Consider the following 124377-nt stretch of genomic DNA (forward strand, 5'->3'; position numbering starts at 1 on the left):
ACCTACTCCCAGTGCATCTGGTGATTTGGGGTAGCCTCCATTTTAGACTTGAGATACCTTAGAAGAGGCTTGTTCTTTGAAGGGACTAGAATTCCTTCCTCAAGGAACATCAGAAGGTGTATAAAGAACAGGCATCCAGAAAGGTCAGCAGCAAGATCAGCCACCTCTTTTGAAAACCACTAGCAGCAGATTGATGAGGACTGAGCTCCTAGAGTGTCAAAGAGCCAACGAGAGTCCCAGCCCTGCACACCTTGAAGAGATAGCATCAACTCTGCAACATCTGCCTCTTACCATATTTTTCACTGAATACCAAAAATCATCTTAGTCCAAACACCCTTCAGGGTTATCACCGTGTTACTTTTTGCAACTCAATCTTCAAAGCAGTGCCTGCCCTTCCTCCTTTTCTTCTTTCCTACTAATTAATTTTTAGTGAAACTTATGGTGTTAGCAGTTTTGATCTGGTTATTCTGTTGAGGCTTGTCTACAGTCAAAATCCACAAAGCCTCAGTAGTGTCATCACTGCAAGCCAGTTTCCCAGGCACAAGAGCAAGCTGAACTGTCAGCTCTCTGGATAATAAGACATCCTTTTCTGCATTACAGCTTCCTAATATCTGAAAGCACCTTGAGTACAGGGCTTTGGCAGTCTCGCAGTCTCACAGTCTAAGGCACCTTACTGTCATGTAATATAGGCCATACATAATACAGGTGGCTGGCTGGTCAGTCCCTACTCCTCACACCTCTTTCATCAGCATTAGAAACTCAGACTGTCACACAAGTTGAGGCATATTATGACTTTTGTTTTAAGGTCTATGGAAATTACAGAGTCAGGTCCTGTAGGTGTACACAGCATCATTCTCACAGTGTATTTTTGTTTAAGACATAGAAAGGTTATTGCTGCAAAACAGATTATTTATAGGCTACATAATCTGCCAGTCTACCACATGGCCCTGCAAAGCTCCTGTGTATAAACACCAGCACATATAAGATCTACTTTAAACAACCACCTGTAAGCAACTAGGAATCAAGGGCTAGTATTAATTATGAAAAGACTTGTTCTGACCAGAGATACCTTCTAAGAGACCTTATCAATAATGTGAGAAGCAGAACACATGAATTCCACCTTTAAAATTAGGAAACGCACACTGAAGAGAGCAAACCCCAGCAGCAAGGTTTTTTCCCTGCAGTGTAAATTAGCCCATACCTGGCATGCAACAGTTTTCCTTAAGTGGGTTTGAACCACAACAGTTCCAGTGTTTTCCTTCCTAATGCATTCATCCTTTGCAGCAAGTGCAGTTCAAACCTACCTGTTACAGTAGTAAGACAAAGTAATAACAACTAGATCCATCATTCATTATAATGAAAGGACTGTATGTCATGGCTAGACCACATTATATCAGTGTAGGCTGTAAGTCTCCTCTGATTTTACTTGCCATAAAAAGAGTACTTGCCCAATCAGAGAAAGCTATTAAGCCAGAGACATGCTCTCAGGACTTGTAAGCGTTTTCCAGGAACACATCTCTCACTTGGCAGGATTCATCTGAAAGGAGAGCCCTGGGTTATATGGCACAGCAGTGAAAGCCTTCTTTTGCAATATGCCATACAACAGAAAGTGGAAGTGTTTGAAGAGAGATAATTCCAGTTTTGCTGGAGGAAGAGGCATCATAATCACTTCGTAAAACTCTTCGTATTAGAAGCCATTACATTATGGGTTCACACCCGATGTACACCATACTGAAGAAGCTCCACTTCCAAAGGCTCCTCCACCTGCCAGATACCTCTTTTATACACCAACTTCCACATCCAACAGAAAAGGAAATTAGTATTCAAAGCCAAAATAAACCCTCAAAGGCCCAGTAGACTCTCCTACCTACACCATTCTGACCATCAGCAGAATGCTATCCAGAGATACCAGCAGGATCTCTGCAGGTACTAATGGTTTACTCAGACCCATGGATGCACAGCACCAGAACAGCCCTGCTACATTTCTGCCCTCCCAGCCATCAGTGAGAGTCAGACTTATGCCCAAAAGGTCACTGGTCTTTTAAAGTAAGAGAGCTTGGAAAAGAGCTCAGACCATGCCAGAAGGATGAGTGTTAAGTTAAGACCTCCCAGGTAGACTATCTGGGGATCTTTGTGCCTTGGGTAAGGCTAGAGCTTATTGCTCAAAACCACTCTTTCATGACAGTCACAGACAGCAAGATCTCATCATCAGTCAATACAATTTGCAGAGATGTTTCAGATAAACCATCTCATCCACAGAACTTAAAAAAAGAAAACCTGCAAGATCATCCTGAGAACAGAAGAGGAACATAGATGTAAAAAAATCAGTGGGCTTGAATCTCCACCTAACTGAAAGCAGAAAACAGGTTGTGGGCAGAAACCTAACAGGCAGCAAGGAGGTGAACAGGCTCAGGAACCCTGTGGTAGGCAACATGGAGTCTCAACAGGCCTTGGGCAGATGATGGCTTGATAACCTTCTCCATCTTCTCATGGGAAGATAAATCAGTTTATGATTTTAAATCTAGACTTGTTCCCCAGAGAAGAATATTAGATGATGTGGCTTCTGAAACAAATATAAGTAAGAAAAAAAATATACATGTAGCAAGAGAAGCCTCTGTTGAAAAACCCTGAAGGAGATAGTTACATGAGTGACAAGAAGTGGAAGAGTAGCAATAGCATTTACCTATGTCAGGGAGCAGCAGTGCCCCACAAAGAGGACAAGAATACCCCCAGCACAAGCACAACCCATAGTACCTGAGCAGAGCCGGGTGCTGGTGGCAGCTTCTATCAGCAGACACAGCAAAGGGGTGCACTAAGCCCAGGGGTTACAGTCAGTGAAACAGACTGGAGACAAGCTACAACTCATCCCAAAGAGTCCACCCAAACAGCAAAACCAGAGACCAAGCCACATAGTGCAGCCTAGGGCTGAGCTTAAATAGTGCTGCTGGGCAGAGGGTATGGGTGGAGGCCCCAGCTGAGGCTGCTCAGAGCAATTAGGACCCATGGGCACACTGGGAGCTTGGGTTGTTTTGCTTGAAAACCCACAGCTGTGGCACATCACGGACAGAAAGCTGGAGGAAGAGCAGAATTGCCTCCTCCTTCCATGAGGAGCCATTGCAGCTGCGAGGCTTCTTCCCATTGCGTGCTGCAGCACGTGCAGAGGTCGAGCACAGCCCTTGTCTGCTGTGCAAACGAGGATGACTGACCACCACAGGCTTTTGTTCTTTTTTTTTTGTCATGACTGTCAGGAATTATAAGCATCAGCACTATGGGTTTTGGTATTGGTGATGAAAAGCAGAGCAGTCAGAGGCTGTACCTCCTCTTCCTTTCTCTTTTAAAATGCTGCAGCCAAAAACTAAAAAGCTTTTTTATTTTTCTCAGTGCCACATAAACCTTGATGAGAAAAGAAAAATCATGGACTTAAATGCTCTGTGTCTTGAAAAGCTATCTAAACTGGCGCTTGATGGGTATAAAATGCCCCCACCTCCAGAGCTGTGGTAGTGAAGAACTCCAGTTTATTCCACACTAGTGACTGCAGACTTTTTTTCTCATTTTCTAAATTTTTTTTTTGTTTCTTTCACCTGCCTCTATTCACAGCACTTCTTTTGGCATTGACATCCCCTTTCCTAGTTGTAAAAACCCCTTCCTTACATAATAGGGCTTTTCACAAGGCCCCAGGGCATCTTTCCTCTCGGAAAAATAAGCAGTACATTCACTAAAAAGGTCAGGGAAGACCAAATTTGTCTCTTTTCTTCCAGGTTTGGGAAGTCACCGACACCCTGTACAACTGCTCATCTTGAGAATAGTTACTAGGGAAAATGCCAGTAGGTGGTGTCCAAGAATAGCTTCTGGATTCAGAGATACCACTGAAACCTGTGCTACACCCAGGGCTCCTCTTACAGCCTTTGGCATCTGCACAGTGGAAGGGATGCAGGGGTCTGCAGCGGCATCTCCACTTACAGCACCTTCAGATGACAGCTGCCACCTTCCTCCAGTCTTCAGTCTGTTTTACACAACTAAGCACCTTTACTGGATGTTGCTCCTGAAGCTCCTCTCTCTGGAGGTTTCTCATCTGAAGAAGGTAGCCAGGCGATGGATCAGGATGCCACCAGAACAAAGGACCAGAGCCTCCAGTTCTCTCTTTAAGCACTTGAGGCAAAAAACAGCATGTGGGTGTCTTTGAGTGCCATCTGAACTGAAAGCCATGAATATAAAGTCACACTGGAGACTCTTAAATAGAGGATACATACATGTACCTGCATGTATATGTATGTAGCATCCAAAAATGTCAGTGACCACTTCAGCTCAACCTAGTTAAGGCAGCAAGTTTTCAAAGGTACGTTTAAACCAGGAACAGAAGAAGTGTCCACCACATGCATTTCTGTCCTGGAGAACACGTGACAGCGGCATAACCAGCCACAGCTCATGGCTTGTTGGCCATAGAGGTAGAACTGATCATTGCTGCCTTTGGGATCTGGCCAGGAGCAGGAGGGACTGGGATGGAGAACCTGTAAAAGCTTGGCTTACTGCTTTGGCTGGTGAAATGGGCAGAGGGGAGTGCCTGTTGCTGCAGGAAAGAGCAACTTTACGTTTCTGTCAACACCACCAGCACCAGCCAGTACGGCTTCCAGGGCTCTTATGATTGCTCCCCATGGTCTGCTGCAATGAGTAACCCACATTCAATGCCTGGTCTGGCCAAGTCCACCCTTTCTTAATGTCAGAAGCCCTCCCTTGCCGGAGCTGCGCAGGGAAACCCCCCTCAGCTGTGTGCATTTGTGCACCCAACCCATGCCTCTCTTGAGACAGGCATCCCTTCGGTGCCTCTTCCCGTACCTGTGGCTCAGAGGGGCTGGCAGCTGCCCACAGGAAGGAGTTAATCAGATCCAGGCAAGGGAAGCCACAGCAAAGGCCAAGCAAAGACTTTGTCTGCACGAGCATAGACCAATACTAGACCTGGGCACTGAAATTCAATTCTCAGGGCTGTTCCTGGAAGGTTTCTGGCTTGTGCAGATTAACGCTCCTCCAGAAGGTTTCTGGGCATGGCTTGGGAATTAGAAAAAGCCAGGGAGAGCTCCCAGGAAACCAAGCGGAGTCAGCCATCATCTTTTGGCAGCTGAGAGAGTTTAATGGTATGGACACAAGCTCTTCTCTGCTGGTTGACCTCAACACCAGACAAAGGCCCTGGGTGTGATTAATTTACTAGAATAGATGTCGCCTCAGAGAACTTCCTTTCTAACCTGAGCCTCAGGTCCAGCCCTCCTCTGACTTTTTTCCAATCTTGCTACAGACAGCCAATTCCCTTCTTTTCTATCACTTTGTGATTCCCTCCACAGCAACACCTGCGTATTTTCTGCCCTCGTATTGTTGTGCCCCTGCTAATCCCTTTGCCCCATCCCACATTTCTCCTGCGGTACAGTGTCTGGCTGGAGCCCCATCCTCACTCACCCTGAAGCTTTAGTGGGATAAAAATGACAAATACATTGTCCTGTAGTAAGCTGAGCAAACGCTAAATAGGTCTTCTGCTTGTGTCTGGAAGCAAAAATGACGATTGCTATTTACAGGTTTCTCTCTGCCATCAGAGTCACCCCTTGCCACGGTTGTACCTACTTCTACTCTCAGCAAAAGCAGGTATTGCCCAGGGTGTGAGCAGCAAGCTAGCTGCTGGCTGTGCTAAAGCGTGTTATTTCAGCCTGGAGTAGAAACACCTTCCTGTTTTGAAAGCCTCACTGCTGCAATGTAGTAAGTCATCAGTAAATGCTAGAAAAATCTCATTCTGGGCATTTTAACTTGATTTGCTTCCTGGAGTTAGATAAATGACTGCAGACATATACCACTGTGCTCAGGGAGCCGCAGGGAGAGGAGTCTGATCTCTTGCAAAAGCTCAAGGTTACGTTTTGACCCAAAACAGGAAAGGGATGTCGCTTGTGTAGCAATGGATTCTCATCTGCCGAGACAACTTCTGTCACAACTGTAGGGAAAAAAAAGTGTAAGTCAGATGGGTGGAGAGACCTCCAGAGAGCCTGTGGAGATGCCACAAGCACCTTGACTTCCAGAGCTGTTATGGTAGCTGGTGGTACAGAAGGAGGACACAGCTCAGCACAGCTCTGCGCCCTGTTGAGGAAACAGAGACTTTGAATATACCTGGCCTGGAGTCAGCAAGAGGGATGAAAGAGAGATCCCTTCCTCTGCTTTGGCACTGTTTGTTCAGAACAGAACAGTTTAAGGCTATCCTTCTCCGTCCTCAGCCTTTTGGGAGAAGAGTGGCTAAATGCCGCGTCTGAGGAATCAGTGCCTGGTTTATCTCATGTCTGCACCTCTTAGTACAGCCTCTTCTTCCAGGTGCATGGCTCAGCTTTTGAGAACAAGGAGTCGTCCAGCGCTGGTCTCAGTGGCCACAGGTCCCGGCTGAGCCTGCATGGGTGGTGGTGGGCAGATCACAACAAAAACAATGCAGGCTGGAAAGCAAGAAGCCTAAGTGGATGGCGTAGAGTGTATATTGCTATGGCTTCATCCTAGGCCACTGACTTTCCCAACTGGGATAAAGCCAGGAGTCCCAGGTTAGCACAGCTGCAGTGGTGGAGAGGCAGAGAGCAGCTGGGTGGGCGATGCCACAGCAGGAGCACTTTCCCACAAACAAACTTTAGGATTATTATAAGGACAAAACTATGAGAAACAAACTGGCCTCTCAGGCATAAAAGGTGCAGGTTCCCAGTGCCGGTCCGGGTTCACAAAATGCCACACCATAGGCAATAGGCGTATCCCAGAGCCATTTCAGCTGGCCATGGGACTGTCTGGCTGCTCTTTGGGCCACCCTCAGCTTTGGGACTTTTTGTCTTGTTTATCCCACTGCAGTTGCTACCCGATAGAGATGGGATCAGGATCCAGTGACTAGGGCATGAATGGGAGTCAGGAAAACTGGTTTCTATTCCCATCTTTGCTACTGACTTGCTGTATATCCATGAGTAGTTAATTAAACCTCAGCTTTCCCCACTTTAGAACTGTGATAATTACATTTATCTCTCTTTGTGAAGAGCAAGGGCTTGGAGACACTTGGATAAAAGCTCTCAAAGAGTCAAGTGTTGTTATAGTTAGTTATAATAATCTTGGCCCTCCCTGAATTTATAAAAGTTGTCCTGTTCCTGTGACTGTTTCATAGACAAGGCAGAAAACCTGGGAGCATAATTACAGAGTGACTCCATGTTCTGCTGCAGGCTCCTTACATTGCATTTATTTGGCTAAACCCAGCTCACCTACAGCCTGCTAGTTACCTTGCACAGGTCCTAAGGGAGCTGTCAGTACTGAATGATATGACCATCACTGCAAAGCAACTAGGTTTTTTGTCACGCTGTGCTGGTGATTAAAAAGCACCATAAGAGCTTTTAACTTCTGAAATAACAGTGCAAAGTACTAAGCCACAGGGATTCTGGCATTGCATAAATGACCTTTTTCAGAACAAGGGAAAAAATAAGGTATTGCTCTTCAAAGGTGTTTAGCACCCTGATTTCTCTTTAGGTGCCTAAATTTCAAGTGAAACCACGAGCTTTACAAAGCAAATAGTTCAAGTAATACCAATGTTTACAGTGATGAGCCACTCCAAGTTTCATGAGAGGTTTCATGTACAGGGCCAGTGGGGAAATCTTACCCCTTATGCTCTGTATGAGCTTGTTTCACAGACTGCAAGGTCTGGGCTTAATTTTCTACGTAAATTATACTCCCAAGGATTTACAAAGTCTGAGACAGAACTCACTGCTTTTGCTGCTAACAGATACTAAAGTGTGAGCAAGCTATAACCTCTATATCAGCAACAATATTTAATAAATTAAACAACACCGGGGAATAATCCTGGGCCCTGGGAGCAGATCTGTGCTGTTTAATTCCTTAGAAAAACGGCTGGTTTGACCCAGGCCAGCCAGCAGTCTCCCAGATGGAGCCTGAACAATTGCAGGAGTTAGCACAGAGTGCAGACCTTTCTTGAAGCACGGTTTGTGTGTGCCTGCTCTGTGCTGGAAGCTTAGAGGGGTTTATGGTATGGACAAAAACCTATAGGATGGATCCCACAAACCTCAAAAGCTCCATCGTGCTTTTGGACACAAATAAAGGTGATACATAGCAGAAAGGGTTAATCATACAGGTCAGATGTGCTGCTCCAGAACTTAAAAGCTCCAAAAGAAGAAGAGGGAAGTGTCTGCATTTGCAAATGTGTGTGAGTCTATGTGGGTGTGAGTGTAAACATGCACATTCAGGGGGAAAAACCTTCCAAGAAAATCACAGAATATCCACCAACAGATTACAAGGAAAAGAGATCCAAGATCTTTGAATTAATTCTTCTCAGTGAATCATTCTTACAGTTAAAAGCCATACCAGCATTTCCAGAAAAACTTTCAGTTCCGTATATGTAAACAGATGTAAAGAAAACAAACAAACAGCCAAGAAAATTTGAAGATAAAAGGCTTGAGATAGTGAGATTAAAGGTGTTAATTGGACACTGCTTCTACAGACTTTGACATTTCGTAGCTGAGTTTCTACAAAATAGTCCCGCTCTGACATGCTGGCCTCAGTCAGTGTAAGCCTATAGACCAGAAATCCTCTTGCCACAACCCACCTCACTCTGCAGGCTTTGATTCAGCAATGCACAGAGCCACATGTTTAGTGACACAAGTTTTATGTTCGTGCAGGTATTTAACTGCTTTGGGTCTGGGTTTAAATACATAATTACAGGCAAGTATCTGCATAAGTGCTTTGAACCTGAGCAGTGATTCCCAGAACATGCATGCCCCCCACCTCCAGCTCACTACTCTCTAGCTCGCTTCACTCCTCACCAAGGATGCCCACATCTTGCCTTTCCCACCCCTGCTTCAGACCAAGACCTCAGTCCTCTCCATGTGCATATCGTACTTGCTCTTCATGTGTAGTCCATGATTTTAAAGTCTTGAACTAATGAGCTTCCCAAAATAGATGAATAGTCTAAAGAATAGGTGGGAAGAAACAGGGCAGAAGTTTTATGATGTGTTTATTTTACTTTACACCCTAGATTTACAGCTGATGAACTCACAGGTAGTCATCTATTGTCCTTACTCTGGTTAAATGAATAGTTTTACCTGAAAAGGGAACCAACGAATTAAAGCATTCAACCTTAATTATCCCATGGTTTTAAGCGTTATTCAGTGGTGATAGAAAATGCCTATCAGTTTTAAGCCTCTGTTTTCCAGGAAACCACACGATGAGTGGGTCTAAAAGGAAAGTACACTCATATATAAGCAATGAACACATCAGGGGCTGGTAGGTACATCAGGGTGATTCTTTCCACTACAAACAATCATGGTTTGCATGCACCATGCTATTGTAAGCGTATTGCTGCACTATTGCTATTGTAATCCTTCATCTGCAAGAGATTGTGTCAGCCGGAATAAAAAGCCAAGAAACACACTAAGTCTTTCCCATTAAGTTTTTCCCTAACAAAGTGTTTATTCGGGGCCACTCCAAATGTTGAAAAAGATTAAAGATTCTTTGAAAAGAGTTCACACTTTCTGATATGGCCAAAACAGATGAGGGGAAAAAGAAAAGCTTGTGCAATAACAGAGATGGGCTAATGCGTTGCAAGAAAAACATTTCAGCCTAAGAAGCTGCTACTGCAGTCATTGACTGCCAGCAGGGCAATGTGCCAAAATGCTTCTGAAATGCGACTGCAGTTGTAGATGAGCAAGAAGAAGATGTCTCGCATGCCAGTGCAAACCTTTGCTATCCCAACACAAAACAAGAGGAAATGCAAACAAAAGCATTGCGTACTTAGCTGGAAGACGAGCCCTCGTTCCCCGATGTGCATGTCACCTAACGAAGTGTGAGACAGGAGGGGACAGAGGTATGCTCATTCTCCAGCTTGTAAATAGTGAAAAATCCTTCATATGTAGTTCTTCTCAAACTGTTGCTCCAAAAATGAAAAATCTGGTCTGGTTATGTAAGGCTTCTGCTGTGTCAGACCAACTCTGCTTCAGACGAAGCAGGACACGACCGTGCCTCCGGCTGGAATGCCAGGGGTTTAATTACCACCTCTGCTGCCGACGTCCCCACCAACCTTGTACAAGTCATGATGTCAGCTGGAAAAATCTGTTTCAAGTCTGTAAAATTAAGCTGAGCATGTGCTGTCCCCCACCCCTTCTCCAGCTTGCGTGGATGCTACGTCTGCCTGGGCAGAGCTGGTCTCCTACATGGTGTATATGTACCATGCTAAGCACAGAGGGAGAGGGATGGGCTGAAATAAAATCCCCACTGGTGAATACTAATTGGTTGGATCTTTTTCCCTCCCTTGTTTTCCCTTGCAGGCTTTCCACGCTGCCTTAGCCTTGAAAACCTCTTCTGTAACTGAAGCCTGCATCAGCCAGCAGTGATGCTACGTCTGAAGGGGAAAGGAATCACAAACCTTCCAAGGCAGAGCTTTTCTGGCATGTTTTCTGCTTGCCATCTGTTTACAGGGAAACATCCTCAGGGCAGGAGCCTTCTGTGTCGCGGGTTATATTCTGTCGGTACCTATCAGATAATAAAGCTGTTTTTAATTACGACAGGCTGAGCAGGGACTGGTGCCGTATACCTGCCGCGGGCACTGTGCCCAGGTGAGTGGGAGGTGAGACTGGCAGTCTGGAGACCTACTGAGGATCTCAGGGCTCAAACATGGGATTTATCTAGCCGATACTGGATATTTACACTGTGAGTGGCAGATCTGTGGTCCTTTATAACCCAGCAGATAGAAACAGGTTATTGTAGACCATGGTTCATCCCATCCTAAAATCCTTTATGCAGACGGTCTCTGGCATCAAGGTTTTGTTGCTGGAGTTGGACAGCTGAAGGTGGTGGGATGAGTCTGACTCCGACTCACTTGACCCCTCACAGCTGCCCTTGTCGATATGGTGATGGTGAGGATATATTTCAGTTGGGTGGCCTGTGAATGAAAAATAGCACCAGGCTCATTTTGTTTAGAGTTATATTCAATTACAGTGCCAGCTTTCCCAACATATAAACAAAAACATGTTCATGCTAGCATAATTTATACTGATTCCCAGAACCATGCAAACACAGGCATTTTTATGCTGGAATAACCACATGTGCCTCTGCTATGCAAAGACTTTAACATTTGAAAGGCATAAAACTGTCATTAAAAATAACTCTTTCCCCAAGTAAAGCTCTTCCACAAAAAGCATTTCTAAAGGAGCTGTACCCTCAGAAAAGAGGACCGGATACATATCCCTGTCAGAACACATGGAAGAAATAAGCACCAATATCTCACTGACACTTTTGTGCTGTAAAGTCTGCCAGGTTAGGAAGTGGATTTACATATAAAAAAGCTACTCAGCTATTCTCTGGCACAAATCAATGTGATAGAGCTGCTATGATGGAATAAAAGCTTTGTACAGCACTGCTGTTATTGTATATTGACCCAGAGTGCCCGCAGGGTCTGTCCATTTTACTAGTGTACTACTTTCAAAATGGGTTTTGGTGTGTCTCATCATGCTGGTTTTCTGCTTTTGGAAAGATCCAGTGGATGGTCTGAATTGTTTTTCATAAGGATGCTGAAATTATTGCAGTTACTGAAACAAGTGGCAGGAAACATGGGCACCTCAGGACCAGCCACTCTAGCAGGACACTAACTTGCTGTTCACATCACAGACTCTGGGGAAAAAAAGGCGACCTTGGCTTTCAAGGGCAAATGGAAAGATCAGCTCTTCTGCAGATGGTTTGGTCAGTAAATGCCCTTACCCTCCAGCACTGCTCACTTAAAAGGCATAGTGCTTCTTTAGGATTAGGAGTGGCTGGTGACCTCGATATTTAACTAACAATTAAATATTATCATTGCAACACAAGGCAAAAACATCACTTTTTGACACAGATGATTTTGGAAAGAGGATTGTACAGGCAACTGTTCGGGATGTTCATGTTGCCCTTGGAAAGCCCTCTTCATCTGGGAAGTCCATATCACCCTGGGAGTTGCCTGCCAGAGCTGAAACTGCAGGAGGAAGCCACAGAGAAAAGATGGGGAGATTAGGAAAAGGAACTGATGTAGGGAAGTTGGAAGGAGCTGGGAGAGACTTGGAGGAGGGAACAGCTGGAAAATCTGCTTTATTTATTCAGTGGACAAACAAGGCGGCTCCTCCATCAATAACAATTACTCACCTTGGGCACTCTGGCCCCAGAATGGGAAAGGGTTTAGGTGTGGTGACAGCAACTCCCACACCTCCCTTTCAGGTGCCTGGTTCCAGCAGTGAAATGCCCAAACCCCAGCTACTCACCTACACCTCCAATATGAGGTGCCATAATTGCTGGGTAGTTGCAATTAACATCTAAAATGGCCAATAAGAAAAGCTAAGGAATTGAGTCCCCTGCCTCCTTGAGGCGGATTTTGCATCCCACCAGTATGTGGGCACAAAAGAGGATTGTTACTTGCTTTACCTCTCACACTGCCATGCATCAGCCAAAGGGGACCAGGACACTCACCAAAGGCAAGGCAGACATGGAATGGCCATCTTCAGTCTAACAGAGATCAAGTCAACACCTCCTTTCAAAGCACCCCCACTGGCTGCAGGGAGGGAAATATTTCTTGGCTCATCTTGACATCAGACCACTGGGCAGTGAGGAATGTTAGGTTCATGAAACAGAAAAGATGGACTACCATGACCACCTAGCCCAGTAATAAGGGTATTTTCCTAGTAAGGTGTGAAGAAGAGGGATCTTCAGGTATCATTTGTGTGTGAATATTTGTGTATGTTCTCCAGATAACTCTCTCTGAACAACAGCCTGTAAAGCCTTGCTACTCTGAGGAACATATTGGTAACCAGTGAAAAGGCTCAGTGTTAAGAGAAGAATATTAGTAAAGCACCTGGGGATGCAAAACATTCAATATCCAGCTAGTAGAATAGGAGCCATTGCTAATCGGTGAGGGCTTCCCCCTTCAGATCGTGCCAAGGGTAACCAGACACACAGGGATCTCACTCACTGCAGCTGCCAGTGGAAATGTCTCTCACAGCACGCGAAGGGAGAAAAAATTCTGTTTAGCAAACTTACTTTCACTTGAAAACTCCATGTTTAGGTCCTGTAATTTATAGTCTTCAGTGCTTTTGAAAGCACAGTTTCTCAGTGCTTGGAGAGAAAGCGTGTGAGAGGTAGGAGACCCAGTTTCTACACCACTGGCTCAGAGTTTTTTCTTGGAAAATGGGCCTCAGTTTTCCTATCTGGAAAACTGAAGTACTACTAGGTCTTTGAGGTCTGCCCATACATGATGCCTCTGGGACCTGTAACAACAAAAGTATGAAGAGATGCTCTAATAACAGAGATGCTAAACAGTATTACCATAGGTTGCATGATACAATGCACTATAATATTTAAAACATAAGGAACAAAAGTCTGTTCAGTTGATATATTACATCTGAGATTAGTAATCTGAGCAGCAAATGTATTCAGGTCTGCTGGCAGACACCACAGAAGAGACACACAAGGCAAAGAACCTGCAGGCTTTCTAGTAACATTAATCTGCATTTATATAGCACATTTCACTTGATGATCTAGAAGAGTTTATTATTAAAACTCTCACAACCCTCCTGCGGGCTAAGAACACAACGCTGTGTCTTTTTAATTGATGGGTAACATGGACTTCATCAAGAAAAAAGAGTTGAAGGTCAAAGAGGGTGAATGTCAAGCTAGACAACTTACCCCTACTACCCACCTTTTGTAACTCTCGTTTGAAGAAGCAGAAAGCAGACAGGGATGTGTTGTTAACCAGAAGGTTACACTGCAAGTCATTTCAAAGCGGTTATGGTGATTAGTAGCTACCAGTTGTGTAGCACAGAGTGCAACAAAGGTCGACAGTCTGTTCCCTGAGCGAAGAGCTGACCTCCCGAGGACAGCACGTCCAACTGCACCCTGCACACATACAGACGTGAGGGGTGAGCCCGGACAGACGTCTGCACGCGTGCACAACCAGGGCATGGATGCTCTCCTACAGACAGAGCCAGGATCTTGGGTCCTGGCTCCCATTGATTTTGCTGCTTCCAACAATACGAGTAAGAGAGGGAGAATCCCCCAAATTGTGTCTACCTTTCAGAGGCAAATGCTTTCATGAAAAACACTTCAAGATCTTCAATTAACTCATAGCCACATCATGCCATGAAACTCTATAGACTCATGGAGTGGCTGTCTTCTATTCCTCAGAGGGAAAGATGCTCTTTCCTGAACCATGAGAAGCCCTCCTGAAGTACCAGGGGTGTTCTTCAGAGCAATTGCTTTCAACTTTTGGCCAGCAGACATGTGGCATCCATGGCCTCCTTTTAACGGGTCCATTAAAGCTAAGAAAACCAACCTCTTATCAGTAGGTTTCAATTTACCATCAAGGAGGCTGAACGACCTCCCAAAGTATTTTCAGAGTTCTCAAATCAAGAAAGCTTGAAAATCACTACTTCAGAATTTCACACCAAAATTCCCATTCAACCTCTTCCTCTCTCGGTAATGAGATATGACAGGACCATGACCCAAGGCAGCATGGCTGCAGGCATAACAAAGTCTTCTCACTCAAGTTATTCATCAAATGAATAACCTAAATGAGTCTCACTTCATAGCAAGTCTCTCAGGGCTCAAAACATGCAGCTACGGAGTTGGAAGTCCAATGTTGTGTCTCCCCTTGGGAAGCATTTTTCTGTAAGATTCAATAATATTGGCTACTGGATCAACATCATGAACATTCTCGCTGTACCACCCTTCATCCACCTTCAGAACTCTGTTGCAGAGAAAAAAAGTTCAAAACCGCGGATCTACAATATTAAAATGTTGACTGATTGCATAGTTCCATGGGATAAGGTACCCCCTATATTGCAATACCAAGACAAACATGTCTCTGTGTGTGCATGCAAGGACATGTTCTCTGTGACTCCACTGGCTCACCGTGATCACACCTGACACAAAAGCTCCTAAATTCTCAAATACCCAAAACTTTTGGGAAAACAGACAACAAAGCTGAGGAGTCAGACTCCACCAGTGCCCTTCGTGAGGGAAAGGCCACAGTGTCACCCCATGATCGCACCATTAAAGGCCAATATCAGACAACTCCCCAACTACCCTTCAGACACAAACCAGAAGGAAACCAGGCTTCGCTGGCTCCATGGCTTGTGGCATGGTTTGCTGCTCCCCCTGCAGTGTCGCTGTGCCTTCATCACTGCACTTGGGACCTGTGCTGTCCTGATTAGGTGAGGACAGGTTTGTTCTCCTCCGCTCCCTCATCTCTGCCTGCAGTACAGGCTCGGGAGACTCTTGCCCCACTTTGCCACTGACCTGCTAAGCCACTTTCCCTCTTAGCACCTCTGTTTCCTCATCTTTGAAATGAGGATTATGACCTCTGTGAAACACTTTGATGTCCACAGATGAAGTGTGCTGTGGCACATATGCGCGTTCTCTCTATTTTAAGTGCTAGGTAATATATTGTCATGGGGTTTTTTTTCCTTTTGTTTATTCACCTTTATTATTAAAAATGGAAATCAATGAACCACCCTGAAAAAAAAAAAAAAAAAACAACAAACCAACAACACTTTGGATCAGCCTTCTCTTTTGAAGATAATTATGGGAGAGAAAGCAGTTTTGAAACAATGGATGGCAAAGTGCAATGCTTAGAAACTATAGGGCAGAATGGATTTGTCCACTCTACAGTTCACTGTTGCAATATTCCTGTTCCCTCCCATTTTCTAAGTCATGTACAAAATGTGCTTCCAAAATAAATTATTTAGCTCCGAACTGCTGCAATGCACAGCAGGATGCCTGTCAGAGCAAAGTGTCACTAATGGAGGATACCTTGTGTGATCCAGATGGGAAGAGGAGTTCAGACTGCAACAAGTCCTGAGTGAGAAAATAGCACCTGAGAGTGACGTGCACAGGCAGTGAAACCCTGGCTTGATCAGCCACCCAGAGCAGTTTCCATGTCTCCTTTTCTTCTCAGGAATGGCCTTGTTCCCTGCCTGGGCAGACGCGCCAACTTGACTGGGGTCTTCTGAAGGCACTGTTGGAGGATGAAGGACTGTTGTCACTCTGTCCTTGTTTTGGCTGGGATAGAGCTGATTTCTCTTCTTAGTAGCTAGAATAGTGCTGTGTTTTAGATTCAGTATGGGATTTGGTGTGAGAAGAATGTTGATAACACACTGATGTTTTCAGTTGTTGCTAAGAAATCAAGGACTTTTCAGCTTCCCATGTCCTGTCCATGTGCGGGTGTACAAGAAGCTGGGAGAGAGCAGAGCCAGAGCAATGGACCCAGATTGGCCAATGGAATATTCCATACCATACAATGTCATGCTCAGTGTATGGAGGAGGGTTGGCCAGGAAGCGGGGGCTCTCGCTTCCAGGATTGTGGTTTGGGGATCTTGGCTTCTCTGGGATCACAATCCGGGAATGGGCTGGGTATCAGTTAGCAAGTGGTGAACAATCACATTGTGCATTACCTGTTTGTATTATCTATTTTTTAAAATAATATTATTTTCATTTCAATTATTAAACTGTTTTTATCTCAACCTATGAGTCTCCTTACCTTTACCCCTCCAATTCTCTCCCCGTCCTCGGGGCAGGGGAGGGTGAGCAAGGTGTTTGGCTGCCGACGGGGTTTAAACCATGAGACAGTCTTATGCTGTACCTGCAGATGTTTGGGACTCAGTCAGATGCTGACTCTGCTCCAAATGCACCAAAACCATCACACCAATTTGGACCAACTGGTGCTGTCCAGCAAATCCATGGAGGCGCTGCATTGCCCACATAGGATTGAGTGCAGAATTTTCTCTTTGACTGCCAAGGCTGGCAATTAAAATCTAAAGATGTGATTCCCATGTTCCATGTTTCATTTGCAGAAAGCACTGTAATAACAGAAATACTAAGGCAGGTCTTGTAAATTACAGATTAAGAATATTTTCTGTGCAGCTTCTCAATATACTAAACAGCTCACACACTGTCCTGAAGACCATGCAAAGCAACAGGAAGAGTCTTCTGGACTGAGCAGTGTCATGATCTGTTTGAATCTCTCACATTTGCAGGACAACTACTCTATAAATTCAATTATATTTTATGAGATCATTAGGAAAAAAAAAAAAAGCAAACATGCGTTCAATCCCCTTTGCACAGACTATTCTAACACATGAATTCACTCATTCACCACTTAATTTATCAGGTATCAAACTCACAAATTCTCTACTTCATAATTTTCAATCTGTAACTCATAACTTGTAACACATGCACTTATGAGCAGAATAGTTCCTGAGATGATGGTGAGCGTGCTCATCCTTCCTCCTCTGTCAGGGTGCGGGCAGCCCCTGTACCACACCAGGATGCACAAAAGTCGCAGTGGTCCGGCTGCTCTTGGAGCCGCTTCTGAAGCTTTTTGAGTGAGCCCACGCATTTATTCCAACGCCCAAAGTGGAGGTTCATGTCTGCCGTTGCCACGAGTGACAGGGGTCTGAGGAAACTGCCTGCCAGTCAGTATGCAGGGAGGATGGCTGCAGGGGACAGCAAGCTGCCGGTGATGGTGGCTGCATGAGGACCTTCAGCCTTTCCTGGCCACCGTGCCCTGCCCACATCTTGCCCTTGCTCTGGCCTCATGGTGCTGCTCCTAGGAGATACCCAAAACACACCAGGACATGGTGCTGGGCAGCCTGCTCTGGGCGAGCCTCCTTGAGCTGATGTTGGACTGGGTGACCTCCACAGGTGCCTTCCAACCCCCACCCTCCCGTGTGACCCTGTGGGCTGCTTTCCCTCCTAAAGCACCTCAACTCAGTCCTGATGCCGGCTGGAAAGGATGCAGGGACAAGGGACAATCCCAAACTCCTCCCCGAGGATTCGTCACCGAACAACAGCTCCCCACAACACAACAGCCTAAGGCAGACGCAGACAGAAGAGAAAAGATCAATTTATTGGGGACATCAGCTGTGGACGCCCAGCAGTCCCAGCGGCTCAGCTGGTGCAATGACACAGTCAGAAAGCTGTGAGAAATCCATCAAGGCAGAAAGAGGCAGGATTTTGTTCCCCTTTCTTTGGGGAACACCGTTGACAAAGAATTGTTTATGGCCCAGAGGAGAGAGCTACTGCTGGCACCGGCTCCAGGGTGGCTCTGGCGCCTTACCCCCATGGGGTAAGTACCAAGTACCCACATGACCTGTGTGTGTCCCCGCAGAGGTGCACTGCGCCCCCGTGCCACACAGCAGGGCTCGATGAGGGCCCAGGGAGCTACCACGGATTTCCTTCCAAGCCCTGGGGAGCACCATCCCTCACTGCCCCTTGCCAGCCAGTTGCACTGACTTAGGGCAGTGCTGAGAGTTGGGAAGGATGGGCAGCAGAGCCTGGAACACACCTGGATTTCCTGACCTTCTGCACCTTCCTGCAGCTTCTCATGGGTCCATCCGCACCTCCTTCTTCTCTTTTCCTCCTCTTCTTTTCCACACGGCTTTCACTCTCCTCTCCCCAAGCCTCTTTTCTCTTTCGCTTTCTTCTGTTCTTCTTGTCCCAGGGAGAGCCTGCAAACCTTTCCATCCCACAGTGGGATTAGTTAAGGGAAGCCATGATTCACTTGATTTTAACCAAAGCGAGCTCATTTTGCCTTCTGTCCCCCGAAAGGCCCACCAGCTGTTCTGGGTGCCCCAGGGAGTCTGATGTGCTCTCAGGGCTGGTTGGAGCCAAAGCTGGAGGTGCCTACAACAGAAATGTCAGAGTTGGCAGGTGGCAAGAGGAGACCTGGAAGGGTCAGCTGCTGTTTGCCAAATTGCTGCCTCAGCTCTCCAGAGGAGATCCCTTCAGCAGCTTTGCATCAGCCGCATTTCACCCAGTCACCCCAACCCACTCCCCCCACCCCCAAAATAGGTCTGACAAAGCTCTGATGAAGTAGGACCTGAGGAAAACCCCTCTGAAGTTGACAGCTACTCCCCTCTGGCTTTTTGTAGATACTTGGTTTGACTCAGCACATGCCTAATGCATTTGAGAAACAACCTCACCAGTTTTCCTCACTATGTAGCACCCGGGGTGGGGTGGGGGGGATGCAGGAATAACCCAAACACACCAGCTCTACGGCCAGGCAGAGGCACAGCAGTGACTTGGCCTCTTCAGAAACTGCCCTCCTACACCAGACACGCTGCCACCATGTTTGGGGATCAGACATACCTCTCCCCTTTCAGAGTCCACCACTGCATCTGCATCCCCCCAGCTTTGTTGAGGATACCGAGCGGAGAGGGGGGTGCGTGCGGCAAGGCTGAGTCTGCTGTGGCTGCAGGGACACTTTGCTCTTCCAAACAGAAAGAAAAAGCATGTGCAGCAAGGGGACTTCTTGGAAGTCAAAAACAGCTCAAGCCAAACCCACCCAAAGCCCTACACCACTTCCCTTTTCAGCCCTCTGATGCCCTGCCTGCAGGCTTCAGCTCATCGTGCAGAACAAACTGTTCATGCCCTGAGAGGCCGTGGCCCAACCCACGGGACAAGCAGGGCTGACAGGACAACACTCGATGCCCAGCCCCACCAGAAACAAGGCTGAGGTTTCCAGCATCCCAAGCCCCGGCCTCTGGCAACCCTCCGTCCCTCCTCTTACCTCGGGTTCTCTCTGTGGGGGCTGGTGTTGGAAGTGTGGGAAAAGCAAAACAACGAAAAATCTGTAAACCACACATTTCATTGACACAGGGTGCCCGGAAAAAACACAGGACGGGATGGAGGTCCAGTGATTTGTGTTTGTCGTGGCGCCAAGGAGGAATGTGAAGCGAGGCGGAGGCCACGTGGTCCTGTTCTTTCATTTATCCCAAGGATGGTTTTTGCAGTAGCCTGTCCACCTTGTCTCTCATCCTCCCTCTTTTCCCACAAAAAACAGCACACCCCTTGCACCAAGGAATGTGCTGTGTCGTTACTCAAAAGATAATGGCTGGACCACAGTCCCACCCACTCACCCATACACACTTAGATAAATACTACCCCGAGTTTGTGTCTAACTCAGAGGGACAATAATCTGACACCAAATCGGAGGGACAGATCAACAGGTTTGTGCTCCTCGCCCCCCCCAGAAGGGACGCCTTTTAGGAAGATTTTAGTCCTCGGCTACACCGAGTGATTACCTGGGAATTAAGTGTGTGTGATTGCAGTTGTTTTTGTGTAGTGCTATAGAGCCAAACTGCAGTTTGTGCATTTATTGCAGGCAATCTTAGAGAATCTGTAAATGTTGTGTAAAAATAAACCGTGTTATTCGTGAACCTGACTGCTTCTCTTGAATGCAACCAGACCTACAGCACATGGGCTGTTCGTGCATCTGGTGTCAGGCCTATAGTTACAGCCCCAATTGCCATACCTATTAAGAGATAAGTCCAGCTGCCCCTACCCCCTCTAATCTCTGAGGACCAGCTAGAACACAAGGGAATTCATCTCTTACCAAATTGATTCATCACCTTAAATGCAACAGCTGGCGACTCCTCCAAAGAATTCCCTGCAGTTCTCCACCAGAAATTCCAGAAGCACCTTCCCCTGCACACACCAAACCCTTGGTCTCAAGCCAGTTGCCTGAACATGGACCAAGCAGCCCTTCCCAAGGCTTGGACCTTGCTTCCACGCAGAGGGCTGTGGTGGCAGGGTTGCTCTTCCAGGCAGGCAGCCACCCCACCAGCATTTGTGCCGGGAGGAGGCCTGCACAGACCTCTGTGCAGCCAAGCTCTGATGGGGACAGCTGCGGCCAGTGGGGCAATACAGCCAACCTTGCCAGTGGCCTCCAGCATGGCCTCCAGCAACAGCAGGTCCTCGTCTGCTGGGCTCAGCTCTGAAACAAAGAAATTAACAGTCAGAATCCAATATAACTGTTAAGCAGGTATTCTTTTATTGGCAGCACTGGGGTCACCCTGGGGATTCTCCACCATAAGGGCTCCCAAGAATTAGCAAGGGAGATCAGTTTACACACACACACAAATCATACATATTCATTAGATTTCCTAGAAAGGTGTGTCTTATGATAATGAGTTCCCAGAATTCATTTACATAGTCTGAGCATACATAGTGAAAATAGGGTGAGGGTCTTTGGTGGTGGAGGGAGGAAGTAAGCAGTCTTCTTCACAGTGTTTGCTAGTTGACCCTCTTTCCAGAGCGTGCGCTGTGAAGTAAAGTCCAGGTGTGTCCCTCCTAAATCCCTCCTAAATGTCCCTCCTAAAGACCTTGAGTCTGCTATCAGTGATTTCCGTAGGGAGCCTAACGAGTGTTTCAATCTTACCTAAACAGACAAAGGGACCTCAGGAAACGGTTGAGAAGTCAGGAATCCTTGAGAAACAAATGAAGCAAAGCACAAGCAAAGCTTTCATACATCACATCCCAGTTTAGTCTTAAAAATTGTCACAAATTCATTTGTTCGAGCCCTTTCATTCCCTTTCAGCAGGTTTGGCCCAACGCAGACGGCCAGGTTGCTGCAGCTCATCCTCCTGGTGTCTGCGTGTTGGCCCATGTGCCGGAGGAGGGACAGCAGCCGCTTCAGGAGGAGGAGACTGGCTGCAGGCAACTTCTCAGCCACCCTGGGGGAACAGCAGCACCAGGTGAATAAAGCAGACGTTGCCCGTAGCTGTCCCCCAGGCTCGCCCAAGGCAGGTGGGAGCCAGCGGCTGCGTTGTGCAGCTTTTCAGGTGCTCTTTCTCGGCCAGCGGTCAGGGCTCCTGCTCCACAGGCAGGTTGCAGGCCACCCTTACACTTTCATCTCTGTGATCTTCTCCTCCCTGCTGGTCTTCTGGGATGTCTGAAGGCTGCTCTTGCTGGGGCCGTCGTGCCCCAGGAGGACTGTTAGAACCTAGGCCAGCCTGAAGCACCGGCAGCAGCCTAGTGAGGTTCTGTAGAGTTTTAAGAGGGAGAAAAATAATTCCCTAAAAATGTCACCGTATGATGAGTTCTCGTGGCCATGGGGAACTTGGCCCTTTCACTGCTGTGTCCTTTGCCTTGTAGTGCTCAACAGCTACGGTCTTCACTTCTGTCAGCAGTTTAGCGGGGAGCAGTGGCTGGGGTTTCCAGCAGCAGCAACGTGGTGCTGCCACCTGCTTAGCAAGGAGGTCCCAAACCAGTGTGCCTTGGTCACGGCTGTGTCTGGCTTTCCCTGGATTCCCCATGCCCGTGCCTGGGTCGGTCAGTCAGTCCCTCCCTATGTCTGCAGATCTTCCCGGGCCACTGCGATGAGGATTACAAGTGCATCTTTTTCCAAAATGGGAAGGCCACCTGTTATTAGGGGACAGGGAGAAAGAGGATAAATATCAGTCACTAATAATTTAAAATAGACATAGAAGGCCTTTTGACATGCTGATACTTATGGGTAAAAGCCCTTTAGCAGTCTTATTCCACATCCTCTGGTAGGTGTGATGCAGGCATGATGCATCACGGTCATGCATCTCCATCTTTAAAATCATGAGGTTGGACTGAAAATCACAAGATTTTTAAATATATGTATATAACAGTCCTTTTTATTTGCCGCTAGACTTAGCTGTTAGGAAAGTAGCCAGATTCTCAAATTGCTAGAAACTGAAGAACTAAAGAACTGAAGAACTAAAAGAAAAAAAAAATAAAATAAAAGCCAGGTATTTGTGAAATGACAAAGACACCAAATCTGAAACTGAAAGACAAAAGAACCAACATTTTATGAGATTCACAGTAAAATTGTTGAGATATGATAATACCCAGGAAGTCCCAAATAAGCACAGCAGGAAAGATCAGTCTCTGATGCATTTGGACATCGATTTTCTGCAGAAAGGACTGAAAGGGCTGAAAGATCCTGAATGTGAACAGGCTTCAAACAGCAGCAAGTAATGCCTTATCTGACATGCCTTTATGTACGTGCCCTCGGTTCCTGGTGCAGACTGCAGTAAACAATCGGCAAGATAAATATTTCTGATACGCACGTGCTCTGCACCAGCCATGCAGTGGTTCTGTGTGTGACCAAATGACTCACCAGGACCATCTCCTTAAACACCAGTTTACACAGTCTCTGTTACTAAGAGCCCCAGAAAACTGACTTCTCCACTGGATTCATGCACAGCCAGAGCTTGAACCCCTAGGGGCAAGACTCAGACCAAGAATAATTCAGGGGGCAACAAGAAGCAAGGAAGCCACATGAAATAAATGTCAAGAGGGGGGTGCAGCTCCTGGCCCTGGATTCCCTCCTCTGCCCATGAAGATGTGACAGCACTAGCCTGTGAAAGCTCACAGGCATGCTAAACACCCTCCCCGCACTGTCCGTACTGATAACTGTCATTTGTCTTTCCCACGGGTGAGCATGGGCGGGCAGATTTATGAACATTTCCACAGGTACACAGCACCCCGCGCTTCAGACTCGGTACGCAGTGCCGGGGAATCTGTCCTTGGGACACTTTGAAGCCACACGGCAAGAGGGCAAGTACAACATCTCCTACTCTGCTCTCCAGCCCCTCGCGACACATCCTCAGCACTATCCTCTCCCAAGCCCTGCCTCGGGCACCCACCCAGGGCAAATTTATGCAAGGTTGGGTTTGGTCTCCCAGACCTCTGCCTGAGGATTTGCAGTGGTGAAGCTACAAAGGTCAAAAAAACCACCCAATCCAAATAATTGTTTATCAGCACTGCAGTTTTACAGCTGTAATTCTGAAGAGGAATTCCTCTGAACTATTACGCACTTGGATCCAACCACTGAATCAAACTTATTCCCAGACTTTCTCCTTTATTGTGTTACTCAGCTTTTTCCGAGTCTTACAAAAACGAGAACTTTGGTGCTTTGCCACCCAGAAACCAAAGGAAGCTTCCATGAAACCAGCAAACACCTCCCATCTTCTCACCAATGTCATTAAAAAAGCAAAACAAACCAGAAAGGTTGTACAAGTCAGACTATAAACCCAGGCGTGAGGAGAGCAATGTCAGTGGTAATGGGGCAAGAAAGGCAGGGTAATTATACCACACCAAAATTGCGACCATGCTGCATTCCTTTCCAGTGAAAGGCCGGCTAAGAATTAGATACACCTTTTTAAATCATCAAAGGGAGTGGCTGCAAGATACAAGGTGCTGGGATTAAGATGAAGTTCTGGGTTTGCCAGTTCTCAGCAATGGCTTTGGTGGCTGGGCTGGGCATGTCATTAACTGTTCCCAAATGGTGTTCACACCATGCCACTTCCTTTTAATCTTTATACAATTCTCAGTATTTCAAGAGTTCTAGGCTCCCACTGAGCAAAGGGCTGTACGAACCCAGAACCGGAAGACAATACCTATCCACAATATTTTTTGTACTTGGTCAACCAGTCAAGTTCAGTAACTTGTACTTCAGCATTATTTCAGTGGAGCACAAATATTCACCATGTTGCTCCAGCTACTACCACAAGGTCTGCAAGCTCAGGCCCTCAAGCACGAAACCTCAAGAGCTTCCCTGTTGAGGAGGCTGGTAAAAATACCGAAAGGGGCCCATTTTGTGCAGATGATTTAACAAGGATTTCATGGGTGAAGGAACAGATTTGGCTCAGACCTTTCCCTTTTTCAGAAGAACAAATGCAGGATCTTAGATGGCAGCACTCACCCTGCAGCCCTTTGCAGAGAGGAACCTGCTGGGAAGCTGGGTCTCGAAGAAGCTCCTCTGCAGGTGGGAGGCACAGTGCTGCCCAGAAACGCAACCCTACTCCACAGACTGCTGGGCAGTGCAGAGGTAGGTAGTCCTCTTCTGCTGGAGAATGCCTCCCTGTGAGAAACCACAGAAGCAGTCATCACACAGGCACGACAGCGGCACACAGAGGCAAAGCTCCTGCTTTGGCTGCCTCACCTTATTTGTGGTACAAGCAGGATTTTCAATGTCCTCCTGGATTGTTACGGGGGAAGAGGAGAATGTGGCACAGAAACAGAAAGGCACAGACCAGCAATGCCTTAAAAAAATGGGAATGTCCTCCCCCATCATAACTTCACAAAGCAGGTTGTTCCAGTCAATCTTTCCATGGCCAACAAAACAAACGTTGCATTTGTGCTAGTTTTTGGAAAACATGCCAAAGAAGACAAACACAAGGCGAAGCAGCTAGCCAAATGGCCAAGTCTTGCTATTTAAAATGAAGAAGTTCAATTAAAACCAGCTACAAAACAAAGACATAATGATGACCTCTCTCCTCACAAGAATTCATGCTTTGGCACAAACAACTTGCTGGCCTGATTTTATGTCCAATAAATTTAATCTTATCCCATAAAGTGGCTCTCTGTAGAGCAGAGGAAAAGATGAGGTGTTCTGAAAAGAGCTCTTTGGGCATCATGTAACACTGTACCACTAAATAAAAATGAAAAGCTTAGGGCAATTTCTGTTCTCTCTTAGGCCAACAGAGAAAAAAAGCATAACGCACCTGGCATCAGCATTGGTGAGGTGAGCAGCAGACAGGAGCTGACAAAACCATCAAGCTAACTCTAGTTCCTCTTTGTGGTGAACTTGTGAACACACTGAACTCACCACTCAAAAGCCAACTGTTTCTAATGTGCGATGGATTCACGTTACTGCACTGTTTATGAATTCAGTCTCCTGGCAGTATTTGAGGAAGGTGCTTTTCCACGTGGTGACGACTGACATCCAATGTTCTGGCATGAAGAAAACAGTCCAGCGGTTTTCCCATGCTGAGATCTGGGCCACAGGGATGGCTGCTGCTTTCGTGTCCAACTGTGCTGATACAACTGAAGAAGCCATGACGTCAGTATGTGACTTCCAGCAGAGGTGTTTGCACAAACATAATCTTCTATGAGCCATCTCCAGCTGGGCATCCAGAGATGAAAACATCCCCAAATTAGTAGGCACTACTGAAAAAGTAACCAAGCATCTGAACACTTGCACAATCTTTACTTACTTCTCAGTAGCTCTTGATTTCTCAAATGGCATCACCTACTGATTGCAAGCGTTTCCCAACGGACACACACCGTCATACTGAAACCCTAAATATTGCTGTGATTTAGCTTCTTCCACTCCACTTTACTCAAGGTGAGTAATTAATCCTCACAGCACCTCGGAGGAGGAAGGACAGTGACATTCCCCAACCCAGCCCAACATGCACGTAAGAGGCACGAAAAGCCAAGCGACCCATGCAAGGTCCTGCAGCAAGGTGGCCAAGCCCAGTCGCTGTGTCACGTTGCTAAACAGATGTTATGCCACCAAATCCCAGTGGTGAGGAAGTGAGAAGAAAGCCTTCCTCAATTCCCCCCCCCCCCCCCCCCCCCCAGGACCCTGAAGCCGTCAACAGGATCATTACAGCATGCTTGCCGGGACAAGTCACTCGCGCTGTGGTAAAGGCGAGGGATTCCTGGCATTGCACGGGAGCCGTGAGCAGGGCTGGTGGCCTCGGTCAGAGGTTCGCTGTGCTCTTGGCGGAGCGGGACACCCACGGACACCACCACGTTGCATAACTACGGACACTGCATGTAAATAGGAGCTCCTGCTCTGTAACAAGCCATCACAGCCAACCGACTTATGCAATTACCGTGTCTCATTAGGAGGTTGGTGGGGACGATTTCAAAGGAGCTGCTGCCTGACTTGGCCAAGAGGCTGCAATTCACCCAGCGGCACGCTCGGCAGCCACCCGCCGCCACGGGCCATGCCACCCTCCGGCAGCGGGGAGACGTGTCCCATCAGAGCACCCGCTCGGGGACCCGACCCTCCGAGGGTCCACGCCGTGGGGCAGGGCACCCCAGCACAGAGGGGAGCGGGGTGATGGTTCGTTTTGGGGGGGCTGAGCCGCTCTCCACTTCTGGAGAAGGGAAGCTACCCAAGGTGCCCGGCTCGGCCTCTTCGCCGGGGTGTCCAAGCTCAGAAATAAAGGTGCTCCCTCAGCGATGGGGCGCGGGGCTGGTGGGGCCACTCTCCAAGCACCCATCACCTGCGGGCCCCAGGGGAGGGATCGCCGGGTCCCCGCCAGCCCTCAGGCCGGCCGGGCCCTGCCACGGCCTACCCTGGGCCCACCACCGCCGCCCCCCCCTCAGCGCGGCCGCGGCCGGAGCGCGGCCAGGCCCGCCGGGCCGGGGTCTCCCCGCTCAGGGCCAGGGTCTCCCCGCTCAGGGCCGGGCCCCGCGGCCCTTCCAGCCGGGCCCCGCCGCAGGGTACAGGCTGCGGAGGGGAGGAAGCGGCCGCAGCCCCCGCCCTGCCCAGCTCCCCCCGGGCCAGGGGCTGGGCTCCCCGCCGGGCGAGGCAGAGCCGGCCACCTCCCCTCCTCCTCCTCCTCCTCCTCCTCCTCTTCCTCCTCCTACTCCTCCTCCTCGCCTTCCTACTTCTGCACCGGCTCCGCTCCCGCTCCGGCTCCGCCACTGCCCCTCGGCCGCCGGGGCTGCCACACAGCCCCCCCTCTCCCTCCCTCCCTCCCGCTCCCCCGCCCCCGCCGGTCCCCCTCCGCCCCGTCCCCAGGGCCGCCGCCGCTTCCACAAGATGGCGGGGACCGTGGCCGAGCGGGACGCGCTGGTGAGTTGCCGCTTTGCCCTCTCCCCGGGGCTCCGGGACGGGGACCGGGATGGGGCTGGGGGCGGGCACGGCAGGGCCCCCCCTACGGCGGGCACCTGCGGAGCGGAGCGGAGCGGAGCGGGAGGGGGCCGGGAGGGGCTCCGCCTGCCCCTGCCTCAGCGCTCTCCTTTTTACCTGCAGAAAATAGAGGACGGGCATTTAAACAACTCCCTGGGATCCCCGGTGCAAGCAGATGTGTACTTCCCTCGCCTGGTAAATCACCTTTATTTGGGTTTTGGGGGAGGATTAGGTTTTTTTAAAACCCCTTTACCCGCCCCCCCCCCCCCCCCCCCCCCCGCCCCCATCGGCTGCACAACGGCGGCCGCTGCTGATGCCGAGTTGACCCTTGCCACCCTCCCCCCTGTCCTTTCCAGATCGTCCCCTTCTGTGGGCACATCAAAGGAGGAATGAGGCCGGGAAAGAAGATCTTAGTTATGGGCATAGTGGACCTCAACCCCGAGAGGTAACACCCGGGCAGGGCTGCCCGCCCCGGGGGCGCTGGGCCCGGGGAGGGGGCGAGGGGGGAGGCCACACACACGCACATATACACAGACACACACACACACACGTACACACGGATCCCTCCTTTCTGGAGAAGGATTATTTTTATCATTTTAAATATAGCGTGCTGGTTTCTCCTTTGACCCATAGAGGGGGCATTTCTTTAAGGGATCCTGTTTCCCAACATTTCACTTGAGAGTAAAGGAGCATACAGAGCATATATATATATATACACACATATATATACACATACATGCACAGCGCACATGCACACACATATATACATGCTATAACCATGTTCTTGTCCCTGACGGGCTTTCAGAGCATTCCCTGAACGAGCTGAGCTGTCACCCCCCCATGCTGCTATACCGTCAATGGCTTTAATAAGCTGACAAATGAGACCGGCGGCATTTGGGGCTTATTTGCTTGTTTCTGGCTGAATGAGAGCCGTTCTGTTTGTGTTACAGCTTTGGCATCAGTCTGACTTGTGGGGAGTCAGAAGATCCTCCTGCGGATGTAGCTATTGAACTGAAAGCTGTGTTTACAGACAGACAGTTTGTCAGAAACTCTTGTGTAGCCGGAGAATGGGGGGAAGAGCAATCATCTATTCCTTATTTTCCGTTTATACCGGACCAGCCTTTTCGGGTGAGTACCAGGATGACAGCGGCATGCACGGTGCATAGTATGATCAGAGTCACAGCAGCACCTGACTTGCCTCTCGTGAAATCACAGCGTAGCCAGCGCTTCTCTTGTTGAGACACCGGTTGCTGGATTGTTTCTATCGATCAGAAGTTGCGCGGAGATCCCGCTGCTGTGTGCAGCTGCAGGCGGTTCAGACGGGGCTGTGAACGCCTCACCAGGGTGCTATGACAAGTCGGAGGTTGTAATACTGTGTGATGAAGCGCACTTCCTGAGCTTAGTTTTATAGCTATAAATTAAAAAGTACTTCTATGTTATTAGTGCATTACAAGTTATTACTGGAGAATGTAAATACTCTGGGACTGCCATATGTTTTGATGGTTTTTTTAATGGACACAGTGTTTGCAATTTAGTGCAGCTAATAAGGATCTTGTTCATCCTTTGTCTCCAGGGACATTACGCTGAGGTTGACCGTAGCCCTTCGTGTTAGCAGATTAAACAGCTCAGCAATAGTGGTATTCTTTTCTGAACCCTGGGATTAAATCGCCTGTCAAATTTAAGTCTATAGTCACTTGAAAATGGTGTACGTGGAAACGCTGTAGTGCAGGGGATGGACTGGGTTGACCTAGAAGCAGATTCCCATCTGTAGTGTTTATGGTTATGTGAAGATGTCTTTGCAAATCAGGACTAACAAAGTATGCAGCTGCAGAGGGCCGCTTCTCTCAGCGGCTTCACAACGTTGAGGAAAAAAGCCTGCATGCCTTCTCCATGCGGCTGACCCAGAAAAACCCTCCTCCTCCTCCTCCCCGCCCCTCTTATGAAACCTCGCTGGCCCCTCTGCTAAATGCCAATGCTCTGACCAGCTGCCAAACTCTCTTAATCCTTCTTGCCCCCAAGATAATCTCCCCCAACCCCAAAAGCTCACCGTCTCCCCAAATGCTTGGGCTTTGAGAGGGTGTTTATGACTGAGTTTCTCGTGAATTGGTTGCGCTCTACTTGTTTCTGCAAACTCTCCCATCGGAACTGGCAACACCCTTTGGTGCGTGTGGGAAGTGCACTTGAAAAGGCTTGGAGGCTTGGTCCTGCTCTGGCTGAGAGGGTTATACTCCCTGCCGCAATGGGTGGTGGCTGGGCCCTCAGACAAGCCAGACAAATTACCCAGAGCATGTTTTGTGGGTGTCCCACTAATGACAATTGACGTTAGAGGACAGCAATATTGCACGTTTGGCCTGAGATACTGTAGAAAGGCAGTTGTTCTTTTTTTTTTTTTTCTCCTTTTTTCCCAAATGTACAAATGGAATTTAAGCTCCCAATTGACTTTGTACCTTTGATGGTCACCCTGTCGGTGAATAAATTCGACTGTTAAGTGTTCTTGCCAGTTACTTGTGATCCAGTCCAATTATCGTTCTGGCGTGGCCCAGGGTGATCTGAAAAAAATGGATCGTAAACAGCGTTGAGGCTAACCATATCTTTTACATAACAAGGCCTAAGGCTGGATGCACCTGCCGCAGTGACACAGGAGCTACGTGGCAGCACGGGTGCTTCCCTGCTACGTGGTGCGCTACCAGGTCCCCAGGAGCTTCAGCTCTCCTGAACCGTCGGCTGCCACTTCTCCCAGCGCAACGTGCCCCAAGTCAGTTGGGTTTTGGTTTAGTCAGTTTGTCGCTGGCCCCGTTCCCATTTTTATACGCTGTAATAGCAGCAGAGTCAAGTGCCTGGAAGCAGCACTTCACTCCAGACTACCAGCCTCTTGAAATGACCCAGGATTTACGTGTGGCTTCCCTGCAGATTTTTCTTCTTAGCCTGCCCAGACCTGGAGGTCTCTGAGGGCCTGTACGAGAAGCGCACGTTCTGTGCCCTCATATCCCCTGCTTCTTGCCGGGGCAGCTCCAGCAAAGCTTGACTACAGGGCACCCTCTCAAGCCACCCCTAACATCAGGAATCTCCCAACCTGTCCAGGCTTGTTCAGCTCCAGGCTTTGTTGCTTTTCCAGAGCATTTCTGCAGGGCTTGGAGGAGGAGGGATGAGCTGTGTCCCTCCCTGATCCTGTTTGTGCCTCGTGTGAACTGTCTAGCTGAATTCAAGCCATCCTGCACCACGTTTCCCTTACTGCAGCCCCAGTATGGAGTCTGGTCCAACAAGGAATCCTGGGCTGTCTGCAGCCACAATAGTGAAGGCTTTTTAGTTTTGCAGCAGCTCTGTGAGTATGTGTGGGAGGGGAGGGCAAACCTATCCCTCCTCTCATGTTCGATCCCTTCCAGTAAATTAACGGAAGCATGGAAAGCATTGCAGAGGGAACTTCCCCCTCATTCTGCAGCAAAAAAAAATTCTGTAGCAAGGAATGCAAGATTTGGGTTGGAGATAGAATTTCTTCCCCCTGTAATGAGCAGTTTGAGCCTGTTTCTGGCATTATTCCAAAAAAAAAACCCTGATGCCAGTGGGACTGGGTTCCAAAGTCCTTCCCACCACAACAGTGTGAGATTGCATTAGTGTCCCTGCAAAGTAAGAGCAGATCCATCATAGTGGAACTGGTGTCATGGGGGCAAACTGGCCTCAGCCCTGGCTGCTACGTGGCACAGAAGTAGTAAAACATGTAACCATACCAACACTACTTAAAGGCTAATGGAGTGCTCTTTGTATTCTGTGAATAACTTGCCAGTTACACTGTGAACAACATGATTCATCGTTTTATTTTTTACAGGTTGAGATACTTTGTGAGCATCCCCGTTTTAGAGTATTTGTGGACGGACATCAGCTCTTTGATTTTTACCACCGTATTGAAACACTGTCAGCAATTGACACGATAAAGATAAATGGAGATCTTCAGCTTACAAAACTTGGCTGAGCTTGTTAGGACTGTAGATTCCAAACCGGCTCAGGTGCCATCGTCCGTTTGGAGAAGTGACAGCCGGCTCTGGACACAGCTATGGTAGGAGGGCTGCCCCGTTCCTTTTCCGCATGCAGTTCTTCACTCCTGTGCTGATGAACCGGGCTGTTCTTTATCCTAATGAAGAACATTGTTGGTTAATAGACATTGAGCCATTTTTCTTGGATCAAAATAGCCCACCTGTGCTGGATAATCAAATTGGAATGGATTCAGAAAGACTTGCAGTCTTGTTTCAAATCTCACAGAAAGGCAATTTCTGAAACACAGCGCTAAAACCGGTTACTGAACAGCAGTGACAACAAAAAAAAAAAGTTTTTCTTTTGCAAATGTTTCTGCACTGAAGTGGAGTAGTGTAGCACAACATAGGGCCACGTGCTGACGTCCTTACCCAGGGCCTGAGCCTGGTTCCATGGAAATCAATGGCAAAACTCCCACTCACTTTAACGGGGTACAATCAAACTGTCTAGTCCTTAGTCAAGCACAATTCCCACTGATTTCTATGGGATTTTTTGCAATGCTTGGGGGCTGGCTCTTCTGCTGGGGTAAATCAGCATTACTTCCACGGCTTGCAACGGGATTTTGCTGATTGCTCCCAGCCGCTGATTTGGCCCAAGGACTGTGCAAAAACTGAATGAGGGTGTGAGGACACAGCCTGTATATTTTAGTCAGGGTATTTGCATAGAATGTAGATCGTTACGAGTTTTTGCACAATGTATTGTTAATACAATTTTTAAAGCTTATCTGTAGTTTATTTATTTATACTCCTTGTATGTATTATTAGTAAAAATGAACAATCTTACTGATGGTTAAGAACAGCAAAGTGTAAACATTTTGAATGTACAAAATGTCTTAGGTTCTTTGGGTAAACTTTACATATCATTCTCGAAAAATCATGTTTCCTATTGAACATTTAGTTACATTTTAATGGAGCCCTCTAGGCCCTGGGAAAACGTGGGCATGGTAGTTGGTGGGGGTGGGGAAACTCTTTGCGTATTCACTAGAAACTGTTTTTCAGGGCTTACTAACTTTGCTGCACAGGATAGGTTTGAGTTAAAGTCATTCCGTTTAAAAAACTTAAACAGCAAATTTGTAGGTTTAACTGCGCTTTTATAACCTGAGAAAAAGTTAAATTTGGCAGTCTCTTGGTTCCAAAGGAGAACCAGCCTCTTTCCAGGGGAGATGGGAGATTTTTTTGCACTTGAGAACATATTCGGCCTTTGATATGACAATTAAAACTTGTCTAGACAGCCAAGTTATTAATGCTTGAAAATCAGCTACTGCACATGAATAATAACTTTTCAAGTAGCTTTTTAAATAGTAGGTATAGCTGTATAAACACAGTCATTGCGCTACACTATAAATGAACACAGCCACTTTTCTTGACTTCTTTAGGACTAAATACACTTTTTTCCTTGGCTGCTCACAGTAGACTGTAGCAGGTCTTTCTGAGTAGTTATAATCATGATATAAACATATATTTAGGCAATTTGGAAAACATGTAATATAGGGACTTTCTAAGACACAGAATACAAAAACATTCTTTGTAGCACAGTATTAAAAAAAAAAAAAAGGAGAGAAAGAGAAGAGTCTCACAAACAGAACTATGTTAAACCTGCAATAAAGCTGTGGTTTAAAGCAACCAGAACTGGAATATCCAAAGTTAAGGGTAGAATGCCAGTTGCAAAGCCTCATTTTGCGCTAATTTGGCCTGCAGTTAAGAAGCCTTAGACTGCAAGCTGAAATTCCAGCTGTGGCTCTAGTCCAAAGCCTGTTGAGGTCAATCAGAGTCCTCCGAGCACAGAAGCCTGATTCTTATTTCATGCAAGTGCAAATCTCTTTGTAAAGCCAGGGGGGTGTTGCTGCTGCTCCTGCACACGAGTTAAGAATCAGGCTGCCACCCATAAAGTAAAAGTTAAATGGAATTTTTAGCCTTAACATTCCTTGACTTTTCCTCCTTTTTCCAAATTGAGAGAACCTGTTATTTTCCAGATGATCTTTTTATCTGGTGTGTGGCTTTTAAGTTGTACATCAGATTCTATTTGTACTCCAGATTGAATCTTGATATGAATGTCCCTGTCTTGCTCTGTTTTTACTCTTTTACATGATGACTGTGTCATTTTCCATTGTACAAAGAATGCTGACAGTGTTTCGGTACAAAATACATTCTTAAAAATGATGATGATGGTAATAAAAATCCAAGGGAAAGGTGCTTCTACATGAGGTGTTTGGATTTTTCTCCAGCTTGGAAATGCTCTATGGTTCCAAAGCAGAAGCAGGCAGGTAAATTCTGTTTGGAGAGATGTTTAAGCACCCTCCCTGCCGAGTGCTTTCTCCAACTAAAGCCAGGTTTGCTGATGCAGTGCCATTGCCTGAGGCTGTCCTGCTAGTCGGGTGGGCCAGAGTAGGAGGCTGGGGAGAGTAGCACCATGACCCTACAGCAGCACAAAACCAAAAGGGATATCTGACAGTACACCAGTAAAGATTTCCTCTCCCTGCCTTTATTTTAGTCCAGAAAAAGCAATTTGGCTGACTTGAATTTTCAGCCACTTGGGATTCCTGGTAGGTTAGTACAGCCCGGAGACTTTTGCTGTCCTGCACAGGCTGGGCACAGCACAGGGCCTGCAGCAGGGATGCCGAGATGAACCCGATGCACCACCGTGTTGGTGGCGTCTCTGTTGGGAACAGGGGCTCAGGGGTACTGCCTCACCTCTGTTCCCACCCGCTGCGTTGCGCACTCCCATTTGTTCCCGCTCCAGTAGTTTCCCCGTCTCGGGAAAATGCTTTTTTGAACCTGATTCTGGTTTTGCCTTTGCATAACTCCACCAACCACGGCGCCCACCGCCTGATTCTGCCCTGTTGTGGTTTCTGAGCCAGGCTTCAAGGCAAGGAGAGCTGTGAACCCACTTCCGATAGGTTGTGGTTTGGCTGAGAGCTCAGGAAAGGGCAGAAAGGCACAGTTCAGGCTTCCACGTCTCTTTGTCTGTCTAACACTAGGTTGGAAGCCTTTTACTTTTCTTTTGCTCATGGGCAGTACCAGGCTATGGCAGGCAAAAGAAGGATGATGTCTATGTGACGAAGGGCTGTTCCACGCGTGCTTGGCTTATGTTGGCTGATCGTGTTCAGAAGCAACTGCTGAACGCTTCCATGCGCAGTGCAAGTCAGAAAACTGAGGCCTTAAATGTTTCTGTCCAGCTGGACTTTTAGCCAAATCCAAATGTTTAAGATGGGAGACCATGCTGCATAAATTATATATGAATCTTTTGGTCTCCACAATTTAGGGATTATTTGCATCTTCATTTTGGATATAAGTCCTACTAGACCCGAAATAAGACTGTTTCTAAATTGGGCCAGGTTTTCAAAATGTTTTTCAGTAGGGACAAGTAGTCAAGGAGCTTCTTGGAAGCTGCAGTTCATCAGGACTAAGTGAGTGTGTGAACCAACTTTTGAAATCTTAGGCTAGAATTTATTAGCTGAATATTTCTATGGTTTCCTCTGAAGGAGGAAATTAATTCTGAAATGAAAGAAGCCTTGAATGGGTAAAACCCATGTGGAGTGGAATCACTCAAGTTAGCATAGCTTTATTTTTCCAAAGAGGAAGAAGAAAAAACAACCAAAAAACCACAACCAAATTATTTAGTTATATTTGGAATAGGCTGTGATAAAGCTGATTTTTTTAAAAAATGAGGTTATTGCCTACTCAGAAAGAGCCTTGAAATACTTCAGTATCATGTGAGGTAGTCTGTGTCTAAACATATTTCACATAAACGGTTTTTCACAGCCAAGTTGTTAAAAATGTTACAAAATACCTCCTTTTTGTGTCACAATTAGAAATGTTTGCCCCACCTTGAAAGAACATTTTGTACTAAATATTCATGTTGTCTATGTGAACTTGCACTAACATATATTATATTCTCCCTCCCCTACTTGACTAACTTGAGAAGAAATAGGCGTAATATTGCTAAACCGGTTGAATGTGACATCTGCTTGAGGCATAGCATCTTTCTCAAGGGCTGTTTTGAGTAAACAGCCTGAAAACCAAAGGCAGAGCCTGATTCACCATTCTGCTGTGCCAGCTTTCCACCCCTGTCACTCTCCTGCTGTGAGGCTGAGACTGAAGTCCTGAGATTTTAATGGAAGGGAGCAGCACTGAGATTTTTATCTTCCAGGATTTAAAACTATTCACTGTGGAGGAAACAAGAACAGAGTAGCCACAGCGCTCTCAAGCTTAGTAGTAGGGTTTGGGTAGCATGATGTGCTGTAGTTCTAACAGAGCATGAGGTCAGAAGGAGGTAGTGGACATTTCAGAGCCAGCCAAGAGCACGGGCTGTGGAGCTGCATGACCGTTTCCCAGGGATGAACATTTGCCACATTGTTAGCGGCCACCTTCCGCAACCCCATACCAGAACACACACCAAAAAAACAGCATTACTTACAAGTTTGGAAGGTGTGAATGGGTTCATGTTCCTACTCGCCTTCTTTAAAAGAGGCTCCCAAATAAATAATAGGAAAACTTCGGAGTAGCCATGCCACTAAGGTGTTTTTTTCCTCACAGACATCAGATACAGCAGATGTGGGGCTCATCTTGCCTCCCACCCACAAGAAGGGCTCCCCACAGAAATCTACAGCACTGCTTTCTGCACTGAGGCGGGTTACAGTGACCTTTCCATGCAGGAGACTGCAGAACCACAACTCTGCTGAGCCAGTTAGTTAGTGGCAGCTCTAACCAACCTCCCAGCACCCCTGGAATTGATATGACAGTTTGAAGAACAAGAGTCAGGCTGAGGACAGCCCTAAATGCTGGGATAAGCACAGAAGTTAGGAAGAAAAGCTACACAAGTCTAGGAACAGTTAGTGACCATGAGTATTGTTCTGATTTTCTCACGTGGATCCGAAAGCATAAAGGTAAAAGTCACTTTGCAATGAATGGTGTGTGGGCTTAGAACCAAAGCCAACCCAAATGGGGAGAAAAAAATGAGCGCAGACGCTTTATCTGGCTTTGATACACCCTCCCAGCTCCTCCCAGCAATCACTGCTGTTATGAACATACACAATTACTACAACAAGGAGATTCAGCAGCATGTGCAAGATCAAAATAATAAACTTGTATTTTGCCACAGGTCCTCCCTAGCTTCTGTTGCTAGGCCTCTCCATCTGCCTGTCAACAAATAACTATTTCCTGCTGCTTTTAAAATCCGTGGCAAAAATCCCTTTGACTTTCATGGAAACAGGTCCATAAGAAAAGGGGTATTTCTAGCTCTCCCTCTCCAGTTATTTTCAGCTGGGGCATACTCTAAAACTGAGTTTATTTTTAAGTATGAATAGAGGACTATTTCTGTCTGCATTATCCATTTGATAGAGTCGACAGAAAGCACAGCCCCTCTGCTGCAGTAACTGGTTTCGCAGTTAGCTGATTAAATGTCTTATATTCATTACCTTCTGATTTTAAAAAGCGAGGGTGTGCACAAAACGACTGGGCAATAATAGTAATATGTATCATTCACCACAGATCTATTTTTATGTGTTATGCCAATTTCATCATGAACTTTTAATAACAATAAAACGTGAAATCTTCACTGGGTTGTTCTGGTTTTTATCTGAATTATTAATGCTCATTACACACCCTCTTGACTTCTTTAACTTCTGGCTTCTTTTATCTTCTGACTGATTTTGTAGCTAACTCCTTCCCTCGTAAAACTGTAGTGTGAAACTTTAGAATGAGATGTGCAGCTTTGGTAGCAGCTTATGAAAAACCCCTTTACAGTTTAAATGCACTATACAGAACAATCCAATAACTTCATTAGAGGAAAGAATAGCTTGCTTACTCATGCAAGACTCCCGCTGACATCACTGGGCAGTGTAAGCCTCAGGAGTTAACAGGCACGACTCAGACCTTGCGGCCAGGCCACGAGACACAGACGGCTGATCACTTTTTTATAGGATAAAACAGCCCGTCAGCAGCACAACTCACACACGCGCTTCAGTTCACTCTGGTGGGACTGGATTCATGGGTGGGGGTTACACGGTGAGTAAAACCACCAGATCAGCTCCAGAGACGTGTTATTATGAGATCCAGTGTTTCACTCGTTGGGATGATCCTAACTAAAGTTCCTGTTGACCTGAGTAAATGCAAGAGGAAACTTTAAGGTCTTGGCTTCTTTCAATTAAAGCTATTGGAAAAATTCTGCATGACCCAAACGGGAAAGGATTACACCCTACATCCAGTTGTGGCTGTAAAAAATAAGTGAGGTTTCTGAGGGAAACCTCAAAATCCACACAGCACTGAAGCAGCAGATGAACAGGATTTGAATACAACTAGTTCTGTGTTTTTTCTCCTGATAAAATAACTGTGAATCAGATGCTCCCCACACTGTTCATCCTAGCTCTAACCCACGAGCATGGATCTGTGGCCATCCCTGCTCAAAGCCAGCCTGAAACTGTCCCTGTTTACTATACACGACCCTAAAAGTTAAGACATCTAGAGGTTCCAAGTTAAAACACAGCACTAGGTAACCCAGATGCAAACCAGAAATGGTATAAAGGCAGCACCTAGTCCCCACCAGACAGCAGAACAGCAGCAGCCACCTACGTGCTTGGGGGGATTTTCAAAAGGGGGAATATATACATCAAATTTCACCACTTGCATTGACTAACTCCTATAGAGGCCCTTGAAAAGCTCTCATCTGACCTGTAATACTGAGTGAACTACAGGCACGAGTTTTGGGGGGAACAAAGGGAAGGGGTCGCCCACTCCATTGAGAGCACCTGATGTGGCAAGCGCCGTGTGTACTTCTCCCCTGTTCAGATCAGTAGTATGGATGCCCCACAGCTGGGCCTTATTTTGTTCTGAGCTTGAAGTCACGCCAATTCACGATGAGGGATTTACTCACAGGAATACCACGAACATGACTCTTTGCTAGCACTGCACTGGATCTTATTTTTAAATTATGACTTTCACCACTCTTCTAAGAATAGAGGCTGGCTCTGTAACATCACGTCGGCTCCAGCATTCTCCAAAAGTTAGACATTTCTCATCCTGTTCAGGTTTTCAGGCTTTAGTTTCCACACTGGTGCCTTGCTAGACCAGGGCTGTGATGCCAGGAAGGGTGCCATTCTGTTAAAGACCCTGAGAAGGAGGTGTCTTTCAGCAGCTCTCTTCCCAGACCTCCAAGTCTCCCCCAGCAGTCAGAAGCAACAGCGAAACAGAGCTCACTGACTCCTGGTTTCCAGAACAGGGCTTCCTTGCGACTCTGAAAGGTAGGAACAGAAGCCTGGTTAGTTAGGAAAACCTCACTGAAGCTGAACAGCAAATCTCAGCAGCAAAGAGGAGGATTTCAGTACTAGGCAATCCGATACTAACAGCAAAGAGCCATGCTCCCTTGGTGCCCAGAGGCCGTGGGCAGGTGTTGCTTCGATCAAGCAGAGAGGCAGAACTCTGTTCCGTGGAACAGCCCAGTGCTGATGGAGATGCTGGAGGTTTCTGAGAGTGCTCAGTGGCTCTGTCTTCACCCAGCTCCAAAAACCCTTGTGATGGGAGAAAAGCCAGTGCTGACAGAATTGTAATGTATGACAAGCTACAGTAGCAGCTCCAGCACTGCGTGCTCCAAGAAGCAAAGAGGATTCTTTCCTGGCTGCTCTCTAAGAAATTTTCTGTTCAATGGGAAAGATCATCACTGTCTCTAGAAGAGATCCAGACCAGAACTAAGGACAGAATAGGGCTCTAGGTGGAAGAAACATTAATGGGAAAGCAACAGATTCACTACAATCTCCAGGGGAAACAAAATATTTTAAAAGTACAAAGGCCACAACTAGGATAGTGGGGTTCCTTTCACACCTCATTTTTGGAAGAAAGATATAATGAGCAACAGAGGCTGCAAAACAGACTCTGAGGGGCAAAGCTGGGAGCAGCTCTGGATCATTGCGTGGGTGCAGAGCCAGCTTCCACATCCATTCCCCTCCGTTTCCACTGCCTTTTCTCAGGGGTGGTCAGTCCCCTCCATGAAAGAGAACCATTGCTGGAAACCCCACAGCCAGAGGAATTCTGTGGTTTCAGACCTTAATATGTCCTCTACAGAGACTGACCAAGGTGTACTTTATTTAGTGCCACTCACCAAAGAACTTCGAAGCGTTGACAAACTTTATGATTCATGTTAATTCATGAATGCTCTTTGCCATTTCTAGTATTACTGCTGTTATTCTACGGGCAGGGAGAGGGAAGAACAGAGATGTAACAACAGTTTCTCAGCAATCAGTGCTGTAATTTGGAATATAATGATTTGCACACACTTAATGTCTCATCACTGTGACTCTTGGCTACAATACAACACAGTTCAAGCTCCCGAGCCCCATCCTTGGCTCACCAGGCAGACATGTTGTTTTAGGCCAGAAGACACGACAGTAAGGTTGAGTAATGCTATATACTGAGTAGCTCCTCTGGGTTCAGAGGGGCTATGTGTAATGCAGAATCCTTCCAAAATATGATTTTTTTTTAAATAGTAAAAATTGAATGGCATTCTGTCAATTTTTGCAGCCTCCACTGACTCACAGTGCTTTCAATCGCAATTTAAATAATGCAGAAGAGAAGCTGGAACATGGAAGATCGGGTTTCTTAGCAGGGAGCTGTTTGCTGCACCTTGAATTCGAAAGATGATGTGCACACGTGTTTCCCTGGACAAAATACAGCAATCACAACCTGAGTGATGCAAACAGGCAGATCTCTCTTGGTTTCGGTGGAAGTACATTGATTGATAGCAACTGAGGACCTGCTGGAGTACGAACTGGTTTAAGGTTCCCACAATAAACCTAACCCGTTTGAGCTACTCAAAGGATGCTCTCAGGCAAAATAACAGGATTCTATTTAGCAAAGGGAAGCGCATGATTGTTTTAACACATTGTACAGCTGAAGCTGTGATAATGCAGGCTAGAAGATGATGCTTTTAAGTGAAAGGGTAATCAGTTGTAATTATAATTGTTGTCTTTATGTATTACCAGCTGTATTGATTACCTTCATCCTGTGTGGCACTGGCAACTAGGGAACATGATACATTATCTCGTGCTAGCGCTGGAGAGCAGAAGAGATTGGTGTATTTTTAGAAACAAGATTCCCACAGTGTAATTGAAGCAATTGGATGATCGTACACATGCATATTAAAATGCCAACAGATGAATTCCTGGACAGTGCCAGCAAACATTTCACTGTTTGGGTAGGAGGAAAGGGCAGGAATGAACAGCTCAGAAGTTCAACAACTGACAAGCACAGCATTTTCACCTCTAAGAGTGTCCTCTGAGAGCTGTGTGGCTCACATTGGCCGGTGTGAAAGGGAAGCTGGTAAAAAGCAGAATCTTACTTTCCAGGATGAAGAGATGATGCATTTGCAGATCAGACTGTCCATATCTCTCTTGCTTTACCTGGTGCCATTACACATGAAATTACATCTCTGTACCAGTAAAGAGAACTGATGGCCATCTACAGATATCCTTCAAGGACTCAGTCCTGGGTCTCAGCTGCCAGCAGGTAGTGTTTGAGGTGCCTGTGTTGCCCAACAGAGCATGGTGCAGAGGTCTGTGGCTCACTAAATCTCATCAAGACTGCAGAAGTGCAAGGCTTATTACTGGGCACGAAACTGTACGGATGTGGACACACAGTTGGTAGGGCCAAGTTTCTTGTAAGCAAAGTCAGTTGGGAGGCAACCAGGCGCTGCCTGTGCAGAGCAGATGTGCAGCTGCATCTGTTGGGAACTTGTACATCTTGTAAAGCATTTATATGTCTCGTAAAGCAGAAGAAGCTGTTTCAGACTCTCTGGAAATAATATCAGCCAGGTTAACAGTCCCATCATTGGGCTGGTTTAGACAGGAGTTGTACAGGACTTATCGAGGTCTGAACCTTTCCACTAAGAGTCAAGCCAAGTGTCTCTAAGTAGAGCACATTATGGGTTCAGTTGTAGAAGAGATAACTAATGTACACTTGAAGTACTCAGCAGTCATTCAGGTAGGTGTCAGAATGCCAGATATCTTCCAGTAGACTCTTCAATATAAATAAACTGATGATCACAGACCACCACAGGAGCATGGTGACTATTACACTTGATAAAACCGCAGTTCAAATAGTCCACAGTCTTTGGCTGTGCTTACTGGAATGTGTTCTAGAGGACAGTACAAGGGATGCTGTGGCACACAACTATACCATAGCCAGCCCCAGACAGATTTTTCTTTCAATTCTGTTTAAGTAGAATTGGTCTGAAACCTACTCAGTAGTCTTGAATTTTAGGTATTTATCACTGATATTGCAGGGACTGCAATTGGTGTTGGAGGCTATTAAATGCCTGACCTTTTTCAGGATCCTGTTATGTTTATGCATGCTGATACTGTCCATGAATGGCAATATACTCCATGCAAAGAAAATTCCTGTCTGCCTTCAATGTACCACTCTTCTGTCTCATTATATGCCCCTTTATCCTTTAATAGGTGGATGAATAAAGAGACAACCCTAAACTACCTTCTCAGTATCATTTAGCTTTCTATACATTTTCAGCACATTTATTATCACCTTTTTCAAGGTACATAGACCTTTTCAACCTAATGACCAAATAACAGACTGGACAGATTTCTAAAACATTTCTTCAGTCCACACTATAAGAATTAGCAGCCACCACAGTCAAAGTAAATTGCAGGTGGTGGTATATTGCCTAACATCCTGATGTAAATGTAAGATGAAGGCTTACTCCGGGGGTGTAGTGCAACATGAAATCCAAGTGTACAGACTTTGCATATCAAGTTTTATCTTCATTTTAGAAAAGCCTCTAATTATGCTGAAATGTGTGCTTTCGAGCTTTCCCTCATCTGGCCCTCAGGAACCCCCCCAGTTAACTGCAGCCGATGACTCCCTCCACGTCATTCTCTCCCCACAAGGGATTTTAGACACTGAATCTACATAGCAACAGCACCAGACCAAATGGACCTCCATCTCCTCAGCCTGCTCCCACCTGCCTCTGGCCAGTCTTCAAATCATTTTTGTGGCTTCCTTTGTGTTCAAGCTGTCTTTTTCTACCTGCAGTGCTAGAGGGGAGTAGCCAGATCCGGCCTCTCAGAGCACACCACTCCACAGAGAACATCTTGTTCTGGAGAGGGCACGGCAGAAACATTCTTCAGAGCATTCAGGGTGATGCGAGCCAGGTTTCAAGTGGGAAGCCACAATTTTCACTGCCAGACACTGCCACCCATCTCAGGCACGTAGCAGCTCCACTTGCCCTTTTCTAAGCTGCTTGGTTTAGACCTCAAACAGATCCAAAGGGAAATTCTGGATACCTTCACAGGTGAACTTCCATATACGGCCATGAAGCCACAGGCTGTGATGGTTGGCATGTAGATATATATCAGCATGCCAAAACTTCCACAGCAACAAGTAACTAGTATACACAAACACAATTACACACGCATTTATTGGGAGAGGGTGGTAGAGTGACTCCAACATGCGTCAACAGCTTCCCAGGGTGAGGATTTAAAAGAGCTATTTGGTGCAATAAAGACTGATGCTTAATACACAATCTTTCACAAAGACAGCTTTTTTTGCTTAGGTGAGCTGAGTGGCTACTTTAATGGGAAAACTGGAAGCCTTTTATTGGGTGAGTAGTAGCTGAAACTGCAGGGGTATTCATGCCACCTTCTGCAGCATCTCATTTCAGCTGTGGTAATTCAGCCTGGTCTCTGTGGATTCCCTATACAGGCAGTGGAAAGAGACACTTCTCCAGAGGATGATTTAGCAGAGACAATTTTGATACCCCGAATGGTCTTCCAGAGGCCTTAGCTCCAATGTTTATAAAGGGACATTGAGGACACTCGCCTTCTACCAAACACGCAAATGTGGATGCCTGAACTCACTTTCACACACATACACACCCTGTGTTTGAAGCTTAAAAAAAAAAAAAAAAAAAAAAGAGAGCTGGAAACAACAGGCCAAAGATAGGTGACTCCAGATGTTCCTTTAAGCACCTGCTAATAGGAAGGAAACTACCACCCTAAGAAAGCGAAGAACAGCAAAGGCTTTCAGTGCTGAAGGCAGAGGGTTATGCATCACTCACACAACAAAGAAGACACTTGCAATTCTGCTTCCACAGGGGTTCACCTGTCGTGCCAGGCATGGAAAGAGATCTGAATAAAAAGCCCTGGAAGGAGCTGAGGCACTTAGGGCAGCACCTGCACAACATCCCTCTTCTGCATGCCACAGGTGATCTTCTACATGTAGGAGTAAGAAACACAATGCACTCTATCAACTAGAAATGCTAAATAATGTGGAAAGGGCTCTGTAAACATGTGACCTTTATTTATTTTAAATTAGTTTCCATATTGCTGAAAGCAGAGTTTCTTATTACCCAGATCCCAAGTAATTATTGGTTATGGGAACGTTTCAGTTGCTTTCAAGCAGGTCCTGCTGGAAGCAGGTGGCAACAGGAAAACACCGTGTGCCTCCCCTTCCACGAGAAGTAAAACCAGATAAGGCAGAATTGTATTTCAAGAGAGCTGATTTATTGTTTTGCTTAGACTGAACATGGTAATTTTTTTTATCCCTGTCCTTTCTGAACTGGTCAGCACCAACATATAAAGGAAGACACAGAACAGCACCTTCTCAGAACCCAAGCTACCAAATACCTCATGGCTGGTGGGTTTCTTTGCAAACAGCAACAGCAATGCTAAATGTTTCAGTATTCAGCCTTCATTCCTTGGTGGTCCCCTACTCTTGAATGTAAAGGAAACAATGCTGGTACTCTACAGATGTCGAGGAGGTTACAGCAGCAAACAAATCTGACCTGAGCTGGTTTGGGTTGCCAGTTTTGTCCATAGCTTACATTTTATCACTCCAAAATGGTCAAATGCCAGAGGTGGGTGAATAACCACTGGCTACACAAAGTCCAAGTCAGCCTGACAGGTGCTTGGAGTGCTTTACCAAAAGGTATAAATACCAAGTATTATTAAGTGACCACTTCTGGGGCAACGGGACAGAAACAATTTCACAGAATCACAGAATCATCAAGGTTGGAAAAGACCTCGAAGATCATCCAGTCCAACCATTAACCTCACACTGACCATTCCCAACTCCACCATATCCCTCAGCTCTGTCAACCTGACTCTTAAACCCCTCCAGGAATGGGAACTCCACCACTGCCCTGGGCAGCCCATTCCAAAGCCCAACAACCCCTTCTGGAAAGAAATACTTCCTGATATCCAGTCTAAACCTTCCCTGGCGCAACTTGAGGCCATTCCCTTAGTCTCAGCTAGCACCAACACTACAATGTACGAGAGCGTGCTCACCCTCCCATAAGGCTGCAGCCTTTACAAAGGAGGGGGAGCAGGCAGAGCGCCTGAAAACAGAAAGGGAACAGGCCCATGGCTCTGCACAGAGATAACAGCCCTCCAGCTGCTTATTTAGCCACAGTCAGAATGCATCCCCATTTTATGAATCTGCCAGCATGCAGGAAAAAAACATGGGCATGAAACCCCTTGCTCAGCAGATGCAGGACACAGGCTTTTCATTTTCTAAGACAATATTATTTTTATATGCAGTCTTAGCTGAACTCAGGAGTCCTGATGTATTCATACTCACTTCAAATTCCTTGTCTACTTTGTCCAACTAAAGACTGAGCAAAGATTTGGGGCTAAAGACTCTGATGGACTGCAGAAACAGGGGGACAATGATATGTTTGTCCATTTTGTTAAACCTGAAGACTTCAGAGATACAAGACTTTTCATTTACAGGCATTATTTATTGCCAGTGGGGTTCAGGATGGTAAGGTCTTCGGAGCTTAGAGACTCAGAGCTTGAATCTTTTTTTTTTTTTACTTCTACCTATTTTATACTCTTCATATCGGGATAATTCATTCTGATACACTGCAAGGAAATGAGTAGAAAACCCTCAGATTCCTGACTAGGTTAGGGCTATACTAAACCTTCCATGGGCAAAGATCTAGGCAAGGGTGATCCTACTCTGACAGAGCAACGGCAGTAAGAATGTCATTTAAAGATAACCAAAGTCAAAGAAGGAGATGTCAAAGGACTGGGACAGAGTCTTCTGGTTTTCAATTGCAGCTGTCTCCTCTGGAGTATTCTCTGAAGGGATTTTACACAGGAGCAGCCCATTAGCTGTAAAAGACCATGCACAAATGCCTCAGAGGAAAAAACCTTCATGCAGACAAACAGTATTAATCACCAAAAAAGCAGGCATCACTTGCTTTTCTTTTTGTCCTTTGCAAGAAAAGAGTAAATACATACAGGTAGTCGTACACAGATTTATTCCTGACCTTCAAAATGGTTTTAATGCCAATGAGTCCAAAGCCTACATATGTGTGTTAGGTAGATATCACTGCAGCTTGTTGCATTCTGCCAACAGAGCAACTTAACACCTATAATCCCTTGGGAGACTCCTCTCTTCCAGAAACCATTGCCTTGGTAAAACCATGATTCTGTTTTTTCATCGCTGAGTGATACCAGTGCAATGGGAAACATAAACAGCACCTTCAGGCACCAGAGAAGATCCTGTGGTGGTGACGTTTGCTTCCTGGGAGGTGAAATGGTTGAATTCAACATCAAGGTGTTAGATCAGCCAAAAAGAATCACGGGAATAAAACCAATACTCAAAAGCTCACACAAATGCTGTATATTTCCCACACACTAGCACTAGCTGCCACAACTGCAGAGATTATTTCCTGTTCTTCATAGGACTCACTCATTCACCATCATATTTTCTCTAAGCAAATTTTGACTTCCAAGGGAAACAAACTTGGAGACTGCTGCAGAGCCTTACCTAAAGCCAGCATTAGACTGGGGTCCAACACAGCTCTGACCTACTGCTATCTGCTCCCTCATATCAGTCCCAGTGCAGAAAAAGAAACGGTCATCGTTTACCTCAGGATGTAACAGTCCAGCCTATCCCTCAGAAAGCCAGGCCTGACACTTTTCATGCATTAAGCTTTCCCACAGGCAAGAATGAGCCTCCAGAAGCTGAGAGATAAGTTTATAGTGCAGTGATGACACTACACAAATAAGAGAGAAAAACACCACGGACACTTACTGCACTGGGCCCTGGGGCATGCTTGTAGCTGTGCGATGCTACCAGAACACACATTAACAAACAGAGCAATAACAAGGTAATAATTGTGATGGGGAAAGGAACCTATCTGATCCACTCTTAAACTGAATTAAAGGCACCAGAGTAGCTTGCATATAACAGAATCTGACTCAGGAGAAACTGGTCCAGCTCTGTAAAAGCAAATGAGCCCCAAGGCAAACCTGAGCTTGCAGTGACTCTGTCATGCTTTGTAGAGGGTTATCACCCTGGATTTTTTTAGGTAGCACAGAGATGTAGCTCTGTCTGCCTGCATCTCTGTCAGATTGAGAAAGGGCGACTCTCCAAAGAAGCGGCCTAGCTAGTAACGGCCAAAGCAGAGATGTGTAAGTAACACGGGCCTCTCTGAAGGCACAGCCTGTAGGATAATTTAAGCATGTCTTGATGGTGTAGAACTGCAGAGTGGAAAAGTCTTCTCAGTGTAACTTGCTGTCAAACTGCATCTGAAAACATTTATATGCGAAAAAAGATCAGAAGACTCATGGCTCAGCAGCCATGAAGCAGATGCACCATCCATCCCTGATTGGCTGGCCATGAGCAAGAGAGGAATAGGTCAGTTTGCAACAGCTAACCCAGCAGGTTCAGTCTACATCTTCCTCATCCCTGAAGCAACTCTGCAAAGGGCCATCTGATAGCAATCGAGTTCCATCAGAACAATTCAAATAAAATGATCCCAGAACATACAAGAGGACCTCCTAAAGGGGGAGCAGCCATGTATTAAAATGCTTACATTATTTTTGAACGAAAGCTGGTTCACATCACACCAACTCTCTGAATAAGAACAACAAGCATGTGACTGGTGAGAGATCTCTGCAGTGCTCCTGAAACTCCGTCCTGCTCCACGTGATGCTATGCACGGGAGTCTTTGCTCCTTGAAAAATTCAGGCTACTGCCAACAGGTTTTGTATCAAGAATTAGTTGCTGCTCAGAGAACTGTGAATGATCTCATAAGCTGCAGCATTTCCTAAGTGAGACAGGCTGCTGAGGAGACAGAGGTCTGATTTTGGGAGATAGCTGCATCACTAGCAAGGGTCATGCACCTTGGCTCCTTCACAGAAGAGAATTTGCTGGAAACTCCACCCTGTATGGGGTAAACAGCGAGTTACTGAGGATATGCTCTCTGCCCAAGGGATTTCTTGCTGGAGGAGACAAGTCCCTTTGCAGCAAAATATGGATAAATATGGATAAAATATGGATTGTGGCCAAATTTGGAAATAATTATATCTGCTCTGTTCACATAACATTCCACAACTGGGCAACTGGCCCAATGCCATTTCCATGCAAACTGATTCTAAGTCGCCATCAGTCTTTCATTTAAATTCACTGAACTGCTGACTTACATCTGACCGAGCAGACAGAAAAGACCCCGTGGCCTACATTATAAACAATTCCATAAATACAGGGAAATCAAGACAAAGCTGCTCCTTTGAAACATCTGCCAATCAGCTTGTGCTGGAGGACACTCTTGGTGGTTTTGGTACTGTTTGGAGCCATGTTTCCAACTAGCACTGCCTACATGGAAGAATGGGGGTATGAGAATTCCTCAACATCGAGGTTTGATCTCAGATCGCTCTTTGGTTAGAGAAAGGTACAGAGCCCAAGCTGGTGCTCTGAAAATAGCCCTCCCTCAGCTACGGTGGGAAACAAGGCCCCTTGCAACAAGCTCTAGACCCTATGAATTGATAGGTTTATTGTGCTTATTAAACTTTTTTTCAGTTCAGTGGTTAAAAACTGAAAACCATGAGCCAAATTCACCACTAATGCACACCCCCTGAGTTCAATAAGGTTAGAGATAGGGTGGCTGCAGCTCACTGCTCCCTTGACATGACACAGGCCGCACTTAAGACTGTACAGCCAGTGCAGAGAGATGCAGGGAAGGGTGAGGGGAAGCGCTCCCTGGCAAGGGCTCCTGCAGAGCACATCAGTGACACCATGGAAGCCTGCTGGGATCATATTTGCTTACTAAAACCAAGAAGCTGGTTCAGAGACAGCACCCTTTTCCCAGCACTGAAACCTAGTTAGCCATGATTTAGAGAGAGGGTTCCTACTTAGAGCCTAGTGAATTTAAACAGATTGCTCAGGCACACGGATTCACCTAATCTCATCTTTCCTAGCTCTCCTTGTGGCAACAGAGCTGGTTCAGCTGCTCTCAAGAGATCTCCGTCTGATCCTGGATATTGAAGGGATAGGGGTTGGACTTCTCATCTCCTCAACTGCCACGCTTTGTAGTTGCCTTTGCCATTCTGTTGTTTCCCTCCCTGACCAGTTCTCCACACTCCCTTCTGTTCTTGGTACAAATGTCAGGGGTTCAGTCTTGCTTCTCTCTGCTTGTGAGACAACAGCAGGGGACCACAGGGAGACCAACCCCTCTGTCTGACGGTCTCATCCTGACTGCTGGGGCAGCCAAAGGCCGTTGCACATAAGACTCCAGGGCAGCTGGGGCAGACAATACTTCTGTTAGCATTCAAAAACATTTTGGCTATTTGAAGCATGGTATTTTCTCTCTAGATTCTGTCTTATTGTTTATAATTTACCTATGACAACCCTGGCCATATCTGGTCCTAAACCACCTGACAATCACACATATTTCTCGTATAAGAGTTTTCCAGAAAGCAATCCTGTTCTTCTGAGATCTACCCTTGTTATGTGCCTACATCCCAGATGCTTTGCATCTCAATGAACATTGATCAAGAAAGCAAACCCATTGCAGAGGATAAAACTGACATATGTGGAACTGAAAACAGGCAACAGATACAAAGACAATGAGAAGGATTTTGACAACTATCTGCAAAAGGAGCTACTTTCCTTGCATGGCAGTTGCATTTGAGACAGAAGTCATTAACCCAGAAAAAACTTAGCCATATCCATTTTAAAACCTGTAACTGAATCCTACTTTCACTTACATTTAATGGACATTTTGCCATTCACTGTAAAGACAAAGGGCATGATCTGAAAAAAAAAAATCCCAAATTATTTTTATTGAGATGCATCACTGCCAGTCACACAGCACTGGTTCATGAGGAAAACTTGTCGAAAACATCTGAACCAGGCACCTGAATTTCACTGACTGTGTTGACATATAGATGTGAAATGAACTTGTGTGATTACAACAGGATATTGCAGGTCTTATACATATACAAAAACAGCTCTAGAGGTAAGTTTTGATGTTCCTAAACCTAAAAAAACCCAAAAAACAAAATAAACCCCAACACTCTGAAATGCCTTAGAAATGAAAAAGCCTTAAAATAGATGTTAATAGAGATTATGGGCACATATGTTATTACCCTGAAGAGCTCAGTATGCAAGAGACTGCTGTAATAGTCCCCATCACATACACATAGTTAGTAGTTTGTACCTCAGAATTTCCTACCAGCTGACCTACAAGGGTGTTTGGAGACTTTTGACTCCTGTCATCACAGAAAGGAGCTGACACACATGGAAGGAGGATGGCTATGGAAGTCAACTCACCTTTGTCCAATAAATAAATTGGATCATTAAACCGGAGTAACAGTCTTCAACTATTTTTAGCACTTCTCATCTTAAATGTACAAAACTCACGAGCCATGTCTCTTAAAGGCAAGGGACTGTCTTTAAATAAATATTTTGGATTTCTTTTCTTATTGGTTTTCTGCATTTAGAGCCTGTATTGAAAAAAAAACCCAATTAGTCACACTGGAAAGCTTTGCTCTGCTACTGAGACAGCTAGAAATCTTTCTTTCCTGCTGACAGTTGAGGTACTCACACAATACCATCTTCTAGGAGAAGGGAGTATCTTCAGACCCGGGAGGAAATAGTACGTGTTGCCTGTACATCATTTTGGCTGTCCATAGCTTGCCGAGCTGCTACACTTGTCAGCCGTTTCTTCCTCTCAGCTTGCCTGAGCAACACAGATAAATTAGGGCTGAAGTCAGATTGTTTTCAGTCTGAACTCATCTTAAAGTTTGTTTTATCTCCTTCACACCTGAACACACCAGCACTGTTAACAACTTGCCAGTTTTTGCCAGGTACATTGGTTTGTCTGTTGTCTCTGTTGACAAGCCTTGCCATCATTAAAATGTATATACACTAAAATACACTTTGTACACACTGATGAGTTACGTGTAAAAATATGTTGAGGCCAGGTGTACACATAGGATTGCCACAATGAAGTCATTAACTTCTGCCACTTTGAGGATGTGGTCTAGACCACAGCAGTAAAATGGGTCTGTTTTGACACTCATGAGCTGGTTAATCCACTGGTAGCCCTCATACGGCAGGAATGTGAGCCTGCATGTTCATTTGATGCTCCAAATCAGCTGCAAACATGGTCAAGACTCAGAAAGGAGTTCCTTAGAAGAAAAAAACCCCAAAGAAAACCCAAAAAACCCTCCCAACAAACACTGTGGAGTATCAACAACCCTATCCTTGCCCAAATAAGTCTGAGCTAAAAAGTCAAAGAACCTACATGCCCTTCAGATGTAGGAGATTTCTAAGACCCACCTAAAATAACTGCCATTTCATCTGTTTTCTGTAACTACATAGTATTCTTTGTAGTTAACACATTTAGGATTGTTTAAGGACAGTTCTGAGATTTTTAATGGCTTATGAATCACAAGAAAATGGGCTGCCTTCTCACTTTCATAACTATGACTTCAGTAAGGACAGCTAGGGAGATTTGTAAAAAGTAATATCAAACTTGCACTCCAAACAGAAGATTTATATGTTCCATCTAAAACATATGTTATAATGTCTTATATTTTATGCCATTGCAACTAGAACAGATGGAGACAGTTCTTTCCTTGAAGAGACGCAAAAAAAGCTAGAACACCTTTGTTGGATCCCCAAAACAAAAGAAACCAGTGCCTGGTCATTCTGCTTGCCCAGAGGTCAATGCTAAAGGAAGTAGCAGTGATGCAGAAGATATGGGCATATGAGATGTTTAGGAGTATCTCAGGGACTCTGAAAATATCTGAGAGGTGCTACAGTCCTGGGAGGAAACAGAGACCACCACATAGTGGCTGACACCTAACATGGAGAGGCCAGGCTCAGCAAGTTCCTTTCCTGTCAGCAGAGCAACACAGGAGGACCACATGGAGCAGGAATTAATTCAGACACTATTAGAACTCAGGGAATGGGGATCCTCAGGACCTCTGCTGCACAGCCCAGGTGGGCTCTTCACAAGAGGGTCCCTGATGCAGTCAGGGGCTGCTCTGAGGCCTAGAGGCACTCCTGGCTCCCTCAACTGCACTTCAGCCACAACCCCCAGCAGCACTACAGGCTTGGGGAGGAGTGGCTGGAGAGCTGCCAGTCAGAGAGGGACCTGGGGGTGTTGATTGACAGCCAGCTGAACAGGAGCCAGCAGTGTGCCCAGGTGGCCAAGAAGGCCAATGGCATCCTGGCTTGAATCAGCAATAGCGTGGCCAGCAGGGACAGGGAAGGGATCTCACCCCTGTACTCGGCACTGGTGAGGTCGCACCTCGATGACTGGGTTCAGTTTTGGGCCCCTCCCTACAAAAAGGGCATTGAATTACTCGAGCGTGTCCAGAGAAGGGCAACGAAGCTGGTGAAGGGTCTGGAGCACAGGTCTGATGGGGAGCAGCTGAGGGAACTGGGGGTGTTTAGGCTGGAGAAGAGGAGGCTGAGGGGAGACCTCATCGCCCTCTACAGCTACCTGAAAGGAGGTTGCAGAGAGCTGGGGATGAGTCTGTTTAACGAAGTAACAAGCGATAGGACAAGAGGGAATGGCCTCAAGTTGCACCAGGGAAGGTTTAGACTGAATATTAGGAAGTATTTCTTTACAGAAGGGGTTGTTGGGCGTTGGAATGGGCTGCCCAGGGCAGTGGTGGAGTCCCCATCCCTGGAGGTGTTTAAGAGTCAGGCTGACCCAGCACTGAGGGATCTGGTGGAGTTGGGGGTGAGGTTAATGGTTGGCCTGGATGATCTTCAAGGTCTTTTCCAACCTAGACGATTCTGTGATTCTGTGAACTCCAACACAGACGAGAGCTCTGCAGTGCCCTGTGGAAGAGCTGGGCAGTCTGTACTGATTCTGCATAGAGGCCAGGGCACCAACCACTGCTCAAAGAAACAAGCATCAGCTGCTCATAGATCTGTTTTACCACCTTTGGAGGCCAAAGGACAGATCAGCAGTGGAGTTTAGTAACAGGCAGCTTTAGTAACAGTTCATTCTCTGTTCAGCTGCAGCTTTATTTAACACAGCTAACAGTGGCTGCAGAATTTTTCTTTTACTAACTGTTGCCCATTTAGAAGCCAGCGGAAAGTGCCTATTATTCATTCAGCTAGCTTTGATAATGCCCACCTTATGAAACCACAGCCACAAACAATTTTCATGTAAAGCTTTTGAGGTTGATTGGTGAATTCAGTCAGACAAGCTCTCTCTGCTTGATAATGCAGTAGAAGGGCTTATTTCAGCTATAATGGTCTAAGATAAATGCAGATTTACTGAATTAAAAACATTTTAGAGAAATGTGCCAATTCCGTTTCATATCAGGATAGGAAAAAGTCAAAACATTCTGTGAAGATAAATAGCAATGGTTTGATTTCCTGTTTTCAATTTGCCTGATTTTTTTTTATATTTCATTTCCACAGAAAAATTTAAATTAGTTAGCATTGCACTGACAATAGCAGAAATGAAAGCCTTTGGCATTAGTGAAATGAAATGATCTAGTGGGTCCAAAGACCATTTAAAATTCGTTCTATGGATAATTTCAAATCTTCAAATGTCTGGTTCAATTGTGAATTTAAAAAAAAAAAAAAGAAAGAAAAAATCAAGTATGATAATTTCTCAGGAAACCAACTATCTAGTTTCTGATCAGCATCATTGCCAGACACAGCAGAGAAGGAAGCAAACTGCCTGAAGTTTGAGGATTTATTTAGTCTTTGAGTAGAGCAAGTTTCTTCCTCATACACTGAGTGGGGAAGCCAGAAAAAGCTTGCACTGCCAGGAGCCATGTTGTACTGTACATATTTTTGAAATTAAAGGGGAAAAAAAAGAAAAAGAACCGCACTAGCCACTGCTAGCGATCTTTCAGAAGATATTCTGCATTACACCACACAATATGTGGTAGAGCTTACAGTATAACTAGAAGTTACATCCAGGAACCGCACTGTAAACTTCAAAATGAGAAATAAAAAGCTAAATTGTTTCCCTGTAAGTACTCAATTTTCCTGAGAATTATGAATGACTAAGTTTAATGAGGGACATGGATGTAGACCATAACAAGGTCTCCCTGCCATCCTCAATTCCCAACCTAGGAGGAGCGTCTGAGCCTCCAGACCTTGCCGGTTTTTGGGAGACGGCCTTTCTAAATCATCTTGACACCACAATACCTTTTCTATTTGAGACTCCTAGGAAGGCTGCGCCCTCTCCTGACAGTTTAGGACGCAGCAGCAGTAACTGATAAAGCCACTTTGCGGCAGCTAACAAGTCCAGGCTGGACCTCGGAGTTACCAAAACCAGTCCTGCTGGACTTAAAACCTCTATTGCACTATGCAGAGGGGCTTCACATTGAGATAGATATCTCTAGATTCCAACGTTTTTTTCACCATGCTGTAAGAAAAGAAATTGCTTGGAACTATACGCTTTAAAAAAACCAAACCACCACCATATGTTTGAAAATGGATAGAACACCACCCTAGAATAATCTCCAAGTAACATACAGTGTTTACAATCCATGCAATTCTGTAAAGGAAACTTTCATATGTTGAAAATATAACCTTGAAATTAGTATTGTAACCCATGGATTCCATTTCACAGTATTAATACATAATATGGCTAATGCTATTATAAAGAGTCAGTCTGCCTTCATAAGCAAATGTAATCTCCTTCAACCAGCAAAGCTTACACAGGAATGACTGAAGAAATCCCACACATCTTGTCAATCATTCACACTATGCCTAAGTGAAGATCACCTTCATTTTTTTTATGTGGAACGCTTACCCCTCATCTGATCCTGCATTCAAGTTAAATGAATTTCACAGACTCACAACTGCATACTGATTAAAGCTTCTGGTCCTAGAAACTACTGAATACCACCAAGAGAAGGAAATTTCCCTCTGGTCAAACTGGCAGGGACCATTTGGAGGGATTTTCTGCCTTTCTTTGTAGCCTAGGATATGAGTCACTTCCTCAAATCATCTGGGAATTTTACTTAACAAATTTCCTTCTATTCTAGGACCTAATTACTGACACTGTCAAACTTTCTGTCTCTCTTCCTGTGCTGCACAGTTCTGCTTGTGGCTTTGGTCTTTTCCACAAAAGGGCTTTACTTTTTTTTTTTTTTTTAGGGTGCTAGGGCTCAGGTTGCTGTCTGGGGAGTTTATGGGCAGTGTGTTTATTCTGTATGCTCATTCAAATCATTGATACATCAGCTGTATAAGAGAAGATAATTATTAAATTACCTCCTCTAATTATATTATTTACAATAATAAGGATGATTTGCACTCATGGCCAATGACCACCAACTAAAGACAGCTGGAATGGGAAATGATTTTTCATGGACTAACACTACACACTGAAGTACATTTTGGGCCTCTGGAATTTAATGGCTACTGCCAGATATAGGAAGAAACAATCTAGTTTGTCTGTTCCTTTACAACAAAGTATTTCACTGCTTTTACAGATTCTTCTCTGCAACCTTACGATTTGTAAAACACATTGGGTGAAGGTCAAAGATCTTTGACTGCTAAATTGCCCTACCTTCCAGTTCCGTCACCGCTTCTCCTTCTGTCCTGCCAAGCCAGTACAAGCTTTATGCTGCATTTCTGATACTAAGCTGAAAAAAAGAAAACCACCACCAGGTGGCAAAATGTAATACTCATACAGCCTCATTAATAGTCACCTATGATTATCTTCAGCTACTGTAACAGGATTCCTAATGTAATAGAAACATTATAATAATAACGTAATTTCCCCATGCTTCACAAAGGCCTTATATTGCTTATTAAATTAGCAGATTAATTACAATTACTCTTAAATACATTTGAGGCATTTTTATTCCACAAACCTATCCGAAACATGAAAAGTTCTATGAATAGTCTTGTTTTAAGCCTTCCTCAGCCAAACTACTGTGTGTTTAAATATATGCTTAAGCCTCTGTAGGAACAAAGCTTTACCATTACACTTTGATCACTATTTTATTATTGTAATTTGCCGGCATGTTGTAACCACTGTACAGTGTTCAGTTCACTATTGTCAAAGGATGAATGGCAGGCTTTGCACATTATTTAAAACCATGTTATGCATTTTTAAAGACCTAATGTGCTGGTAGTTCTGACAGTATTCACCAGTACAGTATAAACAGGTATTAGAAAACATCAAAAAAACCCCAAAATATATGAAAAACAGAAGCATGCGTTGTTATTCCTCATGACTTCAGTGGTTTTGCTGTAAATGTTATTTTATCTACGAGGTCAAACCATTGTCTACTTGCACTCCTTGGGAAAAAAGACAAGATACATATTAAAAGTTATATTTAAATTATTTAAAAGATAGGGTATTTCCCTGTATGCCTTTTTGCAGTCTTTCTACTCCTTTCTACAGAATTTGCACAACCAACAAGCAAACAAAACCGTAAAAAGACAGTTCAAAAGCATGGTTTGACTGATGTTGCACTTACAACTAGCCTATGTACACACCCTCCCTATGAACCGTAGGCACGTTTTTCCAGAAACAAATTGGTACCAAGCTACTCTTTGAAGGTGATAACTCCAGCAGACCCTGATGCTTACAAGCCGAGGTTTCTGCACGATGCAGAAAGGGCCTCTGGGGACTCCACCTGGACTAAGCAGTTTGCAAACTCTGAAGCTGAAGAAACCTACCCGGTGGCCACAACGAGACATAAAAGGTGGAATAGTGGTATGGCAGCCTGTTCCAGAGGTGGGTCTGGAAACAGGGTCTCGGGATCACACATACGGGATCACACTCCTCCTCTCCCCCAAAACTTCAAAGGGGCAAAACTTTGTAGTAAAGAATTTCCAATGCAGAAATGCTAGCCTAATCCTCAAGACTTGGAAATGAAACCCTCCCACAGCGCGGGCATAACCACGATCGTGCTCGCGGCGGCGAAGCTCCGCTGGGGTCCTCACCCCGGTGCTACCGGTACCACAGCGGCGGTACCACCCGCGAAGCGCAGCCCTTCCGTCAGTTCGCTCCCGCAACCTCCCCGCACCGCCGGCCAACTGCCAGAAGGGATTCGTCCCAGATTCCCCATTTCTATTCTGGATGGTTTTTTTATGTCACCGCCTGTTTTCAGAGCTTCTCCGCGGGCAAACGCCCGCACAGCCCCGGCCCGCTTCACAGGGATCCCTGGCATCGAGCGCAGGCAGCCCCAGCGGAGGGTTTCACCTGGCGCAGCCCACACGACAACCCTGAGGAGAAAGAAAAAACAATAATTTTTTTTTAAAAAAAAGAAAACACCTCATATTGCCTACGCCAGGACGCGGAAAACACCGCAACCCGGCGCTGCCCTCTTCCTCCCGAACTCAACATGGCGGCTGCAGCGTCCCCCACGGCATCGCCTCACCCCTCGTCCAAGATGGCCGCCCTCCGCGGTAGAGGTGGTTTGCCAGCACTCAAGATGGCGCCGCGCGCTTAAACCACCGTCTCCCTTCCCCGGCGGGGGGGCAGGTGTGACCGCCGCGGCGTTAGTCGCTCGTTTATTCATTTATTTACGTGCCCGCCCCACCGGCCACGGCTGGAAGTGACGCGGCTCCGGGGGCGGGGGCGGCGCGGTGCGGTGCGGTGCCTGCCGGGAAGCCAAGTGGGCGGTGGCGGGGCAGGAGGCGGTGGCCGCCGGGAGGGGGCCGGGCCGCAGCGACGCGGTTCCTGTCGCCGTGACATGGGTTCCCCCTCGATGGCGGTTGCCGCGGGAGGCCTCAGATAACCGGCCGCGTCCCCTCTCCCCTTCCCTCCCCCTCCCCGCCCGCCGCCATGCCCGTCCGGGCTCCGCCACCCCCCGCGCAGCCCGAAGGTAAGAGACGGTGCCGCCGCTACCGCCGAGAGGGGGGCGGCTCGTTTCCTCTGGGCCTGGCCGGAGAAGGGCACCCGCTGCCCCGCGGTGGCGGGCGGGGGACCCTCGAGGCTTCCCCCGGGGGCTTGCAGCGGCCGGGGCCTCTCAGGGCATCGCTCTCGGGGACAGGCGGCGGGGCCGGGCCGGGCCGCCCTGCCAGGCGGGAGCGCTGGGCAGCGGCGTGAAGCCCCGCAGCGCTCTCCCTCGCCGAGGCGCCGCTCCCTCGGCTCGTCCCGCCGCGGCTGGAGCGAGGGGCCGGGGCCGGGCTCGGAGCCGGGCGGCTTTGTCCTTCGGCGGCGGGGGTCGAGCGGCGTTGTGCCGCTCCTCGCAGCGGGCCGTTTCCCGTGGCGGCTCCGGGCGGGGGGCAGCCGGCCTGGGGCGAGTGCCCCGCGTTCTCGTGGCGTTCAGCGGGACCGCAGCTGGAAGGGAGGGCTCGGGGGTGAGGGACGGCAAGTTAAGCTGTCGTGTGTGTTTGGCTTCTCCTGACAAGCTTTTTTTTTTTTTTAAGGGGCGTAAACCGTGTCACTTACTCAGTGCATCTGAAGACGACATGCTAAACCAGAGTTATGACTTTATTTTTTTTTTTTTTTTAAGAAGTAATGATGTTCTAAAATGGGACAAAATTGATGAAATGTTTGTTAGGTCCTGATACTTCATTTTACTATTATAAGTGGCTACCTGATGAACCAAAATAATCTTTTTCCTTAGAGAAGGCAATTCCTTAAACCAAGGGTTAAACCAAGGGTTAAACCTTGGGATTCTGTCAGAGCCTCAGTAAGTTGACTTCTTGATGGTGACAGCCCCTTCCTTCCAGTTTCAGCACAGAAATTGAAACCTTCGCAAGTTTGACGCTTCTTTTAAAGCAAACATCTATTCACAAATGAAGGGAGTGAGTAGAAGCAGCATTGTTGACAAGAGCTGTATTGCGTTGGTCATACAAGTTTTGTTCTTGTGCATGGTTTGCAGCAGGATGTGCATCATTAGAACTGATTTCTTCAGCTGTTAAGTTCATGGTAAAGCGAGTTTGGATGCTGGTTTTTAACTGGGGTGGTCCTTGGAGATTGAACAAAATTAAAAGTATTTCCTCCTTGTTTTATTCTCTGGACATATGAACTAGACTTGGAAAACCAATTAGCCTACTTTAAGCGTAAAAACGTTAGGTTATATTGTCGGCACACAGAAGTTTGTATGCACGCTCATACAGCTAATGCATAGGTAGTGGTTCCTCTTCCCGAAGTTGGAGCTGTACCTGGAGGAATATAACATTAATTGGGAGCGCTGGGGGAAGAGGTGAAGTACCTGTGGCTACTGAGGAGTTGTTTGTTTGGTTTGGGTTTTTTTTTAAAACATTCCTTTCATGTCAGTGGAAATAAATAGCATAAATTTGAGGATATGAGAATTTAAACTTTAAAATACGAATTAACTGTATAGTAAAGGGACTTCAGAAAAGCTGATGTGGCTATGGTGCTTCCATTCCACATGATGTTTGCATAAAGTACATGCTGTATGACCTTCTAAGGTCATGTGAAAGTATGACCTCTTCTTTTTACTTCCTTAATTTGTTTATAAGTAAGCAGTTGAAGGTTCTCGGCCTCAATAGATCAGTTCATGCTGTCTGATTATTTTATTTTTTATTTTATTTTTATTTTCTTTTTGTTCAGGTCATGGTTTTGTTTAGCAAAGGATTTAATAGTCTATAAAATCCAGTTATACACAGTGAATTATTTGTGTTATGTATTTCTGTTGATAAGGCAGTGTGTGATTTTACATTTATACTTTAAAATTTCTTTAGTAACTTACTCAGTTAATGAAAGCATTTTAACACCCTAATTACATAAAGTAATATTCTGAAGCTTTGAGTACTTTGAAAAGACTTGTCTTTCACAGTGGAAATGATAGAGCAGCTTAGATGGACTTCTGTCAACTCTTTGCCCTTTCCTCTTGAAATATTCATAGAGCTCTCCTTGCAGATATGTAGTGGTATCAACTGGAAACACAGCAGTAAAGAAACCCATGTTGGATCTGTTTTTTTCACTATACTGGGCAGCATAATCTTCTTTCAGATACTCATTATCTTTTTCGACAAAATGTTCATTCCCTTCTGTGCTATTGTACTGTTTGACAATTTAAACTACGTCTTCGTGAATGTTTCAGTGCAATGACATGCTAACCTTTTTGTGGGGATTCAAAATACTCATAACTTTTCTGGATAGTCCTCTTAAAAGAAGTGGCTTAGATCCTACTCATTGCTAGGTTTCAGAAATATTGTCTGTTAATTTTATTTTTCCTTTGTGCAGAAAACACACTCTGTAAGCTGCTCCTGTGCACACAAAAAAAGGCCTTGAAATGTGCCTTGTTTGAAAACTGACAGCCTCATTTCCAGTAGACTTTCTTCTGTGCTAATATCTTTAGCAGTTAAAGTTTTGGATTGAGGAATGCTTCAGTACCAGTTGCAAGGTGATGTAATGAGTCTGCTTCTTTAAGGCAAATAATTTGGATTTTTCCAAATCCAAGACTTCTGTTTTGGAAGAACCACAAAGAAGGGCAAATCTTGTCTTCACTTTAGTACGTTTGAAAGTAGCTGCCATGGGGAAGGAAATGTGAAACCTCAAGTTCATATGTCTATTGAAAAGTGGTGGAAAATATAAGTTTACTCTTTGGACTATTTTTTAATACGAGATAATATCTGTTGGTGGGATAAATGATGACTAATGTAAGCCTGTTCTTGCTACATGTGTTTAACTTGCTTCAGTTAGATTTTTCTTTTTTTTTTTTTTTTCCCCTCACCTACTTGTTCTCTGCATGTTGAAGAAAACATTTGTTCACTTAAAAACAAGCAAAAGTTTGCAGTAATGGAAGGAAGACCTATGGTTGTTTTCCCTCTGCAACTGTATTTCCTCTGCCAAGCTATGAGAGAGCCTTCCATATAAGAGTGCACCTCTGGGCAGTTGTAATCTGCTCTTTACTTGCAGTCTGTGAAGTTTGAAGGGTTTATATGTGATGGAAAACATACTACTCTGGAAATAAATCTCCGAGAACAGTTGACCTTAGGTAATCTAGTTCTAATACTTTCTAATCCAGCATCTTTTCGTCTTAATTTAGAACAGGGTTCCCAGCTAACATGTTTCAGGGTAATATCCAGAAATACATTTTCTCACTGAATTGAACACTGTTTTAAAAGGAATTTGAGAAACGGTAAGAATGAAAACATACCAGTTATGTGTTACTTATGGCATCTGTCTTTACACATGGTATGGATGTGTGCTGTACACTGGACACAGATACAGTGTTCCCACAGAGCCAGATTTTAAACCTGATTGACTTTCCCAGCCAGATGCATTTGCCTATATGAATTAAAAACGTGCTTGTTCTACTACATTTTCCCTACCGTTTACGGATTTAGGTACAGACTGTCTTTATCTGCAGCTGTTAAAGCAAGTCAGTAGATTTTGAGTTGAAACATTAAATTTTTTTGCTTATAGTAACTTTATAAAAATAACCGGGTCTTTTAGTTTTAGGGAGGTGATGCTTGGTTAAAAAAAAGAGTTTAATGAACTAACACAACATTTAGATTCATATTTTTCAAATGTTCCTCTGATTCCATAGCTAAGCCAAAATAAAATGCGGAGAAGTGAAACAGCACGACTAACTGAAAGTGCATGTTTGATTGCTTCTTTATATAATCTAACAAGTAAGATTTAAAGGAAGATATCTATATCCCAGACCTGTTTAAATTGCACATTAGTGCTACCTAACTTAGTCTTCCTGTATTGTCAGTGATGAGAGGAAGAGGAGCACGTCAAAGAGATCTGAATCTTGTATAGGCTGGATTGTCTGAGGATGCCTGGTGTTTACTGCCAGCCTGGGGAGGGCAGGAGGACAGGAAGAATGAGTTGCCAAAGATAAGTGCCTCTATCCTGATGGCAGTCTCCTGAATTTTGTTACTTTAATGTTCATTTTACATACAACACTTTCTAATAGAAGGTGTCTAGCATATTTGATGTTTGTTGAAGCCACAGTAATGTATACTGGTATTGATTAATTCCAAATGTTGGGTAATGAGAAATAAGGCTTAGATATATTTGCCTTATTGGAACTGGAAAACATTCTTTTCCTCAACTCATATATGTCCAAGCAAAAAAAAAAAAAGTGCTTTGAAACTTCTGCTTTGGGTAATGGACCTTCTGGCTGTAACAGCATTAGATTTAAAATTGAAAACATTGATTTCTTGGAGGCTTTATGAAGTAAACATTTTCTTGCTGGATTTTGTTTGCTGGTAACTTTTTCCAAAAATAAAAGTAAGTTTGTTAAACCAATTTAAGAATATATTGACTTCAGCCTGGACAGTGACTCTCTCTCTGGATTGGATTTGGGTTGTAGAAATGCTATTTTAATAGACCGGTTCTCCTTATTTATAATGCCCTTCTAGAAGGAAGTTCTTAGATGCAGAAAGACTGTAAATCCATTTTCCATTGTTCATAAGCCAATGAAAAAGCAAAGTTATAACAGAAGAGGACAGCTTTTCCTACTGGAAACCAACATTTTGCTGTAATAAGAAATCTAATTCTGGTCCGTACTGCGGTATTTTTGGTATCTGCTTGAGGAATCCCCTTGCAGTAGAAGAGTTAAATGTTCTTGGAAAGATCAGATGCTAGCAGCTAATGATTTGAATCCCATCTCCTTGCCATGCAAGGCTTTTACTGTAGGGCATTTCAGGAACATTGTCATTTCTGTCATGGAGCTCTTGATCCTGCCATTTCTGATTATTTTGTTTTCTTTATGCTTTAAGTGATGGATTGCTTAACTCTGCTTTCAGAATAATCCACAGCTGAGAGGTTATCCATTGTTTTGCTAATGTTTGTCTCAAGTTAAAGGGAATGTTGTGCTCTACAAGGAGTTTCTTCTTTTGAATTTACATGCCTCAAGTATTTCTTTAGAGATACTCTTTGTTTGTGGCCTCCTAGTTTATGTAGGTCTTATGTAAGAGCCAAACACGCTATTTCAAGTTTTGCCTTAGAAGATACGCAGAGAAGGAACTATTTATACCTGCTTTTGTGTATTGCAATTACATTGTTCTCTTTGCTGCCACGTCTTTGTTAGACTGTTGCTATTATTCTACAAAAAGGTAATGAACAAGGATGTGATCCGTGTATGAGGAAAGCAGATACTGTTCCCTATTTACTGCAAGCAAATAAGAAGATACCCTGGTTTGACAGTAAATGTTTTAGAAACCTAGTTAGTGACTTGAGATAAAAGAAGGGTATGCATTTTGTCTTTCTGAATCTTTGCCCTATCAAAACTTAAGTTGACTACTACTTTTATCTTTTCCAGCATTACTGATTTCTGTTTTCTCTCTTCTTTTGAGTGTTTTAAATTGAGTTACAGTCTTAAATTCTTTTGACCTTAGAAAAAAGATTTAAACCAAGAGCTACAGTAACAGAATTGAATCTCCAAGTTAATTAGCAATTTTTTTTCTTTAAAGTAAAATGTCAGTATGTACTCTTAAGTGTATTGGTGGATTACATTTATAGTATGACTTTAACAGTGCTCTTCTATTTATGATACTGAAATTTGTGAAATTCCTTCATAACGAATATAAAAAAACATGTGGAAGCAAGAAGTTAACTAGTGATTTCAGCTTTTTTAAAAAAACAAAACAAAGGGGTAAAAGACTGCAGAAAACAGCATCTGAAAGAACACAATTCTTTAACAGCTTTTTTCTGGAAAATGTTGGACAACAGCGTGTCAGGAGAAATTGATGGAAATCTATTATCAGTCTAACAAACTATTGTCATCTGAAAAACTTGCTGACACTTGTCGACATAAATCTGTGATTGTGGCTAAAATAATGCAGTCTAAACATGAACAGTTAAACTATGTCAGAATCTTCACTTCAAGGTTTAAGGTCTGATGCCAGAAAGCTGGGTTATTGCGTATTACATATCATAGAAGTAGCTGCTCTGTTATGTGCAAGTAAAAACTCTTATAATTTCCTTCAAAGAAGAATCCTTGCTATATAGCATGCTGAAAAATTGTTGGTTTCCATTTGTTTAAAATTTGCATGTTTCAAGAATGTTTAAATGAACAGATAAGTTAGTGCAAAAGTGCATGTTAATTTCATAGCTGACTTTTAAATTTGGGAGCCAATTCCCTCAAAAATATGGAGAAGGTAAATAATCAGTGTATCAGTCATAAATTTGTTCAAATTCTACTTTGAGTTAAATCATGTTTTGAGTCTTGACCAAGAATATGTCTGAGTTGGGTATAAAGTACTACAAAAGATGAAACCACGGTTCCAGCTCTTAGCCCCTGTTTGAGATGCCAGACAAAGCAGGGATTAACTAAGTGCATTAATGAACAGAGTTGTTGTTCTGTCAGACCTGTGGCTTTTCACCATGTTAATGTTCCAGTGGACAATAATGAATTTGATTCAGTAGCTTATGGTTGGCAGGTGGAACACTTCTGGAAGTTGAAAAAGGGGATCGTAATGAAATTCTTTCTGAAGAAAACTACATTAAGGATAAAAATTCCCATGCTGTTTTTATATTGCAAGGAGAATTGGGATTATGCCCCATTTAAAAAAAATCACTAATTATTACTAATTAGTCAGCCAAGGGGAGGGGGAATACTGATATGACTTTCTTCTTTCTGCTACACAGAGTATGATATTCCTTTGAGTTAACACAATTAAATTGTGTTAACATAGCAACCTGACACTCATATATAATACAGATTCTTACATTTTGGAGCTCTCTAACTTCAGCTTTCAAAATGCATCTGTAACATCATCAGAAATAGCTGACATTTTTTTAAAAAAAATTATACCGAAGTCCATACAATTGATTATGCAGTTGGTTCTTATAGGTTAAATTGATTAAATGTGTAGTAGACTATCAAACCTATGATCAGATTTTTAAATGCACAACTAATGTTCCTTGCAGATCCTGTTTTGGCAAATGTTATTGAAACATACCTAGAGCAGAGTATTGTGCTACTGGGCTGTTGTGTAAATGATCCTTGTGATGTTTTAAAAGTGCTTTGACATGAAAAATGGAAGGAAGTTTCTCTTCCATGGCAGAAGCTGCAGGAGAGAAAATTTTTAGATGGTCAGATATCTTCCTACATGTTTGATTGGGCTTTTGCAGTCTGTTTCAGCCCCCATGCAGCCTCTTCATGTTATCTTTGTCCTGTGCTTGTCCCTACTATTCTTGTTCCTTGCCTCCCTTTTTTAATGTTAACTGGAAAGAAGAGGAGTCTTATAGGTAAATTTCCTTTGACTGTGATGCTGCTGTCATGTTATTCAGTTCATTTTCTGAATGCTGCATCTTCGGGTTTTTTTAGATCATCCTTGCCTCTGAGGATATTCTCGACTCTATTATGATTTATTTTTAGCTGAAGTTAAGATGATAATACAGTAAACGGTCAACAAAAAAAATAGGTAGCATTGTTATGATGGATGATATATATGGGCGTATGTCCAGTGCAGGTTAAGAATTAATTTTTGTCAGCATTTCTTGTATGAGAACTGATGTCAAGTGGTGCAGCAGTTGTTAATACAGAACTGAATGTGATATTTCAAATAACTCAAGTGAGCATCAATTTATACAAGCCTGTAAATATGAAAAGACTTAAAAATAAAACAAAACACACATGGTTTTGGTGAAAAATACAGACAAACTTTCTTTTTAATGGGAGAGTTCAGAAGTTTTAAAGACCTGATTCATAGTGTTAGGATATGTCTTTGAGATACAGTAAAAAAACCCAACACTTTTTAGTTAGGCTTTGTTGTTTAGTCTGAGTCATGATGACTTTAATTTTTTTATTTACTTGTTTAAGTAATATTGGCCTATATAATGCATAAATTAGGAGGCTCATCAGCATCCTCCTGCATCTAATTCCTGTCCATAAAGCTGTGGTAATCTAGGTCAGTCACTGAGCTGGCAGTGCTTCTTAGCCAAGCAAAAGAGTTGCAGCTGATCAAAGTACTTTCCAAGGTTTTGAAAACTTTATGCTATAGGAGTACAATGTGGATTTGTTTTATTACTGAACCAGCAAAACTATACTTTGATGTCATTGTCTATGTACAGGGCTGTAAGTTTCTATATTTGCCAGTTGGAAACAAATTTGAGGTTGCTACTGTCTTCTGCTTTTTTCTCACCTTCTCATGACTACTCATCAATAAAAATAAGGTTTCTGGGAGAAGGGAGGCTGGTCTACCTAGATTTAATTTCCTTTTTACTTGAATATAATTGCTTGCATGACTTGATTATTCTAAAACTGTTTCAAAAGAACAAGCTGATATGTATCTGTATTTTTTATATATATATATACGAAAAATATTTTGGTGTTAAACTTGGGTCTTTATTACGCATACTGCACTGAAAGCTTCAAGACTGGGCCTTGTGGACTTCAGAAATCTTGGTTTCTAAATCAAATATGTTGGCTTCCTAACTTTAACTTGTGTCAGCACACAAGCATTTGACTTTATGTAATGTTTTATAGACTACCTGTTTGAGAGTCATAGGAATATTTAGAGATTTTATTTGGGTTTCTGCTTTAAATCTCTATGGGTTTAGTTATGTGGCTTTTTCTTTCCAGTGTAAATCAACATGCTGTAGAACTGTCATTTTCTATTTTAAAATCTTTTCTTTCTGAATGGCTTTAGGGATGTGTTTTAGAGGGCTTATACATCTCTGCTAATAAAGAATAAAACATCTAATCACATGATAAAATTACTGTTGAGGTTGCAGTGGCTTCAATTGTAGTACTTGGTCTTGGTCAAGGAGTTGCTTATCCCACAAGTCAATCGGGGTGTTTTTTGTAGGACTCCTGTTTTCACCTTCCTTCTTTCCAGCCATTTCATTGTTTCTGTTCAGGCTCCTTTTTCTTCTGGGATGATAAAGGTTTATATCCAGTCAGTACTGTCCTTGAAGTAGTGTTGAGGGGCTTTTTTATTTGTTTCAAGAACTAGTTTCTTGCCTTTACAGTCTCTTCAGCTTTTGTCACATGGGATAAGATGATAAATAATGTCAGCTGAACTTTCCAAATAGGTGTAACAACTCTTGTTAAATTTCAGGAGATTTAATAGTACGTTTATGCTATTGTCTACCGAGATTCATCTGGAGACTTGTAAACTCAACTTTAGTTACAAGGGATGATTTGTTACAACCAAATAAACCCACTCCTTTTTTTATTTAAAAAAAAAAAAACACAAAACAAAAAACCAAAAACAAACCAAAAAAACCCCCAACCCCACAGAAACCAAGAACTCCTTTCCCTTTTCCAGGAATTAGAGGTGGGGAGTGAGTCTCATCCTGATTGATGCAGTTTTCTCTGTCCTTTCTCCTAAATGTCAGTGTGTTACTAAAGAGCTACTGATTCATGACCCCAGCAGTCATGAATTCCAGACACAATGCCACTCACTATTTAACCAACTCCCCTATAGCTTTAAATAGTGCTATCCCCAAGATAAGGTGTCTTGAGATGAGCAAAGCTAATATATACCAATATCTACGTAAGCGGTCTTTTTTCTACAAAAGAACAAAACCAGCACTTCCACCTACCAAAGTATATCTTTGTGTATAGCATATGGATTTTCCTCTGCAGTAAAACATTCAGAAAGCAATTGTAGTCTGAATATACTGGGTGTTTAATCTTAGTGTTGATGGTCAACCACAGTAGATCTTGGAAGCTTAGATATAAAGAAGGAATGGCTGCTCTGATAGTTACAAAAAAGAAATGTCATTATCATATTTAATAGATTGAAAACCCAGAAGCTTGGGAAGTGAACAGGTTGGAATAATCTCTGTGTGAACACAAAGTCACACTCTACAGACATCTTGGAAAGGATCTTTACATTCATGTATGACATTAAACAGCAATTGCTAGACTTTAATGTAAAAAGGAGAGTGCTCTTGAGAGATGAGGCCTCTGAGATAAGAGAGTGAAACTCCTCTCTCAAATACCTTGTTAAGCAGCTGGTGCTGAGTAAGCCTATGTGGGAGCTTGTTGACAACTTATTCTTTATTCTAAACAAAATTCCTTTGCAGTCGTCTTCAGTTTGCATGTGATGTTACAAATTACTTCATGGCTTCATCTGATAAACGTGATGTTCTTTCATAACTGCAAAATATGCTTTCAAAAAAAAAATTGTATGTATGTTAGTCACCTTAAAGATGCCAGACTTTCCTGGCAAATACCAAGAGTTGTTTGGCTCAAGTGCTGTGGTATGTTGTGCTTGAGAAGAACTGCAGATCTTCATTTGTTGTTGTTATACCCTTTGTGTGCTGCTGTTTAGGTGCATGTGCAAAGTAATTTGCTAAAGATGTTGGAGTTAAGGATCATGTTTTATCTGTGTTTCAGAGCTAGTGTTGTAAAGTCTGCACTTATTCTGGTGGTTAAATTCAAGTATTTGCTAATATGTATGGGTTGTTTCCACTTCTGTAGATAATATTTAGTATGTTGTTACAGATTATTCATGACAAGTGTCATTCGAAATGGAAAGAACTTGCATGTAGCTCTCGCTTGAAGAGCTCTAAGGTATGAACTAGATAAGTGACGTGTACAGTTGTGAATCTATAAATAGTAGTTATTGCTTCATTAATTACGTACAGTATTGAAAAAAAAATCAAGATAACTCTTCAGGAAAGAAAACGTTCAATCCGTACCTTGCTTGTTACTGTAATTTTGTTTGTAATGGGTTTGCGATGTTGAGACGGAGTCCTTAATCTGTTTCTATCTAGGCTGTGTGAATACTTTATTCTTTTTTTTTTCCCCTGATTTTGTGATTTGCGTTTAAATATTTTATGGATAATCTTTCTCCATTCTGCTTTTGAGAATAAGCTTTGATGAAGTTTGTTTTGCCCTAGGCTTTGCTGGTGCTCCTAATGGCATTTCCCAACTGGCAGCTCTTAAGACAAAAGCAGGCTTGGCGGCAGCAGCTGTGAAGACAGGGCACATTGGCTCACAGTTGTGAAACCCAAAGAACGGGGAGAACTAACAGAAACCCATGAATTGGTAGAAAGAAACGTAAACAGTAGGGCAGCGGATCATAGCTAGCAATTATAATAGCAGTTCATTCTTCCACTCCACAGTTTCAAAGCTTACGGAAACATCTTTCAAAGTCATTGGTGCTACTGAAGGTGCCTTACGTGCATGACTGTTGTGTCACAGTATGTCAAGTGGTTTAATTTCTGTCACACTGTCAGCTGAGTGCACAAATGAGTGTGGGAAAAGAGGGACCAGGGTCATTGGCTATTTTATGAATTGCTGGTGATGGGAGGTAGAGAACTGATGGGTTAAAACTGAGTTTAGTCATGTCAGTGTGTTGCTCAACAGCTCAAGACAAATGTGTTTTGTGCTCTGGCATTTCAGCACTGTCTGCTGAGAATACAATTGTGTAGTAGTTTACAAGAGACTTGAACTGTCCCCAATGATTCTCTGTGACTTCTAAAACAAAAGAATTGGTTAGAAAATGGGTTTGGGGAATGTTCCTTTCTCATATCTAATATGGACATTGACCTATATGCACACTTCTAAAATAAAATGTGAAACAGTAAAAATAAAAAATGAGATGACAAAAGCTAGCCAAATTCTGATATACTACTTTTGTTTCTTTTCCTATTGTAGAAATACATTAACTTTGAAGTGGAACTAAACAATGGAACCAGATATTATTCGAATGTACTCCTCATCCCCTCCACCACTAGACAATGGAGCTGATGATGATGATGAAGATGAGTTTGGAGAATTTGGAGGATTTTCTGGTGTAACCACTGCTGGTGTAGCTTTTGCTGACTTTGATACGCAGGACTACAGTCATCCAAAGGAAGAGTTTATACCCACGAATCATTTCATCCCACTTCATGATTATTCTGACAATGTAGCTAGCATTGCAACTTTCACATCTGTTAAAAATGTTAAAGATAAAGACTGCATTGCAGAGCTTCCTACTCTTACTAAGGAACTTTCTGATATGTCAGCTACTAGTACCAGCAAAGAAAAATCTAAGTTTAGAACTTCAGGTACTGCTTTAGAAGATGTAAACAAAAGAGGGGAACAAAGAGACAGCACTGGGAAATCAGAAGGGTTTTCTTCTCATGTCATTAGAACTGGTATAGCAGTTGAGAGCCAGGATGAGCAAATAGATGCTTGTAATGGTGAGAAACCTACATGTCTAGAGATTCTAACAAATGGATTTGCAGCAACGGACCCTGTAAATCCTCAGGGAACAGAAGATCTGGACAGTATCGGTGACTCAAAGGGACTGAAAACTGTTAGCGCCCATAGTACTGAGCAAAATTTGAACTCAATGCCTAGCTCAGGTGAAGACTTTGCAGATTTTGCTACATTCTCAAGCAAAAAAACAATCCGTTTAGAGGGAACAGGACCTACAATATGCAGTGTTCTTAACGAAAGAGACTCTCTGAGCATTCAGGAGAACAACAGAATAAACAGAGTAACTTGTATTGAAGAAGAGGTTTGCATTTCAGAAATTAGTTGTGAACAGGGTCCCTTAGCACTGGAAGATAATGAATTTGCAATTTCTAGTACGTCTCGAACAACTGGAAGTTCAATATGCACTACTGAAAATGGAGAACACAATGGGAGGAGAAGACAACGTGGCGTAGAGAATGGCAAAGGTTTTACTAGGCCTGATGACTCTTTGGGAACTGAGGACATCAAGGTTGATAAGATCCAAAGCCTAAGCTGTGATCTTGCAGGAGAGAAACTGGGTGATTCTGAAGATCTTAAGAATGGTGGAAGCAGTACTGAAGTTATAGCTTGCAGTGACACACATGATGATGATTTTGGTGATTTTGGTTCAGTCAGCAGTGCATCTCCCACCTTCATTAATGCTCAAGAATCGATAAATGCTCTAGATTTAGAAGAAACTTCCAAACAGCCCGCACATATTAGCGAACCTCATGATGAATTCAGGGACACAAGTACTGTTTCTCAGCAGCCAGCAAGGTTGGATCAAGCTGAACTAAATCAGACTGCTGACACTTTAGAATGTGATACTACCAGTAAAACTTCTGGCTTAGACTTCCAGCATACTACTGAGGTAGAAAATGGTGATGATAGTGAATTTGGAGACTTTGATTCAGTGCCAAAACCTCAAGATGAGAGTGTTGCTTTTCAGGACTCTGACGACTTTGCGGACTTCAGTTCAGCAGGTTGTAACCAGGCTACAGACTGGAATGCTTTTGAAGATGAACAAAAAGACAGCTGTTCTTGGGCTGCCTTCGGAGATGAGCAAGCTGGTGAATCTCATCACAGAAAAGAGACATGGCAGTCACATAGGACAGATGCATCTGCCAGGATTGCTGGTCCAGTATTACACAAGACTGACAGTTTTGCTTTAGCATCTTTCCAAGGAACTACCAGTAAGCAATCTCAAGAGCCAGCACCTTCAGTTCAGGTAAGGGTGTTCTTGATTTTGTTCAGTCTTCTTGTGCTCTTGTGCATACAGCTCTTCCTGGTTCCTGCTTCTGCGTACAACACGTTTGAATAGTCCTTGTTTGTCTTGTGGGCGATACTTAATTTGGTGGGTGAGATCAGCTGGTATGAAATAGCGTGCTGTTTGCATCTTGTATCTTTTGCACTGTTACTTCCTGCAGAAAAATGAGCTGAGTGTGCTGGAACTTGTATGCATTTGTTTTGACAATTAAATGTGGTCCTTTAGGTAAACTGATCAAAGGAATAAGCCATTGTGAACATCTTAGAGCCTGTGATAGTTCTTTCTTTGCATCATAGTTTATTGACTTCGGGGGGGGGGTACTCTGATGTTGCCTTTTCACAAAATATTGGTGTGACTGGAAGCTGAGATTACCGGTTCCCAAAATATTTCATTACCATTCTCTATCATGTTTTCAAAATCTGATTAAAAATGATGACTGAATTTGTAAATAGCTGCAGTCATTTGTTTAGAGCAGAGAGCATGATAAAATATGACCTATGGAGTTCTGTCCCTGGTATTACAACTTCTGGGAAGTTAACCATTTAAAAGTTATTTTTATACATTAATTGTGGGAAGCACCACATTATAGCAACATCACAAATATAGGACTGATGATTTCTTAAACCTGCTGCTATTTCTAATCAGGAGTTTTGGGGAGGGTGAAGTAGATAAGTTTATTTCTTACCCCCACCCCCTTAGGTTTTCTGCCTTAGTTGCTAAGTATGTACTAATTCCTAATTAATTTCTTCCTGAGTCTTTCACCAGTCATCTTTTGAGATCTGTGCCTATTCATACACAGATAACTTTTTGCTAAGTATTTAATATTACATTTACAAAATTCAGAACAACAAATTGAGTTTAAAATTCTCTTCAGTGCTGCTTTTTAATCATGACATCCCATGTGAGTAGTTTAGAGTGTGCTGTGTCTTTTTGAAGCATGTAGCAACACCAGCAATAAAGGGTGTTTGTTAATATGTGTCTGAATGGTTTGGATATTCTCTGGCAATAAAAGGAAATGAGGTCTTTTCTTCCAGGACCTCATGTACGCTTGGTGACAGCCCTGCCTCTTTCCGTTTCCTACCAGTGACAGATGAAATGGCTTTTCAGAAAAAGGTTGTGCCAGCCAGAGCTTTGCAGGCATCAGCAAATGGAATGAAACTTTTGGGACTTAGCTGTGATTTCTTGTCACGTTAAAAGGTGTGAGCCTCAGCTCCTGATACTTCCAGCTTGCTGTTTTGTGCAACGACTAGAACACCAAATTTCAAAGTGGCTTCACAAGTCAAAAAAGGCACTCAAGTGAACCTGCAGGTGGTTTTTTGTGCCTATGCAAAACCTTGCTCATCATCACCTGAATGTGTGGGTCCATTTCTCAGGTTGAAAGCACAGATCTGTTGTTACCTATTCTGTTGGTCATTCACCCATAAAATTGAGGGTACTAAGGTCATTAGTAGAATTAATCAAAATTGTTCCTGTCGCCACTTGAAAGACTGTCCAGAATCTGACAAAGAAATGGGGTGGGGAGATGATTCTAGTAAATCATCCGGTTTTTTTAGTTAATCATGCTATTAAGGGATAGTCTGAAGGTTTCAAACATTTATTTTTACTTCTAATTTTCCATAATTTTATGATGACGTTTTGATAGAAAATACTTCTGAATGTAGATGTTTATAAAAGCAGAACCTTCAGAGGTTCTGTAATTTTTTTTTTTCCTTCCTCATGTCTGTCTTAACTTGGGTTTTTAACATTTGTCACAATGGAAGTTCTTCAGTGATCTGTTAGGAAGTCATACAGTAGTTTGGTTAGATTGTAAAGCAAGTTTTGAGACTTAAATATTTTTTCGTTTCTTTATACTGCAGCCAGTTGTGACTGCTTGGATATAAAGCGATGTTCTGCCTCCCCTGCCAGTGAGGAAGTACAAGTCAGAATGTTTTACACAAATAAGCTGGAGAGGAAGTTGAGCTGGATATGTTTTCTCTGCTGCAATGGTTTCCTTAGCCTTGCAATGACAGTTAGTTGCTACTTTTTTTTTTTCCAGTTAACTCTTAAAACAATAGTTACACATTTTCAGAACTGTAAGTGCTTTAAGTTTTCGAAGGATCTATTGAAACCTTTTTATATATTAAAAAAATGCTTTGCTTTGTGTTTAATTCTGTGTTTAATCCATTGAGCCACAGTTAGTATGTTGCAGTTAGAAACATTGAGATTAGTTGAGTCAACATGAGCCAGCAGACATTCCAGTACTTTGAGTGCAGAATCTTAGTAAAAATAAACTCAAATTTTGGTCAGCTTCCTTACTTTCATTTAAGAGGATATCACTGAGGTCAAACCACAAAATACAGCATTTTAAAGTATTTCATATGGTGTAGTTGGAAACTGTCAGTGCTAGGTTAACAGTTGGACTAGATGATCTTCAAGGTCCTTTCCAACCTAGATGATTCTGTGATTCTGTTTCCCATGCATTGAAGTTGAGTTCTGCAGCAGTTTGATGCAAAAGCAGAAATGCTTGCATGCAAAATAAAGCTAGGGAGGGGTAAGCGAACAAAGTTTGTTATTACCCTGACCAAAGAAGGCTAGGGAGGAGTAGATCACTTGCCTCAATGTTTTGCTGGCAGATCTAAAAAGCAATTTCTGTAGCAACTTAAAGGGAGCAGGCTGTGCAAGAGAGAAATAACTGCATGTGTTAGACACTTGAGCTAGATGTGAAAATTGAGACCTCAGCTTAGGCTAAAGGTGAACTGGGATCGTTTACAAGATACTGTGTACACTTGATCTGTGATGTGGAGGCTAGAAGAGTCACTGTAATGTGGTAGAGAAATAATCTTGAATGATGTATAAACAAAATGACCGTAATGTAATTCTTCACTTTTCAGTTTTCTGCTTTTGTATACTTAGCCAGCAGCATTACTGTTTAAATGTGGAAATGACGTATACAACTATTCTCATCCGTCCAGGAAGTTATTTATCAGTAGCTCAAGTTCCCTTTCCAATGGTCTCTGTGTATTTTCCTTTCTGTTTCCTTAGTTTGTGTGTTCTGGATGTGGGGGTGGCAGCAAAATTTTGTGCTTTCTGAATGTAAGGTAAACTGTAAAACAGGCAAACTATTTTAAAGATTGTGGATTTGGTTTAATGTTTAATTAGAAATTAGACTTTGCTTGAATTCAGCTAATTCAGTTTTTCTTACAAAATATAGAACATAAAATAAGAAACTAGGGGGAAAAGGTCACAAATTACTTTCTATAATGACATGTAGTTCCAAAAGTTTCATTACATCTTTTCTCCTTTGCCTTTGGTCTTAGACTCTCTGAATCATGCACACAAACTGCAGTGTAGGATTTGTAACATGCTGACCTCTTCTATTCGGTAGTGCTGCGTGGAGGGGAGAAGAAAAAGGGCATGGTATATGGTATTCAGTTAAAACCACTGAAAGAATTTGTAAAAGGTTCTAGGTTCAAAGGCTGATGGGCACAGATACACAAACCCCACTCCCAAACAAGTGGTTTGCAAAGCAGGGGGCACCTTGCTTGCTGGTGACAGTGGAGGCTGCAGCAATGCTGTAGGAACTTGAAAATGCAGTAGTGTGGTAGAACCTTTTTGATGTGGTGAGCGGGGAGGTCTGCCAGAGATGCTGAAGCCCTGAGAAGGTGCAACAGAGAACTGCTGTAATGCCCTGGGAGTCTGCTAGGAGAAATGGGGACGGCAGCACATTCCATTGCAGGATGCCATGGCTGTGCCTTAAAATTGGAGCTGATGCTCTCGTCAGTCTTCTGTAAAGCGATGAAGTCTGGTGCATCGCTAAAAAACCTGCTCTTGGCTTTGGGAGTTTTACATTTGTTTTTTTTCCAAATGTTTCCAACAGATCTACAAGAACTGTTCCCTGATCCCTGCTGGTAACGGGCTGTCCTCTGCCAACACAGGCCCCTGTGTGCTCAGCCGTGCCCACTGGCTCCTTCCTGCCGTATTCCTCATCTCCTTATTTGAACCCATATTAATACTATTGTATACCTTAATCATTTAACGTCTGTCTTCAACTGAAAAATACATAATAGTTGGTTTCAGTATAGCTGCAGGTTTGCATTAGATATAGATGTGTTTTTGTGTTCATTAAAACTGATTTAGGATGTAGTGGTGGGTGAACTGGTTGATCTAAAGTTTTGAGCAAACCTGCACTGTACCGTATGCATTAATCCCCTTTATGTGATCACGTTATGTTTATAAGGAATATAAGGCTTGTGACACAGCTTTTTCCCTGAGATAGTGTTGCACATTAGTCAGCTGAGGGGGTTACTCTGCTGTATAGTGCATTAAGAATATATATATATAGGACTTAGGCAGCAAAGCACAAGAGCAGTTTTATTACCTGTGGTAATCATGTGGGTGGGTAATACGGCTGTGCCTAGCTACAAGGAGTGTAGGCATCTCTAGAGGAGGAGGAGATGAATAGTGGCTTGGTCGGAAGGCAAAACCTGATGTAGCTGAGAGTTAACAAATCCTGGAAAGGGAGCAAGGGAAACCTGAACAGCCCTCCAAGTGGGTTTTAAGATCTTCCACTTATTAGAGAGCCTGTGCTCACAGCCTCTACCTCTTCAGATTAATGAGACAGCGTGGGTGATGCACAGTTACTAAGCCACAAGTATGCATCGAGATAAAGAAAACCCTGGATCACTGTCACTTAGAGGGTACTTTCTCTTGGGCAATGAATGAAGTCATCCTCTTGGAAAAAAGTGATTATGACCATAAAGATTTCAGCCTCCCAGTTCACTAAGATAAATTAAGATCTTGAGTGTTAGCTAAATTCAGACAGTTGGGTAACAACTTGAAGTGTATATCTGTCTAGAAAGGTTTGGGTTTTTTAAGTCCATGGCATAGTTCATGACTATGTGCAGCTGAATAACAGTAAAAAACAGACCATTAAAAGTAGCCCGTAATTACTGTATCTCAGAACAGGGTGGCTAAGGGCATCTTACAAAAGCAAATAGTTTGGGAGGGGGTTGTTTTAGCATTTCTGTTTATATGTCACAGAACAAAATTACTTTCCATTTTGTACCTGTTGTCTGCTTATACTTCCTTTCAGAGCCTGACTGAAAAGTTAGTACAATATCACTAGATAATAACATGACCAACTGAAATGAGAAGTAAGTTTTATGTAGTCTAGATAAATAACTGTTAAACTTCACTTTGCCAGCATGGAAGATGCAAGATTTGCTACGTTCTTCAACTGAGGGAGAAAAAATGTGCAAGCCTTCCAGCAAGAATGAGGGAGACAGCTTCACATTTCTACACTGAACCTCCCTGTGGTTTATAACTCTCTTGTATCAAGCAGTAAAAAGAGCAGAGAAGTCTTGTTCTTCTTTCTCAAACCACTAAATTTTCAGATTTGCTTTGCAGCTGACCTTAAGACCTTTATAGTTACTGTTTAAAAATGTTTTGGGGATATTTAGGACTATAATTCCCTTCTTTAATTCTTTAAATTATCGTTAAAAAAAAAAATCTTACTCTTTGTTTTGCATTGGTGAGGGTTTTTAGCTGTTGTGGCATCCTCTTTCTGGCTTGTAAATCTCAGTTTAGGACCAGTGTTTCCATCGTAAATTACCCGCAGTAATAAAAAGAAACAAATTTTTTTTACCTCTAAGAAATTTATGGCACCATCTTAAATTTATCTGCTTTTCAAGGGAGGTGTAGAAAAGCCATCTCATTTGAATCATGAGACATTAAACTAGTGTTCTGTTGAAGCTTTGCTTCTCTTTTTTGCTCGGGAGTTTTTCTGCCTGCAGCTCTTTTCCCATTGCTTTTGACAAGGTGTTCTCTTTGCTAAGCAGAGCCTGCACATCAGAGAAAGAAATAAAATTGTTGCTATGTGGAAGGGAACTATGTGTAGTTTAAGTAGCCTGTAACCCTTTCCAAAGAAAAAACTGCCCCCATTTAACTAGGAACTTAGTGATTTGTTTGTTTGCTTATGTGTGTTTAGTTTACTGTTCAGCTTTGCTTAATGCTTTTTCAGCACCTTGTGTTAACTGTATGGTCATGTAGTTTACCTCTTAAAATCCCCAAAACCTAAAGAAAACCCAAACCAACCCACCACCCCCACCCCCCCAAAAAACCCCAACAATAACAACACAAAAACCCAAACAAAAACCCACCCAGCAACCCTCACACCCCCCCACCCCATATGGTGAAGGTACTGGAATATATGGCAACGTAGCTCCTCACAGGCAAATGTGTTGCTGGAAAATATGGTTTGGTTGTTAGAAAGCCTATTCAAAGGGAGTTTCTCATTCAATCTCTGATTTATTTTGTTAAAATGGTCATAAATACCTATGTTATGCACTCTATAGAGCAGTGGGTTCATGATTTAAAATGAATAAATAAAATTTCTCTGGTTAATTTCTTTTCTTGGCTTCTGGCCCCCGAGCTTTGTTCTGCTGTTTTTTGAGAGCCTTCACTCGGCTTCTGAATTCTAACTAGAAGCCGAGCATGTCCATATGGACTTTATTCCTTTCCTAAATTATACATTTAGCATCTTGGATCCTTCATATGCTCATTTCTGTCTCCTTATGTTTTTTATTGGGTAAGACTTGAATATCTAAATATTCTCAATAATTTAGCTATTACACAGGTTTTATTTATTCTTGGGTCTTCCAGTTTTGTGTTCAGTAGATGCAGACAGCCCAGGGCTTGAGTGTTGCTTCCTCTGTAGCCTCTTGTCCTGTCAGCAGGAAAAGCAGGGCTGAAGGCATGCTCTGCTTTTGATTCTCCCCCTTCTCAAAGCAACCCTGAAGGCTGCCAGAGAAAAGATGCTGTGGGCAGTAAGCGAGAGTGGGGAAAAGGAGGGATTGTGTTGAGAAATGGGGCTGTCCCCTCCAGTGGAAAGTGGGGAGGAAGGAGGGACAAAGCGCCACTCCACTCTTCAGCTTCCAGCATGATGAGAAGTTCACAGGATGAGCCCTTGTGTCTGCTCCGCAGCTCATGTGTAATTGGGACCGTGGAGAGAAGTGAGATGACTGGGTTTTTTTGCCCCTGCCTTGTACACAGAGTTCCCTGAAGCTTCACCTGGAGAAGCATTAGGGCAGGCATACAGTGAAAACTGCAATTTGTATCAACTGTTTCTGTAGTGTGGCCCAAGTATGTTGTCTTTATGGCAGGTTTTAGTATCTCCTGTTTTCATAGCTCTGAAGAAAGGCAGTGATCTATTGCTGTTGAGTTCATGTGGAGGTGGGCTGGGGAGGATTTAGTGTGCTGGGTGGCCAGTGTAGATTTGCTGTGCTGAAAGAGTTCATTGATTCTGTAGTCCTGTGGTGGAGAAGACAAAAAGAAATTCTGTAAACCAAGTACTTTGGCCTTTCAGCTCTGAGGGCTGGATCTTGCCCCCTATTTAACTGCCAAGGAGATAAATTCTAATCCTGTGGTTATCATTCTCACTTGAAAGTCTGTGATATTTTGATTGTTTCAGGTGGTGATTACCACATAGCTTAAGTGTTTACCAAAACTTTCTATGCAGTCAAACTACAGGGCTTTGTCAGTGTTTGGAGAATCACAGTTAATTTTTAGAGTGGCAGCTGTAGCCTTCCTTCACATCTTCAGTAAGTGCCTTTAAGAGAATTACTCTTCTCAAATGGCAGTGAAGAACACTTGTATCAAATGCTTTTAGTGATGTGAGAAGTGGAGAAAAGTTCTTGGGTTTTTTTCTGCCTTTTTTCAGGATTTTTTCACCCTGAAAGACATGACACTGCTGTGCATGACAGAAGTATTTTCTTACCGTCTGTTTTATACAAACAATAGATTGAGGTTTATAGAAGGTGGACACTTACACTAATTTCAAAATTTTAGTGATGCCCTTCATACCTGGGAGCTGCGACCACAGGATTTCATTACCAATTAGAAGATCAAGTTCAGCTGCTTCTATTAAGGACATTGACACTGCCTGGGAGATGTGTGTTTGTACGCTCATCCCTGTGTCCATTTGCACACATAGAATTAATTACTCTCGTTTGCTATGGAAACCGTTCTTCTCTATCGTATATAAATAAGGGCTAAGCATTTCTGGAAATTTAGAAAAGATGAAAGGAAGTGTAAAGAGTGCTATAATTAAACTGTTCCTGAAATTTTGGCACAATTCTTAAGCTCGAATTGAAATTGGGTGCTGAGATGCTGCTTGGTTCTTAGAGACTTTCTGTTAATTCTTTCATTACCTAAGAGAGCATATTCTTAGTCACTAGCATGTTCTCATATGTTGATCCTTTCCAAGAAACATGAAGCCTTGCTGTTTTCATGGTACAACACCTTTTGTCTGCCTGTTCCTTTTCACTGGGGATATGTATTCCTGCTGTATTACAGAAATGAAGTAAGCATCACCTGTTCATGTAAGATAAGGGCAAGTGATATATTGTAGGCAAAGTTAAGTTTTAAGTTAAGTAGAGCATGCTTTTGTATGCTGAAATGTTAGGCTAGAATCTGGAATACTGTTTAGTTTTACTTCCTAAAAGTGTAACTTAGTGTCTTGGTTCTGGCCAACAAACACAAAACAGCCTACAAATGATGTAGCAAGTATTGTAACTTCCTGTATGGCCAAAATGATTGGGCATTAAGAGATGATTAAAAGAAAAATTATATGCTGTAGAACATGACTCATTATGGTCAGAATTTACCGGTGAGGTAATGAAGAAGAAAAGAAAAAGACAGAAGCGTGGGTCAGGTATACTGTGTAATTCAGGCCCTTTGATACTATAATAATTATAGCAGTTTGACATTATGCTTTGCAAATAACTGAACCTCGTGGCTGTCCCTGTCAGGCACTTCTTTCACAGGTAGGAAAACTGAAGAGCTGATGTTCTAACCAAGTTCATTTTCCTGCTTTTAGTGGCTAGCAGCTGAATAGGGAGAATGGACTGAATAGACTTGGTTCCCAGTTCCTGACTCATCATCCTGACTCCAGTACAGAATCAAGATATTCTGATAACGTGATGTTTGCCTCTTATGTTTGCTGATGTACATGGTCAGTGGTTTGCTTAATTGAGACAAGAGACGAGGCAAATTTTCAGATAAAAATTCACATGAGAAATGTTATAGATACCTATTATAATTATGAAGCAGATACTCTGGTGCCTAAAGGTTTGTTCCAACTGTATCGCTTGGTCTAATTAAAATATGTAACTTCCACCTACCAGCCTTGTTTCTCTGAACCTTAAATCATTTCGATTGTAACACAAAACCTCTGTCTGAGGTTTACATTTGTAAATTCAGTGTTGCTGCTGGAATATGCTGCATCTCCACAGGAGGGCTCTGCTGGCATAGCTATACTAGCGCACACTGTGGGATGCTCGTGGGATTTTCGCCTACTCAGTTTCTTTTCCATTTCCCCAGTAGAAAAGCTGGATGCTGCCCTGTGGGCAGTGCAGCAGAGCATGAGGAAGGTGGCTGTTGAGGAGCTCCAAACTAGAAAGATAGAAGTGCTCTTTTTGTGCATCTCCGTCCCCTACCAAGAAGAGATTCGAGTGCTGCTGTTAAGAACAAGTACATTAGGAGAAAAAAGGCTTAAATTTTTATGAACATACCTTGCAATTGGTACTTCTTAATAAACGTTACAAGATTGCTCGTTGCCTGTCTTTAATGAGTTGAACTGGGGGGAAAAAATATATTCTGGTGGTGCATCTGATGTCTGAGAGTGTTCATGGAGCTATAAAAAAGTTGAAGTTCTGTGGCTATCTGGAAATACAGCAGAGAAGAGATAGAAATGTAAGGGAAGAACTTAAAAAGAAGATAGCATACTCAGCTTGTAAAAAGAAAAAAGGGGGCACGGATTTTTTTTTTTTTGCTTTTATGGGGGCCCAAAGTTTTTTGAGGGGTTTTTTATTTTGGTTTTAATATTAAATCCAGCTGCCAAGGTCCAAATGGTAAGAATTGGAGCAGCATTCTCCAGTGCATGCTGTGGAATTAAAATGCCTGGAAACCATTAGTACCAATATATGCTCTTTATACTGCTGAGACCTTACCCTACCCAATAGCAGTGATCGTGTCACTGATGGAGAGAAAAGCAGGAGATATTTGCTGTGTTATGAAACTTAAGAACCCTGTCTGCCCTCCTAAGATGCTGAAGTTTCATTTCTCCCAAGGGACACTGAAGTGATGGTGACGTCAAGACACAATTTCAACTACTGTGACAAGCAGGAAATCCTGCCTAGTCTCTCAAAACCATGGGATATAGATCCATAGCCCTCTCACAAAACTTCTGAGTGTTTATATTTAAATACTTTTGGTATAAGGCAGCAGAAAGAAGGTCAGATGAGAGTAACATAGATAAAGTTGTGGTTATGCAGACCATGCTGCTATCTAGCTCCTTATTCAGCTACAATAAAACTTAGTGGGGATATTTTGTTGTTTTTTTAAGTTATTTAGCTAGCACAGAAACATTCCCAAGGTTGACTTTTAACCCTCACAGGATCACAGCATTCGGCATCCAACTGTCTGAATCATGAATGGAAGGAAAGGGAAATTTCTTACAGAAAAGTAATTTTTTTTTTATTTAAATTAAACAACCTCTAACATGTAAAATGGGTTTTGGGGCAAGAAATTAAGGCCTTAAATAATGCTTCTTTGTTAGTTTTTTGATCTGGAGAAGTACCAAACACATTTTACAAATACTTTTTGACAAACAACAGTTTAAATGCCTTTGTCTTGGCTCTTCTGCATTATATCTGACTATCACATGAACCGTAGCAAATGAAGCTGGGGATTCATCTGAGTCATTGGAACTAACAGTTTTTTAGGAAGTGTGTTTTCTTTGGACTATGAATAGTTCTTCCTTACCATTTTCAAAGTTGTTATCACACCATGAGCATGTTGTGCATCAGGCTAAGTTTTGTGAGACCTTTAACTGCATACATCTTATAAGCGAAGCTGTCTTCTGAGTCAACATTATGTCTCAAGTTTGGATTGAAGTGCATAGTCATTAAGTGAAATGATATTGATTATACTAAGCTTGCTGAAAAAATGTGTTCAGTAAAATCCTTAGCACATGTAGATTTGGAGACTTTAACACATCTTAAGTAAAAATAGCATAGTATTTGCTGCACATATTTTCTGCTAATTTATAACAAAGAGTGACTCTGGTAAGAATTGTTCTGGACTCTTCTGTAAAAACTCACTTTGTAGAGGGCAAGATACTTACTGTTTCTTGGTAGCTGGCAACCTGTATTTGGTGCTTACAAAGTCTTGTGATACTCTGACAGTTACCTATTTTGTGGTAAGTGAAACTTTGTATTAGATACATATTGTTTTCCATCTTAACTTATTTTTATAATTTTGGATTACTTTTAAAACAGTTAACAAAACTTGACAGAAATATTTTCTCTTTGATACAGACAACGTTGCTAAGTCGTCTGGAACGAATATTTGAAGTCTGTTTTCCTTCCATGCCTGTTCTTGAAATTAAAGAAGAAATAAGTTCCTTGAATCATTTGTTGGAAGCAGGTGAAAAGCAGGTGACAACTGAGGAGACCTTAGCAAATACTGGGTAAGAAGCCACAATGAAGTAAACTTAAAAGGAAGTAGAAATGTGTTGTCTTGGGAACTTAAAACATATAGTGGTAATTCAGAACGAGTTGTTTGCTTCAAGTGTTTTGAGTAAAAATTACTTATCTAGCAGAATGCTTGTTTTCAGTGACTGTATATGCCAGGAGTATTTCACTTAGCATATCGATTTAGTTGGCAGCGTATCATCTTCTTTTAAGTGATGGCTCTGAGTTAATCAGAACATGCCTTATTAGTTACACTTGATAGAAATTGCTATATTTATTCCTGTGATGATGAAGTCTAAGTAGGCCTTGTCCTGTCTGCTGTGGACATAATTTTCCAATAATAAGTCTGAACTATAATTGTTCTGAGAACATTATGCAGTTTTAATTCCCCTGGGTATGGTGCTTGGGTGTAAGTTTAATTGGAATGTATAATAAGTCACTTGCATTAAAAACTAGAATAAATATTCAAGGCTGCTAAGCAGTTATTCCTGTTGATAACTTGATTTATGATGGGTTGTATAGGGAACTGATGGACGTGTGGACAGAGCTGCAGGATATCCATGATGCATATGGACTGAGATACCAGTGGGGTGGCTCCCACAGCAACAAAAAGCTTTTATGCTCCTTGGGAATCGACACAAGAAATATTGTGAGTCAGTCAGTAAAACTTGCTTTCTAAGTAACAGAGCTGCTTTAAATGTAGAAGCAGGTGGAAGTCTTTTTGTATGAATGCTTGTCTCTTAATTGCATAGCTGCACTGAACATGGCTTTGCATGACAGACCATTTGACAACTTAACTTTTTACAGGCCCTATTGCTATTAAAAATTGCATTATTTTTTAACCATTGTGTTATATTTAACATAGTATTTATTCTCTGATGTTAATCTTATACAAGTTATATAACGCTGAAAAAATATTATCGTCACTGACACAGAAACTCCTAAGTAAATTTTTTTGTTGTTGTTTTATCAGCTCTTTACAGGCAACAAGAAACAGCCTGTTATAGTACCCATGTATGCAGCAGGACTGGTAAGCTTTTTTTGGTGTTAATTTTTTGTTATAGTTCCAACAACATTATATAATGAAATACATTCAATGACATTAAGCACCAAGTGTGCTGAAAGATATTTTTGTAAGTACGGTTATGGCTTAGGCATCAGTAGAAATGCTAGAAAAGAACCATCAAATACACAATTTTCATTATGTGTGCAAGCAGATACTTTACTTTAAATGAGCAAAGTATTGATTTACTCACTGCTTTATGAAAAACAAGCTATTTATTTAATAAGGTGGGCTAGCTAGTCTAAGTTGCGTTTGAGACATTTTCTAAAAAAGAGAAAATTGATTGAAGTAATGTATTAACGTGTATGCACCAATAAATAAAAAGTTCTTGTTGAATTTTAACTATTAAATATAAGGTATAGATGTAAAAATGTCAACTCAAACCTGACACGAGAAACTAGATCGTTAAATAGTTGTCAGAAACGACATAGGAACATCGAAATTAATCAAAACATCAATTTGCATCAGCACTTGTGGGAAGCCCTGGCACTAAGACCAGATGCTTCCAAGGAAGGTTAAGAACTGCTAGATAGCTACAGTATTCCGTGAAATATGTGTAGGAAGTTTTCTCGGCGCTCTCCAGCATTCCTCTTTGTGCAACTGTTTCTCTGACAGGCTGTTTAATTACTTGATTGCATCTCAATATCCCTAGGTCGAGAGATGCATGATAAAGCTTTGCTGTGTTATTGGCATATTTATTAATAAAGGACCCACATATATATATTAGGCTATTTATGCATTAAAAAAGCATTGTATAGCCAGTATTGTTGTATTGCCCCAAGTGCTAGATAAAAATAGCAAGCATAATTTAGATTTCTGTAGATTGAAGGAAACTTAAGTAACCTAGTGCAGTAAGATGAACTGTTCTTACTTAAATCAATATTCTGTAATTCCTGTTTGACACTTCAAATTGTGCAATGTCTGCAGTAGTAAAAACATTCGGAAGATAAGATTTGCCATTTTTGCTAGTCTGAGCAGAATAAATCCGTTGTTTTTTTCTGGAAACACACATACGCTTATATGGTCATTCACACATTGAATATAAAAGGATTACAGTTTTCCTTGGTATATATTAAGTCAATTTAATCTGTAGGTTAATTTTGTAGAGTGTCTTCTACAGTCAGTTTCTAGAGCTGTTGTTTTCTGATGCTTCAAGGTCAGCTCATGCACTTCTCTGGCTGTAAGCATGGTATTCTGATACAGAGAGATAAAACATCTCATAGCAATTGCTGTTTTCTTCCCGTAACACATCTGTGAGCAAGGCTATGTTTGTGGGCAACATGTACAGTTATTTTTTGCAACAGATTAATTATCTCCTAAATTTTGTATATACTTGTGCACACAATAAGCTGGATAGAGATGGTGGTAGTAGTAAAGTGGCTTGCTGCTCTCTATTGCTACGCTGCTTCATATGTTTCTCTGCTGTCCGAAAGAGTTGATTTAACTGCTGGTTAAATTCTAAGCTCCCCCGACATAGTGTAGAAACATTTGCAGAACAGTTGGTCTTGGTGGCTGACTTCCTGAAATTATTTTAAAATCTGCTAGCTGCAAATCCAGTGGTTTTATTTGGGGGTTTCTTTTCTCATACCTCGTTGTTCTGAGGTGGTTTGCATGTCTCAGTGCAAACTTTGGTCTTTCTGTAGATCTCTTTCTCACTGTCAGTTTTATTCAGGAACACCAGAGGTTTCAGACATTTTTCATAATACTGTTTAGCTTTGAGCAGTTTGTTTAAAATTAAAAATGTGGGTTTAATTATTTTTGTAATGCTTTTTAGTGTATTTATTTCCATGTCCATAATTATTATTCTTGATATCATTCTGCAAACTGATAATTTGGCTTGTTTCTTCTGAATTACTTAATTGTTGAAATGGAATGAATGCACTTGTATGTTTCTGGTGGGCCATTTGATATTCCTGGAATAGTCTACACACAATTGGGAGGAGATGTCACCTTATCAAGTAACTCTTTCCTCCAGCTTAAATTACATTATTGAAAGTTGAAAGCAAGCTCCAGCTAAGCACTTGTGTTTCTGTTACTGGCTCTAAAATGTTTCTTAGGCCTAAGGAACCAGGATGATTCTCCCTCCTGCCCCATCTCCTTCAGCCCCCCTCACTGAAAGTGTCCCAGAGATGTATGGTTACCCCCAAGACCCTAGCTGAGGGTAGTATTACCTAGTAGTGTGTTTTCTATTTTTTTGCATTTGCAGTTCATATATATGTAAGTGCGTGTGTGTCTGTGTGTGCATGTGATTTTTAATTTATTTCTTTATCTATTTAGGGTATGTTAGAGCCTACCAAGGAACCTTTGAAACCAATATCTGCAGCAGAAAAAATAGCTTCAATAGGGCAGACACCTCCGGTATCACCCGAGATGAACACATGTACATCTGATCAGTTCCAGGTAAAAAATAGTGAAAGAAGGGGGAGGAGAGGGAAAGAACAAATGAGGGAAACAATGGGATGCCTTGCTTCTTCCTTCATATTTAAAGTATCTGGATGGTGTGTTCAAAGAAACCTCTATGTAAAAGGCAGGTGTTCCTTGTGTCAGATTGAAGTCCTGCTCTTGGATCTACTTTTCATGTGTGACTGGAAGGGAGTCCCTATGATAAGACTGTAGGAGTTGGTGGCCAGCATTTAAGAGTCCTGATAATATCTGCTGTTATACAGCAATTTGCTTTAAAAGGCAGGGGACAGTTACTTCCACAAATTTTAGATGTGACTTTACAGTTGACCTTCCTCTGGCTAACATTTTTAATCTTTGCTTTTTCTGGAGCTTATTATAAGAGTGTGATATAAAATTAGTTCAGAGGAGTTTAGGAGTGAGCTTTTGAATTCCATGAGTTCTGTTTTGATGTTGTTGTTGTTTTGATATTATATGAGAAAACCACTTTAATGCCATGCATGTTGCAATGTGTGTGGCTGGCAACCAGCTAATGGGATATGCAGAGACATTTCATTTTCAATGTCACCACAGTGGTACTCGACACATTCAGAGAGTCAACTGTGTCCCTCCTTAGTGCAGGTCTTGTTTAATCTGCCCAGCATCCTTACTTACCTGTTAAGCTTGTGACTTCTGATTGAAGGCATTCCAAAATGAATTATTCTGTTCTACACCTAACCTTAATACTAGGTGCTTCTGACCATAGCGATTTCTTTGCGCTCTTTGCTCTGCCAGCAGTGCAGAGCTCTGTGACATGCTTGTACCAGAGGAGAAGTTTTTTTTCATTGTGGAATAGCGGTATGTCAGTGGGCTCAGAAACAAGGTTGTTTTATATAGTAATATACTTGTTTGGTGATGCTTCTTATGCCGCTTCTCACAAATAGTAGAACTGAGCAGCTGAACTAGGTATTAAAAAAAGGTAACAATAATGATTATTGCAACCAGTCTGAGCTGAAGAAATCACTTGTGTCGTTTCTATATATGAACAAAGTAGGAAGATTTCACTGGCTTTCTGCAGCGTTCAAAGTTCCTTTTTTTACAGAGGGGAAAATATAGATTAAACCATAGACTAAACATAGTGTAGAGAGCTGCAGGAGCCTGAAGTAGCAGCATCTCTGACATGTGCCATTTTCTCAGTTGCTTGGCAGTCATAGTGCTGAGTGCTGAAAATGAGAACCTCTACTTATGAAAGTCGTCTGTTTTTTCTCTAACTAGGAATTTGTATTTTTGGGTACTCCTGCAGCAGAATTTCCCATTACTTTTGTTGCAGCTTGATAATCCTGTCCCATAGCTTGTTCTGACAAGGCCATCTTGGTTCAATAGTTGTGGTCCATGAATACATAGGAGAAGCTTCTTTGTCTGTTTGCACTGTTGGCCTTAGGTTATTTTTTTCCAAAAAGACAAATACTAAAATAAGCTTTTGGGAAAGAGATGAGTTTGAGCTCTAACCATTAAGAATGCTAAGAGGCCACAGTTAAGTGACGTTTGGAAAGTTTCAGGGCACGAACGATCAATACTCCACCTCAGACACCTTGTTTCTTTCTTGGCCCTATCTTCTGTTAATGTTTGGTGGCTTCTGTTTGCTTTTGGGAAAATCCAGCTTCACCTTCCTTGTGCAGACTGCCTCTTAGGAACATTCCAGACTGTAGTAGTATTAAGATGATGTGCCCAAAGTTTGGTGAACATTTCATTAAGAACTGTACTATAAACACTGGTAAATACGCAATTGGTAAATAGGCAATTTTAGCGGACCCTGGAACTTTTTATTCTAAACACAGGTAATTTGGGTGCAACAATTAGGTACCTTTAAGCTTACCCAGTTAATGTGTAATTATTTAGTTAAAACTTCTAAATTCCTCCATTTTCAGATAGTGATTATGATGGGTCATTCTTATATTCAGAAACCTCAGAATATTGGCTTTCTTGTTGGAAAGAGAGGCTCTGGTTAATAGATTCCCTATGCTTTGCTTAAGGAAAAGAGTTTACCTTTGTTCAAAGCCTGGCATTTATGGGACATGTATACAGGTCAGTGTCTGTGCATGTACGTGTATGACTCCTGCTGAGGGCATAAAACTTTGGAGGAAAGACTGTGATGATGCAAAAGTATGAGTGGAAAGAACATTTGTAGAAACAGAAATGCCTCTAAATTTTTTTGGTTGTAGGTGAACAGAGGAAAGCATGCAGAGATTTAAAATAGCATTAGAAATGAGGAAAAAAGCAGTGAATGAGCTGCAATACTTTTTCCTCATTATTATATAAACTCTGTATGTTTTGGCCTCCTTCCCTGCAGAGGATCTTACTGGTTTGGTTAGTCTGTGAAAATACAGTGGACAAATTTCCATCTGAGCTATTTAAGCTGTAAGGACAAGGTTTTTTTAAATGATTATTTCTCCTCTCGAGCAAGTCAAGTTACTGATCTATCACTTTAGTTTGTTGTATGAAGATGACTTTTGTAGACTTGTTCTGCTTTATATTCGAAGGTAGCATCTAAATTCTTCTTTGATCTGTTGTTTATCTTGACAATTCAGGGTTTATTTCTCTGTTCCTTTGAGCTCATAACTGTGAGGCAGTAAACAGAATATGAAATAATCCCCTGATTACTGTTCCCTTTAAGCATGGTGTCTCAGACTTTGCAGGTCTGAAGTAAAAGCCTCTATCAAGGCACATCAGCTGTAAGAAAGAGAGGCTGCTCAAACAGGCAACCTTTGATTGTGAAACCTGAGATAGGTACCCTTCTCTTCTCTTTTTTTTTTCTTTTTTTTCTTTTTTTTTTTTTAATAGCATCTGCTATAGTGGGCTTCTACACCATGACCAAGTCTTCAGGCAGTGCGATTAAAATATGTTCCAGTGCTTGTTAAAAAGGTTGCTGTTTGGACTTAAATGTTGACTGCTTTCTCTTGATTTGATCTTGTTCTCTGGTTAATGTTTTAAAGTTTATTTACCTGCTTCTCTTCGGCTTTCTTGAAAAAAGTTATCTAAATATTTCTGCTGTTTCACTATTGCTGCAAAGCATGCTCTTCTCTCTATTTGGGACTATTTCTTTGGAAGAGTCTAGTGGTAGCTTTATCCCAGCGTGCAGGATAACTTTGGGATTTCTTACCTGCCTAGTTTTGCTTCGTAAGTTTTATGTTGGAATAGAAATCTACACTGACCCAGACCTTTCTAGAAGAAAGTAGTTCCTTTCTGTGGGTGCCTGTTACAGCACATCTGCATGCATGTAAGGATGAACTAGGGATCAGGTTATAATAGAAATATGCATCCTACACTTGCTGGCTATTAGGGACTGAACCTTAATTAGAGCCCATGGGGTGACAGTCTTTAAAAACACTTTTAATGACATAAGGGACCATCAGGACTTCTAAAAATGACAGATGCAAACTACCATATTATTGGCCACCAGCCAAAGGCTCCATCATGGAACTACTCTCCAGTTATACATATGAGAAAGATCCAAGAATATATGTAGCTTTGCTGACAGAGTAAGAGAGAAAGATTTGCAGGTAAGAGATATTACAGAACTATTCGGTCAGGTGTGACAGTCACTGAAAGGTGGTGTTGGAAAAGAATAATTTTCAGAACTTTTGTAATTTTGCCAATGAATACACACAATGAAATGTTTGAATTACTTCCTTGTAAACCTTTTTCTGAAATGTTTATGATGCCTATTTGTGGGATCTATCTAAATATTGATACTATATTTGTATTACAAGGCCTTCTATTTTTTTTCCCCAGCTTTAAGACAGCAAAATACTTTCTTTTTTTATTTAGTTTTATATTCCTCAGGTAATTATTGGCACAAACATTTACATTCTACTCTTTTGGATTATAAAAGCTCTTGCATAATACCATCCTAAAATTACTGTGTGAAAACATCTCTCACTTTGATAAAAGTGAAATATGATGCAGTAAAACCAGCAGGCATTTTAGTTCCCTCTTTCTCACTTCCTTAACATTCAGAGTAGTACTCTGACAGCTGGGTATACTTTTTCATTTCTGTACCGTATCCTGTAATCTAAGATGGAGGGAGGAGTGAGAGCAGTTTGCCCCAATGCTTGATATTCTTCTAGATTGGGCACTCTTCCTTAACGCATGTTATTAAAATAATGGTTGCAAATGCAGTAGTCTAGCAACCTTGCAATCTCTGAAAGACAAAACATTACATTCCCATTTTCAGGGCATGTTCCCATTGTCTGAGGTTTCAATGCTGTGTTCAGATGTCCCAGTATAGTTAGTTTTTCTTAGGGCCAAGGTCACTAGAAACAGAAAACTTTTCATTTCTGTTTAATTGGCTTTTGCCTCTACCCTCTCCTTTCGCTTTGTTTGCTGCTGTATAGACCAGGGCTTGCCAGCATCCTGTATAGATGGGGTCTGCTTTACTTGCCACCCCCCTCTTTTGCAAGTGGTTGAAGTCAACAGAACAGCCTCATCCCACAGAGCGGACTAATATACTCTTACTGATTTGGAGTCAGATTTTTTTCTCCCCCATTTTAGGAAAAATCACATCCTTTGTTCTCTGCTTGGCAAATTTGAGAATCAAGTCATCATTAAAGGGAAGAGCTTAGCCAGCTGTTGATACCACCTTTTCTATGCAATTCTGTCACACTCATCAGTTCTGACTCAGTCTTTTGACACAAAATGTAGTGGGTGTTTTCCTCAGTGAGAGTTGGTGGGAAGCTACTTTGTTTCAGTTTGACTTCATTTTACTCAGGGCAGAAAGCTACTGAATTTTCATAGTTGCTTCCTTTTTTTTTTTTCTGTATGAACCCCTTTTAATATTAATATATTTTAGAAGTGACAAACTTTAAACAAGCTGCTGATGATAGTGATTATTACTGCATTAGGTGCAGCTTCCACACTGCTAACATTATGTTTCCATTGCCAGTAATTTCATTACCAAAGCAAAGTAGAAAGTGTAGCATCAGCTCCTTAAGCTCCATGGAGTGAATACTGTTCTAGTTGTGCTCAGTACTGGAAATATTTCCAAGTCATTAGGTAGGAAAGATTTTTCTAGGCAAGGCATTTACTATAAGTAAATACAGAAATCTCCAGCTCCCCTCATTTTTCTTTCTGTAAACATCTGTCACCTAGCAAAAGCCTCACAGTTCAAAGCTAGCTCAGGTTGCTACAGTCTTGATTTGTGAATCTGAATATTTTTTTGTGTGTTGGATAGTTGTAAGTTTTAAAAGTAAAAAAAAATTAAAGCCTGACTTTCTACAAAAGCCAAGAGAAGGTATGTCTCAGCCACTGGAAGTTTGACACCTAGTGATGCGTTTTGAACAATGCTGCAGAGAACTTCCATTGCTTTTCTTACATAAGTATGATTGTTCTGTTAGAAGTTGAGGGCACGTCCTTTCCCAGTACTACTTGACAGTTGACCTCACTGGGGAGAGTGCAGAAATGTAATGCACAGAAGTAGAAAGATCAACTTATTTCAGACATTTCTGATACTGTCCCATCAGTTTGTGTCCTGAGAATACAGGAGGACAGCACTTGCAAGTTACACTGCACCTGAACACACTTTTCCTGTAAAGCATGGTCCCTGCTGCTTGCTTGGTTTACCTGTGTGTGTGCAAAAGGCTGCACAAGAGGAAATAAGAGGCAAAAAACAAGGATGGGCTCCCAGAAAAGGAGTCAACATTTCAGTGCTCCTCTTGTTCAAGCATTGTTACCAATGGCTTTTTTATATATTGAAATGAGTTAATTGTTAAAGCATAATAAATCACAGGATTTTTTTTTTTTTTTAAGGGGGTGGAGTGGGGAAGGTGTTGATAGTTCATCCCTCACATGTAGGGACTATGTCTTTTAAAAGCAAAACAAACCAAAAGAATCATGGGCTGTTTGATGGTAAATAACTGATTTTACATATAATCAGGACAAAGCATGGATGTACAGACAGCTTTCACTAATAACCCTGTCCTAAATTTGCCCTGTAATTGTGTATACATAACTCTTTATGCAAAATGCCTTGTCTTCTGTGAAAGTAATGGTAGTTTAACTTTCAACTATGCCTTAAGGTTTTTTATCTAATTCATATGTTTTAGTCAATTTGCAAATCCTGTTTGAGTTAGAAGTTAACCTAATCTGTACTGTTCAGAATTTAATGAGACTTCCTGTGGTAGAACAAATCTACTTTGAATCTTTAGTGCATATTATGAAAATACACGCCTCCCAAAAGTTGGGGCTTGCTCATTTAGTTGTCTTTTTAGTACTTAGACGCTAAAGAATCTGTTGTTTGAACTGCTTTGCATTGTTGTAACCTGAACTGACTATAAAATCTGATTTCTGACTTTTCGACTCTAGGAATCTCTACCACCTGTCCAGTTTGACTGGAGTAGCAGTGGCCTTACTAACCCTTTAGATGGTACGTCTCTCCGTAGAGCCTCTAGCACCAGAGCTAGAGATAAGAAAGCTACAAAGTTCAGACAAACATCTATCTGCTGATTTATTTTTTTTTTTAATACACACACACATATATATATAAATATATATAATATTTATTTCTTACTCCTAACTTTGGAAATTCAGGCTTTCTTTCTGATTAACTGTGCCCATATGTGAAGTATTATGTTGTCTGAAAAATACCAAGTATTATTTTAGATTCCTGCCATATGCTAGTGACACAGTGGCAATATTAACACTTCATTATGTATAACCGCAGATTATAACGAAACAAATAAGCATTTTAGATCGACAAGTTTTACTTCTTAAAAGTATTTTTCACCAATGAACTGTCTCTTTAGACATCCTTTGAATGACAAACTTCTGTATAGTGGCTACTTCAAAGCACAATATTTTAACCACAAACTGTTTGCAAAAGATACACTTCTTGAGCTGAAAGTTTTCAGATTTACAGATAATTTTATATTTCAAAAATGTGACTTTATCTGTTAGCACTTTTGCTTACACTCAAGAGCTAATTACAGCTAATATTAAAGAGGTAGCTACGAACTTATTTGTATCTGTAAATGTACATAGTTATCACATAAAAGACCCTTCGCCTACGTCTATTTTAATAGCAAAGTGAGTTGTGCCACCGCCTCCAGTTTCAGAAATGTAAGTGCATGCAAAGGAAATAAAACAAGTTTTGGAAACTTGTTTGATTGACAGACTAGAAACCTGTAAACGAACTGATACCTTTATGAGGCGCCTGCTAACAGCAATTCATTCAGGACACAAGTTGTTCGAAAGCAGGCTAAAATAAACTGCATCTCTTGCTGCACTGGTGTTGCCTCATGGTGTTGTTTCAGAACGTGCGGGATGTAAGAGTTTGGATAGCAATATCATGGTGCTGAAGGAAAGCCTGGATGGACCCTTTTGCTGTTGTCTGGTGTCTTATTACTTCAGTCAATCATCATGCTTTCTTTTTAACAAACAACTTCTTTAAAATGTATCTTGGTTTGATTTCTGTTTTAGTACTAAAGGGGAACAGTATAACTTACCAGTGAGGAACTGGATATAAGAGTGGTATTTGTTACCTGGTGTTCATACTACTGTAAGATAATGATAATTAATAGCTTAAAGCTGCTAAATAAAACTTTAAAGGTTTTTTTTTTTTTTTGGTTCTTTGCTATTTGGGGATCTGCTAAGTCTTCCTGATGAAAGAATGGCTTTCAATTTCAGTAAGGGGAGAAAAAGCCCACTATATTCTAACTATCAATTGACCTATATATTGTTTCCCTTTAACTGATCACATCTTTCTCTCTGGGTCGTGCTGGTTCTCTTTCATTTTTAGATCGAAATAAATATTTCTATTTTAAAGTTACTAGTGTTGATTTCCTTGCTGCATTGTACATGAGGAAATGTGCACTGAATTAAGTTGTTAACATTTTAGAAGGTACAAACTAATACTGTAAGCATTGTTTTCATGTCAATTTTTAAATTGCGTACTGAGTACTAATTATAACTTGCATGTTCAAGTGTGTGTCTTACCCCTTTTTACACATAAACCCCTCCCTTGGCTTACCTTCTATATGGCTGCCTACCAACACGGTCACTGAATTTCAAGCTAGTGGAGGTTCCACTCTTCTGAACCTTGATTTCTTTGGGCCCGTGGATGACAGTAGCTCTAGCAGCACCACCACAATCCCAGGTCAGCAGAGTGTTAAAACCACAACTGTAATATTATAACGAGTTACTAAAAGCATGAGCACATCACTTGACTTTCCTATAAACAAGGAGAAATTTTACGTTGCCTTTCTCTGAAATGTCTTCCTACTGCGTTTTTTTCCTTTAATTTGTGTTCTATTTTCTGACGTTTTGTATAGAGTGCAAAGTATTTAAAAGGTACTGTCAGCTCTGTATTTGTCACATGCTGAAGGAATGAATGACTCTTACGCTTTTGCAAATAAGATGTTAAAACACTTGCTTCAAATGAGAAATTTTGAAAGTTGGCTTTTCTAAGCATTTAAGAAAAATTGAAATATGCTGTAGATGTGATGATTCCCAAAAAATGAGGCTTGCTCTCTCTTCTGACTGAGTGCCTCCAAATTATAGGATTATGATGTTATTTGGAAGTTATGTGTGAATATAAAGTTGTGGGGCTTAACATATCACAACCCTGCTGGGGTTTGCTGCTACCGGAAGGCTGTAAATTTTTTCTGTGTGTGAACTACTGATATTAATGATAAAGTGAAAAAAGTGTTTTAACAACATTCATAATAGAAAACAAGGATAGTTGCATGTTTGTGGGACATCAGAAGTTCATGAATGTTAATTATAAAACCAAAGCACTTTATCTGCAACTTATTCCCTTAAAAGGAGACAAAACCACCACTCTCTCTGTTGAATAATATGTGAAAGTAATTGAATTCATTTATCGCATGGTTTTGACATGCTCTGAGTATTTTGCATGAGCTTGTGAAAACCTACACTTTGAATAAATTTTTGCAGGAATTTAAGGGAACATTTTGGGGATTTGTCCCAGTGCGTAGGTTAAGTGGATAAGGCAAATGCTCTTTCAATACAATGCCTGAAGCCATGATAATCACTTTCTTCGTAGGAAGGGGTTTTTTCCTCTTAGGGATTTTAATTTAAAAAAACAATTTTTAAGGGGCTTGGGGTTTTCCCACATTTCAAATAAGTGCTTATAATTATTATTGTATTTTTTGTTTTTAAAAACCTGCTTTTTTAGTTTTGCAATCTGATCATTGAAGGCCATTTTATGGTATTGCATTCCAAATGTCTTTTTATTCCACCCCTGAGAGATGTCATTATCAGATGAAAGATGGCACGTTTGTCGCGAAAGTGATAGGTAGCAAATTCAAGATGCTTGAGTTTTGCAGATTCTTTTGTAAGTGTGTGCAAGTCTGTGGACATAAAAGTTGTCAGTACCCAGTACATGTACTGCTCGTACAGTCGGGTACGATCTTGTGTCCTGGTGGTGTGTGGTGTGCGCATTTGAAGTGATTACTGGAGGGATAGATACCCTGTTAGCCTTTTACTGCATATTTGTTGTTGTTTCATCAAGTTACAGGTATTACCACCTTCCCTGGTGTGCCCTGTAGTGCCTATTTTGGGGTTTTTTTGGTTTTGGCTTTTCTTTCCTCCTGACTTGTTTCTGGGAAAGTCATTTGTTTCTTGGCTTGCAGCTCGTGTGTTTGTGTGTGTGTTTAGGAGCTTTGTGTGGGGTTTGGTTGGCTAACTTTCCTTCAATATCTCATTAAGGTTTTGCAGTGCTTTCCATAAATATTCTCTAACCATTTGAGTAAAATGGAGAATATGCAACTCTTAAAAAGAAATAAAATAATTGAAAGACAAATTGTTAGGTCTTTTGGCTTAAAGAAGAAACTTTTATCAGTAGTAGAAGTTTGTTCTTTCTCTGAAGACCTTAATTTTACTTAACTGTAGATCTGCGCTGAATTCTTTTCAGTCGGATTTCATCAGTAGCCGTAATAACTTTTTTATAAAAATTTGCATTCTACATCACGAACAGGGAGTTACTCATTTCTAGTATGTTCCCACAGATGTGGTGTATTGTTTTATTTTTCCTGTTAATAGTTTAACATAAATGTAACTGAGTAAGAGGTGCCTAACAACAGTAAATTTGAGCAGTGACATCACACTACAATGAAAATGAATTCAGGACCATAAATGTGAATATTGAAATGATGTAACTTATAAGGTTGCATTTAACATTTGTTGCAGAGTTGCATGTCAAAGGACTCTTCGTTTCAATTAGTTTTACAATTTGTACCTTAATGGGATTTCGCAGGCTTCTGCGAGTCAAAGTGTTTTTCTTCAAGTCTTCCTCTCCCTGACTGAAAGTTGATATTTTATGGAAGAGTTGGGCTTTTTCCTATTTCCGAGTTCTGTAAACATCTGACAATACTTAGTCTTGGTATACTGGTCTCAGGACAGCACATATTTTGATGTTTTACATGAAACTGGATGAAATTAACTTTTGAGAATCCAGACTTTTAAAAAAGTGCATTGAAAGGACAGTTGATTAATTTCTAATCAACTCATTAAATGGAGCAAATCTTCTCCCCGCGCCCCCCCGCCCCCCCTTGCAGCTTAACCAGATGACTTTCTTAATTTTACTTTTTGGTCGGCTTAGTTTTCTGACAATGAAAGAGTATTTAAGTTGTGCACAAATGACGAATTGTCAAGACACTGCTTGAGAAGAGGTCATGCAAAACAGGCATGAGGATTATTAATCTCATCTGTTTGCACACGTAGTACTGCAATTACTGGGTGGAAAAGGCAACAGGCACAGGCTTTTTTTTTTAAATTTAGTAATCTTTTGGTATTTCAGGAGTACTTCTAAAAGTATCTTGATTCAGGCAAGTAAACTGGGTAAAATAATCAGCACGTAAGTTTATAAATGCTAGTTTTATTAGGTAGCTACGTGGGACCATCGTGTCTGAGTATTTGCAACATTTGTTCTGCAGTAGTATGAAATCTGTATGAAATTTGTTGTCCAAATCAACTGGCACTAGTGTTACGCTTGTTTAGAACACAGGTGTCTATAAAACACAATACTTCTGTAAAAAAATTCTATGCTGTTTTTGAAAAATATTCATAATTGCGGATGGTGCGTATGCACACTCCATTTAAACCCATGAAGTATAAAATAGCTGCAACTGTAACTAGAAGTATATCGCTAATTGAAAATGCTTCTGAGCAACAAAATGTGTTGTAACAGTCTTACATGTTGATTTATTTTGATAATTCTAATTCCTAGAGACTTTTTAAAAGAAAACATACTTAATATCTGAAAATTCTAGAGCTGCTTCCTACTGAGACATGATGCATTGATATTAAACAGGTAGAATTTCACCCATACGTATGTATTTTTTTTGGACGCAGGTTTCATTGTTTGCATTGTTTTCAGAATGACCTCTGCTGATAACATTTGAAATCTATTCGTAACGTATGTGACGTGATGTCAAAATTCAGCATCTGACTTAAGATGAAAATCTTAAAATCTGAAACTAGGAAATCAAGGCTGAAACACCCAGATATGTGATGCTTTATAAATATTTGAAAGATGAAAAGGGAGCGTAGACTAAAAGTTTTGGTAGCATTATACGTATTAGTATGTAACCTTTTTTTTAATGCCATTCCACTTTTATGTATCATAAAAGCTGCTTTTCCTCACTTAAATTTTTAACACAACCTCTTGTGACAAGCAAGATACTAAATGCACTCTAACGCATGCCAATGTTGTGTGTACTCTCTTGTTAAAGAGTTGGTCCCTGTTAACGTGCAGTGTTCTTTTAATACAAACAGTCGAGTTGAAGTAATTGAAACAATCCATTTTAACACAGCTGACATTTTTACAGGTGTTTCACTCTAAAAGGTAAATCAAATTTGTTTACTCTCAGACTGAGACCTCGTATGCCAGACTTGATCCAATGTGCGAGTGTTTTGCTGCTGAAAAAGGGTGGGCAGAGAGGACAGTGTTTCAGAAACGCAGGCATGTTCTGTCATGTTCTTTTCATGTATCTTGAAATTATAAATGATTCAGATGTTTACAGAAAACAGTCTCTAGCTAAAGTTGGTCTGTGGCTAATTATGGCTATACTTGCCTCCAACCATCACTGATTATCATTTTATACTATAAGGTGTGGATCCTGAGTTGTATGAATTGACAACCTCAAAACTGGAAACTTCCAATGCAAGCAACAGAGTGACTGATGCGTTTGCAAGACTCATGTCCACAGTGGAGAAGGCAAGCACATCCACAAGGTAAATACTTTTTGGTGTGGTTTTTTTCCTTCCTTTCTTAAGGGTGGCACAAAGTGTGAGGAGTGAATGTATGTGCTATTTTAGGTCAGAAGTTCTTGAATGATCAAAAGGCTTAAATTTAATAATTAAATGTAAATATGAAATTCATACTACTGTAGTTCATATTTTGAGTTATCATAGAACTCTAAAATAAGATGGGAAAAGTTAATAACCTGAAAGAAAAAGATCACCAGGATGTAAGTTGAAAAGCTAGAGCCAAAAACTGGACTGGAAGAGGTGACTTTCTGAAGAACAGAGCTGATTCCTAAGAATGGAAGGGTAAACTGAACCACCCAGTTCAGTGACCTAGGACTTTGACAGAAGACTTTCGGTCCTCTGTGTAATTCATAGGTACGGAATGTTCCACAAGTAAAATGTTAAAACTGACTAATAATTATGACAATGTTTGTCCCTCTCCGTATATTTCTAGCACCTGTCAAAATTTCAGTGATCAAACATCAGGTTAATTTTGCTGTCTCAAGTTAAGGAATGAGCAAGTAGTTGGTTTAGGATGTCCTTTCTGCTTCATGGATCTCATGTGAAGTTCTTCTGTACCTTTTTTCATAGGTAGAATCTATATAAAGGCTTTAGGTATCAGATGTCTTCCTTGAAGTCTGGTCTGTTGAATGGATACGGAATAGTCTCTCCATTTATAAGCTTGTATTCTTTGGGTTTATTTTTTGAATGTGTATCTTAACAGTAGGATCCTGGACTGTCTTAGCCAGTAATTAATATCTGTGGCCATTAAAAGAATTGCTGAGTGATTCTCACCAAGTAAAACATTTCTATTGTTGAGGAAGTACATGCCTCAGCATTCAACAGAATATTAGTTGCATTGCAACTAATAGATAGTAACGTAACCTCCCTCATAAGCGAGCTTTCGGGTTTATTCAGCACTCTGAAACTAGATGTGTTTCCACGCAGCATAGCGCTTAGAGAGGAGGCATGGGAAGAGGTGTGTCAAATGTAATGATTTATAATGGTAGGAGATAGCTGGCGTTCTTAAGATGACTAAAACTATAATTTTCAAGAGCTCTTTTAAAACATGTTCTTTCATTGAGAAAACTATCTCGCTAGTTTTCCTGCAGTGAAAATGTTCGAAGCAAACACTGAATAAAGATCAACAAGCCATGAAATTTCAAGGGAGAGCCGGTAGAGGGAACTCCACACTTCAGTGCTGAGTTTTGTGTCTTGGCTTTTGGATTGCCTAGTTTTCTATCCATGGAGTGCATATACACTTTCTGAAGATGCACTAGTGGGAAAGTTTGACTTTCACTAATTAGAAAACATAGTTACAGTTGAAATATTTTTGTAATATATTCTGAGTCTAATTTAAGTGACCACAAATTCATAGCAGGACATACAAACTCCAAATGTATCTTTATTAATTATTTTACCTCTACTCATAGACTTGTACCTGCTTGCTTGCTTTAAGAAGTCTTAGCTTACTTTTTCTTTACAAAGGAACAGGGAAGTCGGCTTTCCTTAAAGGAATGCAGATCTTCATTTTTTTGGTTTGTTGTTTTTTGATATGAGGGGTTTGGGTTTTTTCCAGGGCTTCCATGGTGCATTTGGAAGTTCTTACTTGCGCTGTTAAAGCTCTTTATCTAGGTGTCAAAATTCTTACCCCCTTCTGGAGAGCATTGCTTATGATAGGAAGAGGTTCTAGATCTGTGCTATAGCAATATATCAGGCTGTAGGGAGAGGCTGGGGACCTCAAACTTGGCAGTTAAGTTCGGACACACACGAGGTTTAGCTGCTTGTTTTAAAGCAGCTGTTTTTAGTGTTCAATATATTTTGTATGTTTGTGTCAACTCTGAATTTTAATAATGTCAAGTGTTTTTTTCTTTTTTGATTTCATGCTCTCCAAAAGAAGAGCAGTCTGTGTTTGTTTTTCAAGCTAGAAACCTTCAGAGAAATAAGAAGGTCTTATCTCAGCAGTATGCCAAACATGTTGCATTATGTTAGCTTTTTGTAATAATTTTTTTTTCTTTTGAATTGTTTTTTATTCTTTCTTAATGAACTGGAGACTTTAAAATTGGAATGGCTGGGTACAGCCAGCTCAACAAGGATGACATTCATGCACCAACCTGGAAATATGGACTAATAGCCATTCATGATAACTGATCAGTGGAAGATGTGGCCAGTGCCTTAACGCCACTTCGATGGCAACCTCAGTTGTGCTGAGGCTATGCCATATCTGTAACTTGTCTGAACTCAGGATCATTGGGGTAAAGTTTAGAGTGAAAATACCGTTGTCCAGCTGTAGGAAGCCATGTGAAGAGTTGTCTTTGTCTGAAACAGCCCCATCTTCTGCTTGCAAATCCATCTCTCGAAGTTGGTAAGTCAGTTTCTCAGAAGGAAAGTGTTGGGAGAGGAGGGGAAGCTTCCCCCTTGGCTTGAGCCTGAAATCTTGATGGCAGCAGTAAGTGTTGAAGGTCAGGGATCCAGTACAGCATTCCACAGAGACTCTGCAGCCTTGCCCGATTCCATAGAATTGGCAGAGATCAAAAGTTTATCCGCTGTCTTTTTGAAGGAAAGCAGAGCACTGATACCTTTCCAAGAAATGGCTGAAACCCTCATTTAAACTGGAAATACTCCTTGGGGGCATTGTTGGATGGAGCAGGCTGACTCTTAATTACAGAGCGATTTTTAAAGTGTGTTTCTCTAATCAGCTCGTTGCTGTTAGAGCCTGGCCTTGCTGGTGCTATCCACAAAACCCTTTGCAAACCTGAGAGATGACTGAAGTCCTGAAAGACTGCAGGAAGGGGTTGGAATGCAAAACAGAACAGTGAGGTGTGAGTGACACATTGACAAAGCATTCCCTATTTCTTGCTACCTTTTTTCCCAACAACTTTCCTGCCCATCAGTCTGGCTTATATCTTGCAGCTTAATGTTAACACGCCTTTGAAAGGGCAACTTTATGCCAACAGGTAGAGGGACTGGCACAATTGCTTGAGTAAGGGCATCCCTTCTTGTCCTTTCTCTTGGGAGGAAATGTAACCCAGCGTAAGAGAAGAGATGGATGGGGCAAAGTGTTCTGTGGAGGGTAGGTTTAAAACCTGAATGGCTTGGAGACCTTGTTTTGAGCCAGGGCTGGGTCCTTTCATGGTTTAGTAATCAAAATTTCTGTTTCCAAAGTAGACAGAAGTAGTAACAGCTGTCATGGACAATCCACTTATTTGGATGTCCGTTCTCTACACCATGGTACCCAGAAATTAAGAGTGCATGAGCAGGAGAAGCTCTGCAATACCCCCCCACAGACCAGGGTTTAGCAAAAGAAGCTCTTGACAGAGGGAACATCTTCAGCAAAAGTGGTGACTGAAATTAATGCACCTGGCATGGTTATTTCTCTTGCCTCTATCAAAAGACACAGCAGTTATTAGACAGTTTGGCAAGTTTTAAGGGTAAAAACAGTCTGCTACTTTGTCTTTTAAATTTAGAGAGTTAGTGAGTAATTCTTTATGGTTGCCGTGGTGATTATTTGCTGCCAAAGGTGTTGACTGTTACCCAGAAAAGGGTACTTGCAGTGTCCAGTTTTATTGTCTTCCAGAGGAACCTGGCTCTCTCCATCAAGGAATGGAGACTTTGGGCTGTCTCGTCCCTCTCTGCACTGAGATGATTTAAAAACAGGTTCTGAGCCTCATTACCCAGGGATTGCATCTATAGCTGTAACTTGGTCATAGTTATGTTTTCTGTGTTAGTGTGTTAGCTTGTCCTTCTTTATAGATACTTTTTACAGACACATTAAGTAGATAAATTATGGCAAAGGGCCTCCAGCGAGGAGGGGAGCATTCAGTAATCAGGTGAGATTCACATCTGACTGCTCAGTGGTGCACATGTTCTGTAGTGGTGTTGCAGAGACCAGCTAGTACAGTGAGAGCAATAGCATCGTCCTGTGATAAAGGTCCTGCGTATGACCACCAAATAAAACGCCACGCTGCCTCTGGGACCCAGCAGTGCCATTTCTTGGCATGCCACAGTTGAGCAGAGGAGCAAGAGGGATATAAATAGCAAGGAGCTCCATCTCGGTGCCTGATTAACAATTACAGGAACTCCTTTTAGTGCAGATCTCTGAGTCAGCCCTCTTCCTTTGGCTTCCTCTGTCAAACACTCCTTTGTTAGCTGTAAGTCCTCGATCACCAGGAGTTTGTACCTTTAAGAGGCTTGTGGTAAGCGATTACTAATAGTGGCACCAGATACTGATAACACAGTGGTGGCTGAGAACCACATTTCAACAGTTCAAGAGATAGTCCTTCAAGTGCAAACAGAGCTGACTGAAGTTGTTAAAGAAGGAGCCACATATTGGCTCTCTGCTTCTTCCTTCAGTAAATCCAGCACACAGCTTTGTTTATCCTCCAGAATTTGGTAATCTGCCTAGTCAGTGGCTCATGAAATTCCACTGCAGCAGAGAAAAGAAAATATTGCTATTCTAGTGAAGGAAAGTCAGATTTAGTATCTAGGCTGCCTCATCTAGAGGTCTTTCATCAAGTGGAGATTTCAAGTAGCAAACAAAAGTGATAGTTCAGTGTCAACACAATGATCAGTGATGTCAAGGATGAGTTTGACTCCAGCTCTTTTTTTCTTCTCCTCCTAGCTAAGAAATTCTGAGACTGCTGCTGAAGCAAACACCTAGCTCCTTGCTTTTCCCTGATCTCTGATCAGCTCAGGAAACAATCCTGATGGGTTCTGACAGAAGAAAATAAAGTACATGCTGCTTCATGATCAGAGTGGTCATTGCCCCTTTTATGGGCTCAGTTTAAAGTTTATAGCTAAGACAAGATATTAGAAAGGAAATTTCTGAAGTGTTCTAGAGAAAGGCAGTTTATTTGGTTCAAGCCTTTTGTCTGAGCTTTTTGCCCCAGAGATGAGAGAGCTTATTTAGCTAGAATTTCTAACGTCATTACAGGGTGTAGCAGGTGCCTTTTTGGAACTGGAATAACGTTTGATGGAAAACTGAATATTTCTAGTAATAGGCAGCGTTCTTCAAAGATAAGCCAGATGTCTGTAAAGTGTGGAAGTTTGGGCAGGGGAGGGGGGTCCTCTGTAGCAGTCTGAGCGAGGCTTCATTTTACTTAGGAAATGTGAGGTTTTTGCATAATAGTGAGAACCAAGCAACGTGGGATTCAGACCTCTTTATTCATTTGTGCTCAGTAATTCTTGTGAATAATGCAAAAGGCAAAGTAGACACCAAGTGATTCCCAAACTGCTGCGTGTATCGTTACGGCTACACGTACTACTGCACTTCAAAGCAAGTAACTACAAGTTGTGAGCCACCTTTTGCTGCTGCTGAGCCCTGGGGGGGAAAAAAGGGTTTGTGGATCACAATGTAGAGCAGTATGATGTATAATCTGAGAACAGCTGTGTTGGAAATGCACCATAAGTACCTTTTTATTTTAAAAGTATTAAGTAGTAAGTTAGGAACTTCTTAATGTCCTTTCAAGATTTTTTCCACTTTATTTTGAAAGATTGTATTGGATTTAGATAGTTCAGAACTAATGCTTCTATTGTCTTATCCCTAGAATATGGGCATGGTTGTCTCTTCAAGTGAGTCTGGAACCTGCCAGAAAAAAAGAAAAATATATAAAAATTAGCATCCGAATGGGAAATCTTTTTCTTTCCTTATTGCAACAATATACAGGAACATTTTGCTGACTTTCTATGTTAACATTTTGTTAGTAGGCAGGTAGGTATTATAACATTAGACTACCTTCAAGTAGCTTACAGAAGTGCCTGTCAGTGGGAGACAAACTGACAGAACATTGCTTCAATCAGTGATTCTTTCAGTGATCCGAGGGATATCAGGTACTGGATTAATGCACTTTGTTCTTTTCTTCTCAACAGGAAGCCTAAAAAGGAAGAACATCTTAGTGAAGAGGCTGCCAAGGTGATTTCTAGCCTTCCTGACTTAACTTTCATGCATGCCAAGGTGTTGATGTTCCCAGCCACATTAACACCTTCAACAAGCTGCCAAGAAAAGGTAGACTAAAGTGATGTGAATTGGACATTTTCTACTGATTTTTTTTCTTCCCTCTGTGGGTCGTAAAAAGCAATCTTGCTTTAATTAAAAAAAATCAAGTTCAGATGATTTGTTGGTAAGCAGCACTAGAAAGGTATACATAGTAATGTATATTTATTTACATACTGGAGTCCTAAATTTATATTAGAGAAAAATGTAAATAATTCGGGGTAAATCTTTTTGAAGATCTATTCTTTTTGTTGTGCTGGGGTGTATACATTTATGTCTTTGTGAAATACACTGGTGGTGTCCTTCTTACAAAACTTTAAAAAGTTTAAAAAAAAATCCTAGAAACACATAATGAAAACTTCAATCTTCACAATCTGTGAAGTCCCCCTTAAAGTTTTTCAGATTGCATTGAGCATCTTTTTCTTTCCTGCATATAGTAAGATACTTATTGCTGGAAAAAAAACCCAAAAGGTTACATTGTCCCTTTGTGGGTTTTCAGTTGTTGTTGTTTCTTTAAAACCCAATGATTTCTTTTGTGTTTTAACAAGCTTAAGATGTGTTTTTTCCTTTTCTTCTCACCCGTCCCCTCCCCCTGTTTGGTTGGCTGATCAATTTTTATGTTCTTAAACTTCAGTAGTATGGCTCTGTCACTATATAGCCTTTTGAAAGGTATGCTGTCAGTAACTTCTTGTTCCAGTTATGGATCACTGTCTAAATACTTGATTTTTTTGGGTCATTAGAAGGTTGTCTGCTTTTAATCAGTTTGATTTGGAAAAGAAGGACCAAAACTATATGAATGTCTTACAATGAAATTTACCTGTTTAAAAATTTTTATGTTCTGTTGTACCACTATTCCTGTTTGATTTTGCACAGTGTAAAATGACATAATCATAGATTGCTATGGTTTTAGGCTGTACATACAGTAAAAAACTATGGGTTGTAAATGTCTGGGGAAATTCCTATGGAAAAAAGAGAGCTATGTAGAAGAACCTCTAAAAAGGTCAATGTGCATGCCCAAGGTCTTTTGAGATTTAAGTGTGTAAATTTCCTTTTAGCTTACACAAAATAAAATAATTTAAAAGATACATATGTATATAGTCTGCTATTTTTTTATACAGAATGTATAGATGATTCACATTTCTGTTGATGGTAAAATCAATGCAGTGCATTAACAGTAGAACCTTCTAATTTGTGTTGCACAGTCCCACAAAACACACCTGTCAGGGGCCTGCAGAAGGAGAAGCAGATTTTTCTTTAATTGTCCTGTCTCTGTGAACATGTTGTGATGTCGTCTTTTATTTCTATCTCAAAGTTGCCTTCCAGCTTGTAGGATGATGTGGCTCAAGACATGTCAGTATTTTGGGTTAGAGACTTCTTCAAAGTAATTGGCAATACTCAGCTGTAAGAAACATAAATTATGGTGAGGTGAGAAAGGACAACTGGTTTTGCCTATTCCTTAGCTAGAAATAAAAATGTAAACGTAGTATTCGCTCAAGTTTCCTAACATGTTAGCTTATGCTGTAGCTCTTTCAGCAACACCTCTTCAGAGGGTATCAGTGGACTGTCTGCAGGTAAGGCATGCTCTGGGTGCTGATATTTCTTGAGAGTGCTTTGCATGGGCATAGATTCTCCCATGTCTAACCTTTACTATGTGCACAGCTCTTTAAGTGCTCGGTAGTCACCACCAGTTCATCACTGGTTCTGAGAAATCTCCAATGCATTTTCTTACCCTTTTGTTGAATTCTTTATCGTCTGACAGCACTTGGGTCAGAAAAGTTAAAGTTTGATGTTATTAGCTGGTAAGCTGAAATGTCGTCCTTTCAGAAGGAAGCTTTTTCCTTCTTGAAATGTCCTCGAGAGGTGAACATTGGAGTTCCACCTTTGTGAACACAGGAGTTTCAGTGAGTGGTGGCTACTCAGAACTGAGAGCGCAGCTCCTATGGTTGTGATAAAGTTAATTTGTAAAGTCTAAATTGGCTCCTTTGCCCTCTAATTAGTACTGCAGCATACAGTTCTGTGGTACCGAACTGCACCCCGTTGTAGCTGAAGAGGTTTATGCAAAAGCCTTCTGCTTTACCATGTAGCCCCAAAAACACTTCTATGTGCTGTCTCTGCAGATTGTCATCACAGACTTCATGCCTGTTACATGTCAAAATTAGCTTTGCTAATCCCACAGGTTTAGCATAGTATTCTCTAGTGCATGCTTATGATATCATTCGGTTCTGGTGTTGGGCTGCTGTAGCTTAAAATCAGTCCTTTTGTTTCCATAACTGTGGCATGTCCCTTGGAACCAGAGTAGCGGTATAGCTGCAGCAGAGAGCTATAGCTATTGTTTCAAGGAGAATATGTTTAGGAGCTGACTCATGATCCTTGTCTGGCAGCAAGTGGACTGAAGTATTAAGGAGAGGTGGGGGTGGAAGTGCCAGCTGCAAGTTGATCTTTAGTCTCCTCACAATTGCCTCTAGAGGCAGCTGCCCATTTGTCTTCCAGTCCCCAAGTGCAGTACTTGGTGGCCCGCTGTCGATGGGGGAGGGGGAAGAAATGGCAGGGGGAAAAGGAGATTTCTATAGTGACTGATGTACCAATCTGAAACTTTGTGAAACCTGGTGCTACCTAGTGTGTTTATGGGGTTTTTATGTTCTTTCTGCCCAAAAAAAAAAATTACTGCATCCCACAGACCTTCGCACTGCTGAAAGACATAAATCTTCCATCTGAATTCAGCCTTTTGAGGTGCATGTTGCTTGCCTTAAAATGTAGCATTGCTTTTTGTCTGCTAGCTTCAGCCCCCTTCTTTCTTGTCGATTGTGGGATGGACAGACAGTCTCCTCTACCTCTCTCCTCCTGTCTTGTACAGGCAGCTTTGTTCTTATGCAGAAAGTTTTGTCTAGTGGATCTGGCTGTGTCGGGATTGTCCTTCCATGCTGTTCCCATTGACACGGCGTGCCTTATCTAGTTTAATCTTGCCAGTAGGTTTACAGGCAGGATGGTAATTGATACTTTCTGCGCATACGTGTTGCTGTACATCGTCATCAGACATGTCAGCGTGTATCGCGTTCACTTGAGAAGTAGTGTCATTTAATAGCAAGGTGTTTATGTGCCCATCCAGCAGAAGCAGCAGAGGACACTCAGTTCAGATGCAATTGCCTGAGTTGGAACGTGGCCATGAAGCAAAGTCCAAAACTCCCACTGTGAAGCGAGCTGCAGGCCACTGAGTGACTGTGAAGAAGAGCTGGACTCTGCTTGTCTCATCCAAAAGACTGCACTCTGATGCTCAGTGGTCCAACGCTGACTTATCGGGAGCATTACCACCTGCTGCAGGTGTTAGCAGTCCTGCACTTCCTATGGCACCAGAAACGTTAAGACCTTCTCAGAATATCGTTAGCTTGACAGATTCATTTTGAGATGCCAAAAAAATAAAGCTTACAAATAATGTATGTAGATGCCCTCAAATGCAATTAGTGTGTACTGAAGTTAACCCTTCATCCCCTTGGATTGATGTACAGAATTTTACCTGGTAAGGAAATTGGCATGTGGAAAGGTTCATTGTTGGACTGCAGGACTGCTGCACTTGGGCTGAACATTTAATAGTCTTTATAGGATGCAAGGGAATCTTAGCTCAGAGCACATAAGATGGATCAGCCTTGGCCCAACCACTTACATCTAGGTGCAACTCTTCTGTGCCAGTTCTGCACCTCTGTATAATTGTCTTTTAAATTTCAGAGCAGTCTGAAGATACAGGATAGTTGCAAAATACACTTGAATATAATTTGTAAAAGCATATGGAATCTAATAATTGCGTAGCACCTGCTAGGAATGTCTGCTACAAAAGCAGAGGAGTTTTTCATAATCTGGCCTCTGTGGAAGAGCACAGCCCCTAAAGGCAGCAAGCAGCCTGGTCTGTTCCCTTAGGTGAACCTGGAACGTGAAAGGAGATGGGGAGAAGCAACACATTGAAATTCAGAGGGCTAAAAACAAGGTGAGGAGGAGCTGGAAGAAAATATAAAGCAGGAGCTTAGGAGAAGCTCTGAGCAGAGGAAGAAAGGTGAAGCAGGATTCAGAGCGTAGGCAGCTGGGATAGCTATAGGAAGAGCAGGTGGTGGAGAAAGTGGCATACAAGCGTGAGGAGCAGGGGCATTTGGAGAGGAGAGAAAGCCTGGGATGGATTATAGGCACACACACTGTGCCCACTGGCTGCTCTTCTCCAGAATCTGGAACTGAGCCTCAGAGACCCAAGGCTCTGTGTTACTATACTGCAGAGAAAATGTGTCAAACCCGTCGGGTGAGTGTAAGTTGCGTGCGTCGCAACAGCCCGCTATCGCTATCAATTATTTTTGGTAGAGAGCTGGACTGCAGACATAAGGGGTTTAAATGCAGCTGCTGGTCCCTGTTTTAGCGTTGATACAAGTCCAGATGTTAGAAGACCTTTTTAAAAAATTATCTTTAAATAAGGAGGTACGTTATAAATCCAGACTGTAGCTATAAAATCAAATCCTCAAAAGCTAAGCTCTGCCGCTGTGATTTGGAGCTGCAGCTTCAGTCCTGTCATGCATCTGCAATGTGACAGTCGTTACTTACGTATCATCCTGTCTTCACCCAATCCTTGCCTCATGCCCTGCGCAGATTTATTCTCTGAATCAGCAGAGTGCAGTGAAACTCTTCTCTGCAGGGCCCCTGCTTCATAGAGCTGAAGAGAAAGGATGGCCTTGTCGAAACTACAGAGAAGACACAGTGGAGTGTGATGCTCTCCTGGACTGAAGCAGCTGGCCATGCCAGCTTTTTTTGCAGGAGGTCACTTGTGCACTTCTGTCATTTGGTACCCAGCGTGAGTTGCCTGATTGGGATATGCAGAAATGCTAATTTCTTCAGAAGGTAGCTTAAGCAGTTAGGAGCTTTGCTAGTTTGATACACAACTGGGGCTCTGCGACACCGGGGATCAGGTGCATGTGCTAAGCACCCAAAACTGCCGGGGTTCTTGTTTTCATCTTGTCAACCCGTTCTTAAACCTGTAATATACATTGTTATCCCTGTGTTACAGCAGGGTTGCAAAGATCAACTCCGTTTGAAACGCCATACTCCTTTGCAGTTTGTCAGCTGTATCTGAGAAGGACTCAGCTGATACAGGTACCACACACATCTCAAAGGGATAGGGCAGTGCTCACTGTCTTACATCTGGATTCGCTGTATAGTCACCGAAGAGAAGTATGTTCCTAGTTTAGGGGCTCTGAATCTTCCCCTGCAGATCCACTGATTTTGTCAGGACCGTACTCGCCTAACGTAAAGGGCCTATATCTGCAGAGGTTCCTAATACTACACTCCATACAGGAGCTGGATTGTGTGCCTTAAATAAGGCTTGGGACTACTTGTAGAATGTGAAGGGGCAAAAAAATACTTCTCATTGAACTAAAAGACGCTGTCGTCCTGTGGAAAACAAAATAATGAGACTCTAACTAAAGACTAATTCAAAGGAGAGTCAGATTAAGGTGGTATAGATATTTTTTTAATATTTTCCTAGGCAGACTTAATGATCCTTCTGGCATGGTTTTCCACATCCTTAATGATCGTTTTGGCATAGTTTTGAGTGTTTAGAATATGTACCCATGTGTGCAATAAACTGAACCAAGGCATCAAAATGAAGCTGACCCTCTCGGGCTCTATGCCCTAAGGTGCTCTGCTGGGCTTCCACCTGTGTCCTCACCGTTTGTGCGACCAAGGTGGCATTTGCTGCTGACCTGCTACACCTGTGCTAATGCCGGCAGTTCAGGCGTTGTGACTGATCCTCACTCGTTAGGGCTGAACCGTCGAGGGGTTTATTAGTACACATGCATGTGCAGTCCCATGCTGCAAGCATTTGCATGGCTGGTGCCAGGTCCAGCAAGCAAATCCCCTCAGAATACAAGTAGGTTTCCTACTGGGATTGTTATTGTGTGAGCCTTGCCTCCCATATTTAAAGCAATGAAGTTATTAAATGGGCTGGGAGGGGAAGCAGAGGGGCAGTTTCAGCTCAGTTTAGCAGCCTTGTCTGTGTCTTTGTCTCTGCTTTTCCAGTGAATTGTGTCTCAATTGTTTTTAAATCTTTAAGCGATAAAACACTTGGTGTTTGTTTCCCTCAGACAGCGAAGAACTACTGAGGGCAGTTTACTGTAGCCAGGTGTGGTTTTCAAGACAGCCTTAATCTTATAAATGGCAGGAAGTGTTGATTTGCCTGAGCTGGTCTTTAGAAGGCATTACACAAGGAGAGAAAAGCAAGTTCTTTGGATCAAACCTTAATCTGTTGACTGGCCTCCAGCTGCTCAGGGGGATGCCTCGTAGGAAAAGGAGTTGTCCAGCATAACCTCAGGTAGTTGTGGCCTTGTGTCATGGTACAGAGAGCGCTGCAAACCTTGCTGCGATACAAACCCTGAAGCCCGCTGTGGCATTCAGCTCCGTCCTAATGAGCCACGCCATGTCAGAGCTGGCCTGGCTTTGCAGAGGGGTAAGCCTTTTGGACTCCTGTGTTGTATCTCGGGGAGAACAAGCCCTCACATCCCACCCCAACCACTTTTGGTGGCATTGTTACAGCACCTTGTGCCTCTTCGGGGAATTTCTCTGTAGCAGAGTCCAGCTCTAGTAGTAAAAGAAGCAAATTGGCTTCTCCAGTGCTAGTCCCGGTGATATTTCTAATTGTTAACTGAAGTCTGTTCACATAAATATCCAAAAGAACATGCTAGTCAGGATCTGCCGTATTGCTTGGGATAGCAACGAGCCTTGGCCGCAGTGACGTGGGGAAAGGGAGGGCAGTCCTGCTGCTTCTGCCACACAACTTTATTCCAGTGTGCTTTTTCAAAGCCAGTGGACAGCTATATGGGCAGAGGAGCAGGTTGATGTGTGTGGGATGGGCAGAAGACACACGTGTGGTCATGGCAGAACTGGCTCTGTCTAGTGTCTATTCTAGTGTCCCCTCGGGCTGTCACTTGGGTCTGCAGAGCTGTGATACTGACTGAATTGTAATTTTTGCTGTGGTTGGAGCTGGTTTTTCAGGGTCTTTTTTAAGTTGGGGAAAAGAAGGGTGTGAGGAGACTGCCTGGAAAGAACAAGTGAACTCTGGCAGCTGTGTGCAGACACTCCACGAGTAGCTGGACTGCTGGTTTTCTTACTCCATGCTCACCAGTCCAAGGAGTTTACAGAAGACAAGGCAACAAGTTTTGCTTGATCTCTTCCCAAGGCCCTTCAGCTCCTCACAGCAGCCTTGGAGAAGAGTCTGAGAGCAGCTTCCACAGGAGTTCAGAGCAGAGTGGAAAGTATCTAATAGGCTCTTTAAAAAATGCAAAGGCTGGCTCAGGGTCCACAAGACCTTTTCTAATCACATTTTGGCTTTTAAACTACAGGGAGCCTTAGCACAAATACAAAAGTGTGGCTGTTTTGGAAACAAATCAAAAGCAGACATGAAGGGTCCCAAACACACCTTCACACCCTTTCTTCTCCCTCCCCAGCCCCATATCTCATCAAATGTTTTGTCCCAGTCTCAGCAACTTGGACCTGAAACCTGTTTGCACGTGAATTCTACTACCAAAAAGGGGTTTGTTCATGGCTCTGTTATTTTACTGAGTATAGAGACTGTGTTTTCATTAGGAGCACTAAAGCCCTTTGTCACTTAGTTAATGCTGAAGTGAGTTAAGAATCAACATGCAGCTGGCAACGGGTGTTTTGCAGCTGTTAGGACTATTGCAGGTTACTCCACTTTCTCTTGGTCTGAGCTGCCTCCCTCTTGACAATGGCAAAATGAGCAGTTGTATGACTGCTTTGTGCTCTTAAGGGTACAATTTTCCCTCCTCCTCCATTTTGAAGGGGTGTCCTCTCCCTTTCTCTCTATCCTTGTCCACCTAGATAAAGTCTGTTCCGGCAGCTTTCCTCCTCCTTTGACCAGGGAGGAAGCAGGGTGGAAAGGGAGGAACAAACAGCTGTCCTTTAGGTTTCAAATCAATGCAGCTCCTTAGCAGGCTTGGCAGTGTGAGCTCAGTCATTAGGAAAGCTGCTCTTTCATTCAGGAGGCGGCCTGAGCCAATTCTCCCCCAGTCCAGGACTAAAGAGGTAGGGAGTTTGGTCCTTTCCAGCTTGTAGGACCATTGCAGTTGGCACAGGCTCCTATTCCCAGTGTTTCATTCATGCAATGCACTAGAGGACTGTTTTGGCACTTTGGAGGTTAGCCTGCCTCAGAAAACTAGTGAAATATTGTGCTAGGCCTGCTTGAATTCTCTCCTCTTCATGAAAGCCACCTTCCCCTGAGATTGGGAGTGGGTGTAGGAAGGGGATCGGGATTTTCCAATTGAGTCCTGCTCGGGTTAAACCTCTGAGTTGAGCAGGTTTTAAGAAAACGAGATGGATGGGGTCAGCCCTTCAGGTGCTGTTAGTACCATAGTTCCCCTGATGGGCACAGGCAGTGCAGCAGAGCAGCCGAGGGCCCTGCATATAGGGGGAGTGAATACCTGAAGCTCTGAGTGATTTCTGCAGGACTTGCAGACCTTACCTCAGTCCTGGATATAAAGATGGTGTTTGTCTTCACCTTCCAAAATGTGTGCTGCTCCCCTTGCAGTTTTTCCTGTAAGCTGCATGTGGATTGTGACTCTGCTAAGCTGGTGTGTTGCATGTTGGGTTGTATTGTGTCATTTATATGTGCTCAAAAATATACTGAACCCTCAGGGAAAAACAGACCAGAGCTGGACTGATGCACACTTAGACTAGACCCTGACTAGCACCGGTGAGGTGTGGCCCTGCCCAGGCCAGCCTAATGGCACCACAGCGTTAGGGCAGATAGTTCAGGACTTGCTGTCAACCTGTTTCTGAGCGTTCTGATCTCTGAAGTGTGTTTTGATCTCAGGGATGTGAGTGGGGAGGATAGCAGCTGAAATCTCATTAGCGAATAATAGACCTTGTGCGCAGAAATCTGCCTCGCTGACATCTTGATCTTACTCCGCCACTGCTGATCAGCGGGGTTGAAAATTCATTCTTGTTTTGCAAGTGTGAACAAAATGTCACTGCCCTGGTTTACAAGTGATGGCAGAAAGAGCCGTGGTATGCAGTGGCAAGGGGGATTTTAACAGGTTTACGGGAGGAATTTTACAGATTTCCCAGTGTTGCTGCTGAAAAGATCATTTTTTGAGGGATACAGAAAGTGCTGTTTACAACTATGGGATTTGAAAGATAAATACGCCTGTAATAAGGGAGCAGATCTCATTTAGCTGCAGAAAGGTTGATTAGTGGAAAAAGTATTTCTTTCTCAGGTGATCTGTTGTTTTCTCCATGAATTGGAGTGTTTTAATACCCTTCTGCCACCTGGCATACTGCTAAGTGGTCCCTAAATCAGTAATGGTCCTCAAATCTGGGAGCTTGCAGGGTGGTGACATCACTACTGGCAACAGATGAAAAATGAAGTAATGCAGTGGTATACTATGCTGCCCCAAGTTAAAGATTTCTACCTTCAAAAGAATAGCCTTACTCTCCGAATTGTAAAGAAACCTGTCCAGATGCTGTTGTGCTGCAGGCGGGGACATATTTGCAGTGTGTTCCAACAGCATGAGGCAGGCGAGGAACTCTAGACCATACCCAGCCATGGGGCTGCATCCCGTTATATATGGGCGTGTGATTTTCTGGCCTTGCACGCCTCCTGGTTCTCTACACTTGGGAAAGTTACACTGCTGGAAGATGGATATCGGTAGCGCCATTAGCTCCAGGTAGGCTGGTAAGTGAAGGTGGAAGTGCAGGGTTGGAAGTGAAGGTGGGCTCTGCAGACGCTGCGATTAGCAGGGCGGTTCTGATTGCAAGGAACTCCTGTCAGCAGCTCTCCAGAAGTTTTTAAAAAAGAAAGGAAAAAAAGACAAGGCAGGGGGAAAGCCTGTTTTTTTTCTTTGTAAGGGCTGAGTTGGTTCTGCAGTGACAGCAGCGTGACAGGCGGAATACAGTAGAGATGCACTAAGGGTCTCTCAAGCCTGCTTCCCTGCAGCGAGCCTAGTGCTGACTTCCTTGGAGCAGAAGCATTAGAGTAAAACTAAAGCATTGGGAGGCAGGGGAAGACTTTGATTTATGTACTAGTAGGGTCTGTTCAATCTTTGGTCTGCCTTGTTCTCTTATTTTCTGTCTGCGTTGCTTATTTTTGTCTCCCTGGGTACTTCTCCCAAGACTTCTTAGCTCATTTGTGTTTAATCTTCCCGATTTGTCTACAGCCTCGGTTGCTCTAATCTCTGCAGGTCACTGTGCAGTTTGCATGTTTGTTACTCTTTGGCTGTTTGCTGCGATCAGCACATTTGATCATGGTTGAATTTACATCAAAGAAACACCTGACAAAGAAGCAGGCCTGATAATAGGCTCTAGTTTCTTCTCAGCAACCCAAACGGGTAGAGGCGGACGGGGGAACGCTGGCAGGATCACAAGGGAGTTCATGCTCTACTTGCAACGCAGCGTGCTTTTCTCTCCTGCCTGACGAAGCACTGCAGACCCCGCTGCTCCTGTAGGTTCCTCCAAAACAGAGTTGCCACTGGAAAAGAGGAAAACAAGACTTAGGCCTTGCTCTTCTCCTGCAAAACAAACCCACACGTGGGAAACTCTAACTAGAGAGGGGGAGGAAAAGGCGCTCTCGCAGTTGCTGTTGTAGCCGCAGAAGTGCAGCTCACAAATTACAGGTGCCCTTTCCCTGCAAGGAGAGTTGGCTCAAATGCCAGGGTCAAGAGAGATGCTACAGTCGCAGTGTGATTGTTTCCTGCTTCTTCAGAGTTGGTCGAAGAGGAGTCTGATAAACTCAAGACCAGCTTCTCTAGCAGAATGCTTCAACTTCAGTCTCTAAATAGGGATTTTGCATTTACTTTTGTTTGTATAATTTTTGCTTCTCAGACTGCTTTCCCTGTCTAGAGTTTGCTCCTTGGAGCTGATTTTATATAATGATCACACATAGTTAGATATGGTTATACACACACACAGAGTGATAGATACATATAGATGTATGTGACATTTGGTGCAGTTGGGATTATTCTGCTCTTTAGGCTGGTGCCGGGGTCCAGAGGCGTCTCATGAGCACACTGCTCGGGGTTTTGCAGCACATGGGAGATGCTCATCTTCAGTGTTTGGGGTGCTTACAGAACCCTTTATCCTCTGCTGAAAGGAAAACCAGTGGCACCACATCATGTCTCCTCTGGGCTCCACCTGGCAGCGTGCAGCAGCTGGTACTCCCAAGACCTGCAGTTCTCCAAGAAATAAGTGAGTGTCCAGGCTCTGATCGATCCTGGGATGCTGCATGTGCTCGCCGTGGGCTAGAGACTTCTGATGAGGGGAAAGCTCAGCTTCCAAAGGCTGTGAGGGGAGATTGAGAGCAAGGGGATGTCTTTGTTCCTTCAGCGCCGCATGCAGCAGCAGCTTTAGGATAGGAGGTGTGAAACCAGGAGTAAATGCGAGCCTGCCTGTCCAAAGGGACCAGAATGTGTGTGCCGGGAGCTCCTGCAGCTCGTCTCTCCTCCTGGGACGTGGCCAAGGACTGCAGAGGTCCTGGTGGGCAGGAACTCCAGCTCTCTGTACCCTTCTGCACAGAACTAAGCTTGCTTATTCTTTCATTTAACTCAGGCTAGCAAGCCACTGTGTAAAACCCAGGTGTTTTGTGGGGTGCTGTAAACTGGAGGGGAGAAGGGATGAGATCCTGTCATCTTTGGCCAAAGGACAGAAGCGGTAGCTGGAGCTATCTGTGCTAGAGCTCCCTGGGCTTCCGCTCTGAGTGCTCAGGGTTAAAAGCAACATCCCCCTCTGAGGGATTTCCAGCTCCTTTCATTCAGAGCAGGGTTGGCATGGCTGTTTCCTCCCTGGTGTAAGTGGTATTTCCTGGGAGAGCTGAGGATGGCCAAGCAGGACAGCCCTTCGCACCTCACCTGCTGGAAACACCACTGCCGAACGGACCAGAGGTGATGTTTTGGGGTTAAAGGTGCTATTTAAAAAAAAAAAAAAAATCAAACCTGCCCGTAGTGTTATGTAGGGACTCCGGTATTCAAATGAACTCATGATAAATGGCAGTATTGGCTCATTAAGTACTGCTTTGGAGTTTGCCCTTGGGAAGGCTAAGATTTCATAGCGTAGCTGTGATTTGAGATAGTCCCAACTTCTGCTTTGTGGGTTTTGGTTTTTTTCTTCCACGGATTTCTCTGGGTTCAAAGCTGCTTTCAGTTGTGAACTGTTAAAACAATTTCCAGCGAACTGTCGCTGCCCATCCTTCTGTGTTTCTGAAATAGGGAAACCACTTTTATTCTGTTTTCTACTGTTTTAAAACCAAGCTTGGGTGTGACATTTGGAATATCTGTTTGTTGCTTTCTGCCTCTTCAGCCGAGGAGCGTGGTGGCATGTCTGGAAGCTGTGAATTACAAAGGCAAGCTGTGCTAAAGCCTGGCTTAATTTAAAAATACAGCAGTTAGAAAAACGCATCACCTCGCTCCCACTTCTTCCCTGGCATGTGAAGTAATCGAGTTCTGAAGGAAAACATGGATAAATCTGGAGAAATCCCATCTATTTCTCTGAGCCCACGTGTAGGGCACTGTTCCTGTCCCAGCTGGCCAGCTTGTGTCCCCCAAGGCATCAGAGCCATCGAGCAGCCATTAAACTCAAGTATTAAACTCCCAGCAAAAGGCAAAACAGGAGGCGGGTGAGGCCATCCCGCTTTTTTCTGGAAGTGCATACGGATGGATGCTGTTTCTTCCTCTGTATTCCAAGGGTTTAACTCCTGGCTGCTCTGGGTCTTACGTTTGCCTGCTACGTAGGTAGGTGCAACTACAGAGCACAAATAAGCAGAGCCTTGAAATGAAACAAGTGGGGAAATGAAATGAGAGTCTCACTGTGGCGTGGCATTAAATCCTTGAATGGCATTAGTCTGAGTGGAAAGTCAGAAACCTGCATCCTGAGATTAAAAATAACACCGCCTTTATGAGAGCAGCTAGAATGCCCGCTAATTGTTGGTTTACAGGAGAAAAGCAGAAACACGCTGAAAAATTGGCTCACAATAGCAGTTGCTGTATCCTAATCTCCTGGTTCCTTTCTTGCCTTGCTAATAAGAAGTAAGACTAATTTAATTTTTACAACGTCCCAAATCTGTGGCTATACGATTCAGAGACTTAATAAGATTCTCCTGCTGAGCCAAGAAAACCTTAGTGGTTTTTAGCTTACTTTCTTTTTCTGAGTTTCAGTTTCAGGACATTTGTGCAGGGGCTGAGACTTTTTTTTTTAAAAGCCTGTATTTCATCAAGATTACTAATGTCTCTGTTTAAGTTATTATAGGTGTAAATTGGTTGTGCTGGAGCTGGGTAAAAACTTGAGCAAAAAAAAAGGCGAGTTTTGGCAAAATGAAAACATTTTATGAGTTATTTTGATTTGCCAGACTTTTTTTTTCTGAGAGGAAAAAACCCCACTATTTTGTTTCAGCATTTTCCAAACGAAAGGCTTTGAGATTATTCTCTTTGAAGCAACTTTTCATTTTGAATGATCTTCGGTGCTAACTTTTGTAAAGGGCTGAAGAGTCAAAGCGAAACATTTGTTTCAGTCGACCCCAAATGAATTTTTTTTTAAAACTTTTTTTCAGGATTGCCAGCGAACCGAAAAATCAGTTATTCACCCAGCTTTTATATACCATATACTGATAGAAACTTCAGAGCACCCCAGTGACTGTTTATGTAGTGCAGCTGCTGCTAAGCCCTCCATTTATATGTTGGTAAATTATTATGCTTCTCAGGGTTGCGTGAGATAGTAAACCATCAGTAAGCGCCTGTTTTTTCTCCCTTGGGTTAACAAGGAGGCGATGTTTTACAAAATATGTTTCTAACTTTATTCTCGTTGCATGGCAGGTATTAACTTTGCTGGCCAATGTGCAGCTGCGGGACCTGTTTTATGCAAAAAGCGCACGTTAACCCCTTCTGTATTAGGAGAAGGCGTCGCCTTAGGAGCTGTTTTAAAGCAGCAGAGTTGAGCTCAGCTTTGGGGATAGCTGTACTTCAGAAAAAAATGAGTGCAAATAATCAAGAAAAGTCCCTAATTTCAGGGTTAGCCACAGTCAAAAACTGCATTTAAAATATGCTTTTCCTATGGTTACTCGGAGTGATGCATTATGTATAACATGAAGCTATTTATTTAAAACTGGTTGTTTTAACCCTTTTTGGCAGGTGTCTTTTCCCTGTATAAAGAGTTATCTGCAGGTGACACAGGGCACTCTGGAACAACAGGGCCAAATTGCCTGTTTCCCTTAAGCTGATGGGAAAAAGTTTAGATTAATTCCTGTAGAACAGATACTGTAACCAAAATTATTGGTCCTGCTTGCCTGGTACGGATTGCAAGTCTGCTGGTGAGAAAGGAGTCACATTAAATAAGTTTGTTCCTGCTGTTCATCTTAAATCTTAATTTAAGCTTAAGTCTTGATGCCTCTCTGCTGCAGGCCTTCACCATTTAGAACAGCACGAGAAAATGGGCCTGGTGTGTTAAGTACTTCTGAGGTTTCAGTTTTTTCCTTCGTGCCACTGTCCCACCGAGAGCTTTCCAGACAGCCAGGGTGTGTTTCAGCACTCAGCCGTAACGCAGAAAGCCGGGTTTGCCTGGGCGTGAGTGCTAGGCAGGCTGGAGCCTCTGTGCCTGCTCTGAACCTCATGAGCAGGGCCAGGAAGGCACTGGCTAGGCTGGGATTAACTGGAGAGGGGTATTCTTTATTTTTAAATTATTGGGTTTTTATCCTCACCTTTGGAGAGCACTGACCCCGGCTCAGGTCGAGGCATGAAATGAAGTTAGTCGGAGCCAAGTGGATTCGCTACCCACCCCAGGAGCAGCCCGTGAACTGTGGAAAGGTCAGTTTTACTCCCGTCCCTTCTGAGGACACTTTAGTTCAAGCAAGTCCCGTGCCCTTGGGGCCCTTCTCCTTCCCCAGTCTCATTCACTTCATCCCCTGCACCTCCACTCCCCACGGGGAGCAGTTTTCTAGGCTCCTGTTTGATCTCGAGGTGCCAGCCCGTGCCAGGAGGAAGGTCGAGGCAGGAGCACAGGGTGTGGGAGGGGAGGCAGGAATAAGAATTTCTGGCAGGAGGGAGCAAGCTGGGACTCGCCGCCTTTCCGAGCTCATCCCCAGGGCCGCATCAGAGAGCCGTCCCTCCTGCCCAGCACGTTTCTCTCCCTTTCTCCCCCACTCCTTTGCCTGGGATTGCACAGTCCTGGGGTGTCTTTGCTTTCGGGTGTGGGACTTCAAACTGGTTGAACCAATTCGTAGCGGATGATTCACTGGACGCGTTTCGGCCCTCGCTTTGTTCCCCCAGCGTCTGTCAGCAGCTTGCAATTTTTACAGACGTGCTAGCCGTTGTTCTGTATCGCTGCTGTCCCGGGAGCTGCCGTCCTGCAGCGGGGATGTACAAATCATAATCGTACTCCTTTCTGCAAGTAATTCTGGGTGTCCTGGTGATCCCTGACCCATTAAGTCAAGGCTTTTCAATAACCCAATTGGGGTGGCAGAGGTGATTAGGTGATGATTTTTTTTTTTTATTGCGTTAGGGTTATTCACTTAGATTGGACAAATGTAATCATCCAGAATTCGCTTTGTAGTAATAAGCAGTGAGATTGATGAGGCCACGCAGTGTTTGGGGAGTAATCTCTAGCACTGGAGGGATGGAGGTGGTGTTTTGAACTCTGCTTAGAGCTGCTGCTTCTCTCTGTAATTGAGGCTGTTGCCAACTGGTGGGGGGGATCATCTAAACAAGGGTGGCCTCGCTGCCAGCATCGCTTCTGCCAGAGCCGTCGCCTGCATCTGAGATGTCAAAAAGAGCAAACTGTGAGCTCAGCTCTTCCCCGGCTCCCCTGCCCTACTACTTCCCTGAACCCTTTTCCTTTGCAAAGTGGGAGCAACCTGGCTCCCCAAGCAGCAAAAGCCAGTTTTCCTTCCCCAGCTAAGGCAGCTGTGAGTCAGTGTGCTCGTGAGGTTCATCAGCGGGAAGAACTGGTCTGAGGAACCGTGACCATGACGCCGTTGGAGCGCAGCCAGCTCGGGTCTGTGCTGATGGTGTGCCCTGGGCTTTGCTTTCTCCCTGTTTGACAGCGTCAGAGGGCAGGAGACAGAGCAGCTGCTGCTTGTGGAGGCCCCTCAGATCCACAGGTAACCCCCAAAGGCTTTTGACATCCTGGAGTTGAGCTGCTCCTGTCCTGACCGCCAAGCCCCTTCTTGAACAAAAGCTCCACAGCTGAGATCAAGTCTTGCTGCTGGAGCTGGATTATCTCTGGGCTGCATTGGCCCGCCCCTGTGTGGTTTTTGGGTATGGCTGCTGCTTCCATTTGTACATGTTTCCTCCCAGGGGATGTGATCTGGGGCCAGACCCCGCTCTTGCTTTCATCCAGTGAAAGCTGAGGTCTGGCAGCTCAGCTCACCAGACCTTCCTCAAACCCTAGTGTAGCTAAAGCTGTGTCCTCGCAGCCCTTTTCAGAGGTCCATGCCTGTAGCCTGGAGGGAAGATGTCCTGGTGCACCTGCACCAGGTGGTCTGCTGCTTTAAAAATGGAGTTACATACAGGACAGATGTTCTCCAAATGGAAAATAGATACTCCTCAGCCCTGAAATTAGAGCATTAACTTGTCTGTGTTCTCTGGCTGGGGGCAGCCATCAGTGGCTGAAGTGACCCTCAGTCCCATTCAGGGCTGCAGAAGCAGCTTCTTTACATTTGCTGGAGGTGAGAGGTGCGAAAGCAGAGGGCTGTGCTTAAAAATGGCTGTCTTGAAATCGATAGCCCCTTGCACTCGTGTTCTGAGCCGGCTGCCTGGCCTCACTTGAAAATGCTGCTGTCTACTAAAACAGTCAGGACTCAAAGTCCCCCTCATCCAGGGCCCCCGGGTTCGTGGCCCCTGATGCTGAAGTTCCCCCCTGGATTTTTCCCCGTGGGGTCTCCTGCTTTTTTTTCCCCCCTTAATTTAAGGTTATGTTAGGCAGCTCTGCTTCACCAAACTCCCCCACCAAACCAGAGCAGGCAGGGGAAGAGATGCAGACCACTTAGAGTGACAATGCTGAAGGATTTAGGAGGAAACCTTTGGTTAAAGTAAGGTGCCACCTTGGCTGCAATGATGTTAACCCCTGGCAGGCCTGAGGCAGGAAAAAGGCAGTGGTAGGTGATAACATCAGAGAGGAGGGAAGGGAGTTTTGTCCTTCCATGCCTCCCACCCCACTGTGGCCCCCCACAGCAGGCAGGAGCAAGCCAGCAATACAGTAAACACTGTTTGGAGCAGCCCGAATAATCCCTTCCCTGTGCAAGCTGTAAGGCAGGGAAAGCAAGACTGATGTTACCCTGCACAAGTTTTGTCTTCTAGCAAACTTCCAGGGTTTCGTGGCTGCCTTTTTTTTTTTTTTTTTCCTCTCCTCCCCCCTCTCTAATAAATGCAGAGCTTGGCACAAGCACAAAATCCATGTCATCCCCGCTCGTACCAGGAAGGGAGACGTAAAGGCAGCAAGTAATGAAGGCTGTAGGCCAAACTGTACAAGGGAGAGAAAGCAAGGGGAGGGACAGGGGGAGGGGGAGGAAACCCAGTGAATAGGGGGAAAAGGAGAGGAAATAGTCCAGGGAGAGTAGTGTGAGGTGGGTAAGGCAGGGCCAGAAGAATGGAAGGAAATCCTTGCAGAAATGGACATTTTGAAGCCTGTTCCTTCTGTGCCCCGTGATGTGCCTTCCCCTGGCAGATACTCTAACCTGGAGATGTTTGGGGAGGAATCAGCTGGCTTTTGAGGACATGTGGGTTGGAAAAGGGAGAGGGAAGGAGGCCCAGAAAGAAACCTCCCTGCCCGTGACCCCAGAGCACCTGGCTTACCTGAAACATCAGTCCCAGAGGATGAGTTTTGGAAGCTGGTAGGTGTGCCCAGCCCAGTGCCAGGCACAGGGCTCCCATGGCCTTACAGCTCCTTCCCCCTCCCTGGCCATCTCGTTATTTGGAGGAGAAGCGGGGGTGAGAGGAAAAACCCATGATCTTGCTGGCCTGCTGCCAGTTGCTAAGGCAGTTTCTTCAAAAGGGAGAGGAGCTGTGGAAGGAGGGAGCTGCCTGGAGAGGAGGCAGATGATGCACGCAGGGACCAGGCGGAGCGAGGGGCCCGCAACCACCAGCGATGGAGGCAAGTGGGACCGTGGGCTCAGCGGGGAGCGGAGGCGAAGGAGCCCAGAGGAAGGGGGTGAAGTAGAAAGGGGTGGGGGGGGATGACCGGGGAGAAACAGCCCTGTGCACAGCTCCACTCTGGAGGCAGCATCCCCACGGACCTGTCTCAGCTGTGGTTCAGAGCAGCTCTATGAAGCATTGCCTGTGGCTGGAGGGTTTTTTTTCCCCCAAAGGCTTTTCCCCCCACTGTGGTTTCTCTGAGTACAAGATGCTCGTGGTCCAGGGAAGCCGGTTTTGCTGCGCAGGCAGGGCTGGGAGTGGGGCTCACTCCTGTTGCCAACAAGGGGAGGAACATGTGTCCCTCCAGGCCTGGGCTGGACATGCAGGTTGGACGTGCAGGGAGCGTTATCCCTCCTGGGCAAGGGCACCAGGAGCACGGTGGGACAAGGGTGCCTCTTGCTGTCCCCTCTGTGCCTCAGTGCTGCATTTGGGCGTGTGTCTGCCCACATGGCATTACTTGAGCGAGGTTTGTGAAAGCTGGTGACTGCCTGGCTGCAACACCCCGATCTCCCAATTATTTGGGCCCAGAGGGGAGCTTGGTGGCTGTTGTCAGCTGTGGAGTTGCTGCACGGGCTCATGGTGATACTGAGCAGCAGCAGAGCTGTCCTGAGGGCACCCTGGATTTCTGGCACCCCAAGAAACAAGGTAAGCGCCTTAGTCCTCTGGTAGGGTGTCAGCGTGAGGTACCACAGACCCAAACCTCATCCACCGCAGGTCTGTGCCTGCGCTGAACCCCAAATCTGCTGCCCACCACACAGGTGAGCGGAGAGCAGGGGCTGGTTGCGGAGAAACACCCAGCAGCTGCCGGGGAGCCCTCCAGTTGGGGCAGACACTAGAGGGAGATGCAGCTCACCAGCTCCCTGCACAGGTACCCCATTTTAAAAGCCCAGAGTGATGGTTTGCCCATGCTGAGCTGGAAAGCTCAAAGGTTGGAGTGGGCAGGAAGCCACTCACTTAAGGAAAAGATAAGTAGGGCTCTGCATGTAATCTGGGCTGGAGGCGTCTCACCACCAAGTCACAAATGAGAAAGCAAGCTCTTAAAAAGTAGGTGGCAGCAAAACCAGAGTGGCTTCAGGAGCACAAGAGCAGCATCTCCACGTGTCCCGCATCAGGGTCGATGCACTGACAACTGGAAACATCTGTCCAGGAGCCAGCAACCCGTTGGTGCAGGGCGAGCACCGTCGTAGCCTGGACGGGAGCGGAACCGCTGAGGCAAGTGTTCGCACCGTCGTCTCGGGTGCGTTTCACGCCTTTGAGCGTGGTGCTTGCTGAGCAGACAGAAATTCAATCCCTGGGCTGGCTTTAATTCTTCCACTTCTCCTTTCTCTGTGTTTCCCGTGTCCCCGCAGCCATTTGTCCCCGAGCGGCAGCTGGTGCGCAGAGCCCCGCGCTGCCGCTGCTGGCGGCCGCTCCAGTAACACGAGCCGGTTCACCACAGCTGAGATGCTACGTGTGGCATGTTGGGACGGGGCAAACGCGCTGCTTTTCTGTCTGGTTTTTGGTTTGCCGTAAATCCAAAATGGAGCAGTCGTGTTTCTGTGGGTGTAGGAGGCCGGGCAAAGCGGGAAGCCGGGGGTGACTCATTTGCTGTGCACTGCAGCCGGGGCCAGCCCAAATGCTGCTCCTGGGCTGCGCTCGCGCCTTTATTGCCACAAAAAAGCTTGAGCCAAAGGCAGGGGTGAGATCGCCCTCCTGGCTGGCCCTGAAAGCAAACACCAGTCACCTGAGGGGGGGGGGGGGGGGGGGCGGGGATGAGGGCACTGATAAATGAAGCGGTGGATTAAGGTATCAGATGTTTCCTGCTGGGATTTAATGCCCTAAAGGACAGTGCATTATATATATTAAAACTGGCCAGATTCCACTCTCCGCTAGCCCAGCGGCGCAGCCACAAGCTGCACGCCCCACAGGGCCCAGCTCAGAGCTGCTGGCACTTGTAGTCCAAGAACAGCCACAGAAGGA

At 43.3% G+C, this 124377-nt stretch overlaps 2 protein-coding genes and 1 long non-coding RNA gene across 8 annotated transcripts; 2 read left to right on the forward strand and 1 right to left on the reverse strand.

Moving 5' to 3' along the window:
- The first annotated feature begins 26587 nt into the window (after positions 1-26587).
- On the forward strand, positions 26588-37054 carry LGALSL (galectin like). The gene is made up of 5 exons (XM_074864329.1): positions 26588-27415; positions 27596-27667; positions 27829-27917; positions 28423-28600; positions 31296-37054. Exons 1-5 carry the CDS (start codon positions 26675-26677, stop codon positions 31437-31439), a joined length of 1224 nt encoding a protein of 407 aa, XP_074720430.1. The 5' UTR covers positions 26588-26674; the 3' UTR covers positions 31440-37054.
- Positions 31484-57306, reverse strand: LOC141941488 (uncharacterized). 3 transcript variants are annotated; one of them, XR_012628351.1, is made up of 6 exons: positions 57114-57306; positions 55289-56958; positions 50336-50470; positions 50062-50234; positions 49497-49542; positions 31490-31598 (listed from the first exon to the last, which is right to left on the reverse strand). It is a non-coding gene; the product is annotated as an uncharacterized LOC141941488 (long non-coding RNA). The 3 variants fall into 3 exon arrangements; XR_012628352.1 differs by lacking the exon at positions 49497-49542 and having other exon boundaries at positions 31484-31598; positions 57114-57305; XR_012628350.1 differs by lacking the exons at positions 31490-31598; positions 49497-49542 and adding an exon at positions 38375-38728 and having other exon boundaries at positions 57114-57305.
- Positions 57307-57309: 3 nt separating this feature from the next.
- AFTPH (aftiphilin) lies at positions 57310-105354 on the forward strand. 4 transcript variants are annotated; one of them, XM_074864326.1, is made up of 10 exons: positions 57310-57560; positions 69228-71022; positions 82416-82567; positions 83094-83220; positions 83545-83601; positions 85912-86034; positions 92374-92434; positions 94079-94162; positions 98139-98262; positions 104146-105354. In XM_074864326.1, exons 2-10 carry the CDS (start codon positions 69259-69261, stop codon positions 104288-104290), a joined length of 2637 nt encoding a protein of 878 aa, XP_074720427.1. In that variant the 5' UTR covers positions 57310-57560; positions 69228-69258; the 3' UTR covers positions 104291-105354. The 4 variants fall into 4 exon arrangements, 3 of the variants coding, with proteins under 3 accessions (XP_074720427.1, XP_074720428.1, XP_074720429.1); XM_074864327.1 differs by lacking the exon at positions 94079-94162; XR_012628349.1 differs by lacking the exons at positions 92374-92434; positions 94079-94162.
- The last annotated feature ends 19023 nt before the right edge of the window (positions 105355-124377 follow it).

The sequence above is a fragment of the Strix uralensis genome, chromosome 3 (assembly GCF_047716275.1).
Source record: "Strix uralensis isolate ZFMK-TIS-50842 chromosome 3, bStrUra1, whole genome shotgun sequence".
NCBI classification, from domain to species: Eukaryota; Metazoa; Chordata; class Aves; order Strigiformes; family Strigidae; genus Strix; species Strix uralensis.

What these genes read in the sequence shown, in the direction of transcription:
- AFTPH (XM_074864326.1), top strand. Translation starts at nt 69,259, where the DNA reads ATGGAACCAGATATTATTCGAATGTACTCCTCATCCCCTCCACCACTA. An exon ending in AGCCAGCACCTTCAGTTCAG is followed by an intron (nt 71,023 to 82,415) that starts GTAAGGGTGTTC and finishes TCTTTGATACAG; the next exon opens with ACAACGTTGCTAAGTCGTCT. An exon ending in CAGCACCACCACAATCCCAG is followed by an intron (nt 94,163 to 98,138) that starts GTCAGCAGAGTG and finishes TTATACTATAAG; the next exon opens with GTGTGGATCCTGAGTTGTAT.
- LGALSL (XM_074864329.1), top strand. Translation starts at nt 26,675, where the DNA reads ATGGTTCGTTTTGGGGGGGCTGAGCCGCTCTCCACTTCTGGAGAAGGG. An exon ending in TGGCCGAGCGGGACGCGCTG is followed by an intron (nt 27,416 to 27,595) that starts GTGAGTTGCCGC and finishes TTTTACCTGCAG; the next exon opens with AAAATAGAGGACGGGCATTT. An exon ending in TACCGGACCAGCCTTTTCGG is followed by an intron (nt 28,601 to 31,295) that starts GTGAGTACCAGG and finishes TATTTTTTACAG; the next exon opens with GTTGAGATACTTTGTGAGCA.